At 31.7% G+C, this 144,179-nt stretch overlaps 1 protein-coding gene and 9 long non-coding RNA genes across 16 annotated transcripts; 6 read left to right on the top strand and 4 right to left on the bottom strand.

The window, feature by feature from the left end:
• Positions 1-1,771: 1,771 nt before the first annotated feature.
• On the top strand, positions 1,772-30,397 carry LOC121127141 (uncharacterized). The gene is made up of 5 exons (XR_005867562.2): positions 1,772-2,052; positions 2,108-4,251; positions 18,841-27,713; positions 27,822-28,463; positions 28,565-30,397. It is a non-coding gene; the product is annotated as an uncharacterized lncRNA (long non-coding RNA).
• On the bottom strand, positions 8,766-16,697 carry LOC121127144 (uncharacterized). Of its 3 annotated transcripts, XR_005867567.2 has the most exons (5): positions 11,122-16,697; positions 10,476-10,544; positions 10,244-10,412; positions 10,066-10,175; positions 8,766-10,013 (listed from the first exon to the last, which is right to left on the bottom strand). It is a non-coding gene; the product is annotated as an uncharacterized lncRNA (long non-coding RNA). The 3 variants fall into 3 exon arrangements; XR_005867566.2 differs by having other exon boundaries at positions 10,476-16,695; XR_005867565.2 differs by having other exon boundaries at positions 10,244-16,693.
• Positions 30,304-61,172, bottom strand: LOC121127140 (uncharacterized). The gene is made up of 3 exons (XR_005867561.2): positions 61,033-61,172; positions 52,773-53,071; positions 30,304-30,495 (listed from the first exon to the last, which is right to left on the bottom strand). It is a non-coding gene; the product is annotated as an uncharacterized lncRNA (long non-coding RNA).
• Positions 61,173-61,230: 58 nt separating this feature from the next.
• On the top strand, positions 61,231-65,249 carry Tsp (Thrombospondin). Its single transcript, XM_040722500.1, is given in 6 exon segments — positions 61,231-61,482; positions 61,879-62,175; positions 62,430-64,595; positions 64,597-64,863; positions 64,865-64,922; positions 65,006-65,249. Coding segments are annotated over 6 exon segments (3,189 nt in total). The 3' UTR covers positions 65,155-65,249.
• Positions 65,250-77,451: 12,202 nt separating this feature from the next.
• LOC121127262 (uncharacterized) lies at positions 77,452-82,037 on the top strand. Of its 2 annotated transcripts, XR_011782887.1 has the most exons (4): positions 77,452-78,584; positions 78,649-80,400; positions 80,462-80,891; positions 80,959-82,037. It is a non-coding gene; the product is annotated as an uncharacterized lncRNA (long non-coding RNA). The 2 variants fall into 2 exon arrangements; XR_005867714.2 differs by having other exon boundaries at positions 77,452-80,400.
• Positions 82,038-88,079: 6,042 nt separating this feature from the next.
• LOC139906848 (uncharacterized) lies at positions 88,080-104,786 on the bottom strand. The gene is made up of 2 exons (XR_011782888.1): positions 104,559-104,786; positions 88,080-89,179 (listed from the first exon to the last, which is right to left on the bottom strand). It is a non-coding gene; the product is annotated as an uncharacterized lncRNA (long non-coding RNA).
• A 314-nt stretch (positions 104,787-105,100) lies between these two features.
• On the top strand, positions 105,101-109,924 carry LOC139906847 (uncharacterized). 3 transcript variants are annotated; one of them, XR_011782885.1, is made up of 6 exons: positions 105,101-105,810; positions 105,876-106,219; positions 106,280-108,956; positions 109,010-109,149; positions 109,212-109,475; positions 109,561-109,924. It is a non-coding gene; the product is annotated as an uncharacterized lncRNA (long non-coding RNA). The 3 variants fall into 3 exon arrangements; XR_011782884.1 differs by having other exon boundaries at positions 105,876-108,956; XR_011782886.1 differs by having other exon boundaries at positions 105,876-108,956; positions 109,212-109,301.
• Positions 109,925-130,971: 21,047 nt separating this feature from the next.
• LOC121127296 (uncharacterized) lies at positions 130,972-131,902 on the bottom strand. 2 transcript variants are annotated; one of them, XR_005867742.2, is made up of 3 exons: positions 131,567-131,892; positions 131,436-131,498; positions 130,972-131,290 (listed from the first exon to the last, which is right to left on the bottom strand). It is a non-coding gene; the product is annotated as an uncharacterized lncRNA (long non-coding RNA). The 2 variants fall into 2 exon arrangements; XR_005867741.1 differs by having other exon boundaries at positions 130,972-131,498; positions 131,567-131,902.
• A 2,006-nt stretch (positions 131,903-133,908) lies between these two features.
• On the top strand, positions 133,909-134,906 carry LOC139906849 (uncharacterized). The gene is made up of 3 exons (XR_011782889.1): positions 133,909-134,274; positions 134,328-134,467; positions 134,531-134,906. It is a non-coding gene; the product is annotated as an uncharacterized lncRNA (long non-coding RNA).
• A 6,314-nt stretch (positions 134,907-141,220) lies between these two features.
• Positions 141,221-143,729, top strand: LOC121127253 (uncharacterized). The gene is made up of 6 exons (XR_005867707.2): positions 141,221-141,288; positions 141,343-142,012; positions 142,071-142,350; positions 142,437-142,673; positions 142,881-143,024; positions 143,074-143,729. It is a non-coding gene; the product is annotated as an uncharacterized lncRNA (long non-coding RNA).
• The last annotated feature ends 450 nt before the right edge of the window (positions 143,730-144,179 follow it).

Here is a 144,179-nt window from a genome sequence, read left to right on the forward strand (position 1 = left end):
CTATAGAGACTGATTGTACTTCTAATGGTGGATTGCATGTTATATTATTAAGTTGTTTTTTTCTGGAAAGTGATAATTATAAACTAAAATGTTTATTTATGTGATCTTTTTACGTGATCCTCCTTCCTTCATTTATTTCTTATGTAATTTGTATATATCGAATGAAAAAATAAAAATTTGAGGAATATCTTTGACGTTTTAATATTTTCTTAAATTTGTTTAATCAAATCGTACTATTATTTTGGTACAGTTTAACTATGTTCTTCAATAAAAACACTTTATAATTAGCTCTAATGGTAAACATTTATTAATTATTTGTAATACAGTTATTTGTGTAGATATCCTAGATTTTTGCAAAAGTAATATTCCAATATGGTAGAAAACGGTTCCCAACTCAAGTTTGAGAACTGCAACAGCATTCAGATATTCCAATAGAAGTTTAAATATGTTAGAGGTCATTTCTATTTTTTTAAAAACGTATAATCACTTAACAGTTCCTAATAATTATTTTTATGTAATAATAGGAAAATAGAATATGCTTGATCGTCATAAGGTTCGAGAAAGAGAGACTTATTATCGTTAAGATTCTAAAAATTCTTCTACTTGTCTTTTAATGAAAAAAAGAGACTCATAAGTAATAAATAAATTAAGGGTGAGCTTGAAGTTTCCACGTTATGTAAATATCCACATACACCGTAAATTACAAACTCCGCCTTATAAATTTAATTAATATAAATGTGATTGAGATGAGTGACTTCTGCATTATATACATCTGGACACTTACAGACTCTTATCAATGAAATAGTTTTCGTAGAGTAGGGGATGAAGCAAAGTTGACTTAGGGAGAATAAGACTCAATAATATCAATGAAGGAGCTATGAAAGGAGGATGAGAAGTCTCTATGTTCCTCATTGGGTCCTTCAGTGGGTTATACAGTCTTTTTATGGAACTCCGTAGTTCTGCTAGAAGTATACGATAATCCTATATAATATCTAGAGCAATTGATATATTCTTGAGCCTAGAGGCAATGGTTCACGAGGTCAGAAGTCACCATCCCAGATCTTGATGTTAAAAGCCATTTGCACAAGGAAGGATCTTTCCATTATAGAAGATGAGATCCATCGAGTGAGGCACAAAAAGGAGAAATCCCTTGAACAGAAAATAAAATTGAAGTGAGGATCAGGAGTCGCGTGAATTTGACATCCGAATATAATAACATTAATTCATAGGAATGGGAACGGTGGGTGGATGGGGTTCCATGCATCCGAATGCTTCATGGGAAAGATCCATCCAACTTTGTCTTGTTTATTTTTCTTTTGAAGTTAGGGATACAACAGAATTTTTTAATAAAGTCGAACAAATCATGTTAGCATTCTCTACCTCTATAATTGGAGCAAAATATTTTGAATATTTTGTCTATATTTTGGTAATGATATATCGTGAAATGTATAAAACTATTGTTTATATTATCAATAATGTATTGATTTATGTATGGAAGTCAACATTAATAGTGAAAACTATGATCGTACTGAAAAGAGCAATATGGAAAAGAAGTACACAGAAAGAAGTTGCGGTTAAAATAAAGCCTACTAAGGCCCTGCTGAAAATAATCAAGCTGAAGTAAATGATCGCTATCTTTTGTCAATGACTCCTGTAAGCAGGACCGGGCACGCGCAAACATGAATTCAAATATGCGTGCAACATGGGTCTATTGAAAAAAAAACAACAATGCAACTTATTTCGTAAAATAATAAGTAATAACTATTAGTTACTTTGTGTACGCCATCTCTATTGTGTTTTGCAATTCCAATCATGCCCACTAAGTGATGTGCTCCAGGGTGTAGAACGGGCTATGAAAACGAGCCACAACAGTCTGGCGTTGCGACCTATCTGTGGCCAAACAAAGAGAGAAATCCACGACTTGATACCAACTGACTGAGAGCATTAGGTACCATCCCAAAGTACAAAGCTGTGCTACCTGCATTTCAACGACTCTGATTTCATCTATGAGTCTAAAAATTGTCCGACCCTTGGCAAGGCTCTAAAGAAGAGGTAAGCCAGCTGCTCACTTTTCATGTGTATGCTTATAACTGTCCTTCTTTTAAAGATACCTCAAACCCGACGTAGTACCATCCCTATGGCCAAACTACCCCAACTAACTCTCAACTCCTTAAGCGTCATCAAGGCCAACTCAAACTACGAGTACGTCACATAGGGCTCAAACGTTCAACGACCTACAACAGAATCTGGAATTTGAACTCTTGATTGAGGAGTCTGTGGAAGAAGTTTGTGACAAATTGGTTAAGGAGACACTCCCATCAGACTTCATCCTCATCACAAAACCAAGTGTTGCTCTTTTTGAAGCTATCCCATGATGAGAAATGGGCCCCCCAAGTTGTAGCCAGTATCTAGTTTGAGACAGATATGTCATTCAAAATGTACCACTCTGTTGTGTTGATTGACAAAAAGGCAGTGTCACACATCCCCTCTGAAGGCAAGGTCAACACTCTGATTCAAGCCACCAATTTGGCTTCCTTTCTGGGAGCAAAAGAAGAATTGGATCAAACAGAGACCTAGGAAGACATTCTCAACGAGTTAGTGAAGTTTCTCAACTCCTCAGAGACATCTGGAGTTGGCTACGAAAAGAGAGATGAGCTTCGGAAACCAATCTCTGAGAAGAACAAAACTTGGTCCCTCTTTCTTGAGAGATTTTGTCGACTTTCTCATCGAGTGGCAAAACCGTAAAACACCTGGTCCCACAGCAGAAACCTTCCTAGCAACAAAGCAGACGTGCCTTGCCGCAGCAGATATGTCAGAGTATCTTCTCTTATGTACTCATCAGCATGTTCCAGTCTGATCCCATTGAAAGAAGGTTCGGCTAGTACAGACAACTAAGTAAAGGTATCTACTACATCAGCGTGAGACAGATCCTGGAAGCAGAGAAAAAGATTCCTATTCTGAGTCTTGTCAAATTCTCAGGTAAATAAGATAGTTGTTCATAGTAAGCTTCTTTATTTAGGTATTACTTATTTTTACAATATAATAATATCATTACACTAATTTACTTGTTGCTGGGTATATTGGGTTTTCTTGGGAAAAAAAGATCAGCCGTACATCATGCCCATATGTACCATAGCCCAACCAATCAGAATGTAGACCTGAAAAAGTTCATCGAAATAATGAGCAGAGGGGGTTGTCAACTCCATCCGACTTTCTCTACCTCTCCTGTCTTTATGCTCACTCCATGTTCTCTTAAATCACAGCTACTCCTGAAGAAAAAGACAGTTTACTTGGCATCCCAAATCCTACTGCTTCATTTGTTGCCACATTCATTGACAGGATAGTTTAAACTCTGACATTATCGCCTTTGTGGGAGTAAAGTGCGAGGAAGGACACTCCTGTTCAGATTTTCTTCAAAGAATTTCATTCGTTTTGTTTAAAGTCACGGGTAAAAATTGAAGTGCTAAAATGAATGATGACATCCGATTTTTAACAAAAAATAGAATGACAGCTTATAATTCAGAAGCTAATGGAAAAAAAGCTAAATTTCAATCAAAATCTTCTCACTTGTAGACTTGGACCAACTTCGTACTTTTTGATACTGCCTTTTCTTTTTTATATGTTTTTAATGTTCATTTTGATTAAAGTACTAATAAAATACCCCTTCTATTGTAAATATATAGCCTCATTTTTATTATTTTGATGATTTTCCTTAGCAAAATACTCTTAAAAGCTCTTTATTTTGTAGTAAAACACTTTAAGAGAGACATTCTATATAAAATAAGCAAAGACTTATATTGGAAACGCATGAGCGCAGTGTGTTGTCCTGCTTACAGGAGTCCTTGCTTTTGTGCATCACTGGTGTTCTTCCTTTCTTTTCTTTTTTTTTGTTAAAAAAGGAAATGTTTGACAAATTGAGAAAGACTCAATCTACAAGGATAATCAATTATAAAAAAGAGAAAATACAAAAAAGAAGGTTTAATAAACAAATGAGTCTCTGGGTTGACAATATTATTTATTGTCCAGATGCACAACCAAAGTCTAAGTTAAAATCATCTTTGACGACTTCATCTAGTTCTTCATCTGATTGTAACATTCCTACACTAACGTTAACTCTAAATCCACTACAAAATGATGAAGTAACCATCAATATGAGCAACGAGGACTCAGAAAAATTAATAACTGAAAATATCTCAAAAAAGATAGTTATGGAAGACAATTTAACTGAAAGGGGCCGGAGTTCTTCTATTGGTAAAATTTCGTGATTTAAATATTTATTATATATAAGCAAATAAGTCCTAATGTGTTAAAGATTTGTTGATACTAGTAAATATATATTCTCATTAATTATGCTATTTCTTAACCTTAGATTAATTTTAATATTTTCTATTATTTTGTCAAAGCATTTCCAATATTTTTATTCATCCTCCGTCTCCAAATATCTCTATTTTAAACAGAAGAAACAGGAACTCATTTATTTTTGCATAATTTTAAAACGGAGTACTTTCAGAGTCATAGATTTGTATAAATAATAATTGACCCACTTTAGTTATTTTTTTTATTGGCTTAATTTTAATTTTTAAATCAAAGAGTATTACGCATGACTTCAATTAAAATTTTATTTTTTTGTATATTGTCGATATCATAATATGAATTATAAATAAGTAGTTACTTACAAAAATCAGTTCTATGTAGGTTTGACTAAATTGGGCGTTAATTTGGAAACTGCGAGAATTTCTGCAGTGTTTCTCAGCAGGAATTTCAACATTACTTGTCGTTTTGTGTTTATTTATATTTTTTGTTTTGATTAATAATTTAATTTTAAATCCATACCTTTTTCACAATTTAACCAAACCTTTTGCAACCATGAGTTTCATCACCTATTTTATTTAGTGCAATACACATTATTATACACTTTAGAATCTCTGTTTGCCCAACTTGGTCTTGGATTATTATAGATTTATTGATTCGTTTATTGTGATTTTTACTCCTTAGTTACCTTGGCTATGTACATATTTATTTACCCCCGCTCATAGCTGTTTGTAGCTAATCTAATGAAACTTCATTACAGCTAAACTACTCTTATTGCAAATCTTTATCAAATTGTCCAGGTTACCTTATCATTTTTTGGCTTTTTTTATTATACCCATAAGGCGTATATTTACTATTCTAATCATTAAAAACACAGTACAGATGAATTTACAAATGTATACATAAGGATGTGTGTTGAACATAGATAGTTTATTTCTAAAAAATCAACAAATTATTACTGTCTATAATAAGGGTTCCTTGTGAGTTTTATATTAGGTTTTCCTTACTAAAAACTAAGTAGAAGTGAAATTCATACTTAATTTAGATTAAAAAAAAGTAAATGATCTATTAAACGAAATGGAAAGAAAATCAGACAAGAAAATGTACACTAGTTAAAGAAAATTGGTAACTTGAGATATACTTTCCAACAATTTTGTTCCTTTAAATATTATAAAGTTAGAAAAACTTAGAATATGAGACCAACTAGACTTTCCCAAAATTGTACGATTAACTCTGTTTTCCAAAAACATGGTTAGGAAAATATTCTGTATAAAAATCCCATTTTCTGCGGAGAAAAACGACATTATATTTTAAACAATTGTATTATAAGTTAATTGGATTATTGGTTCTATGTTCGGCAACTTAGAATAAGCTGAACTTTACCTGATTGAAAATACTCTTGGAGAGGGTTGATATTCACTACAATTTGTTTATCCAATCAAGACAACAATTTTGGAAAATAAAACGAAAACTTTTATGATAACCCATAAGGTAGATATTTTTATAGCTGTAACATGCTAAGCTCCCTTTAAGGGAAGAAAGAAGTATAAATACAAGTTAAATTACCAAATACATCGGGTCAGTTTCTTTCTACTACAATGTGAGATATGAAAAGTTAACATATTATATTGTTTTTTATCTCAAAACGTTCCACATTATTTTGAATATAATAATGCAATGAATACTTACCTGAAAGGAAAAGAAAGCGTGCCAGATGACATACGGCTTGGGGGTATTCTTATATTTATATTTCTTTGATATGTAAGGTTAATAGAAATACAAGGTTATACCATTACACCTGTACGACTGAAGTTTGGCTTCCGCCACGCTTTTTAATAGTGACGTCATATAATATGTTTGTTTTGAGATAATCTGTCTGTCTTGCCCGGCAGTTCGTACTATACCTTAAATTAAAAATTCTAGCAAGCCCGATTACATGATGGTCTAACCTTGTATTTCTATTAACCTCGTTTGATAGGTATGTTATTGTAAATAAAAGTAGATTGTAGTGAATTATTCAATATTGATAATAATATTGTACAATACAACAAAGGTTGAAGAACATTATCAATATTCCTAATGAAATAAATCATCAATTTAATCCCAAGCATTCAATTTTTGAATCCTTTTTTAATATAAGTTAATTTTATATCTTTTTGAAAATTATCATTTACTTCAGACACTAGTTGTTTTGTCTTGAAAATTTGACCAAAATTTAAAACTGTCAAAATGATGCTCTTCATCAAATTCAACCTCCATAATTTCCCACGAATATAGGTATTCTGCTATTATTTTTAAAATACTATAATTAGTGAAAATATTCTTTGTGTTTTTTTATTTGTTGTTGATGATATATTTTTTTTAATTTATGACAATATTGAATAAAAAAATATACTCGCTAAGAAAAGTAAGCACTAGACTGAATTTTTTCTAGACTTCGATGCTTTGAAACTACCACGGCATTCTAAAACGAAGCAACGACACTTATGAATAAAACTTTGACCAATGAGAGAAGTTAAGAAGAATCTTACGTTTTTACTACATACCTAGATATTTAGAAGTATATGATTGTTATAAGTGTAGTAAATTAATCAATTATCAAATATACTTCAATGCTTAACAATTAAGACAAAATAAAAATGTCGTCAACACTAATTAATGAAGCACAGATATTTGCAAACACCATTATTTACAATTGACAAACCGGAAAATAATTTTAACTATTATTGAAATATTAATATGCTTTACAATTGTCAAGTAACATAATCTAATATTTATTGTCAATGTGTATTTTATTTATTGAATTTTGATGTGGAAATCCTAAATCCTCACGATCAAGGGATATTTAAATATAATGACAAGGGATTTAGTAGTTCAGAAAATGACTCCCAACTCACTTTCTTTTAAAATGTGATGAACAAAATTCATATTTTCAAATATAGCTATACTAAATTTATAACATTACTGTTAATTTATAAACATATTAATAACGTAAGAGTTCCCATGAACTATTTAAGCATATATGTGGGTAATGGGAGAGTTGATTATATTATGCGCCTTTGCTGATGAAGATATATAGGAAAGAGGATCACATTAAATTCATGCTCCAGGATTGTCTTCTACTTTTTTGTAATGACAGAAAAAACTCACAACTAATAATGGAATCGGAAGCTAGGATGAAGAATCTAGAGTTAGATAAATAATACAGCCTTATAAATGGACTCAGTGTCATAGATAAGAGTTGTTTATTTGTTATTTACATCAATGACAATTAAGGGCTCAAAAAGAAAGAGTTTTCGAAGGATAGTAGGAGACGAAGTAGAGTAGACTTTGCAAGGAGTTTGAATGGAAGAGAAGCAAATGTAGGATGATAAGTCTCTTTGTTAAAGGATATCTGCATAGTGACTAATACTTCCATTATATGAAATGATTGCCATCGAGTAAGGTGCAAGAACATTTTCTACAGAGATGAGAACCCTTTACATGATAGAATTCCCAAAAATCATATTTTGAGTAGTGATTGAAATTAATTGACGGCTATCTGGGAAAAATCATGGTGAGTATCTCATTGTCATAGGCTTTAATAAGCCGCTCAACTAGAACCAGAGGTGTATAAAGTATATCCTATAAAGTGAGAGGGGTGTTTTCTAGTTGGCAAACTGAACAGGCTTTTTTATTTTCTAAAGCTGTTATCTATATTATTTTAGTATTGGGAGAGAATATCAAAAATATATTAATAGCTTGCGCGTGTGCTCATGAAAGATGTACAATAACAATGAGGGGTTTCTCGGGAGTTATAAGTCTTAGTCTTAGTTGGAATTGATAAGCAACATCGGAATAATTCTAGCTTATAGGGGTGTGCACTACAATTAAGGGCTGTCAAGTAATATTGATATCATAAGAAATTGCAATATAATATTAATACATTTAGGTTAGTGTTTGAATTAAACCGGTTATTACAAGGATGTATTGAAGATAAGTGACGCGATAAATCATTTCTATAAGACGTCGTTATTTATGGACGAGCTATCTATGAAAAAGAAGCTAATTAGTAATATAAAAAATAAATTGAAAGAGACTCAAATTGTTTTCATCATGGAAAATCAAAATGTCCATTATTTAGGTAAATACTATACCAGATGAGTTGAGTGTTCACAAATCGGCAGTTGAAGAAAACAATAGCTCCTAATTAGGGTAATTAATAATTAAACTTATGCTCTACTCTTTGTTTTTATATTCCTGGTGACATTCACCTCGATAAAAATTCTATAGACACTTCCCCATTGACTTCCAATAAAAATCCAAAAAGAAAGAATACTTGACCATATGTAAAAAAGGAAAGAACAAATACATAAGAACTGACCCAGAAGTGTTCAGTATAATGAGGAATCATGGAATAACCTATATCTATTAGAATATCGACTATTGTAAGTTTCAGGGCCAATTTTGTAAACTGATCGGATTTCTCAGCGCATTTAAACACAGGAGGTGTATTTTTTATTGATGCCTTTATATATACTACAATTTTTTGTAAATCTTCATTTTTATGTACTAAAGATAAAATATGTAAATAGGTTAGTTCGAGTAAATTCCTTAATGTATCATGTTTGATAGTCCACTTTCATGTGTGCATGATGACGTTATATCCTTGATGGAGGAATCTTTTTCCTCTAATGAAAGTTCTTCCTCAATATGAAAGAAACTACGCATCTCTAGAAATTTTAATACATCTCCATAATGCGGACTAACACAAAAGGAGAAATAGTTATATCTACCTTTATTATTTATGCGTTTGTTAAGCAACATGTGTTTTTTCAAATGAACAAACTGTGCCTCTTTCTATCATAGCTCAAACACGAAGAGAGTCCTCCACAAAGGCCACAAAAAGAGATATGTTTCGGAGTGTCAAATTGTTGTAATTAATCTTGCCTCTATGCTGAATTCCATGTTTAAAGTAGTTCCATTTTTATCTTAAAGTAATTGTCAAGCTAGTAATACGCATTTAATTAATAACACAAAAGAATAAGTAACTCAAGTAAGTTCAGTAGTTATTTGTATTCTTTATAATATGCAAATAATTCTTTTAAAATTGATGACCACCTAATTTAAAAAAACAAACATATTCTGCACTAATAAAATTGTTTGGATACAATTACAGCAATGAGCATCAGAAATCGATGAGGAAATCTCATTTCAATATAACCAAAGAAGTGTCAATCATGCACAGAGACTTTTACTCAGTATAAAATTTGCTTTGTTCACAGACATAATCAAACATTCATCATACCAGTAATGTTCAATTAGTTCCGATATTTCATCCGAATGCTCTTCATTGCTAAAGAGTTATTTAAAACTTCATAATCATTCACACAATGAATAACTTTAGAACTTTTTTTATGTCAGGCAAAGATTTCCTTTTAACTTATCTTTCTTGATGGCTGGGAAGGCTAATTTTTTTAATATACCCAGCATTACCATCTTCAGATTTAAAAAATAATATTTGCAAGATTCTTCTCGGCAAGTGATCAGGATCAACTACAAACTCTTCATAAGTTTAATCCGAGTCGCAATCATCATCTGTGTTAGCATTTTCTAATGGGGGCTCAATTGCAAGAATCAATCATTCGTCATCCGACTCTTCTACCAAAATGTCATGAATTTTGTCTACTGTAAATCAGTAGGAATTTAAATAATAGTATAACCTACGTAAAATACTTTTATAGCGAAAAATATTTAAAATAAAATAAAATATACCTATGTGCGCACACTCAATTGCGGAATGGTAACTATATTTACCATACTAGTTTTTTTATCTTTTAAGATCTGGAACTACGTTGTTGGCCAAGACAGAGGCGTTTGGTATCCTTAGAATATTATGATATTCTTTATTTACATAAAATATACTATATAGTTATTTTTAATACGATAATACCTATTCGCCATTCGGAAAATATAATGAATTTGTGCAATAAAGTGTCAACTGTGTACTTTATATTTGTAATTCTTCTAACAACATAATTGACCATCATTTTCCAAAGGATCCCTCAAGGAGAAAAAAAATGGAAGTGCTTGTCATCGAAAGGACCCCATAAGAAAATACCCTAGAATTTGACAGAATTTTTAAAAGGGAAATACTTATAAAAGGGATTTAAAAGGTGAATTACCGGTACTAAAATGGAAAGAAGATGCTATTCCCTCCAAAAGTATCATAGATGGAGAAGGATTTGAGCAATCTGTAAGGAAAAATAAAAAAATTAAGATTGTGGACCATTTTGAGGAAGATTCTATTCAAATGAATTTGGGAACATTTGACAAATCATCCCATACCCATGGAAGATTAACTCAAACACTATTTGTAGAAAATTTTAGTACGTCTAATCAAGCCTAATTATCCCAAATTTTAAAAATTAATATGGATTTTAATAGCAGAAAGGATCCACTCATTCAAGAATTCGACTCACTAAGGCAACATAATGCACATCTACACGAAAACGCGAAAATCCTCCAAACAGAAAATCGATTATTAAACTACAAATTTAATTTTAAGGAAGGGATGAAAAGAGAACTTGAAAAGAGGTTTACTAAATCTCAATGGAAACTCATTATGAGTGGGAAGAAGTTTGGAAAATGGAATGAGGAGAATATTGTTAAAGGTCTTATATTGAAGTATTTTTCTCAAAAACCTATAGTCACATTCAATCCAGTGGTCTACTTCCTGTTCCTAGAGTAAAAACCCTCAAACGGTGGATTAAAAAACAAAACAAATAGCTCCTGCAATACAATCAAATAATAATAAAATAATCACTTAACAAATCAAATCCAACGAACCTCCAAGTAATCTTAGATCTCCAAACAAATATATAAATGATTAAATTCTTCTCGTTTTTACATTTTCCTTTGCATCTTTCAGCTTATATAACTAAGTTGGCCTTCTCTTCCTTACTTTTTTTAGTATTTATAGGCAAAAGCTATATCTATACACAGAATTATTGACATATGAAAGACTCAAGCTTTTAATTGCGCACTTTTTTCCTTTCTGGTTAGGTGCTTTATTCTATTATTCAGTTGATCATGTTTATTATTATTTCTCATTTGTATCATTTGGATTGAATCCTCGACTATTCACTCCATATGACAGATTATTCTAATAATCGTGAGGGCAATATTGTCAAGAGTGAAATTAAAATAAGCTTGTCAGAAAATTGATGTAGTTTGATTAAACTGACTCCATAATTACTTTTGAACTATTATGATAGTAATTAATAGAAGAGACAATTATTTGGTCGTCGTTAAATAATACATAGTCGAAATGAATCAATGAATCATGTTCCGATCTTTTTTCATAATGCTAGCCTGCTGCTTTTATTAAATTATTGCAACGGATATAAAAATGCGCCAAAAGACACAAATGTGTCTTAATACTCGTTCCCTCTTGATGAATACAAAAAAAGTGCCTGGCTTAGAGCGATTCCTAAGCAAGCTGGCGGAGTTTAGGCACCTTCTAAGAATTTATAAGATTATTCTATTTATTTTTAAAACGATGATTTTGTTGCAGATAGTTAAGATAAGCTCTGGAAGAGTCGAAAAACAGTTAAAATAGGTAGATATGAGTCTCCAGAATTGATATTTGGAACCATCTTCTATTCCAAAACTTTTTTTAAATCTTCATAAGTATTTTTCTAATCACAAGCATGAGAGATCAAACTAAAAAAGCGACTTCATGAAGTAGGCTTACAGCTGGAAATCTCAGTATTCTCTAAGCTGATGAAGTTTTTTGGAAAATGGGCTCAGTGGGAGACTTATGATTATAATTTTTAAAAATAATACATCTCAGTAATTATAGTTTAGACATACATTGTCAAGGAGAGTCATCAAGTTTTTCACCACTGCTTCCCCATCCCCTTAATTTTTGGGTGGTACGGGCTTGACGGTGACAAATTTCTGCCATTCCTTATCTAAAACTATAAATTTTTGCTTGATAAAAACTTTGGACTTCAGTCGGATTTTAAGTTTTTTGGATATCCAAAAATACTTCAAAAACTATCGCTAATCTTTTGTCTATTTGGATTTTTTTGGTATTCATCTATTAATGTATATCCACAGATTGCATTTACACAAACTAAATATAACTGTCTCCCAAAGCCTGTCAAATATATGTGTTTCTGAAACTCCATTTTCCTCATCAAGGGATCTCCAAAACAAAAAGAAGATATAAAAAATCTGTACTTTGACCTGGAATAAATAACACAATTGCAATTATGATGGAGAAATGAAAAGCATGTCAAATAAAAACACCAACCAAATGTAAAGGGAGCTTGATACCCGATCAAGTACCCTCTCTTATAACTGAATCAATGTCAAAAGACTTGTGCATAGTGTACAGAAAGTCATATTTAGTTTGTGTAGATGTAGTGTCTGGATATCTAGTAATAAAAGAATAGCAAAAATGGATCAATCCATTTTTATTTTAATGGATGAAGGAAATAAGGGTGTAAAATTTCCAACTTGATGCAAGTGTTTCGCAGAATGAATAACTCTTTTTGAGGGATATTTTTTACCACTTGAACTGCGTATATATATAAAAATTTAAATATCTTTATTTTAACTGAGTAAAAATGATCCTTCCTTTATACGAAAATAAAAAGGAGAAGACAAGACAAAGAATACAAGGTACTATGATGAATAATTAATATCATCTAAAAAAGTGTAGCTTCTACAATACTCCTCCTAGACGACAGAGTGAGTAAAGAGATCGTCTAGTTAGTGAAACACAATAAACTCCATCATAAAAGCATTGATAAATAAACAAATAGATAATTCTCCAGTTGTAGATCTTGTGCATCTTATAGTCGGAGACGCTGTAAGGATACTTGGAGCTCCAAATATAGGCCGAAGTCTATCCATCGATATATTGTCAGTTCATGATCCAAAGTTCAATTTATAGTAACGATCGTGCCTCTCAATCACCTTAAACGGCTCCTAGAAAGTTGGAGAAAGAGACTCTCTTATGGGTTTATTTTTAACAGAAACGAATTTGTTTTTTTTAATTGTTTGTTAATGGCTCCGTTATTAAAGTGTTTCGGAGGAACATGTGTTATTTTCTCCATTGTTTTAAAGAAATTTTCGACTTCAAGGTCGCCCGAAGTAAAGGTGGGCGCAGTAAAGAAATTAAAGGCCATGGATCCTGAGCAACCTGTGAGTAATTGAAGAAGCGAATATTTAGAACCTAGGGCTATTGGTACTGAGTTCCTCAATCCTATAAAACTGCAGATAGTGCATTCAACCAGTCTTCTTTTTCTTCCAGCATTCGTGCTACTAGCCCGGTCTTACATGATCTGTGCAAACGTTATATTAGTCTATTGGACTCATATGATGATACGAGGTTGTGTTCTTGCTTGCAATCCCAAGTGTCCTGCAAACATCCATCCATAATCAACTTGTGAATTGTGTTCCTCGGCCAGACACAATGGTTTCTGGAACTCTAAACCTCGAAATCCAACAACTCAAAAAATTATCGACTATTCTCCTGGAGGTTATATCTTGCCAATCAAAGAAAAGTGAAACCCGTCTTTACTTTTATTTAAATCCTGGATTACTGTCCTTGAGTACAGAATGCACGATTCTTTGACGCAATTCTGGAGATGACACAGCCATACGGAATGCGTCATCATTGCCAAAACCAGCAAGTAGGATTCCTGCAACTTATCTAAAACAAGGTTTATTTTTAAACTTAAGTAAATTAGGAACTTGATTCTTTTGATCATCAATTATATCTTCAATGAAGGTTGGGCCTATTGCGATGTTATTTATACTTCTTGAAAGAATGTCTGCAGTATGATTTAATTTTCCAGAAATGTGTTTGATATCAAAATTTAATTCTGGTATGAATGCAAAAGTACAGAACTTTCTTAGTGTCCAAGAGGAATTGCGAATATCAACCTCCGTGAATAAAGATTGGTGGTACGTGAAAACTTTAAAAACTTCTCCATCCAAAACCCATAGAAAATGTTTAATGCTTTCCTTAACACTTAATAATTCCCTATCAAACCTAGAATATTTCTGTTGTGTCGTTGCAAGAGCTCGAGACTAAAAAGTTCGAGGTTGCCAATCACAATTTATCTTTTGCTGGAGAACAGCTCCCATCCCTGTATCAGATACATCAGTCGACATGACTAAATGCAATGAACTATCTCTGAATGCAAATTGAGTACTTTTAGACGAACTATTTTTAATACATTGAAAGGTGTGTTCATATTCGGTATTCAAATTAAACTTTACCTTCTTCTTTAATCGAGGTATAAATGAAATGTTCATTGAGGCAATCTTTCAATGAACTGAGAGTAATATTGTGCCATGCCCAAAAATCCATACAGTTCATTTTTTGGTTTTTGAGTTAGTACTTTTTGGATTGCCTTTACCATACATTTTAGAGGCCTAAAACCTTTCAATGAAATAGAATGTCCAAGGAAGTCTACCGATTTCACGAAAAACTCACATTTTTCAGGGGAGAGGATCATACGAGCGATTTTTAGTCTTGATAAAACCACTTTCAACGTTTTCCAATGCTCATCCATCGACTCCAAAGCGACATGGATATCATCAACGTTAACAAACACATTTGGAATTCCTTGTCGAATTGAATTGATGAGTCTCTGAAATGTCTGGGCAGTATTTTAAGACCAATAGGTATCCTCAAATATTCATATAAATAAAATGGTGTAAAGATTGTAGTTTTATTTATAGAAGTGCTATTCATAGATATTTAGTTATACGCTCTGTGTAAATCCATTTTACTAAAAACAGTCAAATTTCTAAGATTAACCAGGTATATACAAATCAAGGTCCATCCTCTTATTTAATTGACGATAATCGCCGCACATTCGCCATTTTCCTTTGGGTTTTGGAACGACTTGAATGGCGGAAGAAAAAATTACAAGAAAACGATCGTAGGATTCCTTTTTTCAACAATTCGTTAATTTCATCTCGTAAAAAGGTTAACTTCTCACCATCTAACTTGCATTATTTCGTAAAACAAGGAGGACCTTTCGTTACGATATGGTTTTCAACTCCGTGAGCTGGATAAGTTTCAATGAAACTTTTATTATCAAAGACATCATTATAGTTGGATTTGATGTCTTGAGTCTTCGATAGCTCTGTAATGAAGCACGGTGTATCTCAAAATAACTTTTTATAGAAAATATCAATTATAAATCTGAAATTATATAAAAATCTGCACCCAAAATTGGACGACCACTTTTTACCACAATAAATTTCCATTGGAAATCTCCTAGATTTTCTTGATTAAGAGTTAAAGTTGTTGTAACAATAACATCAACAAGGGCTCCTCCATATCTAGTAATAAAGGAGAGTTTTTCTCAAACAAGACTTTTACATTTTTTAAATGGAATAACATACACTTGTGATGTACCTACCAGAAAGTTAATCAAATTTGAATTGCCTTTGATGAAACAGAAGTTTGATAGTTTATTTACAGCCTCGGTCCCGTGCAACCGAGGGCAATTTAATTTTTTGAAATAAGTATATAAAAATCACAACTAGCTCCTTAACAGGTAATTGCGTTCATTGCAAATTTAGAATGGTAATAACAAATATCTTTTTTCACCTTAGATTTAGTAAATTTAGATGTGTTATGAAGAGGTTTTTTGAAAACATGATTGATAGGAGGCGAAGCGGAAATATGTGAATTGCTAAGTTCTTTGGCTGCAACACACATTTGCTTCAACTCTTCAATTGAATGGGGCTGTGCTCTCAAGTACCCTTGCCAGCCTTCAGGGACATTTCTGATGAGGGCCTCCCTTACTAATTGATGATGCAAATTATGGATGTATTCCTCGAAAAGGAGACGCTCAACTTCATCTATAACTTCCCCAGGGATAAATCACAGAGCATATCAGTTTAAAAAAAAAATTATATTTTAAGGTGAGAGACCATATTTCTGTTAAATTGCCTTTTTTTTTTAGACATTTTTCAAACATTGTTGAAACCATTAAGCAATATTTGGTCTGATCTTCATTGATCTTTCTCATCAAAAAATCCAGCTCAATTCTTCCAAACCAATTTTCAAGATCCATCGCCGAGAAATTTGGAAGACTTAGTTCTGCTTCTGCAAGAGTTAGGATGCTGACCTTTTCTGCTCTTTACTTTGGTTCGATTTGAGGGACATTGTCGGCATGGTTTTGATTATCAGAAGGAAATGTTTTAGGAGACAGGGTATTACGTCGGGATCACCAATGTTAAGATTAAAATAGCTTTATTTTAACTGAGTAAAAATGATCCATCCTCTATACAAAAATAAAAACGAAAAATAAGAAAAGATGTAAGGTACTATGATGAATAATTAATATCATGTAAACAAGTCGAACTCCTACATATATAAAAATACGGTTTCCCAGTTTCAATTTCAAATTAATACTGTCTTGTATATCAAATTTCGATCCATTAACCCCTATGATTTAAGTTTCAAGCGTTGATCTTCGAAGTCCAATATTTATATCCTTGAACATTTAGATACTGTCACAAGTAGCTATTATATTTTTCAAATAATTTCCCTAGACATTTGCTACATCGTCGGGTAGTTTAATCAATTCTTCTTTTTGAATAGAGTTGATGATCTATTCAGTTGTCTTTTAGACATTCTTGCATTATGGGTTCTCTTATCACATCTTGTCCATTCGACATTTTTTGCTGGGCAAAGTTTCCCATTATTTTGGGAAGTTGAATATAAAACTGTCTACAAAACCTTTATTGGCTCTTGTTCCACATCTCCTACGGCTTTATCTTCCTCGATATATATTACCTCTGCTTGACTTTGTATTTGTATTGTCAACCTTTGATACTAAATCAATTATTATTTTTAGTAAATAGTTTTAAATATGTTATAAGTACGTTTAATGACAAAGAAGAGCTGGATAGAAAAGAAGAAAAAAAAGTTAGTTGACGTCGTCAAGGACGGAAGATTATTTGTTTTAGGACTGATCTACAGGACTGAAATGGTTGGGAATGCAGTTTTCAGTCCCAAATAAAACTCGACATAACACTTTGCTTTTATCGATTACCTTTTATTTTAATTTTCATTCATAAAGTTACTTCAATTTGAAATATGGCTTTAAATTGAAATTATACTCTAAAACGTGGATTTTTTTAATAAGGCTCTAAATGGCATACCTATGCTGGTTGAAGGTTTTAATGGTCATTTTGTGTAATACGACTGAAATAACAATACTTTTATATTTTAACCGGCGGACGCTCCAAGAACTGAATTTTGTTGCATAATGTATTTCACAGTTCACAAATACAATGTTCATTTGCACTGCCATAACACTTCATCATAGCAAGTTTCAATATTGTACACTCACTAACCACCTACAAACTTATTTAGGAACGTTAACAGTATGTATTTTTTTCTGATTGAGAAATTTAGATGTAAAAAATATAAACGGCATATATTATGGTTGTTGTTATTGTGGTCTTCTTTTTGAAGAATGAACCCTTGATAATAAGCTCTGAATGAAAATAATAACAAAATAATAATTTTATCATGCATCTTACAATATATTACAATGAATCTAACAATTTTTGTCGATTATGTCGATTTTTGTAATATAAAATTAATTAACTATTATTTTACTTAATGCACTGCCAACTCCGAAAAACAACTTTTAATTAAGAGCAAAGAAAAAGAATTATTATAAAAAGTGATATACATAGGATGTTAATTTTCGACTATATTGAAGTGAGTGTAGATTTAAAAAAAAGTATATAAGAAAGATCAAAATATGAATGCTCTCATAAATAGTTCCTCTCTATTTTGGAAATTCTAGCGTATCAGCAAGGAAGAAGCACGATAGTTGATTGAGATCTCTGTCAGCAAATATGTGGTTCTCAAACTTACATATGACATTCTTGCAGACGTAGTTTTTATGCTTACTGCAATTTAGCAAATATTCACATTCCCAAGATATACCACATATGGGAAAAAATAAATTCCCTTTCTGGTCTACATTTATAATGAAAATTGTTGTCGTTCGTCATTACTATAATTAATCTCTTCTGAATTACCGTCACAATTTAATTTCTTTTTTAAATTTTATAAAGTTTCACCAATTTTAAAGCTGATGTTTTTGTCCGTTATAAGTATTTCTAAAATTGCAGAACTCTTATTTTTATTCATATTAAAAAGAATACGTGATTCATTCATATACATACATCATGAGCGTCCGCAGGATTATATTTTGGAGGGAGCTTAATGTCCCCTCTACCACTTTATTCGATCAAAGGACCTCTTTTTAAGAAAATAAATCCTTGAATTATTTTTACCTGTTTTCTCATTTCAATTTTTCCTTCCGATTTTTACTTAATCAAGACAAAAATTCCTTGATTAAGGCTCTCTCCCTTTTACCGACGTACAGTACAACTAAATCCACTAAAATGGATTTCTTATTAAAAATTCATGCAGTAAAATGCTTAATTAAAAAACATATCGTTTTTTTAATAAATATTATTTTTTAGAATCTGCAAATTCATTAATTCAAGAGCCCAATAATTTTAAACGAAGTATTGGAAGTGAAATGTCATGCAACTTAGTACCCGAAAATAATCACGATATTGGGATAAGACGTGTATCTGAAATAAGTCACATCAATGAACTTCGTCGTGAAGTTTCTGGATTGGATCACTTGGCGTCTGAATTTTATGAAATATCTAGACAGTCGAATCCTGATTCTATTAGTCTAGATTCTATTCACAAAAAGGTTCTACAGCGATGCCAAAATAAGTACATTCCTCCTCAAAAATCTTCAATTGCCAATAAGTGCTTTGTACTTTTAACGGGTACTTGTACATTGTTAGGTATAGTTTATGGTTTTTGGTTCAAAAATTTTAGTTATAGTAATGTTGAGTCAGTTTAATAGTAAATAAATGTATTAGAGAGTCTTTATTATATCTATGTATAGTATATCGGCTCTATTATAAAGAAATGTTAAGCAAAATATAATAAGAATAATACGAATAAACCTTTTTTGTTTTTGTTTTTCGATTAATTTTTTGAAGATTCGCCCAATGTTAAGTGATAACAGAGTTTGGTTGTGCTATTCCGGATGTGAGTAAAAACTACGTTAAGAGTATTATACTGAAAGACAGCTGTGAACTTGTATGCAAATCTTCTTCATTTTTTTATTAAACTTAAATGCTAAATTTTCTAATCAATAAAGGATAATACTAATAATGAGAAAAGATTTGTGTACGATTTATATGCGCACATAGATCAGTAAAAACACATTCTGGCATTTTTAATGTTATGTAAAAAACCAAATAAGCTCACATAAGCTTCATTCTAGCAATATTCATTTTAGCTTTAAAATAATTGCAGAAATTGTTAGAAATGAAATTCTATAAAAAAAGAATTCTAAGCATAAAGTATTATCTCAATTAAATTCATAATTAGTTCCTATCTATGATTACTGAAGAATTTGCTAAAGAAGGTAGTAATAATGACATTATGCCAAACAATTTACCAGAGAACTTGGAGACAATGGAGCGTTTAGTGGAGTGGAATGCTATCGATGATACTGAAAAATCAAGCATAGCCGGTTATAGTGAAGTTTTTGGCGATACTCCCTCTAATAAAGAATGTATCCCTAAAGAAGGTCTGATAGTGATAAAAATAGAAGAAAAAATGAAAATGTCATTATTGAAGGTGAAAAAGATTGTTTCGTCGTTGTTCAACACTTTTCAGATACGGGAGTGAAAAAAGGAAGAGCAAATAAAGCAAATAAAAAAATCCTGGTAGTTTATCTTAACCATATTTAGATGCCAAGCAAATTATTAAATCTCGAACTTGTTAGGAATCTATAGAAGAGTAGTAGAAAGAAATAAATTTACTTCACCATTCCAGGTATCTACAAAATGCCCCTTTTCATTAGTTCTTCTAAGGGATACGAGAAGCTCTTTAATAGTATTCAACATTCTTTCGTTGGTCGTCATTTTGTGAGAATACTTAAAGAGCTCTTATCATTGAACATAGAAATGACAACTCACAACATGGGGGAGATTAAAGTGTTATTTTTATCCAGTCTTTCATTCAGAAAATCGTCACATGAAAGTCAAGACATGCATATTGCTTAGTTCAGTGTGCCAAGGCTATCATCTCATCAAAGCTAACTAAGTGTGAACATATTCACAGAATGGATTTAAGGTTAATAATTTAATCTGCCTTCACGAGATATTCTGCTTTTTATATGACTTGGATGGTAGCTCCTGGGTCTACACCTTTGAGGTGATTCGGTATCGCATTTCTGATTCTGGCCGATACTATTCGACGTTAAGGAGGTTCGTGTGACGGTATGAACATTTTATGAAGAGCTCAACGTTTTATCACCAGTTTTACATTATTTTATCTTTACTATTATTAATTAATTAGTCAATAGTTGTATTGTAGTTAAATCTTGGATAGGTAGTCTAATTTTAATCTATAATGTTTATTTAAGTTTCTTTATTATGCGATTATTCCTAACATTTTATGTTGTTTTAATTCATGTGCATTATGAGCAATATAAATAAAGACCTCATAAAAAAAAAAGACTTGTGTCTGTTAATTTTGATTTCAATAATGTAAAAGTCATAATTCAACGTTCAAATTCGGTTGCTGCAAATTGTTAGTTTGTGATTCATAATTTTTAATAAATTTTTGCATAGCATATAATTGTTTCAAATATTTTGTATTGAAAATTTAGAAAATTCAGTATTATGCAAAAATTTAGCAAGGACCTAGGATTAACTTTATTATTCTTACAAATTTTCAAATTCATTTCTATAATTTTTGAATTTGTTGGATTTGAAATTTCATTTATATCGTTTTTCGGGTTTTTTCATATCCGCCAAAGCAAGCTTCCAGCGTGAAAATTTTGCAAAAGTGATTTTGCAAAATGTGAATAGGTGCCAATTAAGATTTTATAAAAATAACTTGCAAATATTTAATTAAAATAGACAAATTAAGTCTAATGAACAATAAATACAACAATAGAGTAAAATAATTTTTTTGCTTTTATATTTGTCAAGAGTTATTTAATTAAATAACTTAATTTATAAATAATACTTTTATATACTATAAAAATTAATATTGTGACCTTTTTTTTACCTTCAAACTTTGAAAAAATAGGTTAAATCTAAAAAAAATGCAAAATCAGTATTATGCAAAAATTTAGCAAGGATGTAGGGTTAATTTTTTTTATGGTTACAAATTTTAAATTTTCAGCAAAATCATCCAGAAATTGAAATTTTTTTATTACAGTAAAAATTTACTAATTTTTTTGTCCAAAAAACGTCTCCTTTTGGTCTTTTTTTTGAATATTTTAGTAAGTTTAGGATTGATATATTAATTAGATGAAAAACAATTATGTCCAGGAAATCTCTTATATAACTCCACGAAATTAAATAAAATTAACCCAGAAAAATTAAATGAACTGGAACCTTCCCAGATAATCTACTCACATTTCTATTAAGAAAGGACAAATCAGAGTCAAAAGCAGGCAATTAGGATTTATAAAAATAGTTTGCATATATTTAATTAAAATCTGCAAATTAAGTTAAATGTATCGAGAAAATTTCTGTGCTCCTCCCCGGATAAGAGTGGACTCGCATTTCTAATCAAACAAACCCACATTAGAGTCAATAGCAGCCAATTAGGAATTTATATCAATAATTTAAAAATGTTTTATATAAATATTCAAATTAAGAAAATTGAACGCTGAAAAATTGAATTAACTATACCCTTTTCCCAGATAAGCCTCGACTCACATTTTTATTCAAACAAACCCACATCAAAGTCAATAGCAGTAAATTAGGAATTATACAAAAAATTTGCAAATATTTATTTTAAATATTCAAATTAACTATTCAACCACAAAAAAATGTATGAATTAGACCCTTTTCCCAGATAAGACTCGAATCACATTTCTATTCAAACAAAACCACATCAGAGTCCATAGCAGTCAATTAGGATTTTATAAAAATAATTTAATTTAATTTATAATTATATAATTAGAATAATCAAATTAAGTCAATTGAACCCTGAAAAATTAAATTTCCCCAGATAAGTGTCGAATCACATTTCTATTCAATCAGACTCCCATAGAGTCAATAGGTGCCAATTAGGATTTTATAAAAATAGTTAGCATATATCTAATTAAAATCTGCAAATTAAGTCAAATGTATCAAGAAAATTTTAACTGAACTGCGTCCCTCCCCAGATAAGAGTGGACTCACATTTCTATTCAAACAAACCCATATTAGAGTCAATAGCAGCCAATTAGGAATTTATAGCAATAATTAGTAAATATTTAATTAAAACATATAAATTAAGTCAACTTTATCCAGAAAAATTTGATAAGCTGAACCCTTCCCCAGATAAGAGTCGACTCACATCTCTATTCAAACGAACAATAAATACGACAATAGAGTAAAATAATTTTTTTGCTTTTATATTTGTCAAGAGTTATTTAATTAAATAACTTAATTTATAAATAATACTTTTATATACTATAAAAATTAATATTGTGACCTTTTTTTTACCTTCAAACTTTGAAAAAATAGGTTAAATCTAAAAAAAATGCAAAATCAGTATTATGCAAAAATTTAGCAAGGATGTAGGGTTAATTTTTTTTATGGTTACAAATTTTAAAATTTATTTCTATAATTTTTGATTTTTTGGGATTTGAAATTTTATTATTTTAGTTTTAGACCAATGTTCCCTTTGATTATAATATTCTTGACGTGAACCTTCGTCAAACAGGATTTTTTTCGAATGTTTATCTACAACCTCAAGTTGGAAATCCTCTCGGAATGAAATTTAACGATATAAATGTTTTTGTATGCTAAAAACTCTAAACCGTGATTGATGGTTCATGGTGCCAATTTTCTATATTTGATGTATCCTTATCATCTACAGACATTAATTTCGAAAGATTCGATTGTAATATCTTGGCATAGATTTTCTACGATAGTTACACTTGGGAGTTGCATACATAACAGTCATATACCTACTCTTTGACTGAATTTTTAGTGTTGGTGTGGTAGTCAATTGTTTTAGATCATTTGGATTAAAAAATATATATTCACTTAAGAGAAGAGAGCGTTTGTATTTTAAAAGAAATCGGGTCAGAGCATTGCTATTCTTTTCAACCTATGATCAAGACAAGTGATAAGCAACATAAGTGAAAAATGTTGTTTAAGGTTTTTGGTTGCTTCAATACAATATGAAGCTCCGTTCGCCATGAAAACCTTCAGTCTTTCGCCTCTGAAATAAGAAACGAGAACGTTATTGATACTTTTTACACTTGTAATCCTTGGATACCTTCCAAATTAATGAGATAAGGACGAACCAAAAATTAACCATATAAGGACAAACCAGCACTGCAATTACGGATTGCTGTTGAGTGTCATAATGTCCTTTCCTAAGGAGGGTAATATCCTCCACCACTATAACTAAGGAAATAAACTTGTTGTTTCGCAGTAAAATTTGACATCTTGAATTCCATAAAACAACAATGAAGTCGATACTTATCCGCCTCGTGATTTGAGGAAGAAATAAGGACTCCTGAAGACTTATTGCTATTCAAAAACTGATTTCTTTACTTCTTACGAGTCGCAAGCATAGCATAATGTCATTATTAAAAGTCCTAAGTATCAAAACAGTAATAAACAATATCCTTTGAATAACTAACTGAAAAGGTGAGCTTCAGAGTTTACGTAGATAGTGATCATCTATATATTATAGTAATTTATGCATTATGGGACAAAACACCAATGATCCACGCTTGGATTTATTGGACAAGGCGTTCATCCTTGATAAACACAAAGTAAGATAGTGTGTTAATACTTAATAAATAAGTAATAGTAATACCATAGAGAACCCGTTCCTACCTACACACCATCGATAGACACGAAGTTGGATTGAAAATTTACGTGATCTTATGAGAGAAGCAGAGTAACACTAAGGATTTGTTTATGAGTGATAGGTACCAATTTCAATCCTCGTTGAATTGAGAATATTCATCGGAGTAATTTTTGTCTATGTCCTTACTTCTTCCTATTTATATACATATATATATATATACGGAGTATGATTAGTGTTTTTTTTCTTTTCATCTCTCTCAGGGCTGCTCAGGGCTAATCTAATAAAACGTCAAGATAACTATGCTGCTCTACTCTCAAATATTCTACAAATTATGAGGCTTAACACGTTCATTTTTAGTTTCTTTCTTTTTTAACATACCGGTGGAAGATACACTACAAAAATTATTATAAAATCATATAATATATAGCATAATAACTTGTACAAATTAATTGTTTTTACAATGATATTAATATATTTCCCATATAAGAAATAATTTTATAAATAAGAAGACAAAGGGTAAATAGAAATACGAGGTTATACAATAACACATGTAGGATTGATGTCCTACTTTTACAACACTTTTTAATATTGGCGTCATAGTGGATGAATGGTTGTTGTTTTGCCAAAATCTGTCTTTCTTACCCAGAAAGTCGGTACGATACATCAAAATTGAAATTCTTGGAAATAGCGACCTTATAGACTATGATTGGTAGCATGTTTTGTCAAAATCTGTCTGCCTTACCTGCAGTCGGTACGATACATCCAATTGAAGCCCATTTACATGATGGTCCAACCTTTTATTTCTATTAGCCCTGAAAGAACACTAATAAATTATATACCATTTACATATATTTAATTTAAACATTAGTTTGATGCTGATTGGAGCTCATTTTTTTTCTGTTAATAAGTGATACGTCATTTTTCTCTGAAAATAAATAATGTCATTGAATAGGAATATGATATTCTTAAATATTAAATAGTACTTGTGTGATATTGTTGAGGAGTGAGACCCACTTTCCACCCCGATTATACGTTGTGTTCATAATTGTTTCAACAACCATCTCCTAGCTCTCGGCCATTCTCTACTTCACCCCAAGAGTATTCCACGATAAGCAAAGCCTCTGGTGTTACTACAATGGGACGTGGACATAAGAACACGACTTCAAAAACACTTTTGAAAGATGGTATATTTATCTAATATACGATATTCAAAATAATAATGTTCAAAAATGTACTAGTATTATGTAATATTAAAGTAAGGAACAATAGCATGGATATATATAATTAATGAATAAATTATTTAACATCATATCCAAATAATAATCCCAAAATAAATGAAGAACTATATTCAAATCAAGCTATAGTTATAATTTATCATAAACTGAATTTAATGATGACAAATTCATAAATTATTTGTCACTAAATAATGAAAGAGTGTAACATTTCTTCATCATTAAGAGTTTTATGCATACAAAAAGTATAAATCAATTATTTATTTAGGAATCCAATTAATATAAGGTTTTCAAAACTAATCACTCCATTTCTTTACAATGGGAATAAATTGTTTAGGATATATTGTTTCAGTTGGAACATTCAGAAAAAAAATAATATTTATTCCTGCCAATTAACAAATCAACTGTGTTTCTCTCATCTATGCATATGTCTGGAGAATTAGTGGCCATAAAATCAAGCAAGCAAGAGATTATATTATTGAAAATGGTCTTAGGGGAGCATATAAACCTACCGCTGGAAAGACAGCAGCTTAACCAAAAGTACTCTGTGGAAGTATTGGAGGTAATCCAATTTTTGGCAGATGTTATCTTTCCTGTGATTAGAAAGAAAGTCGATATAAGACCAAGAAAAGTTGTGTTACACTCGTGACGAACATTGAGAAACAAAAATTACATGTATAAGTTGTAAAAATGTCCAAATTTACCTCGAATATTTTATTTTATATGTTTTTTTTTGCGTCATTCACTTATCATTTCATTAATCACATTAAAAGATATTAAACAAATATTGATTTATTCACACAAATGTTTGCTCAAAATACGAGGGTATAATTCTACCTATGCCACCTCTTAAGGTTGATAAAAAACTTTAATCCCTTTCTTGGTAACTTCCAATATTTCTGCCTAAAAACTAGTGTGCATAATTTAATGAAAAAATGTAGAGTAGTCAAGAAATCTTAGAGCTCTCAAATTTCTATAAAAAAAAAGTTAGACACAATTTAATAATAGTATGGGTACAATAATACCCATACAGTCTGACGAAGAAATGCTATAGATATCAATTTCTACATGATGGGTAAAATTAGCATTTCGAAGATTCCGGCCACTGTGAGTTTCTTCTATCCCTTTTACACCATTAGGATCCATGAATATACTGTTGCAGAATTGGTTTTAATTATGATATCCTTGGCTCCCCATTTCATTGCCATGTTGACGCCCTTCACTATTGCATTTCATTCAGCAAGATTTATTAGAGTACCCTCGTTCAAACTGTTGTAATTGCTGCTGTTGGATTCAGCTCCGGACTTTATATGATAATTAATTATTATTTACTTCAATTCACTTAAATAACGGATATCCTATGACTAAATGTTCCTTGGAATTCTTCACAACTCTCCAAGAAAAATCAGATGACCCACCATGCAAAAATTTATGAAAATTAAAATCATACAATTTGAATATGTCAGATTCATAAGCTTTTTTAAGCTATGCTTCCAAATACTTTAACTATTTTTCCAGACTCCTTTGCAAACATCCATACTCACATTTAAAGTGAGTTGAAGCAAATTCCTTATGAGTTTGCTTACAATTATTTATTTTTTGCCTCTTTTCCCTTCAAAATTATGAAAAGAAAGGTTGTATTAAAAGTTCCAGACAACTTCAAAGAACAGTTATTGTAAAGAACGCCAGAAAAATAACAAAAAAAAAGGATAAGATTTGCAATGAAGTTTATAATTTTTGCACATCAGTTAACACACCTTTAATCTTGTCAAGGGCGTGATAGTTTGTAGCTTCTTACTCCTAGTCATAGATAGTAAACAGATGCAAGGACTCCTGTAAGCAGGGCCGGGCACCCGCAAATATGAATTCAAATACGTGTGCAACATGGGTCCATTGAAAGAAAAAAAAATGCAATGTATTTGGTAAGATAATAACTAATAACTCTTCGTTACTTTGTGGACTCCATCTTTATTGTGTTTTGTAATTCCAATCATGCACACTAAGTGTTGTGCTCTAGTGTGTAGAACGGGCTATGGCAACAAGCGACAACAGTCTGGTATTACGATCCATCTGTAGCCAAACAAAGAGAAAACCCCCGGACTTGATAATGTTTGATTCATTCCAAGAGAAACAGATCTGAAGAGGACAGATTATGCACCATCTAAAAGTACAAAGCTGTATTCCCTGCATTTCAACGACTCTGATTTCATCTCTGAGTCTAAAAGAAGTCAGACCCTTGGCAAGGCTCTACAGAAAAGGTAAGACAGCTGCTCACTTTTGATGGGTTCTGATTGCCGTTTTTGTGATTAATAATTTGTAAAAAATGTTGGGAAGATAGGATGCTTATAACTGTCCTTCTTTTACAGGTACCTCAAACCAGATGGAGTACCATCCCTATGGTTAAACTGCCCCAACTACCTCTCAACTTCTAAAGCGTCATCAAGGCCAACTCAAGGTGTGACCACGTCACGTAGGGTTCAACAGTTCAAGGAACTACAACAGTATACTGTGTTTCACGAATAATTAATTGGAGCGTTTAAGTTATACTCCAAAGAAGACAACAGACTGGAGTTTAAAGACACATCCAAATTTTCAGAGTTTGTCAGAACTACGTAGAATATCCTAAACGTCAAGACACCTGGAGTTGGCTACGAAAAGAGAGATGAGTTTTGGAAACCAATCTCTGAAACGAACAAACTTGGCCTCTCTTTCTTGAAAGATTTTGTCGACTTTCTCATCGAGTGTCAAAACAGTAAAGCATCTGGCGTCATAGCAGAAACCTTCCTAGCAACAGAGTAGACTTGCCTTGCCGTAGCAGATCTGGCAGAGTATCATCTCCTAGATGAAGACTTCTCCTATGTACTCCACAGTATGTCCCAGTCTGATTCCATCGAAAGAAGGTTCAGCTGGTACAGACAACTAAGTGGAGGTATCTATTACATCAGCATTGAGACAGATACTGGAAGCAGAGAAAAATATTCGTATTATGAGTCTTGTCAAATTCTCAGGTAAATAAGATATTTGTTAATAGTAAGCTTCTTTATTTAGTTATTACTTATTTTACAATATAATAATATCATAACAATATTTTACTTTTTTAAATTTTCAGGTATGACTACTTCAGAAATTAAAGCTCTGCTGGATGAAGACCCGGTAAAAGCTGAACTTATTTTGCCTAAATGGGAACTAGGTGACCTCCAGGAACTAGCTTCCAAGGGAGAGAGTAATGCTTTCTACTTTGTTGCCGGGTATATTGGTTATTCTTTGAAGAAGATCAGCTGTACATCATGGTAAGAGTTAATGGTTATCAGAGACACACCTCCGGACTCAATAACCTTCGCTAGCCCAAGCAATCAGCATGTAGACCTGAAAGAGTTCTTCAACATAATGAGCAGAGGGGGTTGTCCACTCCATCCGACTTTATCTACCTCTCCTGTCTTTATGCTCACTCCATGTTCTCTTACATCACAGCTACTCCTGAAGAGAAAAACAGTTTACTTTGCACCCCAAATCCTAGAGCTTCATTTGCTGCCACATTCATTAACAGGATGCAGGACAGTTTAAACTCTGACATTATCGCTGTTATGGGCGTAAATTGCGAGGAAGTCAGCTTTTCTTCAAAGAATTTTATTCGCTTTGTTTAATGTCATTGGTAAAAATTTAAGTGCTAAACTGAATGATGACATCCGATTTTTAATACAAAAGGAAATGGCAGCTAAGAATTCAGAAGCTAATAGAAAAAAGCTAAATTTCAAACAAAATCTTCTGACTTGTAGACTTGGACCAACTTTGTATTTTTTGATATTGCCTTTTCTTTTTTATATGTTTTTAATGTTAATTTTGATTAAAGTACTCATAAAATACCCCGTCTGTTAGAAATATATAACCTCATTTTTATTATTTGGATGATTTTCCGTAGCAAAATACTTTTAACAACTCTATCTTTTGTAGCAAAACACTTTAAGAGAGACAAACCGTATATGATAATTGATATACAATAAACAAAGACCCATATTGGAAACATGTGAGTGCAGTGTCCTGTCCTGCTTATAGGAGTACTTGACAGACGTTATCTATTCATCTCCTTTGATTTAACTTCATATATCATGTTGTTATCTTTATTGTATAAAGCCACTTTTCCTCCATAAAGAAACAGAAAACACCAAATAATGATTATTACTTTACCCGTGGCAATAGATTACTAGTAAATTGATAAATTAAAGTATAGTTATATATATTTGTGAAAGTGAGTTAAATAAATATTTGTAAATTAAAAAAATACAACTAAAAAAAAGTAGAATATTATTAAAAATTCTAATTAAAAATTTTAATAGAAGTTATATGCAGAGAATCAGAAAAATTAAAATGACCAATTATACGATATAGAAGTTATAAATATAAAATATAACAAATAGCTTTAACAATAATTATCCTTATATATTTCGTTATATCCCTCTTCCCTCGTCACAGCTGATTGTAACTAATGTAAAGAAGCGCCATCACAGCTAAGCAATATTCTTCAAATTTTCAGGGTTACGATGTTGATTTTGGTTTCCTTTTTTTTAACCCAAAATATACACGATTTTTATCTCTAAAATGTCTACTTATACCTAATCAATGAACTCCATCTAAAAATGGGAAAAGAAAAATAGGGAACACAAAAATGATAAGACATATTTACAAATTTATCTCTTAGTGATATTTTCTCTCCTTCTAACAAAAAACATCTTTATTTAAAAAAAGAAAATTGTGAAGGTTTGAAGAATATTATGTGTCGAATTCTTAGAAATCGCCAAAAACTTTTCATTACAAAACTGGAAACACGAATGACGAGTAATAACGAATATATAACATATTGAATTCTTTATTGTTTATAAACATTGTATAAGTACTATTCAATTTAGTGTGTACAAAATTTAAATTATAAAAAGGATATTGATTACAAGTGTCTTTTATTTTACAAAAATATAACACATGAAACAAGTTTTTATTAATAATTGAGCTAATTCGAGGATGTGGATGGAGTATAATTTTGATTACCTATAATTGATAAATAAAATAAAATATTATTATAAAATCCGTTCTTCTTCTTGATTACAAAAAAAAAAAAACCCAAAAAACACCGCTCTTTTCACTATTAAGAAAATTTACCTTGCAGAATCCCTGTGAGGAATATACACCTCAAGGAATTTTCTGAAAGAGAAACTTTACCAAGAAGAGAACAAATAATTTGTAAATTAAAAAAATATACATATAAATTGTGGTTTATTGGCTATTTCATTTTTATTTTTTGAATAATAAAAATATTGTTCTATGTATATACTGATTTAATTGAATTAGATTTCAATTATATTAATAGATAAGATAAATCATTTAGAAGATTAAATTGTTGACACAATTTAAATTTTTGTTGGACGATTTTTATGAAGGTAAGGAACAACCTACACATGTGTTTTTATGTTGAATTTAATTTGTAACCTTGGAAGCCACATATGCAAGTCTAATATGTTTCTTTACAGTAGTACCAGTCTAAACCAGAATTATTGAAAGTATACATATATTTTGTTAAAAAATATATACGAACATATACATTTTTATTTCCAGGTCTTTGCATAATAGTCGCTATGGTGTGATGAACTTTGTTTTTGTGGAATATGGCGTATTTTATGTCATAGTGTAGCCATACATTTGTAATTCCGTTCTAGCCTAGGAATTTTAGAAACAGACACCAAAACTTTACGATAAGAATCTGGTGACCCTGAATCTCACCCCTATACAACATGTGTTCCTTCCTTTATATCATCCTCTTTCTATTTCTACCCTTTAAGAGTCCAGACGTATAAATATGAAATAATAAACATATAATTGTTAAACTAAAATTTAATACACATTTGTGAAAAATCCGTAGAAATAACGACGCAGGTCAAGCTATCATCCTTCTATACATGCTGTATTAACGACTCCCTATCATATTCCGTGGAGACGTTGACCATGCACTCAAAATCTAACACAAAATTTCAATCCTTTATAGACTCATTTTATAAATTAATCGGAGTCTGTTGATTCACAACTAGCTATTCCGATGGCAATTAAGTGCCTGGATGTAATGCCATAATTATCAATCTAACTGACATACAAAAAAATTTCAGATTGTCATCTAGACCCGTTATGGGGGCCTATGAGGAGATAACTGACATTTCTAGAAAATAAAGAGCGATTTTTTTTTTTTTAGAAGCCATGGCCATGAGATTTAAGGAATGGGAGAATTTCCATGTTTCCTTCATGGAACCCTTCACTTTTATGGAAGAGTATGTTTTTTACTTGGGGCAATACCTGAAAAAGAATGAAAAAGCTCATTAAGAACGCTAGAAAGGTACTTTTAGTCTCTTCCTTTAAAGAATCCCTTAAAACATCAATACCGGAGGAGAAACCAAAAAGCTTGGCTCCAAGCCATCTTATATTTGGTATTTCATCAATCAAGATTATTTGGAAAAACCACGTTTGGTCTAATGCGATATGGAGGGATTCAGGTTGACCAAATATCAAAGTACAATATCTTCGATGAGAAACGATCAAGCGAAGGTCTTAGATGCATACTCCATCAGGTGGAAGAAGAAAGAAAACTTCTTCCCTGCAGTTCCATCAGCTTCCAAGACTTACAAGCAGATGGGAAAAACGAAGTTGCTCACCAGAAATTTTGATAACTCTCTTATCAATAGGAACAAAATAGTTCCTACAGTTGCACGAGGTATTGAGGGAGTCACTATGATTTGGGGTAGTCCGGAGAATTATCTCGTGCCTAGACAAACAGAACCTCGCAATTAGGGTCTTTGTAACATTGTTGATTTAGAGGGGTTTTTATTAAATAAAGATTTCGATTCGATAATCAATAGCAATTTTGTATTTTTCTCCCCTGTTTGGGTCTAGAAAAATTCAAGTTTAGGCCATATTAGAAGTGGAATTAATTTAGCAAGCTTTTGTCAGACGAGTAACTGGATCCTGTCAGACATATCATTAAATATGTAAATAAGACTAGAATTAAAAGATCAATTGTTTGTAACTTTGAGGGGAATTGTCACCCCTTTGGTACTCAGACTGCTAATAAATGGTTATGAAATCATGCAAATGACAGGTATTAATGTTGAAGTTTTCAAAGGTAATAGCTTAAGAGACATTGGTGTAGCTTTAAAAAGAACTGATGACAGTTCAGTTCAGGAAGTTATTAAACAGGTTTTGGTGTGAGGAATCATGAGCTTTCCATCGGTTTTATAATGTTCCTATAAGGAAATAGTTAACTTATAATTGATAAAATATTATTTTATTCGTTACAAGCCGGTATTAAGATTCTATGTTTACGACGTATCGCAAATGGATATTTAGTAAAGTATAAAATAATTGTGTTTCAATTTGTACTCCTTCTTTCCAACTGGTTTGGAGTAAAATAACCTTGTAGGATTACAAATGTATAGCTACCCAATGACATAAAATAGTAAAAATGAATTAAGTCTAATATATTAAAGTCATATTTTATTAAAAGTGTAGCAATACCTTTATCAATAGTCCCTCCCACCATCCCTTTACTTAGTTGAAGTTACGGCTATCAGTAGAAAGAGGATAATGTAAGAGAAGGAACACATTTCGTAGAGGGGTGGGAGTCAGGGTGACCAGATTCTTATCGTAAAGTTTTGGTGTCTTTTTCTAAAATAGCTAGGGTAGAACGGAAATACTAATGTTTCGTTACCTTTTAATAAAATATGAAATTAATGCAGTAGACTTATTTAATGTCCACTATTTTTTAGCTTCATGATGTATTGTATATTATGTATCTATATGTCTGTTTATGTTCTTATTGTTTGTATATCGGCGTCTCAAATGTTTATAGTACACGTGGTAGTTAGAGAATAAAATTCATTTAGTATTAAATAATACAAGACTACACATGGTGTCAGGAGTCAAAGGAAAAAAAATATATAGCGAATTAAGAATGCATTGGGATTGTTCCGGGACAGAATATGACTGCAAAAAGTCAAACCTAACCTCGTTCGAAGCTATTAGTTCTCTGTAGTAGTGCTAGTGAGTATGTCATGTTGTTTCGCTTGCAATACACGATTTATGTGACAAGTTTATCAAAGATAAAATTGTACTGGGAATAAATAGTGATAATGTTAGCTCAAGGCTCTTAAGGGATGGTGATCTTACACTGGTAAATGCCGTGCATGAATACAGAGTGGAGGAATGTTCAGGAAGATGGGCTCTTGAGATTAAAAATGAGTGAAAGGTTCAGTTTCATGTGATAGGAACCCGAAGATATAAGGAAAAACAAAATGCATCAAGATAAAGTGAAGCAACAGAACTTCAAACCTCAAGGATCGATGAGGAAATCCTGCCAGTGGTGTGGAAAAGAGGTATGTCTGAGCGACAAATGTCCACCAAATGGAAGTTAACGAAACAAATCCAAAGGAACTGGACACTGGGGTAAAGTGTACCGAAATCAGCATAGGATGGTTCAAGCACTTCTGGAAGAGTTACCCAGTTCACCGGACTATTTCTTAGCAAGGTTAGAATATAAAGCAATTGGAAACAAGAATAATAATGGCGCTTGGAGGATAAAAGTGTCTGTCGAGGCAAACGCCTTTATTTGAATGTATATACTGGGGCCGGTGTAATGTTGGTAACCAAAAGTGTTTTCCATCTTTATTTCAATAAATATATATTAAGAAAGCCTACGAAATTACTGAACGGACCGCATCATAAGAAGTTACCTGTGATTGGTGTGTTCATAGGAGAGATTAAGAAAAGAGACAGGAGGAAGTATATGTTCTTTCTTTTGGTTCTCTATTACTTGGAAGAGAAGCCAGTAGTGCCTTTGGAGTGGTCAAGTTCATCTAGCAAGTAACGAGGGATCAGATTAGTTCTCCGGAATTCAAATCTATGTTTTATGGACTTGGGAGGTTGGAAGGCGAATATAAAATAAAAATAGATTCGAATGTGGGTCCTTTCAGTGTCATGACTCCAAGGAGGATATCAATTCCAATTCTACCTCTAGTAAAACCAGAATTAGAAAAGCTCGTAAAACTAAATGTCATTAAGGCGTCTGTGGAGCCAACGGACTGGTGTTCTCCTAGGGTTGGATTTCCATAAGAAAAGGACAGAGTTAGAATTTGTGTAGATCTAACCAAATTGTATTTAGTAGTGAAGATAGAAAGACTTATGCTTCCTACAGTGGATTATACTATTTCCTTATTGGGAGGAGCCAATATTTTTTCAAAATTGGATACCAACGAATGATTTCATCAGGTATGTTTGGAGGAAGAATGTAGAAAACTTGTTATTTTTATAAGGTTATTCCGGAGGTTCCGGTATAAAAGGATACCCTTCGGAATTAAATCAGGGCCAGAGAAGTTTCAGAGTGAAATATATAGGATTTTGGGAAGTCAGCAAGGAGCATTTGTCTTATTGATAACACTGTTGTGTTCAGAAGACTCAAGAAGAGCACGATGAACGAATGGTACAAACCTTGAGAAAGTTGAAAGATACCAGAGATACAAGGAAAAGTGTCAATGTGCTGAAACCCAAATATATTTTTTGAGTCAAATTTTTGGAGCTAATGGTGTGGAAAGCTCAAAATAGATGGTTGAAGCGATCATGAAGATGAGAGTTCCGAAAATGTTAGTGAGGTTAGAAAGTTGATGGGAACTGTAAATCAGCTCATGAAATTCTTGCCAGACTTAGTGACCAGGACGCAACCAATACGTGAACTTCTGGAATCTACTAGTGGATGGTATTGGGGTACCGGGCAGGAGAAGGCGATTGAGGTTATAAGGAAGAGTGTTCATGCAAAAGCACGATGATAGATATGCGCCAGTGGTGTACACTTCCAAAAGTATTTCAGAAGCCAAGCAAAGATATTCTCAAATCGAGGAAGAAGCTCTAGCATCAACTTTTGCGTGTGACATTTCAGATTTCATTCTGGGTAAAGATATTTTATTAAAAACTTATCATAAACCATTGATTCCGTTATTCTCGACGAAGGATTTAGATAAACTTCTGGTAAAGATTCAAAGAATGAGGATGAAGTAAATGAGATATTCGTTTACCCCAATACATGTTCCTGTTGAAAATTTGAACACGGGTGATCACTTTCACGATCTCCAATGGATAATAAGGAGGAATATACTTTATAGGAAGAATTGAATATGCAAATCATAACTACATATCACTAATAACAAGTTGGAAGAAATTATACGTTATCAGCAAGAAGATGACGTTTGTAGACAAATTATAATCTATTCATCCGAAGGATGGCCTGATAAACATCTTATTAAAGGACTTGTTAGACTACATTATTTTTATCGAGCAGAACTGAACAGTTGTCGGAGGATTGTTGATGATGGGAACTAGAAGGATGATTACCTCTGCAATTAAATTCGATAGTTTCGATCAAATATATGAAGGGCATCAAGGTATTATTAAATATCAAGCTTTGGCTTGGAACACGGTATGGTGACTGGGAACAATGAAAAATATGGAAGAGCTTATTGGAAATTGCTGGAGATGTCAAGCTAACAGGGAATATCTTCTGGAGCCGTTAATGCCAACAAAATTTCCTCAAAGGCCATGGCAATATATCGGTATGTAGGTCTATGAAGAAAATGGGAAACATTTTATTGTTTTTGTGGACTATTATTCCAGATGGATTTAGGTGGCCAGTTTACAAACCACAACAACATTGAAGGAACTCATTGATTGGATGACGCAGGTATTTTATAGATTTGGAGTCCCAGATCAAGTTAGGTCTGCTAGCATCAGTTATTATACATCAAGAGAGTTTTAACTATTTACTTATTAATATGGTTTCCGTTATATTACAAGCAGTCCTAGACATTCATCAGGAAATGGAGAGCGAGAGAGAGCATTCCAAACTGTTAAAAGACTTTTATCAAGCAGCAAGGACCCTTATTTAGTTCTTTTAAATTATAGAACTACTCCTCTATCCAATGATTCTCCAGCTGAGTTAATGACGGGAAGAAGGTTAAACACGAAAGTTCCTATACCTGCATGCCAGTTATCTCCAATAGTAGTACCTAGCCAGGTTTTATAAATATGGAAGTCAGAGACCTGAAACTTACAGAAACACAGCTTCTGTTCTGTTGGGAATGGGACACCCCTCGCCTGCAAGGGGGGTTTCTGTTTTGGAATTTTGTACTTTCTGGGACTTCTCTTGGTCTTTTAATAATTTTTGGTTCCCTAAACTGGGATCCCGTGTGGACCATGTTCCCCATAGTTAGTTGCTCTCTGCCTCTCTTTGTATATTCTTTTCTAGTATAAATATTTACATTTATATATGAAAATTTAAAAAGTTGAGACATATATACGTAAAATAAAATTCAAAAAATGTACGTTAAAGTAAAGTATATCAAAGGGATAATCAGAAAGAATATTCAGAATAGTTTAATATTGAAAAGAATACCTTAAAACGGCATTGCCTCCGACTTGTCCATCCTGTTATTAAGCGTCAGATCGCCATCCGATTAAAACCTTTGTATTAATGTTTCAAAACGTATAATTTCCCCATTATTTTAAATCTTAAAAACTTGTCCATATTGCAATTCCATAAACCATAAATGTAGTCCAACAAGTCCTTAATAAGATATTAAACCTCTTTTGGAGTATCGTGGGACAGCCTTGCCCACTCTCTTACCGATCTCCGTATCAGGAGGGCACGCCCCTTTATATTAGTAAACCTCCATCTTGCGTAGGTGAGTGGGTATTTAAGACAAGGGATGAGATGATCCCTTATACCTATGTATCTGTAATACCTAGCCAGGCTTTTCATCAGTTGCAGGAAAATAAATAGACGACAAAAAGGATTAATTTGGATCTACGAAACGCAGTAAAACCTTTGATTTCTCTTCAGAAAGGAGATGAAGTTGTAATACGAGAAAGAAGACAGTGGAATTGTCATACAAAATTCAACACCACGTTCCTATATCATTGAAACGGATACTGGCTCGTATAGAGAAATCGGGCCATATAAATAAGATGCCACCTCCTCGCCTAGAAAATTATAAATCTACGGAAATTAATCAGGGGGCAAAAGATCTAGGTCCAGCAGTTCTTAAATAAAATGATACTAAGTCTAATCCTCCAACTATCTACAATAATTACGTTAAAGGTTGAATCCATTGATAGTAAGGGAAATGTGGAATATGTCGTATTTATTAGCTTTATTATGTATTGTATATTATGTGTGTATTTATATATGTCTGTTTATGGTCTTATTGTTTGTTTATCGGCGTCTCAAATGTTTGTTGTACACGTGTTAATTAGAGAATAAAACTCAGTTAGTATTAAGTAATACAAGACTACACAAATGTGAAGAACTTTTCCTTGAAACATAAAAAATTGCTCAAAAAAAAAAAAAAAAAAAAATTGAGACTGGCCAAACCATGTCTATTTTATATTCCAAAATGTTTAGTGTTGTTTGACATTCAAGATTGAAGTATGCTCAAAGTTGGGAGTTTTTTTTTGTTTTTTTTTTCTATGAACGGAAAGAATGATCGAGAAAGAAGAACAAAGAAACAAATCAAAGTTATGTTGAGATGGTGGAAGAAAGATAATGTTTTTAATCCATTTTATACGACTGTCACCAGTGTCGTTGCCATGAGGGAGGAGGTAACATCCCTTCAATAATTTTTCCAAGTGTGACACCAGGAACAAAATAGGACATAATTCGAAAAATTTGAAGAATTCATACTAGTATATTAATTGTATAGTTGATCAAAAATATTATCAGTAAAAGAAACCAGCTAGATACTAGTTCTCCTACTAATTATTTCTCCATATTTTGAAAAATACGTGTTAGTGAGCAAAGAGCATGATATGTTTTTTTATAGTGATATAAGTTTGATAGACGACTATCAAACTTGCTAATATATTTGTAGTACTGCACGAATTTAAACTTATAAAGGGAAATTATATTTGTGATAGACAATTTAGTATTGATTCATGCGTTACAGGCATTAAGGAAACTTAATGAACCTTATTAAGGAAATAATTTACTTAAAGTAGGAGTTGACTTAAGGAGGATTGAACATGTAGAGTTTCCATAAAAGATTTTAGGTTGGATAATATATTTTTCGTACAATATATTCTATTTTAGATAGTTCTGCAGACCATAATATACATTTATATATAGTTGCTGCCCTCATCCGCCATTTCAGCCTCCAAAAAGTGGCGAAAATCCTTGCAGTAGTTGATAATGAACTTCTCGGACAAATTGTTCCACTCCTTCACAATGGCGGCCTTCAGGGAATCCACGTTTGGGTGAGATGTCTGGTTAGTCTCCTTCTCCAAAGCACTCCACACAGTATAGGTCAACTGGTTCAAATCCGGTGAAAATGAAGGCCATATGTCCTTGGGCCAAAAATCAGTTGTTGGCGCAGAACTTCTGGCATTTGACCGATGAGTGTGAGGGTGCACCATGTTGGGCATACACATAGTAGTCCTCTGGGTAGGTGGAGTTGAGCCATGGCAGTATGGTGAAGCTCATCACCTTGTAGTAGATCTCCTGGCCGATTTTCTCCCCAGCCTTAAAAAAGAAGGGTATCTTTTTGCCATCGGACGCCACGAGCCCCAAGACCCTTGTTTGGTCCGGATGTTTTGTACGGAACCCCGCTTTTATCTTTTTTGGTGATACCCCTAGCCAACGGTCGTGCTGACGGTTGTAGATCTGGTCCACAGTGAAAATCTTCTCGTCAGAGAAAGTATTTACTGTGGATCTATTTGGCTTGATCTAAGCACGAACTTTCTTGCACCTTTGCAGTCTCCTTTCCGTCACCAGGTGGTGTAGGGTCCTTGTGTATGAGGACAACCTCAATTCCTCCTAAACAGTCCTCCAGATTTTCCCTCGTCCACCTCAAACTCGTTAGATAGGCGATTCATGGATCGTGAGGGATCTTCCTTGATCTTCTTCTTCAGGTTCCCCAGAAACTTTGAATCCCTCTTCAAGTTGTGTCCCCCACTTCCTTCTTTCCTTGAGAGGGCTTTTCCATCCTTTTTCATCTTGGTCATCTTGAAAATGAGGCTCCTGAAGCACTTCATAATGTCCATAATCTCTACCACCTCAATTTTGGCATCCATAAGGACCTCTCCCTTTTTGTTTCTTGCTCACTTATGATGATAATTATGCAGAGGGGACAGGAAATTTGGAATCTGCAGGAAAAAATGGCAAAACCTTTCTATTTCAATTACATAATTAGGATTTATTAACAGTCCACGTTTTGCTTCCCAACAGGTAGTAAATTTTCAGATAAGTTGTAATGTTAAAAATCATATATGAATAAAGGTATGTTTATGTCCGAAAGAATAATAAGAAACCAGTCTCAGTTGTACAAAAGGTAAAAAAGAAAATAAGGTTCCGTCCAAACAACGTGAATAAAATTATCCCGTATGAAGTTTCAGATGGCTTAAGCAAATCGATTACGTGAAGGGAGATTGATGAATTAATAAAGGAGTATAACAAAAAGTTCAAATCTTCATATCGTTTAGGCTCCTGAAGATTTTAATTTTACAAAATCTATAGCAAATCACAATCACCAATTCTGGAAGAAGGTTTTTTTCAAATCTTTTTAAGTAGAGTTTTGCCAAATTTAATAAATACAGGTATCATTCAAATCCCAAAAAAGTAAAAAAAATGTTGTAATATCACTAATTATTGACCTATTACTCTTTTGGATACTTCATATAAAATAATGGAAAGTATTTATCAACAAAAGACTAGCAAAAACTCTAGATTACACCACTCAGAAATTATTTATGAGGAGTAGGCTGGCTGAAGACATTACTAGATTTGTACAAGATACGACGAGCAGGCTAAAACCAGAAAAATAGAATACAAAAAAAATTGGGTGACTTCCAAAATGCAGTCTGTGGTCCTCATTTGACCACCGATTTATAATAGAGGAGTTATACAAGAATATCTTGGTACAAGTATTTATTCATAGGGTCCCCTCAATATTTACAAGATGGCACACGACAATGGACTTATCTGGTGTGAGCAAAAATACTAACACTTTATTTAATAGGAAACGTTCTAATTCCAAGATAAAATGCAAAAGATACATTTATATGCGGATGATGTTTCTGTTTTTACATCAGGTAAAGGAAAAAGTTTTTATTACTGTGAAGGAATTACAACAAAACCTAAACACATTCCATCAAGAATCTGGCTTAAAATTAAATTTGTCGAAAACAGAAGTTCAAACATCATTGGAGAATGAATTCCGAGTAAAAATTTTCAAACTACTCTTGGGTTAAGCTACTAATTATTTTAACCAAGAATATCATCTGATTATGAAGCAGTTTTCCAATTTTTGAAAATATATTGAGTAGCATATCAAAACACTTCCTTTTCTGTACCTCAATGAGCCGGATAAAACAAAAATGTTAAATAAAATGATCCTCTCTAAAAATGTACACAAATAATTTGCAACATATTGTCACTAATTCTTTCTATAATATTTTTGATCTACAGTGCTCATAGATAAACTTAAGTTTATATTTTCTTGAACACTTCCATTTTTGTTTGTATTGTGACGCGGGGATTTCAAAGATTTCGGATATTTTTTCGCCTTTGTCGATATTTCTACAATCTGATTCCAACATTGTTAATCATTTAGACATTTGAAGAGGCATATTTAACCGCCCAATAATATTACTATTATCTTGGTTAACACTAAGTTTACCTGCTTTTTTTTTATGCTTCTTTTACATTTCTTCTTAAACATCTTATGTTTCTGGTTTTTACAATGATCCTCCACAACATATTAGCAGGTATATTACAAGTTTGTTCTTGGATATTGGCCTTCAATTCTTGTTACTTCTTCGTCGGTTAACCTAAATACGGAATTTCAAATATCTATACAAATAAAAACTGTAAGGGATCCAATCGGAGGTATAGACCAGCCATTCCAAATCGTTCCTTATTGAAATGAAGTGCTACAGAAAGTTTTCCTTCAGAACAGCCATCCATGCCTTTGAAAGGTGAGTCGTTGTTATGTACTGTTGAAACCAATTATCCCAAAGGTCTAATTCATCCATTCGTATAAGAAAAAAATCAATCATCATGTTCACATACCGGTCTGAATTCACTCTCACTATAACCTTATTTTCTTCAAAAAACGAGTGAGCAAAAATTCTAGGGGAGGAACTTGGATTCAACACTGCAACTTTAGCTGAATTCAAATTCCTTTGATAAAATTCTCCCGGATGGTTGTCAGTCTATTTATTTTTCGTCGTATCAAGTCAAATGAAAATGTACTTAATCACTGAAGTAAAGAATCGTGTTTTCAGGAACGTTTTCGATAAGCGCTTCACATACGTTCATTCGTGAAGTGTAATCACGTTGGATAATTCCTGAGCAAATGCCGTCTTGTAAGGATGACAATGAAGGTCATCGTTAAGTATTTTTCTAACTGAACGATCGGAAAGTGGAAGGACAGTGACAATGTTTGTGCACAAAACGTAGTGAGGATTGCAGAATTGAAGCTCTTGGTATGCTTGAATGTAGTGGTCCATGCAAGAATTGGTTTTGAGTCTGGAACAAGGCTTCTCGGTTCTACATTGAAACCATTTCAAAAAGTGTACTGGGTTACAATCACAGACAGTAGATTCGAAAGGTAAGCTTCGAAGACATAGTCACGTTCTCTCTACTCTAGCACATGATAGCGACTTACTGTTTTTTCAAAAATAAAAACTTTAGAATCTTGCCTCTAGAAAGGAAACAACGCTACTCTTCTACGACTTCTATATTCTGATCGCCACGTGTTATAAAAAAAATTCTGCACCCTATAATGTTAGGACAATATACACACTTTTTTTCTTTTTAATTCAATTTGAATAAAATTTAGTATGTCTAAAACCTATTATTGAGAAATTCAAAAATGAAATTTGAGATCCGTAACTCAATCGAGCTTTGAGTTCTGAGCTCCTTTTTCAAAATGAGTTTAATCAAAAAGCGTCTTGAAGATCCTTGCATTTTTTATTGTAGTTTGTATACCACTCCTCCGATAGAGTCATTAGATAGTTATTGAATTATGCAACAACAATAAATTTATTGTATTTTTTACTATATTATTAAAAAAATATGGTTGACTTTGGCCATAATTATTGACTTTAAATATCTCAAATATAATATTATCTGATTTCACTAAATTTTTCATGAGAAAAAGGTAAAAACAATATCTAACCTTAAAAAAAATATCGTAGTAGATTTATGGTATTTTGAGATATAAAAGATTTAATTTCTTCATATATATAAAATTATGTAATAAATTTAGTAGTTAACAGTTTTAGAGGTGTAATACTTATAAAGTTAAGCAAATCTTGTAATTTTAATAGAACGGACTTTTAAAATTCATTCACATAAATGCTTATTATAAGACCTTATTTTTCATCAAAAACCAATGGTTTAGTTAAACCATTGTTTGTATGAATATTAAGAAACCCACTAGTAATTAAACTAGTTAAATTTGAAATTTTTCGATATCATATACGCATAATTTCTCTAAAAACCATTATATGTGTAGAAAAAAATATGTGAACAAATTAAACATAACCAATAGGTTATAACACCTTCAATCTTCCAATTATTCTTTAAAAAATGGTTACTCATCAGCGTAGTTCATTGTTTATTTATTTTTGTTTTATCAATACGATACGATAAGCTATCATATTGGAGGAAAAAATAATTTTTACAAAATAAGTATACTCATTTTGGTTTATTCTTGGTCTTAAAGAATAACATTTTATTACCCTTAATAGTTTGAAAATTTATCTAAATGCAGATTAAAAAGTGTCATTCGATTTTAAATGTATATGAAGAAAAATGGAGATAAGAATTTTTTTTTTTTTCAGTTTTCAAAAAAGGTTTCACTGGTAAACTTTTTGGAAGGTGAAAAGAACGCAGCGAACTCCTTGCACATGATTTTACTTTAACAAAAGAAATATATACATTGAGTGTATCGAAACAATATCATATGTGTCATTCTACGTTACCAACTACCACAGAGTAGGAGGAATATTTGATACAGAAGTTTGTATTTGTAAAAAAAATAATACATCGCTACGAGGGACATATTTATTCAAATTTTTCTGCAGGATTTCGGAAATTCTTTGATTATACGATCAAGTTTGTTTTGGATTATATATTATTAAACATTTTCTACTGGGTAAAATTAAAGAAATTATTTTGACAAAAATTAGGCATCTGAAACAATTTTTTTAAATTACTGGCTATTTAAAATGAAAAAAAAGGATCTTGTAATCCTAATCTGAAATAAACACCGATTTACTTATATTATCTTCATCAACTTCCCTTTAAATTTGGGCTAAACTATATTTTCTTATTTCACTTCTTACATCAAGTACACCAATTCTTTACAATACACAGTAATAATAGAAAGAAGGAAATTGATGTCAATTAATGAAAGTGACTCAATACACCTTTAGAAATACCTATATTTGCCGGAACATACCAGCCAGGAAGAGCAACTAAGATTGAGTTATCATTAGTAGGAAAAATAAGAGATAGCTTATTCACTGAGGTTTGGGAAAAGGTTTTGATAATTTCACTCTAGCTCCAGGCAAGGTTTATAGAAATATAAGGCTACACTATAAACCGTGTATAACTGATGTTTTTCTTCAACGACGCTTTTTAATATTGACGTCATAGTGTATGAGTGGTTGCATGTTTTGTCAATATCTGTTTTCCTTACACAGCAGTCAGTACGATACATCATATGGAAAATTCTAGCAATGGTGAAGTAATAGACTAAGATTGGTTGCGAGTTTTCTCAAAATCTGCCTGTCTTGCCTAGAATTCGGTACAATATATCAAATTGAAAATTTTAGCAAGCCCGACTATATTGATGTATGTATGTTTTTTAAATTTTATTTTTCAAATGACAGATATTTACGAAACTTTGCTTCTAATGAATTAAATCTTCTCAAGGACTTCTTTATATTACGCAAACACTTTATTTTTTCATGAAGGGGTAGAGGCGCTTCTATTCTACCATCTTGAAGTCTTCGCACCTTACTATTAAATAATTATTTATCATGTTTCTCTTCAGCAGAAAATACTGATTTGGCCTTAATACCCTGGTCCTCCATATTGCATATTTTTGTTAAATTTGGTTCTGTTTCATTATTTGCTATATGAAAACTCATGAATATTCAATTAATGATTCCTTCAACGTTACCGCCAATAAAACATCCTAAACGTATATTTTTTCTTTACAAATCCCCTTGTCGCCCAAATTTTGTTATACTATCGAAGAAAAATAATGAAATTTTACCTTCAACAGTTAATATCTCTAATTTTCCAGTGAAGTTGATTTACTCAGCCAACATAATATTTCTCAAATGAGGATAAGAAACTGCTATACGAGGTTCATTCATATTATAATACGAAAATTTACTCACTTCATGAGCTGAAAATTTGACTAAATTTTTTTAAATGTATTTTTTGGGCAAAAAGTTTTTAACATATTCACTTGTTCGCCCAAACATATCATCTTCTCTAGTGATTTTGAATAGTATCTTATGTCTTTTAAATCGAAATGTTTTAACTAAAGAAGACGACCCTAAATTCACTTATGAACCCAAATCGAAAATCATACAAACTTTCATTTCCAAATTATCCTCACGGCCGAAAGAAGAGCCTTCATTAACATATTTTAAATATTTTCAGGGTAACAATATCCAAATTTTGAAATTCATTTTTACTACAATGTGTAAAACTCCTTCATCTTCATAATTTTCATTTTCTACGTTTTTGCTCCACATTGGGGTTTCTCTCTAATAAATGAACGAATATTTTTCATCATACCTGAATTGTAATTTTTATTACATCATGTTTTTCTAATAAATTTAAGAAATCTGCTTCTTCTTTACATAATTCAATTTGATTGAAATAGTCTTCAGCCCTCTTAAATTTATGTACTAGTTTCAACAGCTTCCTGAAAATCTAGTCCACGATACCCAAGACTTGACATTACATCAGATTTAGTAGTTAGATAACCATCTTGATACCTTTTCGAAATAACCAAATACACTTTGTTAGGGATGTTTCCCTCATTTTTCTGATCCAATCTCTGAAAACTACACGGACAAATTCAAATATGGAATATCCCTAATGTATTTCGTCAGTTTTCTGATTTTAAACTCTCTTGGATGCTACCAATATGGAAGCAATCCAAGTTTTCTTACGAATCAAACTTAATAAATCTGATTACCTATCAGACTCGAAGAACCATATGTTAGATCTTTATCTACTTCCTTTTAAAGTTAAGCCAAACTTTATTTTATTTCACTTTTTGCAGGAAGCACACAAATTCCTTACAATACATAGCAATAAGAAGAAGAAGGAAGTTGATCCTGTGTTGATTTCAACTCAATGAATGTGACCAAAGACGCCTTTACTAATAGCTTTATTTGGTGGGACAACATACAATAAAAAATATGACCATTAAAAATGAAAGATTTCGGAAACATGGTTAAAAATCTAATTGCAAAACCTAATTAAGATTTACGATGCCACTATCTTGTTAGTTCATCAGCATCAGATAATCTATGTAAAGTCAAGCCCTACAATTAATATTTCATCCTCCAAGAAAATAGACTGTCCCCAGAAATACCTTATCTGCAGAGATAAACAACAATTTATATCCAACGGCCACATTGTAAGGCTTAGATTTTTCCAAATTACTTATGTGTCGACCGAACCCAGTCCCCAGCTATTAGTGAGGTAACAAAGTGGCCGTATGAGTGTGCACATGAAAAACAAAGGGCAACACCAAGAATTTGCAGGAAAAAGACTCATGAAAGCGGGAGACGTTTTGGTATAAAGAACCAAATACGCGTTTGAAAAATTATCTGGATAGGGATTCCCAGACATCATATTTTCTTTACCGAATGAACTTTTTAATGTAAAAAAGACTTTGAGTATAGAATGGCAGTTTCTTGTTAAAGTTCAATTGTTGGTACTCTCGTTGCCTTAAGTCTTGATGAAGCACTCAACTATAGCCTGCGCCTTAGAGCTGTCTATCAATATCAGAATGAAAATTCCCTAACATCAACAGGCAAGCTTAAAAGATTCAAAGAAAATTTGCATATTGGATTCTTCCTTCAGGGGTCACTTCCTTGACTCCTTCTGCTATTTTTCTTAAACCAGTCCCGTCAATCCTCTTATTTATAGGAATTTGTTCTGTGGAAAGGAATAAAAAACCAAAAAATCAGAACCAAATAAAAAAAACCAACACCAAGTTTGTTGGTGGCAAAGCAGTGGAAGACCCTTAATATCGAAGAAGAAGCACTCAATCCGCAAATTATTCACACATACCATTTTACTACATGGTCACAGAAGTGGTTTCGGTATAGGTTGGCAAAATTCTTAATATATACCAGCAAGTCGAATAAAACGGACCCTGACTGCTTTTTATGCATAGGTCGATAGACTTGGTATAAGTATTAGGGCGTCAGATTGGCTCTTTGCTCTAACAATGAGAGGAGAAAATGACTTTAAAGTGGAGGAAATAATTACAAATATTCTCACAATAATTTATACAAGGAGATCAAAAATGACTCCTTTTCCTGTACCTCTGAACACAACAATCTTTAGACTCAATAGACTTTTAAACTATATTACATTTCATATTATTTTTTATAAAGGGGACTTCTTCCCATATTTTAGAAACTTTTAACTCTTTTATGCATTTTTAAATAACTGGAGAAAACTCAGTTCTTTGTACTTTATTTTTTTATTATTATTATTTGAAACAACCGTACAATTCTATATATTTGGTGGATTATTTAATAATGAAAATAGAAATAAAAAACAATAAACAACCTTTCAAAAAATTTAAATAATTGAATAATTGTTCCATTCTTTTAATTATAGAAAAAAATAATCTCTTCATCAAAGATAATATTTTTGAAATGAAATATTAAAGATTTTGAGTGAAACAAGTTTCTCAGAGTAAAGGTATTACGCACACATAATTTCTTCCCTTTGTATTACTATTATCGTTCAGTCTATCACGCAATGGCCACTTCTATTTTTGACGACCTTTTGACAAAAACTCTACTTTTTCAAATATTTTCTTAATTATTTATCTTTCTTCAACCAAAAAAAAAAAAAAGAATATATATATATATATGGAAATTAGAATTACTGAGGCAAGTCGTTACCTTTATTCTATCATGCAAACTTTTCTGCAAAAAGAAAATGAAAACCAAAGAAGTCAATCGTAATAACTGGTACATAACTCTTATGTAAAGAAGTCAATCGTACTAACTGGTAAATAACTCTTATGTAAAGAAGTCAATCGTAATAACTGGTACATATATCTTATGTTCTTCCAGACTATCACCATCATATTACTTCTTGAACATTTTTAAAATGAATTATATATATATATACTTCGTAATATTAAAATATACATAGTTTATAATTCGATACTGTATTATAATATTACTTAGTTATTCTATTAAAAGTGAAGCTATAAATTTGTGTTTCTAAATGATAGCCAAAATGTCTCCAAATAAATAACAAAATAGCCAAATATTTATATTATAAAACGACGAGGGATCAATAAGAAATGGTATTATTGTTCTTTTGGAAACGAAGAATAAGTATAGAATAACTTATTACTTTGTTTATCAAAAAGAATGCATTATGAAATAGTCATGAAGTATCAAACGAGAGGACGGAATCGACTGCTGACAACAAAATATATTGGGTATTTTTGTGTTATCGAGGTAACGCCGTGGAGGAGGAACATATCAAATTGGAACAATTTCAGCTGTTTAATGGTCAAATTAGTGTAATTTACTCACAAGTTCGAACCATATCATTAAATATAATTATGTAATTTTAATAAACATACATAGAAGAGAAACAAAAATATAACTTTATTGTTTCAAAACTACTAAAATTAAATTATGATTATTATTTGTATAGAAATTAAAGGAATATTATCGCCGTTACATCCATCTACAGAGCAGTATATAGATGGAGAGTTCCTCGCATTAATATGAAATACATAGATTCACATATACATATATGATTTATATTTACATTAGTATCTTGAAATCAATTTCAATTTATTTATTTAGCCTATAATTGCTTTTGTTAAGTTATGATTAGAATTGCAAATATTTATTTCAGAGTCCATGAGTTGTGGCTAATTTCAAAATAGTTGATATAAGTATATTCGATAATATTATCAAAGATTTGAGAGAATTATCTCGTCATTATTTTTTATTTCCTAAATATGGATTATTTTAGTTCTTCAAATATTTGATCAGATATGGATAATACCATTTTTGAACATAAGATTAAGATTGACTATAAGGTCATTAATGATAATAATTACTAATACCATACTTATTGTTAGTTCTGATTGTATATTCAGCAGTCTCAATTTCTTAAAAAATTAAGAGGAAACTCGATAAGAATATTCATGAAAATTTTGACAACATAATAGTAAGTAGAAAACTTAATATAAAGAATGAAATAGCAAAGTAGTGAATATTTATTTTGCTACACCTGTATATTAAATACGAATACGTGTGTCCGGGAATTACAGCCAGACTAATGGATGCATTTTGCTGAAATTTTTAATGTATATTTTTGAGACCCAAGAGATGGTTCTGCTTACAATTTTCTTTACGTTCAAGGCTATGGTGGCCTTAATATAAAAAATTTATAAAAACGATGTTTTTTAACTAACAAACGACTACTTCAAATAAATCAAAAACAAAAAAAGAACGGTTAAATTCTAAGAATTATTATTGCTGCATGTTAGTATATATCTCTGGACACTTGTTAAAGGAGATTATAAGGTTTAGATAAGAAGTGAAAATAAGAAAAAGATTTTTGACAATAATATTAAAGTTGAGCGAACAACATTTCAACTTGAATATAAAGGTCTTGTCTAAACCTTATAGTCTTAGTTTAAAAAAAAGTGTGCATAGATGCATAGCAACATATATAAAAATAATTCTTTATTTTTTCTTTCATATGAACCAGAAGAGTTCTGAATAAATTTTTATTTTCTTAATGTCTGGGCAACAACGGGTGAGCATACTCTGGTATATATTAATTTTAATATATATTAAAATAGTATGCTAAGTTAATAAATCAATCAAATTATTTAAGTATGTTTTAAAATTGACCATTATTTAAGTATAATAATCATAATTCAATTTTTCGTAAGTAAGATGATTTTTATTGCCCCTGTACTATGTAATGTCGTATAGAATATTAGTAAACAAAAAAGTCTCAAATGTAGTAAATTAATCATTGCCAGGTTCTACTTTTTCGAACTCTCTTTAAGTTAATCATGCATCACTACGTGTCTAGGTGTAATTCATGAATGAATTATATTCATATTCTCTTGAAAGATCCTTATCCCAAACGATGTGAGGGCTTTGAATATATCCGTGAGCTAGTCATTGTCTACTTAAAATAGGTATTTAAAAGTTTTAATTTCTGTGACGTAACCATTTCAATGAGGATGAGAGCCAGTTGAAACGTACCTAGGAACTCTTACTGAAGAAACATGACAACTGAGACAAAGAGACGAATAGTTACATTAATTTTGGCAAACAAACGTTTCTCATATATACACGATATATATTCCCAAATATAAAGTCGTTTGGTCAAATAAATAATTAAATCACTACCCATGGTCATAATCTAATTAAATCAAAGATAAACGTTCTTTTACCATGTCAAAAATACAACTTATTATTACTTCACATTGGCTATTTAATAGTATCAATTTCTTACAAAATCAAACGTAAACTCGATAAGAATACTTTGAATATTTTAATTATATAATTTTAGTACATAACTTAATATGAGGAAGCAAATACAAATACATTGAATATTTATTGAGCTCCTTATATGTGTATAAATTAAAATAGTCTGGTAATATATTAGTTTAAAAAAATGTTAATATTTATAATTATTTTTACTAATGTTTCGCCACTTAGAAATAATAAAGATAATTATTAATGTATTTCCAAAAAAATATATACACTCTCAATGTATATAGTACTACCTAGATTGATGTAACGAGGAGCAGCGAATAATAGCCATAATTCAATTTTTTAATTGAAATATAATGGAGTATTGTTATTTGATTGCATTTTTTTTTGTATGGTTCGAACTAGTGTGTAAGTCACACTGATTTTTAACATTAATCCATTGAAACGTTCCAGTTTCATCCGCACCTCTTCTCTATTTATAATTTCCATACATTTTTTCATTTTATTTGTTTGAAAGAGGAAAACTATATACTTAAGTTACTAGCTGTAGTTCGCAGCATTGCTCAGAGTTATTAGGTGCTGGCGAACAGATAAATTTAGCTTTAAAAATATTGAAGATGCTCCTCAACAAATCATCAGGTTTACTCATCGTTTTTCATGAGCACACTCAGATGTAGTTGCTTAATTCTAGGACGTTCTCTCCTCAAAAAATAATAACATGAAAATTTATTTTAATAGAATTTGATGAGTCAGAGAGTATTTTAGTTCGTTGCTAAGCCTCATCTAAAGTCACTTTCATTTTTTATTTTTTTTTAAATTCATATAAATTACATCCTTTTTTTCCATATAAGTTGAACTAAACGCCTGCTAGATTATATTCATTTTTAAATACTAGCGTTTTATATTTGATAGAACTCTTAACATATAATGTAAATATAAATGAATTATGATATAACAGAGAGCACTATTATGCAGTGCTCTCTATATGTTATACTCCCTGTCTTTTCTTTATTATTATATTTACATGTTTGCTTATCATAAAATACTAAACTAAAGTGATGTACTATAAACTATAATTGTGTAATAGGTAAATTTCTATTGTAAAATCTCCATGTAAAGAATATTTGTTGTTGTTTTCTGTCCATTTGATACAGGTATACTCAAACTTGCACCCCCTTTTGACACTTTTGAAAATGCAACCTATAATTGACCATGTGAAAATACTGACTGCGGTAAATATAAAGTATTTCTTTTCAAATCTTTGACCTTGTGATTTATTTCTTCACATTTACATTGCTAACTTAATTGCGAAGCTGATTCTTAGAATAGATACAATTTTTCTGTTATGAGGACCCGCAGTTCTAATTTTATCTCTAATTACTTTAGGTCCAATTTTCTCGAGAATTAAATGGGTACCAATATAAACTCCATTTTATGGGTCAATCGCATGTACTAGAATAACTACAATATTTTTCTTTAATTTTAGACAATGTGAAGGTAAGTCTGATAAATTTAACGTATTTAAATATTCCAGAGTAAATACTTAAGGATTGTCCAGATTTGAACATTTATCAAGACAAATGATGAAAGTTCAGTGTAGAATGGGTATGTAAAAAAAAGAAACCAAAAACTAACATGGTAACCCTGACAATTTGAAGAACGTTTTGTAAGAGAAAAATAATAATGCCTATGACGTTTCATTAGATCAGCTACAATCAACTGGGACTAAGGAGGAGGGCGAACAAGGACATTTGCTAGAATACTCCTATGTCAATACCCAATTATACTATGAATCCAAGAAGGACTTACAATTATAACTCCGCAAAGAAAATGACTACTTTATATTACCAATTACAAATTAACGGGCCAGGTAGAAAATACACCGGATTTACATCATTAATCATGACTATACAGTACCATTTTATCTCCTTTTATCTTTTATCTACATTAACTGTGTTAATAACTCCTAATTATTAAGATCAACATTGGTATTTCTGGGAGCTAAAAACTTTCTTTAATTTTAATAAGTATTATTCAATATACGTTCTCCCTTTTTCTATTAATACAATAATTATTTTATTGGATTTTTAATCATTTTGGTTCATTTTCAAATCTACAACACATACCTTAAAAAAACTAGATCTGGCAAAAAAATGTTAAAAAGCTTTACCAATGTATCTCCTCAAGCTAACAGTCGCGTTTCGTTACTTTATTTTAATACTTTAGTCATGACTATCAATACAAATACATCACGATTGCAAGTTTGCAATTGTTTTAATTCAATTCCCCCTTTCATTTTATAATTAGTAGAACAAATAGTAAAAATAGCGCGTAGTAGGTAGTTTCAATTTTGGTAATATCAGATGTCTTTTTATTTGGTTCTTATTTTTATTTAGTCCATTTGACACTTCAAAATTATCTCAATGTATTTATTTAACTCCAAAATGTATTAATTTAAAAAGTAAAAATATCCAACTTACTCTTTATTAGCATTTTTGCAATCATTGCAATTTAGGAACTTATTAGAAAATCCAGTTAAAGTTAATGTTTGTCGCTTTAAATGTTCTGACATTGAATTTAACCCACTTATCAATTCTGATATTGTAAGTAGAAGTATTTCATCGCCTTGGTCAAAATAAAATATTTCGTTGACTCCACGTTTATAAGGAAATTCATTTATGGATTCAATATGAAGTATGTCTTTTGAGTTTATAGTCTTCAAATTAATTATTAGGAGGGTAATTATACATAGAAATTTCTTCATGCTTGCCTTTTATAACTAAAATAAGATAAATAAAAATATACATTATTCATTATCGAAATAATCATTTTAAAATGAGAATATTAGAAAATTATTGGGATAATCTAAATAAAAATTGTCTATTGATTCTTTTGTAAAAAAATGAAAATATTTTGCAATCAATTGGGTGATAATCTTAAAGTGGGTTCGCTCATGTGAACGTAGAGTTGTAAGTGTTAAGCTTTACCTGTATGAAAAAAAAATATATAGTAACCAAACAATGACATGGTACCCCTGACAATATGAAGAATGTTTGGGAGACTTGATTAGCTGTTATGAAGTTTAGTTACATTTACTTCTAGTAACTATGAGGTATAGGAAATAAACACAAATTTTACTCCATATCTAGCAACAAAAAAGGCTGGAACTACTCTGACGTCGATCCTCAATTATACTCCGAGTCCATCAAGTACTTATATACTAGATTTTTTTTAACATAGGTGACAATACCTCTTTTGCTTTCCAAAATCTATTGCTCTGATTAAAAATATTGACTCAGTTTCTAATTAGTAAATGAAGTTTTTTGATATTGTTATAAATTCTTAATATTTTTTTTACATTGTAAATCTTCGACATATATATTTTATGCAACGTCATTTCTTGTGGACCACCTATCTTTGACGAAAAAGCTAATAAGTAATATTCAAAATGAATTAAATGGACTCAATTTCGTATAGTTTAAATTTAATCTGTTTATGAGACGCATGTCAATTTTAATCCGACTGTCGCACCTTTAATCTTTTTTTATTATTATTATTATTATCCCCAATTATATATTTTCCATTGATATCTTTAGAGGCTAATCGGCAGAAAAAGTTAACTACGTCGATAAAATATAATCTATTTCAAACAATTTGACACACATTAGTTTGTTATTATTATTATTTTATTTAAAAATAATTCATCATGATGATGCATTGATTTATCCTTTTGCTTTAATCATAATATTGTATTAAAAAATTGACAAATGACATAATTAAAAATATGTAGAACTTTTTTTTTCAATGTTTTCTCATTAATCAATTTTTTAACACGTAAAACACATTGCAAAGAATAAACATGAAACAAAAAATCTGCATGAAGACAACTTCTTCTTCTCTTTTTTTTTGTGTGAACTTCATAGGAATTCCAGGGAATGAAGAATTCTGATGAGTATTTTTCCTTTATTTTTCTTTTTTTTTTGACAAATAAACTTATATTGTACAGATTGAGAATTGATATACATATACAATAAAACATTTTTAAATATACACATTTTCAGTTATAGTTTATGTAAATTCAACAGTAATAGCCACAAATTTTATGGAAATTCTGATATTATTACAAAATTTATCACAGATAAAAGAAGAAACATGTTAATTAATAATTCTGTTTCCCCCTTTGCTCTCCGGTCAAAAAACTTTGCACTATAGTAATTCTATTTTCTCTCTTTCTTTCTATCCTTCAGTTTTCCCTTCTCTATTCCGACGTCACAGCGCGGGAATCTTGTTCACTTATGATAATTAATAACAGAGGAACTAGACATCCCGAGTCCCTCTGGCATAGAGGATTCACAGGTCTGTCGGTTAGCTTTATACACAGTTCATCATTTTCCTGTAATCTCCGACTGTGCAAAGATGGCTTCTAGGATCTCCGTTGAGTGGAGTACGTACTCTTCCAGCTTGATGGAATAGGAAATATTGTATTTTTAACCCCATATATTATCCCCTGGACTTAAAAGATAATATATTCTATCTTCAGACTCTATTTGTACTTCGAGCACGTTGCTACGAGCCAATCTAAAGCGCTGGGTTCTTGGCCATACTTTTCACGGTGCACCATTATAACAACTGAAACCACTTTAGAGCAAAAATAAAACAAATGGAATGAGATCTCGATGTTTTCTTTACAAAAAGAGCACATTCTAGAGCCAACCATTTGTTTTGATTTATTCGTAAATAAAGAAGAGGTGGCCAATCGGTATCTTAACCATTATTGATGGGAATCTGTTAAGTAGTTTTTTAATATTGTTTTTGGGTTTAATATGTTAGCCATTTATTTTAGTTCCAGTCTCTCCAGTCTTCTCTTGACGATAGGAGACGACACTCCGTTGTTATCACCATTTATTGCAGACATTATTTTACTATTAGAGAGTGCTTCCACTGCTATGAAGAAGGGTGTTGAAGGCCTGAAGTTACTGGTTTTAGAACGGTAGCTTGAGACTAATCTATTGATTCTACTCAATAAAAAGAAATTGCCTAGCTCCGTATCTCCAGGAGCTAACTATTGACCAACAGAAGTTAGTTCTCCTTCCCTTCAAAATGCGTCCCGACTTCTCAACCGTGGATTAAAGTTAAGAGGTTCGTTAGAACTCATTGTATGTAGAATGTTATTCATAATTGACTCCCACGAACTACCCATTGGTCTCCAGTATTTATCACATTTTTTCATCACCCTAAATAGATCCGATGGTCCCATAAATAATCTGTCAATAAGATCATGACTAGTCTTTTCCTTGAACTCACCCTTAATCCTTAGCGCCCAGAAATCTCTGCTTTTCCTCAATCTTGTAAACCAAGAGAAGTTCAGCACTTTCCACAGAAACTCTATGTTTTGTGATCCCAGGCCCCATTCTTCGATTCGCGTATTTATACGCCCTCTAGAAATGTAGGCTCTTGATCCCCTCCAAATTAATTTTTCCCTCAATTTGTAAATATGATCACATATCTAATTGGAGAAAGGAGTATATCTCAAGATGTGGATGACTTTAGATATTTTGATTTTATCCCAGATCCTGAGCTTTTCAAATCTGGTTATGGGTACACCTTTAAAATAGTTAACGCTCCTTTCAATAATCGAAATAATTTTTTCTTCGTTTCGTTTTAGGGCTCCCAAGGCCGACGTGCATACCTCGAACCCAAGTAGGGTTTCCTCTGAGACAAATTTTCCAAATTGTGGCCTCAGATCTTCCTCACAATTGGTAACGATGATCATCTTTCCTATATTAACAGATAGTCCAGTCTGTATTTTAAATTTTCCCAAGTTATCGAAGATTCCCGAAGATTCCACGAAGGGATTCTGTCACTTCCTTTAATCTTTATTACTGTGCATTATGAAAGAAATTTGTCTTAATTCTGAATGGTTCTTTTTTTTTTTCAATATCTATTGTTAATTGTCTGGAGAGCATGGGAAGATATTCGTATACTCGACTTTCCAACATCAAAATCTGTGATCTAATACAATATAAAATTTCAATAAAACAATATTTCAGGAATTACAGAATACAGTTCCAAAGTTGAGATTTTTAATACCTGTAATTGTATAGTATAAAATGAAATTCGAGTATATTAATATCTTCCCACGCTCTCCAGAGAATTAATGATATTGAAAAAAAAGGAGAGGTTAAAAATTAAGAAAAAGGAAGGTTAATAGAAATACAAGGTTGGATCATCATGTAATCGGGCTCGCTAGATTTTTCTACCTGATTTATTGTACCGACTGCTGGGCAAGACCTGGCGGATTTTTACAAAATATGTAATCACTCATACTCTATGACGTCACTATTGCTAGAATTTTCAAATTGATGAATCGTTCGTATTTTTTCCCTTCATCGTTCATTTTTTTTCCGTTTGTCGTTCATTCGTTAAAAAATTAACAGATAGAGTAAACGCCGTTCGTTTTTCCCTTCAATGTCCAAGCCTGCATATAGGTGGTGGAGTAGCCCAACGATCTCATATTGTCCGAAAATTTACTCCAGAAGCAGAAAATGTTTTTTGTTCTCTATGTTGGCAACCAAAGAAATGGATTCACCAGGTACTACTCAAGAATGTGTATTGGTTTGAGGAACTGAAAACTGTATGCCTAAACATTATATGAAGTTTTTTTTTATCAAAATTTAAAATATTCAAGAGTCTTTCAATTGATAGGCATAGATTTGTTCTCTGAACGAGGTAGACATTGTGTAGCTTTTGTAAAGAGATATTTGTGGTTCCTTGTTCTACCTCTGTGCCTCTAAGGGACAATGAATTAGATAGGGTGTATATATATTGAAGATAACAAAGAAAATTATAAAATGCTATATATATTGGTGATGGTGTTCCAGAACCATTTATATCATATAGAGGTACTAATTTTGCACTGCCAGAGTTTCACTAATTTTTGAAATATTGGGGAATAGAATAGAGATGCCATCATCACAAAATCATCAATCAAATTGTCTTGAATAACCTTTCACTTGAATCATATTAAACTTTTTCTTAAAGATTTCTTCAGGACATTTTTGTAAACTACAGAACAATACTGCAAAAATTTCCGTATGCCTAAATTCATATGACCACAGCAGAAATTCACATTCTTGTAGAGTTAAATCATCTTACTCATAAATATATTTGCATAAAATATGACCTTAACGCGTGTGAGGTTATTTTTTAGCTGGTAATCTGAAGAACATTTTATAAATTCCAAAGCTGTTATTATTGCTCTTTCATTCTTGAAGAGGTCACATCTGAATAAAAAGTAATTCCTTGTGCATGCGCTCAGTAATGAAAATGGGAACTCTGAAGATTTGTTGGGCAGTAATACGTGTAAGTCCTTGTTGAACTCTGAGCTCTGATAATTGAGGACTGATATCAGAATAATTCCTATCTATGATTTTAGAAGATAGAGAGTGGAATTTGTGTTTATTTCCCTTCTCTTATAGCTGATATAATAAACTGCCAGAACAACTATACTGCTCTTCACCCAAATATTCTTCAAATTGGTAGGGTTATCATGTAATTTTGGGTTTATTTTAGTTTTATATACTGAGTATTCCATATTTGTGGATAGATATTGTTATTACGTGTACTTATATAATGTGAATATGATTCAAGATATTCCTATGAAGTAGTAATAAAGCGTACAGTTTTATTTATGACAATGGAGCAAGGTGTATGAGTTTTACTCTTCAATATCCTTACATGTCGCAGTCTAAAATTAACATTAAGCAGGACAAGGATTAAGATCATAAGCCTTGAAGGCTCGTAGGTGAATATTTGTTGTTGGCGATAGTACTGTTAATTTATAAGAACACAAGAAGATGTCAAATAAAGAGATGACTGCAATTATGTCTATTGTGAGTAGATCTGGAGCTGCTCAGAATTGAATATCCGAAGTATAATCTGAAAGTTAAAAAAATTTATCAAAAGTAGATGAGTCGTATCTATCTAAAATAAATTTTACTCTGAAATTTGTAATGAATTCAGTAAAAAGATATATTGAAAAACAGAAGTAGTATTCAGTGAGTTCACTTCTCAGGAATTAAATAATAATGATAACTACTTAGAAAACGAAAATGCATTTTTTAGATTACTTATTCCAAAAAAACGGGGCCGATAAAAAATTCCCACGATTTACAGCACTGACCATGACTATTAGAACCTTTAATGATGCATTGAAAAAAAAACATCAGTGAACCCACTGACAGTTTTCAGTCATGAAATGAAATCTATACTATCAAGGATACCGGAGATCAAGGCTGGAAGAGATGGAAAAAATAAAATAAAAATAGCATCGAATGGAACTCCGCAGAAATTTGAGTTAGATTGCACTACCTTATTATTATATAAACATATAACCTCACACATATTAAGGTGAGATGCTTGTAGGAGTGAAAATACCATGATGAATTAAATTTTGGAAGCACAAAACTTACTGATGTGATTACAAATCTCTCTCTCAGTTGCATTTTCGCTCCTCCAAAAAGGAACATTTTAAAAACAAGAGCCTCTTTATATTGTTAAAGAAAGAGCTTGCGGTTTGAAGTTTAATATATGAAAATTTCATTCCAAAATAGGCTGTTAACGCGTGATTTTAAGATTTCAGTTGGTTGAAGGCTGAACCATTAAGTTATATCAATGATTTTTGCGTGAATCGATAAGGAAAAAAATTATATTGGGGCACGTCCAATATCTTATACTTAAAAATCAATTAATTTTCAACTACTGTTAAGGTACAATTTAAACTAGCACAACGTAATTGTGGTAATCTTATGGAGGTAATTTTTAATGAATCTATGTATTGTTTAACTTCACAAGACTCCCATTTATAAGCGAGTTTTGGATGACAAAATTATATGTAATGCAAGTAAATTGCTACTTGATAAATATTTTATAGAAGACATAATATTTTCGTAATAGTGGCTTATTTTTTAAATATGCTAATTAATTTATAAACATAAAATCTCTAAATTTTTTGTAGGAAAAAGGTCTGGAATAATTTGACACATTGTCCCTTACATTATTCCCCATATTTATTAAACTTTTCTATATTTGATGATAGCTAAAACTATGCAAGTTTCGATAAATTACTGTTTTGAGATTTCTAAAGGAAAAATGGTTATTGAGTGTATTCTTTTTCCTTATTTATTAATTCTTTGTTAAATCATTTTTGTGATCAAATCTCCCCATAATATAGAATCTATATTTTCCCATCTAGCTTTGTACAATATAATTAAAATTATTTGTAATATGCCAAAAAAAAAAAAAAAAAAATCAACACTCGGATTTAAATGAATGGGGACCCCTGAAATTGGAGCTACCCAAGATTAATAAAAATACAAGGCTAGATTGTAATCGGGCTTGCTACAATTTTCAAATGAATGTATCGTACCGACTACTTAGCAAGACAAACAGATTTTGAAAAAAATGTGCAACCATTGATATTCTATAACGTCACTATTAAAAACGTGGGGGAAGTTAAACCTCAGTCGTACACGTTTTGGAATAAACTTGTATGTCTATTAGCATTGGAGCCCCCTACAATATATTTTGTAGGAAATGTCGTTGTTAATACCCTTATTCAGAATTTAACAACACTTAATGTCGTCGTCCATATCAAAAACATGAATGCATGTAAACACCATCCGACTAGTGAGGATTCTGGCAACGCTAACTTTAACACCGACCCCCTAAAAATGCTTGGTTGATTTAATATTAACCCCAAATCCTCGAAATTTATGAAGAAGTATGCTGGTAGAACTTTCCCTAGTAGAATGGCTCTACACAGATTAATGAAGGCTGTTAGCAATTATGTAATCTCCAAAATTAAGAGGGAAATTGGAGATAAGGATATTTTCATAACTTTTAATGAGACTAAAGACAATTGGGAGTGATCAATGACAGCTATATTGATGGGTCCTTTGGTTGGCCGTTTTTTAGTGGTCTTGATCTTATGAGCATAATAGATATAAAAGTTGTTAATGATAATAATATTATGAATTTTGTGGTTCAGAGTGTTCAGGGTAAGTCTTGGTTTGGACATAGGAGAATTTAAAAAAATACTTGCTCTCTATTTAATAAATTTTAATCAATATATTAAAAATAAAAATGCATTAAGCAAGAAGAAGAATTAGTTAAAATCATATTAAATAAATTAAAATAGTATAAAATAAATGACTAATTGACTTACTATTATATAGGTACTTGTTACATTGGAACTTTCCTTATAATTGTTCTTAAAATATTTAGTTAATATTTTAATAATAAGTATAGAGTTAATGCATTCATTTTCAATTATTTTACAGTCAAGTCACATATTTACAACTAAGAATTAAAATATTTTTCAAGGATCATAAAACTTATGAATGTATTACTAATAAACACTATTTTAAAATGAAATGTACATAAGTTATGAAAAAGTTATTTTAGATTTAATATGAGTATTTTTTTTTTCTCGGAATTTCATTAACAATTCTTAAAATTATTTTATGGGAGCTATGACGATCATATTTACTTTCTCTATTTCACTTGAATCAATATCAATTCATATTAATAATATTTATGATTATCTAATTAACTATAGCAGTCTTAAAAAATAAGATTAAGAAAATAAAGGAAATTTTACTAATGAGTTATTAGAGAAAATAAAGTATGTAATGAACTTACACGTATTTAAATCATGGAGTATAATATTTTAATACTTACTTTGAAATTGTCTTGTGATTTGTGGCAATTTTTTTTTCTTGTAAGTATTCAATATTGGAAACCATTCACCTCCTTTCTTTACTTTTCCTTTTTGGGTATGTGGGTTGATTAGTGGGCAGGGAATGTCAACCTGCCCTTAAATTATATTATGCCACACTCACTTATAAGAAATAAGAATACAAACTTGTATCATAGAATATGCCTGTATATTTATTCATCAAAATGAATTCAAGATGTCTTCTTGTAAATATATTGTTTTATTGTCTGAATATTTCACAAAGCAGAAGTTCTCTTATTGATGACCGAAGTGCTAATCGGAACTTTCGCAAAGTTTTAAATCGACAAACCTTTATCCTAGCTCTTGAAGGTGTTTGGGATAGAGCACACTATTCGATAAAACCCAACCCACTTCTTTCTATAGAATTTGGAGATGTCCATAAGGAATTTCAGGTAAACGATGTATTTTATATTTTAAATTTGGTGTTCTTTAGAGAACTATTCAGTTAATCATTTTCAAACATATACATAAAAAATAATATTATTTCGAAGAAAATGCATTTGAAGGAGTTGATTATTTAATTATTATTTGTAGCAATATTCTTTTTTTTTTTTCAATATTTTTACTCTTAATAGCTTTAAAGAGAAAATTATTATATATTAAACAAATATATAATACATATATATATATATTGAATTAAAGTTGAAATAAGGTTAATTATGTCCAATAAAGGGTTATATATCAAACGTTTTGGATCCAGAGTAAATTTAAATAAACCCTCAAAAATTATCTTTTAAATATGCACAATTTATCTTATATTAAAATATATTTATGCTACTTGTTTCCAGATTTACTTATTAGAAGATTCCTTCACAATTGAATTCGTGTTAAGACGTTATACAGACACTATTTGGAGAAAAAAGGTTTCAATCCCTGAATTGGCTTATATAAAGGATGACAACAGAGTCGAAAATGATCAGCTGTTAATTATTTTTGAACAAAACGTTAATTCCACAGAGTTACAACTATATTATAGCTGTCATAAAAAAACCAACATTTCAATACCTTATGAAGTCCGTGGATTAGTATCAAAAGAACAATATTCTAAAATAAGACTCCTTTACGATGAGGATATCGACTTAGAAGTAGGTTACCATATGTTCCCATTCTGATAAAAATGGTTATTATTAAAAAGCTTTATATATAAATTGCACCTATTAAGTACTATTTCTTTACTTTTTATTAAAGTAAATATTACTATATATATATATATACTTTTAGATATGTCTATTCAAAGCATCCATAGAATTATTTATCATTTTATTGATATAAATTTCAAACATATCAAAACTGTTATTTTTCTCTAATACAGATATTATTTTTCATGTAACCAAATCAGGTAATGCATACTTCAAATATTAGCACTATTTTAAAAGAAGATTATGCATGTGGTCAAGATGAAATGCAGGCACAGCAACCTTCATCGAGAAAATATGGATACTCTCGAAATAAAAGTCGTGAAACTAATAGTTTTAGGTCAAAATCTCGTGGAGATATTCCTATTTCTAACTTCGATGAAGCGGATAAGTTACTAGTGGTTACATTACGTGAGCTTATAGAAGCCTTAAATAGGTTAAAGGATCAAATCAATCTTCAAAAGGTAGAAACATCTTCCCTTAGAGAATCGATTCTAAATTGTAAAGCCTGTCAAGTAAAGAAACCAGAGTGTTCAGACATTCCTTCTCCTTGCTTTCATGGAGTAAAGTGTCGAAATACTCCCGATGGTCCTGTTTGTGGGGAATGCCCTATTGGATTTGAAGGCAACGGTCATTTTTGTGAGAGAAAAATTTGTAAAACAAACCCATGCTACTCTGGAGTTACATGCTACCCCAAAGATAATGCACCATACTTCAGATGTGGTCCATGTCCAATTGGTTATCGCGGAAATGGTATTACTTGTTATCCATCTCAATGTGAAAAAAATCCTCCTCCTTGCTATAACGGTGTAGATTGTTTTAATTTGGATAATCTTCCTTATTACAAATGTGGTGCATGTCCACAAGGGTTAACAGGAAATGGTACTTGGTGTAGTGATCTTGATGAATGTGACCTAGCTGATCCATGTGATGTCTCAGTTACTTGTTATAATACAGTACCCGGCTTCCGATGTGGACCATGTCCAGTTGGATTTTCAGGTTCAGAAGGTTTTATTGGAGTAGGACTTGATTTTGCATCCCGCCAACGCCAAGTTTGCTATGATGTTAATGAATGTGCAAAAAATAATGGATATTGTGTTGAAAATTCTCTTTGTGTAAATACAGAAGGATCATATTATTGTGGACCATGCATTCGAGGTTTTGTTGGCAATCAAATTGAAGGATGTAGTAATCGTCCTGGAGTATGTCCAGATGGAACAGTTTGTGATGAAAATGCAGATTGTATAATGCCACCGACTGCTTCTTTCTATATTTGCAAATGTAAAGTAGGTTGGGCAGGGGATGGAAAGGTTTGTGGTCCAGATCGGGACCTAGATGCCTGGCCTGATATAGATATTTCATGTTCTGAGTTAAAATGCCGAAGGGATAATTGCTTGGATACCCCCAACTCAGGACAGGAAGATTCAGATCAAGATGGTATTGGAGATGCATGTGATGAAGATGCTGATAATGATGGTATCCCAAACACCCCTGATAACTGCCCTCTTGTGAGTAACCCAGATCAAGCTGATACAGAAGTTGATGGTGATGATAAGCGAGGAGATGCTTGCGATAATTGTCCATATCTGCCTAATATAAACCAAGAAGACACAGATGAGGATGGCGTTGGAGACTCATGTGATGATGATATAGATAATGATAGAGTACCTAATGAAAATGATAACTGTCCTATGATAGTAAATTCAGATCAAATCGACTCTGATGATGATGGTATTGGAGATGCATGTGATAATTGCCCACATATAAAAAATACAGATCAGCAAGACTCAGACGAAGACACATTTGGGGATATCTGTGATAATAACAATGATGCTGATAAGGATGGTATTCACGATGATATAGACAACTGCCCAATGGAACCTAATTCAGATCAATTGGATACAGACTCTGATGGAATTGGTGACGATTGTGATCGAGATGCAGATAATGATGGAATAGAGAATGAAAAAGATAATTGCTGGATTGCAGCCAACCCTGACCAAAAAGATTCTGACTTAGATGGTCGAGGAGATATTTGTGATAAAGACACTGATACTGATGGAACCCCAGATTTATTTGATAATTGTCCAAATAATTCAAAAATATACTCTACTGATTTTAGAACTTATCAAACTGTGGTGTTAGATCCTCATGGTGATTCACAAATTGATCCTAATTGGGTCATATATAATAAAGGAGCAGAAATCGTACAAACAATGAATTCTGATCCTGGTCTGGCTGTTGGTTTTCATCGCTTTGGTGGAGTTGATTTTGAAGGAACTTTCTTTGTGGATACAGAGATAGATGATGACTATGTTGGTTTTATTTTTTCTTATCAAGACAATAATCAATTTTACACTGTAATGTGGAAAAAAAAATACTCAAACATATTGGCAGGCAACGCCGTTCCGTGCCGTTGCTGAACCAGGTATACAGCTCAAACTAGTTCAGTCAAAAACTGGACCAGGACAGATGATGAGAAATGCGATGTGGCACACAGGAAACACAGAAAATCAGGTAAAATTACTTTGGAAAGATCCTAGAAATGTAGGATGGAGGGAAAAGGTTGCTTATCGATGGCTACTTCTTCATCGCCCCAAAATTGGTTTGATACGTTTACGAATATTTGAGGGAGAAAAAAATGGTAGCTGATTCTGGAAATATCTTTGATGATACACTAAAAGGGGGACGCTTAGGTAATGAAAAATCGTTATACTTATGTAGTTTTAGTTTATACAGTTTGTTATATCCATTTATTACTCAAATATCATGATTATAGGTGTGTTTTGTTTCTCACAAGAAATGATTATATGGTCAGATCTTGTTTATCGATGCAATGATCATGTTCCTGAAGTTATTTATAATGAGCTCCCGGAAAGAATAAAGACCCGTGTTCATATTGACAAATCAAAACCAACGTCTGCTTAACTCTTCTTTTACTTCTTCAATATAAATAACAATAATAACAATTGTCAGTAAATTAATACCTATACATACTATTAAATAAATAACATTTTTATGAAGTATTTAATTTTTATTTGCAAATCTATCTATTTATATGAATATATTTTAGATGGCATAAGTTACAAGTCTGAGATACATTGAAAATAAAGGTAGGTATAGTAATGTAGATTTTTTCATTCAAATCTTATTTGTTCTTATTATTACTAGGAGGGTACGACATCTAGAGACTACATGCAGCTGCTATCCCTTGCAAAACACTTTCGTTGGGGAGTACAGTCCCGGTATGTGCATTTAAATATAAAAAATTTGGGGTAACTGTCATTTGTGACATCTACACCAGATCAGCCCTCCTTGAAAGTATGCTTGATAATTGTAAATTCTATTTGTTTTAAAAGAGACATGCCCATCCCCCCCATCCCCTATGTTGCAGGTAGTTTTTTATGTTACAAGATATCTGATAATATAACAAATAATTAATTCAAAATTATTTTGTTTGTACCTAAGATTTAAAAATTTTGTGTTGAGATATTTCAAATCATCGAAAATAAATGTTTGTGATGAGGGTGATAATTTCTTTTGATTTAACGAATTGTAGATATTTATAAATTAGATACAAATTTAGTGATATAAATACAATACTGCTTAAGTTTTGTAATTAAGATTTATAATCCTATATTAATAACATATTAATATTTCAACCTAAAATGAATCTAATTTTTGAAGCAAGGAGTAATTACTAGGGCTGTCAAAAAGTATTTATATCATAAGATATTGCAATCCATATCAATACATATAGTTATTGATATTAATGAGAATATTGACACAGATTAAAACCGGTTATTACAAGGAATTATTGAAAATAAGTGAAAACATAGAGATTTTGATGTGATGTCTTTATTTATGAACCAACTAACTCTGATGACGCTAATTACTAATTAGTAATATCAACATTATATGAAAATAGACTCCGATTGTTTTTATCATGGAAAATCTTAATGCTAATTATTTGTGTCAATGATATACTAGTTGAGTTTAGGGTTTACAAATCGTGGGTCTCAGGAAGCCATAGCTCCCAAATAGGGTAATTAATAATCATTCATTTCACTTAGGATCTACTCTTTGTTTTTTATATTCGTGATGACATCCCCCTTGATGGAAATTCTATAGACGCCTCTCCATTGACTGGCATTAAAGATCCAAAAGAAAGACTCAAACTTTACCAGATGTAAAAAGCGAAGAACCAATATTTATGAAATGACCCAAGAAGAATTCAGTATAACAAGAGATCATTAAATAACTTATATCTATTGGAATATCATTTATTTTAAAGTTCCATGGGCTAATTTTGTAAATTGTTGGAAGTTATCAGCTCAATTAAAAACAAAAGGGTGTTTTTTTATTGATGTCTTGATAAATATACATGAATTATTTACAGATATTCATTTTTAAGCACTAAAGAGACAATATGTAAATCCCTTCATTTATCATGTATGATAGTTCCCTTTTTATGTGTACTGAATACCTTTATATCCGTGATGAAGGCTGAAAGGATTAAGAACGAGGAATGTTTTTCATGTAACGAAGGTTCTTCAATATGCGACAAACTATTCATCTATAGAAATTTTAATACATCTCCAGGAATGCAGACAAATAGTAAAGGGAAAAAGTGACGCATCAATCATTACCAATCTTTCTACTCAGCAATATTATATATTAAGTGTAAATTATATCAAACCCTTTGTACTACTTTTTACAACAGTGGATATGTTCTTGTTAGACATCAGTTTGTCATTGTTCATTAGCTCAGTGCATCGAAACTTGGAATCGGTTAAATGAAAACTAGCATCGTAAAGAATTATATAAAGGATTGGAATCAGAAGCATGATAAATTAGAATTAAAAAAGAAACCTTAGAAGTGTCTCACACTTTAAAAGATTCTGCACCTTTCGCAATAGAATTGGATTTTCATTTAGTTATAAGATTATAGGTAATTATTCGAATAAACGACTTTTTATTTGCGAATCTATCTCATATATTCATGAATAATATTCGTTTGCCAAGAGGAATCCATATATTCGTCTCCTTGCCTCTAAATTCGTTAAGGACTCATAAATGAAGTTCGACTGGCTCTCATCCTCATTTAATATTTTAGATGATGGCCAAAAAGAAGTTCAACCCTCGGAATATGTTTTTTAGTGACCAAAGACTGACTTACGAAGAAATGGAAGAGTTCATATCGTTTTATATCGTGATCTTTCAATTCTCACATGAATGAATATAATATAGACTCTAATCCATTAATCAATTATTTATTTACCTAAGAGTGATATTGATGGATGATTAACTGAAGGAATGTTCGATAAAGTCTTAACTAAATAATAATTGTTTCCTCTATATAAGAATTTTTATAAGTATTATGCGTTTCCTATTATTCAAAAAACATTTCATTTTATAATTTTATAGACATATTCAATTAGAGAATAATAATCACGTTACATACAAAAAATTGTAGTTATTATGTGTATATCAGAATAATGACCCATTTAAAAACATACTTAATTTGTTATTATATTTTACAGTATTATTTAAAAACTAATTTATTACATATATATCTAACTCTATGTAACTAAATAAATATTCACTTTTAATTTTATTAAAGTTATTAATTTTCTGGTATATATTTTTTAAAAGGATCCTTTCTTTTCTTTGACGGTTGTACTTGGCTGTTAATTTCCAAGTGTTGGTTTTTGGCTAACAAATTAAACATTTGTTGGAATAATATCTAAGAAGTTACTGAAATAGTGACTGTTTTCACATTTTGATTTTATTATCCACGTATTATCTTGCTCTTTGATAATTTTATCCATTGTAGGAGAAAACATCCACTTATTAAGGAAATGGAGGCAGAAGAAATCAGTTTTACTTTAGCCTCATAAACTTTAGGCTTAGACTTGTACTTATGTTACACATAGGTAGGGATGAGCATCGAGCGAGTGCTTGTAAAAAGCGGGAGCGAGACATATGGTTCTGTTGATTAAATTTACGATTTCGAGGATAGAATATCATATGATTCTACGATAGAAATGAGAATTTTTCTGTATTTCAAGTAACACTAGAACAGTTAATATGAAATGTCGTCGAAATATTCAAATTCAGGATAACTTGATTTACTTCGTAAAACCCATCAAAAATAACTTTCATATTTCTATATTATAAATCTATTAATATTGAGCTATCCTCAATTTCATCCCTTAAAGTAACTAATATGATATTTTATACAATGAGTAATCAATAACTAATTGCTAATACCTAGAGTTGTTGGAATCGTTGAAAGAGAACGAATTTGATTGGTTGAAAAAGATTATATAAAAAAAGGAATAAAATACTTTGGTACCCTTAAATCTTCTAAAAAAATTATCCTCAGTATTGTGAGAAATATTGTATGAAAATGTGCCTTTTTTCACATTTTTCTAATAACAGAGGTACTGATGTGTGGAATTATGATTTGGGAAGTAAAAGTATATCTTACTGTTTTTGCAGTTTATCGTGCCCATCTCGTTCTTTATGGCAAGTAATTGGCCACTCCAAATCCTCCCAACACATCAACAACTTCAAAGTCTTCAAGAAACAAAAGACTCAAGGAGACGAAGGAGAATTGAGCGGTTCATCATTCAATTTGGACGTAGCAAGGTTATTTGTGTCGTGCAACATCCCTTTAAATGTTCTGTATCATCCCAATTTCTCCGAGTTTAGTGAAAAATACACTCCAATAACTTCTCCGGGTCGATAGGTCGTTAACAACTTATTTGGGGAAGTATGTTGAGGAGTTTTGAATAGAATAAAAGAAGAAGTAGAAGAAAAAGGATATTTTCGTTGCACTAGATGAGACGAGAGATCATCCAGGGAGGTCAATGATGGCAATTTTGATTGGCCCTTTGGAGGGACATTTCTGTGGGAGACCTTGTCCTATTGAGTTTATTGATACTGAGATTGCAAACGCAAACAATGTAAAGAACATCGTCATAAGCTCAGTTTATAAGTTATGGGGAGAAGATTTTGTCCAGTGTAGACTTCAACTTTTCATTACTGATTCTGCCTTGTATTGTATTAAAGCAGGAGTAGATCTTTAAAAGAAAAAATTCCCCGAATTGATTCACATTACATGTATTGCTCATAGATTACATAGAGTTGCAGATATGATTCAAAAAAAAGTTTCCTCTAACAAACGAACTTATTTCCAATGTGAAGAAGAGGTTTTTTAATTCTGGAAGAAGAAAGAGGGTATTAACTGCTTCGTATCAAATTGTCCTCCCTCCATCACCAATTATAACAAGATAGGGAACTTGGTTAAAAGCAGTGGAGTACTACTACCATCACTTCGACGTCTTCAGATAATATTTCAACAGCCTTGAAGAATATTTGGCAGCAACCAGAAGAACACAAGAAGTAATTAATCATAATTCCTTAAGAGAAGAAGTCGTATTTATGCAGAAAATTTTTCGTCAAATACCTTTGGCAATAACTGCACTTGAGGAAAGATTGCCTTTTCCTACCAGCCTACCCATAGCAGAAAATCTGCCTCAAGATTTGAAGGAAGAGCCATTCAAGACCAAGTTAAAAGAAGTGCTTCACAAAACTAAAGGAACTCTCAACAAGTGAAAAACTTGTATACAAAAACACTCCAATTGTCAATTGTGATGCTGAGAGAGTCTTTAGTATGATGAATATCATCAATACGAAAAGGAGGTTCAAACTAAGTAATAAGAAATGGAGGGAATTGTTGATCACCAAAAGGTATGAATGTTTTGTTCATTTAATTGTCAGCACGTAATTCTTAACAATATTTTTTAAATAATTTGTTACTTTATTGCCTCATTTCTTTTCTTTAGATTTCGTGCCAAAGTTATTTATTCATCGTTTATGCTCAATGGTCACTAAGAAGTTACGAGTACACTTCCTGTAATGATGGGTTTGATTTTCTCTAACTAACAATATATTTTGTCGTGCATAAATCTACAGAATATAATATACATTTATAAAGTTATATATAGGGAAGTTATCTATTAATAATATACAATAAAGTTAAAGATATATTCTAAAAGATATTCTTTTAATTGGGTTGGAATCGAAATTTACTTTGAACTCTTGATTCAGCGACAGATACAATTACACCACTGTCATATGCAGCTATTATATTTTTGAAGTAATTTCCATGGACATTCAATGCATCGATGGCTAATGTATTCAGTTCAAATTTTTGAATAGAGTTGATGATCGAAATTGAGTTTTCTTTTAGACAACTGCATACTCTTGCATAGTGGCCTGTCTTACCACATATTGTGCATTCTACGCTTTTTGCAAGGCAAACTCTCCCATTATTATGGAGAAATTGAAAACCACACGCCTACAAATCTTTCTTGGCTATTGTTCCACGATCTCCTACAGCTTTGACTTCTTCGATATATATTGAATCTACAAGACTTTGTATTTGCGTTATCACCCTTTGATATTAAATCATTTGGAGTATTTTGATTATTCTTTGCCGTTTCTACTATTCTCCATTGATATATACTTCACATATTTTATTTGCATCATCAAATAATTTTAATTGTGCTTCTCTATACTTGCATACCAAAGTTTTATATTATGACAATTAATATTTAATACTATCTTGTATCATACAATAAATTATAGCTAACATTAAGACATTTTCTATATAATATTATTTTGATTAAATATTACAAAGTAAAGCTATATTTTGGTGAAGGAAAGCTTCTATATGTAGTAAATTTTCAGATAAATTGTATTGTTAAAAAAATCATAATTGAGATATCTTATAAGTATGTTCGAAATTACCCATCCGCCATCAAGTATAATTTATGAATAAAGGTTTGTTTATATCCGAAAGAAAACAGAGGACCCAGATAGTTGAAGCTGTATTTGCGGGTGCGCTTGCGCAAAACACGATTCCCACAACCCTACTAATACTCAAGGTTAATAGAAATACAAGGTTATACCATAAAGTGTTTACGACTGATGTTTCACTTCCACCACACTTTTAATAGTGACGGCATAGTGTATAAGTAGTTGCGTGTTTTGTTCACATTTTCCATCCTATAAAAAAAAACACAATCTAATGATTGATTCTACAATTTGACGAGGTCTTCATTTTACTAAAATACATTCAAACCCATTGAGAATCTTCCCAGCCTAGTGAAGTAATTGAAGCTAAGTCTCAGTTTCTACAGAGGATCACTTTGCCATAGTGGACTACAGCGAGGAACGAAAAAGGTTGTCAGATTTCAATCAAAACCATTAGGAAAATTAAATTGAAGGTTTATTAGTCATTACTTATTCTGTGTTAACTCTTCAGCCTTTTCATCATCAGTTCTATCGCAAAACAATATATTCAATCCAAATATATTGTAATTAATTATAAGTTATTTGTATTGACTGTCATTTGTTAGGATGGCTATAAATTATCATAAGCATTCTTTATTATATAGAATATACTAGATGAAAACTCTTCGGAGAATATGTGGAGTTCAATCTAACAAAAGAGCGCGTTACTTCGTCACTCCAAGCATTAAAGAATAGGTCATTGTGATAAAGTGCAACATAATTACATATACTAGGGATCATGAATTTAAAAACATCATAATATGCATTGTTATGTAATGATTTAATTAAACTTAAGTATCTTAAAACGAATACTTTAATGAAATAAAACTGAATAATGCACAGTCAAAAAGTTCCCATATTGACTATTTGTGAATTTGACAAAAAAAAAACTTAGCTAAAAATAGCATTACAGTTTTGTCAAAGAAGAACTCTTTTACTTTGAAAAAAATGCTGCCCATTCAATTTCCGAGGAATTGCTTAGACATCGCTGGAACACAGGCACTCACAATTCGGAAGTTTATTGTTTAAAATGAAATAATGATCCTAAAAAAAATTATATATAATTTCCGTCTCTATTTTTTAACTAATGAAATGAGCAGTTTTTCGCACCTTACTTCTTATTATTCATTTTATGCTACTTTTGTTTACAATATTAATATACTTTAGTCCAATGAATGTACGAGTGTGAATAGTTTTTTTTTTATAACTTCATATTCTTCCTTAGGATACTTTTCCACAATTATGCTGATGAGTCAATCCTTTACATATGGTTCGGTATCAAAAAAATTCCCATGAAACTTTATGAAATGCTTCTTATTTTTTGCAAAATTACACAAAAGATTCCGAAGTTGAAGCAGTCCCCTCTTGACAATATTTTAACCCATGGACATGGAGGAGCTTGGATGCTGAAAGCATTACACGCCAGAGTGGAAAATTTTTGACGTAACGATTTGGCCACATATCCAGCAACATAAAGAAATCATTCTTCTTCACATATTTTAGGAAGATGTAAATCATTAGATGGTTGTTCTATTGTATTTTCATCATTACTTATACCTTCTTCAATCTCACCTTTAATGATTTCAGCATAAAATATATCATCAAAGTTTTGATAAAATTCTATGTTATCTTCTGAATCTGCTTTACTCAAAATAGGACGTAAAAAGAGATGCTGGAAGAGTATATATATATTAGTGCATTAATGATACTACAACCTGTAATTTGTTGAAACATAGAAACAAAATATTGGTCTCTTTCAGGTCTAACGGGAGCATTATAAGCAACCATTTTTTCTGAGCCCCTTATTACGAGTATCCGAAATCCATCCATGGTCTCTACTGCATTAGGATGAGAGTGGGTTCGTCCAATATATCTTATTCTTGAAAAAAAAGCTTTCAAGTCAATCTTGATTTAACCGTGATGTCAATATTATGGAAAGCCAATTTTATTATTTATGTATTGATACAATGATATGAAAGATTTTGAAGAAATACTTATGCCCTTTTGGTAGGGCTTCAAAGCCGATGACTTAGGCAACACCACTTCTCCATTTTTATTTCTCTTAATTTACTTCATTGTTCCAATCACATTTATCAGGCATTGGAGAATATCCTTTTGTATTTCCAAATTTACTCCATAGACACATCACAACTCCTTTTTTTGATATTGGTCAGAGCTTCATGCCATCAAAGCACAAGACAGCTAAGTTTTCTTTGGAGTTTCGTTAGATTTGATTGGTTGAGCAATAATCTCAATAATATTTGATTGTATTCCAGGAGCTGTTTTAGACTTTCGGATCCACCGTTTGAGGGCTGTTACACTAGGAACCAGAAGTAGACCACTAGATTGAATGTAACGCTAGGCTTTCAAGGAAAGAGACTACAGTATCAGAGTTTTATCAAAATCCTCCTCATTCGATTTTCCAAACCTCTTCCCACTGATAATGAGTGTACATTGAGACTGAATAAATCTCTTTTCCATTTTTCCTTTCATCGCTTCCTTAAAAATTCGATTTAGATTTTCTAATCTATTTTCCGATTGAATTATTTTCACTTTTTCGTTTAAATGTGCATTCTGTTTCCTTAGTGACTTCAGTTCTAGAATAAGTGGATCTTTCTGGTATTAGAAGCCCTACTAATTTTTATAATCCGGGATACACATGATTGATTAGATGCATTAACTTTTTCTAACATAACTGTTAGATTTAGTTGATTTTACGATGGTTTGGGATGGTTTGTCAAATGTCTCCAAATATATTTCATTAGAATCTTCTTCAAAATGGTACACTATCTTAATCAGTGCCGTATGTCAGCAAGATTTTTCGGTCCGCTTTACAAGGGTGAACGGTTGATTTTCAGTGGTGAACGTGGGATATTTAAACAGGGCAAATGCTACAGCATAGATTAAATCTTGAAAGAATATCGTCAAATGGACTGTCTGACCATTATTTTCTTCAGGCAAACATTGGGAAAAATAAAATGAAAAGGAAACACTCTCGATGGAAAGTCAATGCCGACCTTATTCATAAAGGAAGGAGTATAATGGAGTATAAAATGCACGGTGCAAGAATGAGAGAAAATTTTTGAACTATACAATTAAGTAAAACAATTTAAACCTCCTTAAATATTTTTAAAATAATAACGGATGAAGATAATGAACGAGATTATAATATACCATGAAACGGTTACATCGACAGAAAATAAATTATGTTCACAAATCTTGATGTTCTTAACTTGGATGTATACGTGGTGATGTGTTTGAAAAAAATGAAGAAAAAAATGCATGTGTTCTTTATCATGATTAGAAGAAGAAGTTTTTCCTCTCTTTCCTTTACGCAAAGGTGTCAATCAAACTGTCCATGTCTTCATGGAGCACCTTGTCCACCCTCACCCTGACCATGTTCAAGAGGGTGAGGGAGGAGAGCCTCTCCTGGTCCATGGTGGTCCTCATGTGGTTCTTGAGCCTTCTGAGACTGGAGAATGACCACTCCGCCTCACAGCTCCTGATGGGCATTGATGCCAGGATAACGATCACCTTGTATAGCTCTGGCATCAGGCGGAAAACTCCCGAGCTTATTAACTCCGCAGCAATTTGTGACGAAACCATGTCTTCTGTGTCAATATCTGCCTAGAGAAACATAAATTTTAAACATATAATGCAAAATGAAACATTATAATATTAACCTTGAATTGCTGGAAGATTGCATGGTCTGACTGGAGCTGCTCGAGTTCAAGTCTGTAGTGCTTGGCGACACGCTCAATGACACAGGTATCCACTTCACTGTCATTGACGATTGCAATTGAGATCCATTGTGATGTTTGTATCGTCGGTGGCAAATCTGCTCTCAAGCTCTAATACAATCTTATTGATTGCAACATCGAAATGTGTTTCACGGAAGTAGGATTCAGTTGTTCCTTTCCACTTTATTCTCCTTGGAATCTTCGCCTCCTTGAATTCCAAATCAATTGAGTCCTCGTGGTCAAATACTGATTTCATCTCAGACGACTTCAACTCAGCAAGTTTCCAGATTGATTCAAAGATTTTCTCATTCTTAAGATCTTGAAGAGTCCTTATCACTAGGTTGACGTGTTTCCGGGCCTTTGTTAGGTCAACCTTTCTGCCTTGAAGTTCATCTGACAAGCTAGATGTGTGTCTAAGGAGTGTCTTCAACAGTTCAATGCCGAAAAAAAATTCGTGACTAAAGATGCTGTTGAGTAGAGAAGTTGCTGTTGAACTCGACAATGTATCTTTATCTAATCTCGTTATTATGAAGGTCTTCATGATTCTGACCATCCCTAGAGATACAGCGTGTACAACATCGTAGAGGAGACTCCAGTGGGTAGCAGACTGGTTCTTCAGGGTCATCACCTTGGCCTGCTCCTCATCTTTACTTGTTATCTTCACCAACTTGTAGATTGCTGACCTCTTTGGTGACCCTTCAATGAAGTTGTATAAAATTTGTACTGTCCCCATTGTATTTCTCAACAGGGTTATATCTGAGAGAAGATCCTTGACTACAAGATTGAGGACATGGGCGTAGCAGTGGATGTAGACACACAGTGGGGCTGCTTCCTTCCACCTGGCGGCAAGACCCTTCTTGATGCTGGATATGTTGGAGGCACTGTCCGCCGCCAGGGAGACAGTGTGGGCGGGGTTAAGGCCGAGATCCTTGACAGCCTCATGAAGCTTCTCAAACAAATATTTGCCGTCAGTCTGGGTAACTTTTACAAACTTGAGGAAGCTCTCTTTCTTGATGCCTTCACTCGTCAGATATCCCAGTTTCAGACTGAACTGCTCCGTGTTTGACATATCTGATGTCTCATCAACAATCACAGAGAACCAGTAGTCATCATCGCTGGCACAAGTCTTGACATCTTCAATTATATTTTCCCTCACTTTGGATACTATAATCTCTATCAGCTCATTTTGGATGTCAGGTGAAGTCAATTTGGCAAAACCTGCCCCAGCTGAACCAATTTTTTTGACTTCGGCCTCCAGTTTATCTTTGAGAATATGATTGTCGTGTGAACGCAAGGACAAAAGCTCCAAGAAGTTTCCTCGATTGTTTTCATTAGATTCCGTCAACTTTTCCCTTGTTTCGGAATCGCCCTAAAAGCCAATCCTTTCTTTGCGAGGAACCCAACAGTTTGGAAAAGATACCTCAAATAAGCTCACCACTTCACGACTTCCTCAGCATGTTGAGACTGAACATGGCCGAGAACCAATGTATTCTTTCTCTTTGATGTGAGGAAATTGATCCACTTTTCCATCGACAGTTTGTGTTTTTTGTTGTTAGAATGAACTTTCAACGAGGAACTGTTTTTCTATGTTTTGAACTCAAATTTCCCAAGGTTGGAAATGGAAAATTTGGAACAGGCGAAACACTTGGCTGACTTTTCAACCTCGTCATATTTTAGCCACGGGAACTTACAGAACCAATCATATTGAAAGTCTCTTGAGTATTTGTCATCTATCTGAGGACTGTATGTTTGTAACTTGGCCTGTAGAGGATGATCTCTCTCGACTTTAGGCACAGTTTCCCGCTCAGTCTCCACTCTGGTTCTGGTCTGAATGTCCTTCCTTTTGGATCCCACCCGGTAAGTACCGGGTAACCCAGCTGGCTCATGAAAACGACAGGGTACTCTGGGCCTCCGTCCACAAACTCCATCTCCTCAGTCTTGCTCTTCTCAGCTCCCTGGACATTGTTGCTAGTCTCAGAGTCATCTGCAGAGCGAATATTGTTGTTGTTGACTACAAAGAGCTTCTCGGGAAAGAAGATTGGTCCGATATTGAGATTAGGAAGTCTTATTCCATGAGAAATCCGTCCGCTGGGGTAATTTGACGAGTCGCCATTATTTTCTGTGTCTGCAGTAACTTTATCTTCAGCAGAAACGGACTTTTCAGATCTTGGTTCAGGAAGTAAGGGCTCAACTGGAGCAGGGTCATCGGGGCAGGAGGAGGCAGTGACTGAGGATGAGGATGTAGCAGAGGAAGTTTTCTTAACAGCTAAGTTCAATGTTTTCTGCTTCTTATGATCAATTTTCACTTGATACTTGCAGCTGGGGTCATTCTTATGGAGTTTAACTTTGTGATCATTAAAGTTGTGTTTCTGTATTTCCTTCTGACAGATACAACAAATCACCAACTCTCTGTTAAAATGCGTTTTCCGCTTCCCGTGATACATTTCTGATAATTAATAAATTACTGCAACAATCCACTCTAAAAAGTACATACCTATTTTTATGTCCCTTTTAAGCAGTAATAATTTAATTTATCTTGTATTCAATGAAACAAATTCTCACGCTCTTGAATATTTCAAGAGTACTCCATATGAAAAATGTTGTGTGCGTCTTCTTTTTTTTTGGCTGTAAAGTACTTCACATTTGCAATCAGTAACGTTAAACGTAATATCTAACTCAAATATCCACTCAATGTGAAGTACTTTAAATCCATAGGAAAAATGTTCTGTGCGTCTTTGTTTTTTATTTTTGGCTGTAAAGTACTCTTGAAATAATTGCAGTAATTTATTAATTATCAGAAATGTATCACGGGAAGCGGAAAACACGTTTTATACTCAAAGGTTCAATCATTTATATTTATAAAATGACAGGCAATATTTGAAAGAGATATTACGGTAAATTACAGGATTTGAATTCAAATTTCTGCGATGAATTGAGATACCCGAGAGTGTTAACTGTAGTTTAAAACCTCCGTTTTATCTATCTGACTTAATTTGGCCCCAATATTGTCTTATAGATATAATTTATTAATTTACTAATTCTATAAATGTGCCGGTGAATTTTGGCTACTTTAAGTACAATTTGTGGTGCCTCCAAAGCATTAATCAGAATCATTTTTTCATTTAAATGAACTATAATTTGTTGGAAAATGTATTCCATGTTCAATTTTGAGAAAAATTATCTAGCTTCCTTTTGGGTGGACGTGCTACAAATATGTAATTTTATTACAATGACTCAGTACTATTATGAGTTGGTCATAAGTTACATATATATAATAGATTTTAATAATTAATTATAACTTAATTCATCTATATTTACATACCTATATGATTGGTGGACGGTTGAGTAAGGTTGTTGTTTTTTTGGTCCGCTGAAGCGGACAAAGCGCAATACTGACGTACGGCCCTGATCTTAATTGATTACGCTTCCCCTCGGAGCTTGCTCAAATCCTTCTCTATATCTAAGACCTCTGGAAGGGATAGCATCTTCTTTCAATTTTCTTTTTAAAAATAGTACCAGGAATTTACCTTTTAAACCCCTTTTATAAGCATTTTCCTCAAATGATTCTCACAAATTTCAAGGGTATTTTCCTAAGGGGTCCTTTTGATGACAAACACTTCTATATTTTTTCCTCTTTAGGGATCCTTTGGAAAGTGATGATTAATTATGTTGTTAGGAGAATCACAAATGGCAACTGCACAACTGAAAGTTTCATTGCATGAATACATTATACTTTTTCGGAATGGCGAATAGGTATTATCATCGTCATAATAATAATCAATTAGTAATAATATATATATTCTAAAATGTAAATAAGGTATAATATCATAATCCAAGGATACCAAACCTCTCTTTCTTGGCCCACAACGTAGTCCCAGTTCTTAATTTTGGCCTTTTGTATTTGGTATCCTTTCCATTCTCTATCACGTCAAAATCTCCCTCTCTTGGCCAGAAGTCGGTACGATACATCAAATTGAAAATTCTAGCAAGCCTGACTACATGGTCTAACCTTGTATTTCTATTAGCCTTGGCTAACACCTAGAAATAAAATATGTCTTCATCCTATCATACTTCAAATACACCAAAAAGACTTTAAATTATCTTCAATAAATTTCATCTACATTGTCGTATCCATTAAGTATACCCAAGTATTTACCCGAAAAATACACCTAGCATCCCATTTAAAGCTAAGATCCTGTGGAGAGCATTCAGGCAGTTTTTCTTCATTGTTTGTAAATCCAGATACAACTGAACTTGGAACTGATTTTTTTTTTTTTTGTATTTTTGATGAGACGAAAATACTAAAACTCTTCAGTTATGTTCTCCCAACAGATAGGACCAAAGCAATATAGAGGAAATCGAAGAAAGATACATCTAACTTGATTATCAATCTCAAGCGAGCAGATTCGACTCTTTCCTTTCAAAGGAGATTAAAAAATTGCAACATTGAAGAGATCCATTCACGATGAATAGGTAATTTTAATATTTCAAATTTAATTATTAGTTACTTTAGTTAGGTTTTTGTACGAAGCACGGTAAGTATGATGTATTTATTGTTAAATGGAAATAGTGACATTATTAAGATAATTTATTTAACTTATTTAAGTCTGGGTAAATTTGAAAAAGAAATATAACTAAAAAAAGAATTATAATAATTATAAGTAGTCATAAGTAGAGAATTAAACACATATAAAATGACAAATGATACGATATAGAAGCTATTAATATAAAGTAAAACAAATAGAATCAACAAATTATTAGTAACATTATAGCCTTTTACAAAATGAAATGAGACATTTTTATTCAGAAAAACAACAACTTAATAGCAGAATAGAATATGCATTGGCAATGCAGACAAAACTATTGAAAAAAGAGATGCACATTATCTTTAGGAGTGTAGAATGATTTTTTACTCGTGTAATACACATGTAATAAATAAATCAAGGGTCCAGGTTATATAGGTAATAATCCATAAAGTTTATACATCACAAACTCCACCTTGTAAATGTGATGTGATTGAGATAAGTTATTTCTGTGTTATATACATCACGGAAACTGAAGGACTCTTAGAAATGAAATATCTTTCTTGGGGTAACAGACAAAGAAGAGTTAACTTAAGAACATAAGAACTTCAGAATTTCCATGAAGAAGAATTGGATGGACGATGAGAACTCATTCTGTTCCTCAATTGGGCTTTCAGTAGCTTATTCTGTCTTTTTATGCAACTCATTAGTTGTTATAGCAGTATACAATTATACCGTAGAATAATTTGGAGGAATTTATGAATTTTTGAACATGGAGGCAATTATTCAACCTTGAAAGGGAAGGAACATCTGCACAATGAACGATCCTTCCATTAAAGAAAATGATATCCACCTAGTGAGGCAACAGAGACAAGATCTCTTGAACAAAACATCAACACAAGATCAAAAAGCGTGTTGCTAAATATCCAAATGGAAAAATATGTACTCCGAGGGAAAATGGAAAGATGGAAATCCAATTAAATGCAATCCAGGCGGAGGAGAAACTTTTAAGGCTAATAAAATAAATGATTATCAATATTACTTAGGTAAGCGACAAACTATAGTATTTATTTCAGGGAGATACAAGGACTCTCTTAATTAATCTAGACTGCTCTATTAGAATAAGAAACGCACCCCGGTATCTGAAGTTGGCCTAGATATTTAGCTCGTTTCCTTTAGTATTGATAGAAACTACAATGCTTAGTTACCTTGATATGGTGATCGAATCATCGTTACTTCAAAGAAGATAATGGGTTGGAAATGTGTTCCCCTGGATACCAGCACGCTCAAGAAATCTGGTATCTGTTTTTACAGGTTCTTAGATTCAATGTACCCCCTAAACAAGAGCTCCAATTAAAGTGTGAAAGAGTCATTCCAAGATTAAAAGTTAACACAAAAAAAAAAGCCAAATTTATTAGACAATAACTAAGAATTCAAGAATCTGCAGCCTCCATCTCACAGATGACGATTTCATCACCAAGTCAGTCGACAAGCAACATGGCCATGGGCACCAACGAAACAAAGATATAAAACAAAGGTAAGACTGAACAGACTTGTATACTTATAGTTATTAGCTAATTGAAAAATTAATTATTAATTTGTAGGGGTTGAAAGATGACACTGTTCTGTCAGTGTGGACAAATCTTCTTTAGTATCTCTCCTCACCTCCAGTACCCCTAGACCTACCCTAGCAGTATCAATCAGTCAAAAACTTCAACTCGACTATGAACGTCAAAAAGCCATTGGGTTGAGATGTTCATGAAAGAAGAGGTTGAAGCAGCTCAAGATTTATATAAGAAGTTATCTCAAGAGACACTCCCCTCAGAATTTACTCTTCTTAAATCGCCAAAATTATCCATAGACAAGCTTAAAGCTACGAGGGCCAAGGGCCTTGAAATCAAAGCCAGCCTTAAAATAGAAGATGCCCTCATCTTCAAAGTTTTTAAAGACCATCACAGGATTAACACCAGTGCACTTTCCCACTGCCTAATCAAAAAATCACAGGGAAGATTAAATATGTTACGGAAGTAATCAACATATCTGCATATATGGGATCATGGAGAAATTCAGGAACAATGAGGCATATGAAGTCATCATGCCCCTCTTACGTAGAATCTTCAAACATGGAGCCAGCTCAATTATCACGGGCAGATAACGCTACTCTTCATGAGCCCCAAATCTATGAGATACTTACCAGGTCTTCTCTCCGTTCGTATCCTATGGCAAACCGTAAGCACAGCCCTCTATAATAAAATCTATATTTTACTCTTACAATACCCTAGTCCCAAGCATCTCTGGGATCTGTCAATTTTAGTGACTATAGAGACTGGATTGCCTGTTTCAACTCTTAAATATCTTGGAGCAAGTATAAAAGACGTAAATAGCAGAGAACTCAATGTTACTCTCATCATTGATGAGGTGTACTCAGCGCAAAGACTTGAATATGTGAGAGGCAAGCTCTTTGGTTGTGAGGACAATCAACCGACCTAAACAGCTCTAACATTAATGATCTAGTCTGCTGGAGGAAAGAATATGGATATTGTTTCACTTTTCCCAGTGCTTATATAATTTATGATATCCCTAAAAATGGGAGATATTCAATCAGTTTTTATTATTTTCGACAGAATTGAGATTAAATATTAACTTTACGTTTGATCCGAAATAAAAGTTGAAAAATGAGAAACTGTTGTTTGATTATTTACTTTGCACAACTTTTTTTTGACTGTTTCGCAGTTCAACCTATATTTGATGTAATATGTTTTGAACAAGCGAACCAGATATTAGCAAGATAAATTACTAAAAGTTAACATATAGATCTGACAATGTAAAATAACGAAGTATCTTGAAGATTCCATAAATTAATTCCTAAAAAAAGATAAAATTGGATACTGATTTTCCGTGGAGCTCTGTTTGGATTGTCATACAAGGACCTTTATATTGATTCTATTTATTTCTAAAGGCTAAAACTGTGTAAAATATTGATTGCCTGATTGTTCAACGGCAATCGCACATGACCCTAAAGTATATATGTTTAATGAGGGCTAACAAATTAATATGATTCATTCAATGTAAGTAAATAAATGGAGTAGCCAGTAGGATCACTCCAATAAAAATCCGCTCTAATAGTCCATTACATTAAATACCAAAGATTGTTCTTATACACGTATTTCCACCTTTGAAGTAAACAAGACTATAGATTTTTGTACCTCCAATTTTTAAACGTTTGATCGTTGCCTCATTTGAAAATGTTGAAGTTTGATTTGATAAAGTTGATCACTTGGGCTTAAAAAAACTCCCCAGACATTCCAACGACTCATCGGTTCTGTTTTGAGCGAATTAAAAATGTTTTCTTGTATCTTGATGATATATTGATTGTTTCTCGGACAAGGGATGAACATTGGCAGTCCATAAATGCAGTTTTGTTGCAGCTTAAAACTTCCGGTTTGGTACTTTCTCTTGCAAAATGCAAGTTTTTCAGGGACTCTGTTGAATTCCTTGGAGATTCTATTTCACCGGAGGGTTTTAAACCCCTTAAATCGAAAGTTGAAGCCATTGCAAGGATTTCATCTCCAAATCGAAAGATGATTTACAGAGATTTTTAGGCATGGCTCAATTCTATTCACAATTCATCAAAAATTTGTCAAAATGGACAGTGATGTATAAAACACAGTTCATCCTCAAGTACTCAACTTTCATGCAGGGACAACTCGTTACCTTAAGGCCTTACAACAGATGCGTCTGATACAGGAATGGGAGCCGTTCTGGAATAAAAAGTTAAAAGCGCGAGCAACCACTAGCATTTTGGTCTTAAGCCTTATCTGAAACGCGAAACAAATATTCAACTTTTGAAAGGGAATTACTTGATATTAAGGAAAGCATTTAACATTTTCTGTGGGCATTAGATGGACAAAATTTTAGAGTATTCACAGATCATAAGCCTTTAGTGTCGGCGATAGAAATCCGCTATCCTTCCTGGACTCCAAGACAATTCTGTAAATTTGCATATGTAGCAGAGTTTAATTGCAGGATTGAGCATTTTTCAAGAAAATTAAACCACACCGCAGATATGCTTTGAGAAATGTCAGCAACATCAAACTAAGTCCCAATTTTCTTCAGGATGTCATTGAATATCAAAGACTTCATGACTCTCCTTTGTTAAATTTTAACGTTAAACCTTGTCTCAACTTTGTTTCAGGAACTTTACTTAGAGGCTTTGGGAACGAAGACTTCTTTCGTGTTGTAGTGTCCTCTCCAGAACTTTGCCGTCAAATTATTCATTGAAGCCACAAAAATAATCGTCCGGGATTCAATGAGACTATAAGAAGGCTATCATTTTTCTACGCTTGACCTAAATACTAAAATTTTTACTGAAGAATGCATCACATGTCAACAAACGAAGCCTTTTAGAGCCTCCAAGCCCACTTCCTCTTTCGATTCACCATCAGCGAGACTTGCATTCATCCACATTGACATAATTGGCCTGTTCACACTTGTCAAGGGACAGCACTTTGCCCTGACTATAATGGATCGGTATACGAGGTGGCTGGAAGTGATCCCAATTCTTAATATCACCTCTACTACAGTGGCTGGAGCTATCTTCGAGGGTTGGATATCAATCTTTGGAGTCCCTGACATTATTGTGTCAACCAGGGGGGCGCAATTCAGAAGTGCTATTTGAACGTGTACTTGCAGGGCACATGGAATCGAAAATATGAGAAAGGAAATTGGATGAATGCTCTCCCTGTTGTATTGTGGGGACTGAGGAATTCAGTACCAATGGATCAAGGATCTAAATATTTGCCCTGCCAGTTACTTAGTGGTCGCTCTGGATCTTTGGATTCAGGCTTCTTAGATTTGTTTCCTATTCCTAAGGCAGATGTCGATGTGGGACGCTTTTTAGAGACGATGGAGATGGTTGCTCATGTTCTCCCACGAGTAGCCCAGAGAGAAACGTTCGACAATCGTCTGAGCAAGGCTGACTACGTTTTTGTTAAAAATAAACCAATCAGATAATCTCTTTCTCGAACCTTCTTGGGTCTTTTTAAAATCCTTGGAAAATTCTATCGTTATTTTTTATTGAGCTTGTCGCCAAAGTCGACAAGGTCTCCAAAGATAGACTCTGTCCTGCTTTTGATATCGCTGGGATCCTCCCGAATATCTAACTATACGCGTTACAAGATCAATTTTATAAATTAATTACTGTTGTTTTTATGTTTATATTGTTTGTGTGATCTATTGTTTATTTTCTTTTGGTCTAGACAATATGAAAAAATATAAGAGAACAAAGTTTTTTTTACTTTTTCTTTCGTATAAGGGAGGGAGAACTGTTAAAGTTTGACTTTATCAAGTTGATCACTTCTTCTTTTTCTTCTTGTTATTATTATCGTTTATCAAGAATATAATCAGTAGATATTTGAACCATAAATACTTTACAAAAATTATCAAACTGGCTGACAATTTTAACATATTTTGAGAATTTAAAACATTACAGTATGTCCAAAAATTGATGGTGGTATTAAAAACATCCGTTTTATAGAAGAAAAAAAAAATTATTTGGAATAAAATGAAATTTGGCTGATACAATCATAAGGCAATATTAATTTTTTCTGATGCAATAATTTTTGATGATTGCATCATTAATCGGTCTAAAAGGGTTCAAAAAGCACCACAGGACGTTAGTTGAAATGCAATATCCGAAATGGTGAGAGAGCATTCTTTGGAGACCAGGGCCAAGGCTGTTGGTATTATAGAGGGTGGAAGAACCTAGAGAGTTATCGCTCAAAGGTTAGAAATTCATCTCAGGACCATTGAGAATTGGTGTAAGAAAAGGAAGGATGGACAAACCCGTGCAAATCAGAAGGGTCGAGGAAGGAAAAAAAAATTAACAAAGTTCCCAAACTGGTTATTTCAAAATGTTTGACCAAAAACAGGGAATCCACAAGGAAACTAGGTGGAAGATTGACTTCAAACGTCTATCCAATATCCAAGTCATCTGTACACAACTACCTGAGGCACTCGTTGAATGCTGTGCCATACAAACCCCGTCTGCACCCCAAACTTTCAGAAAACCAAAAGGAAGGCCCACCTTCAATTCTGTTGGGAGCAGAAACACTGAACTGAAGATGACTGGAAATGTATTCCCTTCAGTGATGAAAGTCCATTTGAGCTATTTCCTCCCAAATCCCCAAACAGATCAGCTTGGGGCAAGAGATAAGGGAGATGTGGAACCCACTCCAACTGTGAAATTAGCTCTTAAAATTCAGGTTTGGTCGTTATCAGCCACCAGGCAGTGTCAAATATTCACCTGATTCCACGAAACCAAACTGTGACGGCCGAGTACTACGTAACAGATATCCTTAGCAAGTTAGCTTTGTCTCGTACTGAAGAAACTGGACCTCTCTTGTAGAGAAAGATGTTGTCTGACACATCAAGAGCCATTTTCTAATAGGATGGTACCTCTGCTCAACACTCCAAAAAGGTACAAAAGTGGTGTTTAGACAACTTGGATTCTTTCCGGGCAAGGACACATGGCCTGCCACCAGTCTTGTCATTGTCTCCCATTGAAAATTTGTGAGCCTTGGTCCAGAGGGAACTCAATGAAAATGCGCCAGCAACTTCAGAGGATGAAATAATAAAAAAAAAACTGACAAAAGCTTGGGAAATTTTTTTTCCAGATACTTTGAATAATCTGTCTGAAGGGATGCCAAAACGCATAAAAAGATGCATTGATCTTAAAGGTCGTCATATTGGAAAGTAAATAAAGTTTTTCGCCAAAAAAATAACTTGTTTAAGTTATTTGATGATTTTTTTTTTGAAAACACCATCAATTTTTGGACATAATGTAATTGGAAGAAATATGCTCTCAATGTTTTTTAGCAACAATCCTAACACACTCCACAAACAAGATGAATCGTAAGTGGACCGAATAGTATTATACTGAATCGGTGGAGGAAGCAATTCCTTTCATAAAACATCGCCAAGTTTTAGCTCTAATCTCAAGGTATCAAGCCCCTTTTGTATATATCTTGTTTGTGGAACTAGAATAATTCTGGGCTTATAACTACCCTATGTCTTATTCTGAATTAATGCCAGAAGAATCATTCAATGTGTAGTTTTCAAAGACTTATTTACTTTAAAGATTATTTGAATGGAGCTTGAAGCTGCGTTGATGACTTCATGCTTGGTAAAATTTCCCCAATCACAACAATTAAGATTAAGAAAATACATACACACATAGACGAACTCTGAAATTGTTAAATGCTAATGCGGAAAAGTACCTTCAATTTGGAATGTTTACGTTGACAAAAGAGTCCAACAAATTAGAGATAACATGTGCAATGTAGTACATTAAGTTATAATTGTGGATTCAAAATTCCTTTAGATTTTGGTAATAAACGTATTTATCCTAAAGAGTTTCTTATAAGTGAAATGTGTTTTCAGAGACCCGAACAGGTTATATTTTCAAAGCATTTGTAGCTTAAGGGGAGGAATGACGATTGTTGACTACCAACAGAGGATATAGGAAGGAGGAGATTAGTATTGAATATTTTACATTCGAAATATACTATTTGTACTTTATTGTTCGGAATTTCGAGAAATTTAAAGATCGCCAGTATGTACATTTAGGTGTGTCCAGTAAATCAGATTAAGTCCATCTACGGTGTCTTTTAAGTAAAAAGTTAGGTAAATGTACCCTATTTCTTTAGGCAGTACTAAAACATTAAAGGAAAGTGGCGCATGAAAGACTATTTCGTCATGATTTGAGTGGAAACGAGATGCACTTATTTCTGCTGGGATGTGATCATGAAGCAATAGCTGAGTACGTAAGAAATAAATAAATATTAAATACTAATTTTTCAAATTTAAAAATAATAGGCTAATTGAGTTATAGTTATACAAATAAGTAATTTCTAGGACTAAGACTATATAATGGAGGGAATACGACTTCTTTTTCACTCGCACAACTTATAGACACTAGTAGCTACGACTCGGAAGTATAGCGACTATTAGTTATTTAGGAAAAGGAGGATGAGATAGAAAAGAACAGGAAAACTCCCGGGATCCCAAGGACAGTATGTTAAGAGGGACTTCATAAAATAGATCTTCCAAACAAGAATTCACATATATGATATAGGGATCCACATTCGTCCAATGGTTTCAGGCAAGGCCTTTATCTCCTTTCTACAACGTCTATTCCGTTCAAGGGTTATTCCTTGCTCACTCCCTAGATGGGATATTATTTCCTTGTAGAGAAGGATCCTTGAGAGGACAGATACCCTTCACATCAACATCTGCGATCTTTTTCACTTCTCACCTATTGCCTCATTGTCTCTATCTTCAAGAATATATCATTTCCTAGAGATCTCCTATGGGCTTATAATTGACTTCACAAGAAACTGGAAGCTCAATCAAAAAACACTCTAACTTAATTAAAGGCTGTGTGTGACTCAGAAACAGAGAAAGTTACTCTTTAGTTCCTTCCTTTATTGAAATCCGTGTGCCCATTCCTACTTAAGTCAACACTACTTCGTCTCTAAGAACCCTATTTGAATCATCAGAGTTCTACAGTGTCATTGATGCAGATCACGCAGAAATAACTTATCTTTATCACATTTACATTAATTCTATTTATTAGGTGGAGTCCGTGATGTACAGTCGACATGGTCAATTATAGCAGCTGGACTCTTTTCTTACTCAAAAACAAGTGGAAAATAATTCTAAAATCTTAAAGATAATGAACATCTTTATTCTCTATAGTTTGGACTGTAAAGTATATCATATTCTGCTGTTACATATAAATAGCTATTGTATCTTGTATAAAATCATCCTAAGACTTTCAAAAAAAAAATATATGATCTTTTATTTTAAAGAATTGGTAGCCCTGAGCCCCCCTCCTCCAAGTCTGTCAATACAATCTACGAAAAATACTATCTGATTTCACTCAACCCCATTTGGTAAATGAAATTGAAGGACTATTTTATGTTAACTTGTATGTCTTGTCATCATTAATTCTACAATTCAATCTAATGCCAAATATAGTCAATCCATATATGTATTATTATTAGTAATTTGTATTGAATATCATTCCTTGGCGAATTTAATATATGAAAATATCGGATTACTACGTCAATCTCAGTATTAAGGATTAAGTCATTCTAATCATTGAATTTGTTGAATTTTTAAATTTCAAATTATTTAGCAAATCAGAATTGAAAAAATTAATTTTTGAAATACTTTTGTCTTCAAGACAATTAATTTTTTTACTCATAATTTCAATTTTTTTTTTTTTTCATTGAAGATATAACAAAATTTAAATGCTTTTATCTTCAACTTATTGCATATTAAAATTAAATAGAATTGAATGTAAAGTTGATGATATTGTTAGAGGGCTGACTATTTCTATTGGAACACATGTCACTTGATCTTCCGAATTATTGGCTGACAACTCTAATTCTGCTTTGCAGGATTCACGATTCTTACTATAGATATGATCCAGTGGTAAGATAACGTTTATCGTTGGAATTGCATCACATTTTAATTTTTTTTTTCCTTCATCATTTGGGCAAAACATTTTGCCTTTGAAATGTTTTTCGTAAATCAGTGAGGTTGGAGGTGGTTTCCAATTAGATAAATATTTAAGGTAAGATAACCATTGTCTTCTTCTAGTTAGTTCGCTTGTATATTTTGGAAAAGGAAATCTAAAGAACTGTGTGTTTCCATGTTTTGTTTTGTTTTATTTGGATCCAGATTGGCTCATACATTCGAGCACGGAGTATCCACCCATGATGAAAAAAATTAATGTAAGTTGAACAACAAGAAAAAAATCTATAAAGAGAAAAAGATGGTAAACTATTTGGATTATTAAAATATATCAAAAATTATTTTAAAATAATTAAAATAAATATGCCCCTAATGATAGCTTTTCATATTTAGTTTTTAAAATCAATTGACAGAATTACGTAAAATTTTACTTATTCAATTTGTTCCCTCTTATCTAAAGTACTTCCTTATAAGTAATGAAACTATTATAAAAATAAATGCGCATAAATATTAAAGAATGAAGTAAGTAGAATTGAGGGGATGATAATTTAAATTATATTTGAATGAGATTAATAACATGCATCATACTTCATGTTATTCTTACGTCACAATTCTATGCATGATGTATGGAATTGTGAAGTAAGGATGTTGATTCAAAACATAAATCTTGTAAGGTGTAATGTTTCCACGGGTACACTGAATTTTTACGGGGTAGCTGCGTCGATGCACTACTTTCTTTTAACGCTTTAGGTAGTACCACAATCTAAAGAACTGAACTGGATTGTGCCCTAAGGATCATTAGATATCATTACATCTCTTTTGAGATTATGAAAACCAATTGATTAGAGTGTGTGAGAGGTTGCATTATGCTGACCAACTACCTGAAAACTTCCCTGAAATATTCAATATTATCATCATTCTATATTATTATTTCAGTTCGAAAATAAGCTACTATTGTATGATGGGCATCTACTGTTCTAGGCTCATAGTTTTTAATTACTAAAGGGAAGGTAGATTGCCAGATCACAATTAAGCAAATGTCTTTCCAAATATATTTTCCATTGGCTTTAAACTTTCCCTTAGATATTTAAAGATTTGAGATCAATCGTTTGAATGTGAGGGGGAAGGTTTAATTTTCAATAAATATTTTCAGAGATCTACTTTATTCCTTTAATAAACAACAGGCTGCATCTAACTTATATATGTTATATCCAGGGAGACCCATATGTCTTAAGATCAGAAACTTCAACTGAAAATTTCTCCGAGACAGGTGTTTATTTTTATTTTTTTATTGTTCCATAGGATTCACTCACCCTCTATCTTTGTTTGTTGGGTGATAGCATTGATTTCAATCACTGGAAGCCCATCACAGTGTTAAATGAAGCTTACAGAATATTGTCTCGTGTTTTAGCTTAGCAAATTGAGCCTATTTTAAACCAAAATATTAAAGATGAACAAAAAGGTTTCCTGAGAAATAGAAAAACGGATATTTCACGAAATATACCTACAGCAATTGAATATATTAATAGGAGTAGCAAGCTTGGTGCATTGATTGCAATTGATTTTTGCAAAGCATTTGACTCTATACGTCGCTGCCACATTATGAGATCTGTTAAAAGGTTACTCCCCAAACGGTTTTTTATCCTATCAAAGCTTTACTCGCTAACGGCTCTTCTATAATTTCGTTGGATGGTAAAATGAGTGAGCTCATTCTATAAAGACAGAAGTATAGACAAGGTTGTCCAGTCGCCAATTTCTATTTATATCTGCCATCGATGAACTAACAAGGACCATTTCGTAAAAGTATTTAGGATTTGGAGTCTCTATTTGTGGGACTCCACATCTAATTGACCTATATGCTGATGATATAATGTTAATGATTGAAGCCAATGCGGAAATTCCACTTCAGTATAGGATCAAAGTTCTTTTGACTTTTTTTAACAAGTTTAAGGTCAACTCTGGATTATAAATGAATCTAACCAAAACTCCCATCCTTCTCCTTGGATCTTGGAAGTCGGATAGTTCTACAACAATCGAAGATTATAGAGTTGTACCGAAGATGAATATTGTAGGTATCAAATGGACAACCAATGGGGTATCAAGAGGTAATTGGGTACAATTAAATATGATGGTCAACAAACAGATGCAAAAATGGCATCATTTATCTATATAAAAACGCATTGATATATACAATTTGAGAATTGTCCCTCTTGTATTGCACAGAGCTACCTCCATTCCTTCTCTAGCAGAATCTGCAATGATTCAAGAAGATGTATGGTTTAAGGGTTTCTTCCATAAAAATTTGATTCCTGCTTTAAAGGATACAAAGTATAAATTAGGCAGTGGGCTCTGCCTTTTATCTAGTATAATTTCAAAATGTTACAAAAAGGTTGTGGAGGAATAAGGTGCATACCTGCAGAGAGACTGGATGGTGAATTTCACGTCCTCTATAATGTATCCAAATGGGAACAGCCTTAACTAATCGGAATTTGAAGTTTCTTCGCCACTTCTAGCGTCTATCCAGAGAATTTTATGGAGAAGAAGGCCTACTTATCATTCTGATTCAATAATTGATATAATTCACGAAAATAGGAATAACATCCCTTTTCTTAATAAGTTTTGGAATCTGTTTTTATTAGAGAAGACTACTCTCCATCATAAAATTTGTAAGTTATCATGACTGAAGTCTGGAATCTATCTTTTGAGATGGGAGATTCCGTCTTCCTCTTGAAAGGTCTCTTAAATATTTTCATCCTTCAAAATCATGGTTTTTAAAAATGAGCGTTTGCTAAAATTCATCGGTGGAATTGAAGTCTGTGTCAGACAAATATATGGTACTAGTCGAAATAAATATATGGTTCCTTCATGGGAACGAAACATTATCCGATCTATTTCTTGAATTTCAGATGGGACCAAATTTACGGCACAATTTCAAATTTCCACTGACAATATCAAATTTCATTATCCGTGCCAAGACTGCAGTTTTATGTTCAACTCTACCCTACACGCTTTTGCTGATTACCCGATTTTGAGAGTATTCAAATATATTATCCAATTCAACGTTAGTGTGACAGAAGATATTTCTTTTAACTTAATAAAGGCAAATATATTATTTGGAGCTTATAAGGGAAATAAAAATACTTCTCCTGGTCCCAAAGTCGTGAAGTTTTCTCTATTAAATATTAAGTCATTGATTGCTAAAAAATTAACTATTGATTCTCCATTATATGTGGAAGAATTAAGAGCTATAATGATAAGCGCAGCTGCTTTATATTCAGCAATTTCTATCAAAATCCCTCTGTCATCATTTTCGTTGTAAGCATGGACCGGATATTACTTCAGGACATAAAATATGAACTATAATGTTCATTTATGTTTTTTTTAAACGTAATTGTCTTGTTGCTTTTTATTTATATTACTTTTATCTTTATATATATTCATTATTTACACTATTTGTATTGTAGAATATAAATTAATTAATTTAACCAAAAAAAAAAAATCTTTTAAAAGTTAAGCTGATCGTGTATTTACAATCATCCACCACGTCCAAAATACTTCTGATAAGTCCACCGTGATAAGACAATCTTTTTTACCCATTCTTTCTTCATAATGTCCGAGTGCAGGAATCATTGACTCATGAAACAAACTATCCGTAAGCTTCACATTCATTTTTTCCCTGGTTTGAATGCCCTCTCCGTTAGTTTGTCGGCAATTTTAAGGGTGTTTCCTAGTTCAAGATTGTAAAGATCTACAATATGTAAAACTTTTCCTACCATTAATTTTCCTCCGAAGTTTGGGCATACCAAATGAGTTCGGGACAAGAAGTTGTTAAAAAAGTTCTTCATGACATGAACTGAGTCAAAAAGTAAATAGATTTTAGATTTTGACTGTAAGGATTGAAGATATAGGGGCTAAGATTTTCATGACTAAGCTCAGAGAAGTACGTTTTTTGATTTATTTGTGGACATCACAAATTGTAGCACGAACTTTAAATCCAATGTGAGAAACGACTCGGGCAACTGGATAAAATAAAAAAAAATTTACAGTTTCAGCATTCGTATTTTGGATACGCGATCCATTTCGTTATAAGTAGAATGAAGGCTCTTAATGAAAACACAGAATATTGTCTTGGATATCTCTTCAGCTTCTCCTAGTCCAAAAAAGATCGAGAGTAGTACTCGATTGTCTTGTGCAGAACGTTACATCAAATACAATATTAATGTATTTGTCTTCAGATATTTAACGGTGGTTTCAGAAAATCCTGTTTGTAAAATAAGTGATGTTGATACTTCTGAAAGTTGACGTATAGTGGGAAGAGTAAAGACTTCTTCGTGGAGCTCTCTGTATATAGAAGTTGAAAAACTTTTCCATAACATAGACAAAGCATACATCGATGTGGTGTACCTCCTCTGTGGAGGATCCTTTAGAAGGAGGGATAATTGTTCTTTCAGGAACCTAAGCTTTTTTTCTTGATGTTCATCCCAATGAGGATTGAGGCTCTGGAGACACTTAATAACTGATTTATTTAATTTTCAACATTGGTTTCAGTTAAATTTTCAGGAACAAAATCCAAAGTAGACAAGGAATTCAAATAGGCAAGTATATTCAATAAAATATAACACTTATTAATAAGATTATTGCCCATTATGTGTTCCAGTAGTTGAAATGAAATTTGTTTGTTCCTGTACCTGAAAAATGGAAATATACATGATTATCAATGAAAGTACATTTTAACATACTAAAATAATTACCATATTCTAATTGATAAGTCTAATTTAACTTTGCACAAAAATCGATGAAAAATCCTTGTGAATCCGAAAATTTAAGCTTTTAATAAATTTAGCAAAGCACCTTTCTCTTCCACTAACATCTCAAAAGAAAATATTATGAATAAAATTCATGCAGTCGAAATCACCAATACTATTTCTTCGATATCAGAACTTAATTTAAAACAGGACAGAGCTCGCTTACCCAGTGGGATGTTAATGACCGCTTTGACTCCATTGATCAGGCATTGATATTTCATAAAATGTTCCCGAAAATTCAACTGAAACCAATGTTGAAAATTAAATAGAATCAGTTATTAAGTGTTTTTATAAATGTAAGATTATGAAATATCAATGCCTGATCAATGTAGTGCTTGGACGAACTTTTACTTAAACAGGGGAGTCAACTTTCCTCTATGAGGTAAAAACCTAAATGGATCCTATTTGATATACTTGTTTTAAAAGGTTACAAGTGCCTTCCCCTGCTTATCTAAGAACTCATTGATCAAATATATATATCTAATTTTTTAACATTAAATAATGTTCAATTTTTGTAGGTAATTGTTATATATTCATATTAATTTTAATTCCTTTTTTGCCGATAATGAAGTAGACGATTCTAGATTTATTCACGATAACTATTTAAAGCTTTATTTTAAAGAATTTAATTGAATCATGTCCTGATGCTTTTAATTTTATGTCAGATAAGAACAAGATTAATGTCTCCCGTAATACCCTATTCCATATTGATAAGCATCCAAATCTTTTCAATTCATGAATTTTATACTGGTAAAGCCTTTCCTTCTCGCTACCTCATCACAAAGATAATTGAGTCCAAAAATAAAGTTGTGTAAGTCAAATATGATGAAAGAACTTGCAGTAAATTGTAACCTTCTTATTTAGACGAAACTACGATCAATGACTGCAGTGTTGATTGGTTCTTTGTAATGTGATTGTTAGGTTTCCCTTATTCAATAAATTTAGAATATGCTAAGAAGGCTGACAATAGACCAATTAAAACTATTGAGGTAAAAAGTCTTAACAACGTTTTTAGATCCAATTTCTGTGACGCGAGGCTAAAGATTTTAATGATCGATTGTATTACTTATTGTATAAAAACACTCAAAAAACTTAAAAAACATTTTCTAATGATGTAGCATGTCACTTTTTTTTTAGCTCATTCATAGTTATTCTACTTAGGAAAATGTCGAATAGGTCAATTGAATAAGTGATGATTTACTAAAATATATATTTTTAGGTATTTCATCGATTGGCTTCAGTGTGACTGTGTTTAATTATTTGGAATTTATTGCACGCGTGCCATAGGTTGTCGAACCCTTGATATATACAACTTCGATATGAAGAAACTTTCACGTTTTAAGTTTAATATGCACATTGACCCAATTTTGTAAAGGTTAGACTTTGATACTTACATATTGAGCATCCACTATCAATATGGCTATGAATCTAAACTTTTGCTGTAAGACCATATACATACTTAAGTACAAAGTTGGTGAATTAGGGAGCCTCGGACTCGAAAACACTCCATGGGATCCTCTGCTAGTAGTATTTACTTTATTATTAATAATTAGTTAGATCTCATCGGTAGAGATATATCTATCTTGTGCACAATTGTATATAGCAACTTCCACATGAAGAAGAAGGGTGATTGATTATCTTTTTGATTAAACTCCACGTCTCGCTTGTGTTTTGCAACCTAAAGTTATGACATATTTAACTGGATTCCGGTGTCTGAACAAGAAAATATTATTTGGATCAATCTATTATTTCAATTTTCTGTATATATAATTTATTGTTATTAGTTATATGATTCCAATTGTTTAATTTTGTATATTGAACATTAATGTATGATGGTATATTTTTTATTATGTAGATTATATTTAATTAAAGCCTTCTTTTTTAAACTTGGAACTTCAAATATATTTCGAAATACTCTACTTTGTCGTTTCATTAGCTATTATTCTGAGAATAAGGTCCACAATGAATTACAGTTTCATGGAGTGTGACGTTTTCAAATCTACTGTAACGGATAAAACGTCTAAGTCAATTATACGTAGTATATCTTCATTAAACATTTTGCTAATAAATACTCTCGTTATACCCTCAAAAATCATAATAAAGCAGGCAGATGATAATCACATCAGTTTTTTAAACAATGACACTATATGTATTTTTTTTTCCCTTCTCCTTGCACGTGTTTTTCTCTACAATATTATCAACTTTAGTGATCACAATTGATTCCATCTCCTTCTGTTGCTGTAACTCCTGTGGCGATACAGGCTCGTTTTCATCAAATGGATTTTGAACTTCAATTTAGGCTCGAATCTTCTCCAAATCATCGTTGTCTCGCTTCATACGGCCTTTCCCTATTTCTGCGTGTTGGTTGCTCGTTCATGTGTTTTCCCATTTAATATTGTCATTGAATCGTGTATCGAAGTGCAAACATGCATCGTGTGTATCCATGTCAACACAACTTTTTCTGTCATCCCTCGTCCACGAGTTAGACCACCTTTTGTCTTCAGCGACCACATTAACACCTGCTCAAAAGACAGGTAGGTCCAAATTCTGTTCCAAAAACGATCACGTCGTTGGACAACATGCTATCTGTTTTGTAAATTGTTCATGCAAATAGGAAAATGTTGATGGAAGGTTGCTCATTATTTGTAGATAAAGCCTTTCACTTTCGCGTAGTTGATGGGCCCTGTTGCAGCAAATAAATTCAGCATCGTAGAGTAGCAGCTAGATTATTTTGCCAGTTCTTTCCGTGGCAATGAATAACGTAACCGTGTCAAAACAACGGATGTATTGCACCCTAAGCGTTGCTGTACGGGAAATAGAACCAAATCTACTCATCATTTGTTCTATAACACTGTTTATCTTCTCCAGTACTTTGCAATTTCTGAATTCATCAAGTGGGCTGTTACAACGGATAATACCTTGATAGATGACCTTCACTTTATTAAAATTGTCTTCGGATCTCTTCTTGTAGAAGACTGTTAATAATTGTTAAACAGAGAGCACTTTGTAGAGTAAATGAACTCTTAAGGCTCTCGCTATGGCCTTTCCTATCATTATGTTTTGGATTGCATTTGGACCATAAACCATTTGTAAGTATTCTGGAATACCGGATCCTTTCATTGTACTACAAATGCTTCCTTATATAAATCATCAATGTATGAAATCCTTAAAGGCGGCAAACAATCTTCAAAGACTTTTCGGTAGTTATTTCCACTACTTTCAACCCCAGTGGCTGATCGAAGGTGATGCACGGCGTTCCAGTTCTAGCTTTGTTGGAATGGGCAATCACAAATAAAAGTGTGGAGTAAATGCAAGTGTGATCGTTAGGATTGACAGACCTTGTCAAGACTCAACACGGTCAATAAATAGTAACTCTAATATTGAGAACTTCAAACTTAGATGAATGAACTAATTATGACAAAAGAAGTGATTTTCCTATGTTTTATGTTTCAGATTCTGAAAACAGAACTGAGATTTTTTTTTTTTTTAGATCTGCTCTGGAATGAAATTTGAAAATATACTAAAACATTGCAAAAATAACAAATATTTTCAATGTTTTGATGATGTCAGCAAAAAGTACTTCAATTTTTTGAATTTTTGGGGGTTTATTTATAATACAAGGTAATTGTGTGCAAAATTTCATGATCATAGCATTTCTGGTTCAGATTTTAACCGGGATATTGGAGGGTGGAGGACAATGGAAAAAGTGAGTTTTGATAAAATTTGACAGAAATACCCAACTTTACTCTAACTGCAATAATTTTTTTTCCCCAATACCGATCAAAGCGGATTTTGGATATGTTAATTTACATATAATTGCGCTTCCTTTGTTAGCAAATTTGTTAAGTTACGAAAAAAAATTTCAGGTTGACCATTTTTTATTGCTTATGTGACTATACATAGGGAAAGGAGGGATTCTAACTCCTTTCTACAGCTATTTCTTTCTCCGGAGATTGAATAACAAGTTCTGTTCATTGGGAAGAGCCCCAACTGTCCGTCCTTTCTTTCATTAGTGGGGTTGAATGAATCAAAACTTGATCCATCCCCACTGATACGTAAGATTATAATAAATTAATTTGTAAGGGTATATTGAGCTTTATTCTCAACTGCCGTATTAAACTTAGTTAATATTTTACTACTTACAATTAAGTACACTCAAGTAGTTATAATACAAGAATAAAATAATATTTTATTCAGAATTTATTATTGTGACCGAGTTAAATATCTTCAATAAGTTTTATTTAATATGAATATTTGATTTAAGTGTTTGTGTCTAAATAGACATATATTATATCTGAGTAGAAACCTTAAGCCTTTATCATTGGACTTTCCCAGCTGTATGAATACCAAACGTTTGTTAACTATGTAAATATTACGATGACTACTCCTTGATTGCCTCAATAACTATTATTCAAAAGGCCTCAAACAATCTTATTACATTTGTTTAAAATATAAATAATATCTAAGTAAAAACCTACATAGTAAATCTTTATCGTTGAATATCCCAAACTATGAGACTACCAACCACCTTTTAACTACGTAACCATCACAATGGCTACTCCTTGGTTGTTCCAAGAACTATTGTTAAAAAGGCCACAAAAAAATCACCAAAAATATTATATGAATATCGAAGAAATTACAGGATATATATATTAAAAAAAATTAACTTGTGACCCTCATTTTTTATTTCATTTATTGTGATGTTTCTTTTTATTGCTAATTTTGTCTAAATATAAATATATTTAAGTTGGATAATTTTAGTAAGGATACAAAAGCGTGCGAATAGAGGGGAATAAATTCTTATGGCATCATTGATTAAATAAAAAACATCTTTCTCTATCAAAAACGTTATCAATTCCCGCCTTTATTATTCAATATCAATATAATAATAGATACTGATAAATGGTCGATAAAGAACTGAATAAAATGCTTAAAGTAACGTCTCCTTCTCTCTGGACTCCTGAAAATGCAGATCCAAGAATTTTGATACTTATCGGATGAGAAACAGATGGTTTGTCGGATTTGTCGATATAAATGTGCCTTTAGAACCCTGTCTGGAATTAAACGCCAATCATTATCTTCATCTCAAATCAAGATCATGGATATTCATCTTAAAATTCAAATATTTTAGTGTTTAAACATATTAAATATAATACACACACAAACAATTGGATAAATGAAGCGACATATTTTTAACTTAAAAGTGTTTTTCATGAACTTCGATCGATTTTCATTAATTAAAGACAGAAATACTTCCACGTTCTCTAAGAATTAGTACAAAAATACTTTATCCTCTACAGGAGATGCTTGAATTTCAACGGGAATTATGGCAGATTGAAACTTTATCTGAAGAAGAAAACCAAGCTAAGCCTCAAAAGAGAAGAGTCGACTCCTTCCTTGGGTTGGGAATCTTGTCCAATATGAGTAGTCCATCATGTCTAACGTTATTGTAATTAATAATGGAAAATTAAGTGATTAGCACATGAATTTTCTTTTCCGTAGCTTTTCTCATTATTATTTAACTCCTGAGCAATAAACTTCCTATCCTAAATGGATTAACTTACATTCAAACCCTGATTGGACGCTCATAAAAGACGGAGATTAATCTTGAGGATTTATTGCAGAGTTTTAACTGTAAGTCTTAGTTGGACTCAGAGTAGAATTTAGGATTGACCTTGGAGTCATTCCTTCCAATGTCCATTTTTATTTCCTTCTCCCCATCCTTCCTTGTCAGAGATGTTTGTAGTTTATGTAATGAAACGTCACGAAAGCTAAGCTGCTCTTCTCCTAAACATTTTTCGATTTATCAGGGTTACCATGTTGCATTTCGGTTGATTTTCTTTAATATACCCAAATTACACACTTTTTCCAACACTAATTATGATTACATTTACAGATTTTTTTTAAAAATTGGGGTAAAAACTTATTGGAAATGTAAAGCCCTCCGTGTAAAGCAAGATTACAAAATATTTCAGAGAATTATAATTTAGTGATAAATACGTTGTTGGATAACTTCAATATTCATAAAACCTTTTCTTAACCTAAAATTAATAAGGGTAAGGTAGAATTGATTTCTTGTGTCTTCAATTTCTTAATATCCTCAACATGACTTATTGCTGAATTGGCATCTAATTTAGATGAAAACACTTTGGCTTTGCTGCCAAGTACTTCAAATATATCAAGAAGTATTATAAGATGAAGATAAAGAAATGGTCACGTTACCCCAAACCCAACTGTAAGAAAAGGCTATGGTATCCCAAATAACTAAATTTTCCTATAATATGGCGAACATTTTTACTCTATACTCCTGCAAAATCACAAGAACTTATTTAATACCTTTCAACAAATTAATAACAACCCAACCTTGGAACCTTACTCCTTAATGATGGAATTAGAAAAATCAATTATGAATTCCTTTAAGGATGTGTTTCCTTGCACTAATATCCCTGGGTGCTTGTTCCATAAAACTAAAAATATATATCACCATAAATTAGATATTTGGCTAAAGATATGTTAACAAAAAGAAAAATATTTCATAGCGTTAGAATTCAAACCTGTGGATGATGATTGACAGATTTATTGACCTTGAACATGATGAAGAGTTAAGTGTTTGAAGCTCACTTTAAAATAGGAAGAAGTAATTGGAAAAAAATGGATATAGAAAGAGCTGATGGTACTTAAAGAAAGAAAATGTACAATGACATAAATAAAAGACTCCAACCCCAAGAATTAAATTAAAATATATGCAAAACATTCGCTGAAATTTTCTTAAATTTCGAATTTTACTGTGAGTTATATCAAGTACTTTATGTATTTTAATTTTAATAATTCAATAATGTATAGTTATAATGTTTATTTTAGAGAATAAAGGATATCAAATATCTTATTAAAATATTTAATATATATTATTTGTAACTAAAAAATTGAGGATAAAAAATGTAAACATTCCTCCAGAGCTGATGTTCTTTTTAAAAAACCAATGATCCAATCAAAGTTGACAAAACAACATTCTGGATTGGGTACAGGTGTGCCCCTCTAAAACTGAACACTCCTTTAAATTTTACACACCATGCACATATTTGTAATTTTATTGAGTTGAAACCGGTTTATACATCGAAGCAAGGGTCTTGTCTAGCTATGAAGAAAACTCCAGCAAAATCTAAATAGCAACAGTGAAACAACAGCTGATAATATGGAGAGACGTCGAGTGGCAATTTAAGAACTTTCTGCAAGGGGGAAAACTCCTACTGAAATTGCCAAGGCTCTGAACTGCAGCCGCACCACCCTTTACAGCTTGGTAGCCAAAGGGACTCCTGAGGCGACCACAAGATCTAAGTCAAGGCCTCGCAGGTCGGACGAAATGGTTGCACCCTTGAAAAAGTATGTCGAGTACAAAAGAAGCAAGGTCACCGTCAGCAGCCCCTCCAGGGAGTTCAACGTCAGTAGAGGAACCATGGACCGGCTAGTTAAGAAACATCTTGAGTATACAAGAGAACCCCCCCGTCAAAACCTCAAGCCGTAAAATTTAAAGAATTGTTCCGTTTTAGACGCGCACACCTGTATGAGCATGAGAGAAAGAGACAAGGTTTCAAGCGGGGGAAATAGGCTTTTGGAGTGCGAGTGAGTCAATCCAGGAAATATAAAAATATGATCATTGATTAAGAGATAGTCCAGCTTGATGATTTACCGAATATATGGGAGAGAGATGGCCTCTCGTAGGTTGGCCTGATAAGATTCTTTGGTGATAAGAGAAGGAAGTTCCCAACTTGACAAGCCGATGTCTACAAAGAATGAAAGAATCTGCAATAATATTGTAATATAATTATTAATTACAATATTATGCAATTAGATAAGGCCAAATAGATGCGGTAGAGAGGCTACTTACAATGAAGGAAAGATCAATCTTCCACCCAAAGCAATGATTTATCAAAAAGTATTTCTTTCTTTTTATTGATAAAGTTTGCTCTATTTCTTAAAGTCTCAACTAAGGCCATCATTATCATTCATTAAGGTCCACAAGTAAATGAGTCCTTTTGAAATAGAGGAATCATTCCAGATTCGTGATCCCTTACTCCTGTGTCCTTTTAAAGTATAAAAATACACTATTCGTTCTTTATTAATTATTTCATCAGTATTTTCCTGTTTTCTTCTTCTCCTAGCTACATAATTAATATGATCCTATTTCGATAACAGTAAAGTTCGGACCAATAATATAAAACATAAAAATACATCGAAATTTATCATGCTACAAAATTTCAACGAGGCAAAAGTATCACCGATAAAATGTAGATGACAAATTTACATGTAGTAAAAATGTTCACTGCAAAATTAGCGGTCATGATAAATAATATCCCCATTTTATCAATCTTGATAATGAAAGGTTGCCTCTCACTCTCCTAGCGTTCCACCTATACTTATCTCTAAAGCATTGAACAAGGTAACGAAACGCGACCGTTTGTTTGAGAAAATACAGTGGGAAATATATTTAATATTTTTTTACAAGATATCACTTTTCTTATAGTTTTACTCAGTAATTTATCTGACTTTTTGAATAAGAAATAGAAATACAGGATAAATAATTATATTTTTAATTTATATTACTAATTCTTAAGTAATATCAGAAAGTGGCTACCAATATTTAGTATAAGATGAAAATAACATTTATTAATCTTTTAAAAAAATAGTTTACATTAAAAAATCTTGCTTTTTTAATAATTAAGGACATTACTTTTTTTAATTTTATAAAAATACTAGCTAAGAATTTCCCGGCATTGCTCGGACTAAGCAAGAAGAGGAAAATAACATTGAAAATGGTCAAATTAATTGATTACATAAAAAAAAATATTTAGAAAATACTTCTATATGCTACATATACTATTAATCATTATATGAATTTTTCGTTGTTGTTGAAAAAGATCATGATAATTTTAGTTATCTTGTGACCTTGAAATAACTGATCAACATATATATATCTAAAAAAAAAAATTCTAGATAAGAAGTACATTTTTTATTTACTTAAAAAAAATTCCAAATTGAAATTCGCGAAGAAAATTACGAAAAACTTTGTTGCACTAATTTTGCAAAACAAAATAGTTAATAGCATTTATTGAAATTGTAAAAGAAACACAAGCCTACCAATATTTTTTTCGTACTTGCAAAAACAAAAAAGTTATAAAGAATAATATTGTCAAAAAAATAACATTCGATACTGGTTCGTTTTTACAAATATTGCGAAAGTTATGTAATAAAATAATCTGGAAATTGAAAATCCCCTTATGAAATTGTTGCATCGTCATTTTTTTGTACAAAAGCATCGTCTCGTGGCATTTTTTTTTAACTGAAAATTTACGTTTGATGAAAAAATGGAAAAAAAAGAGAAAAAAAAATCAAAAAATTATTCAGAAAATGACAGATATTTCAGTTAAACATCAATTTTTATTTGGCAAATTTATATGGGAACGAATCTCCAGGCAAATTTGAACAAACTTTATTCCATTTAATATTCCCATATTCTATCGGAAGTTCATTTTTTTGCACCTGAAATAAACAAAATTGCAATTTTCACCGATTTCTTTTTAAGGGCATGACTTTTTTGATTTTGAAAAAATTTAGAAATGTAGTAATTCGTATAGTTGCTTTTAAAACGCCAATCACTTATAGACAAATAACTCAACCCCCTATTTAGTCTCCTTGAGCTGCAAAAACGTTTTTTGGGTTTTGGGTAGGGCATAAGCCACCTTTATATGACATCCCAAAAAATCAAGACCCCCGTTTTAGCTTATCTCAGATCAAAAGAGGGACCCATGCAAAACTTCAGCCTGCTAGGTTCAATAGTGTGGAATGTGTAAAGGATATCTACACACACAATCTTTCTTTTATATATATACAGATAAATTCATATGTAATTTTTTTTAATGGAGCAAAGGAAATAAACATAAATGTGAATTAAATTACAGATTTTAATTATTTGACTTGCATTAAATCACAATATAATTTTATATGTAATCAAGCCATGCATGAAGTTTTGAAAAAAATTAGGTAAGTTATACCAACTTCCACTATCTATGTTACAGTAATTAGTATCACAGCATGATGTACAATAGGTAAATCTAGTTCTTGCTCCCATAGAAACACAAAAGTTTTGACAACTTTCGTAAGCACAATCTCTTTCCATGGACCATTGTATTGCTCCAGCACTATGATCATATTCATCTGAAATATGATACTCCATTCGACGAACCTAATACATATAAGAATTAATACTTTTGTATCACTTTTTTTTATAATCTTTTTTAAGTGGGAAGGTTGAATGTTAATGTATGAGACCCTAAACTGCTTATGTTAAAACGGAAGGGACTATAAAAAGTGTCCCCTACCCTCAATATTCTTCTTTGGAACCGAGCATTGGTTTAATGGCTTTATTAAAAGTTTGAGAACTACCGATGTAGATGATTTAACAAAATCATTTAAAAATCAAATTGTAAGCGACACAAGATGAAATTTTGGGATATAAGTTCATTTGGCGTTCTTCAGATAAAAACAATCATAGACACAAAAAGTAGGAATTTTATCAACAATTGCTATGATTTTCAAACTTTATACCATTTTCCTTTCGAAATAAAGAATTTTAGTCAACACAAAAGCTGCTACTTTATGGAAGGAAATTACCGAAGGGGAAATTAAATAGATGAATAATTTGGAAGTAAGTCTAAAAGTGACATTATTCTTATATAAACAAGCAGCACCTTAAATATCCTTATTTCGCTAAGAATAAATTTTTTAAGATATATAAGACTCAAACAAAATTCAATCACTAAAATTTTAAAGATAACATTTTGCTATATGAGAACTACCCTTACCTTGTTCAAGAAATGTTAACCCATGAAGAAATACGCCGTTTAAAGAAAAAAAAATATTTTAATTTGTTTTCTTCAAATATTTGACATCTATGATAACTTTGAAATTGTTTGATGACAATAGAAAAGAATTAGTTTTTCTTATAAAGTAAGTCGATATCAAAATATTTAAATATACTTGTATATAGGGGATGTCTAGAATCTTATCTTTACTCAATGCTGAGTTATATTTACACGGCAAAACGTTTTAATTAAATTAATATTTCTAAAAATAAAGTATTAAATTATTAATGTAAATCATCCCCATCAACAGTTGTAAAAATTCAGTCTAGAATGGGTATGTTGAAAGAAGGTGTTGTAGAAGACAAAAATCAACATGGGAACCTTGACAATTTGAAGAATGTTTTGGAGCAGATAAAGAATAATGCTCATGACGTTTTATTAGATGAGCTATAGTCGCACAAGGAGGGAAAAAAATGGATATAAAGGACATTTGCTATAATCTCTCCTATGTTGATCTCCAATTGTACTCTGAGCCTAACAAGGACTTACAATTTTAACTACTCAACAAATTTTGAAGGTTACGCTCCGTCTTTTATGAGTACACACGAATGTTCAATCAGGTTTTGAATATAATTGAATCTATTTAGGAAAGGATATTCACTACTCAAGAACTAAATAATAATGACAACTGCTAAGGAAAATAAAATTTATCCTTCAGATTACCAATTAAAAAAAAAAAAATTGGCCAAATAAAAAATAGACTGCATTTTCAGTATTGTACATCAAACAATATTTATTCATGAATCAAATATTTCAATCCCGTGCTATGTAGAATAATATTCAAAAAAAGAAAAAAACAATATGTACTGTATAGCTATTGTTTGCTGCATTACTCTATTAAAAAACGAGTGTTTGATCTTTTTAAAGGAATTTTGATATTACATTTAAAGGAAAAAGTATAATATTTTGTGTACATTACATTTTGAATACTATAAAACTATTTTTGAGTGGGTCATCGATAGTTACCTTGCAAAAAACTTTTTTCCCTACGCAAATACGAGTTCTTAGACTATTGTTCGAATGATTTAAATTTCGGCAATTGCTTCCGTCTTTAATTGTAGTACAAGAATAACAGAACAACTTTTCACCATTTATTGTTGAATTTATATCAATTTTTTCGACAGATTTTTCAAAATCATCAGTGGAAGAGTATGTTTGAAGTAAATTAAAATCCACAACATTTAATACTAAAGTAAATTAAATTTATTATTATTTTTTAGTCAAAGATGTTTAAATTATATATATCTTTACTCACAGTTAAAAGTTTGGCATTGAAGGAAGATAATTGAAAATGTAAGTATTGAACGCGTCATTTTTATTTATTCTCTTTGTAAATTCTTATGAATACAAACAGTTTTTTCTTGATAGCTTTCTCTTTTATTGGTCTTTCTCAATGTTATAGGGGACAAATGTGTCGAATATTTTTAAGTGGCTGATAAATGTATCAAAAATATTCAATAGTACAAGAATTTTAGTTTTCTTAAATGATAAAGTACATTTAAATGCCAGAACAATATAAACTTTATAGAATAATTGTATATATATAAGGTGAAGTGTGAGGGTGTGCGTGTCTTCAACGGTCTAAATATAAATATATAATTGTGGGTAGAGATTATTTGTCTAATGAAAAGTTATATTTTTTAAATTTGTGATCTTCTTAGGGTACTTTTGGGTTTTCATTGAGGTTTTGGGTGTGGAATTTGGTCACTTTTTTGTCATTTTTTAGCATCACGGAATCTTCTTAGAATATTCTTTCTTTTAGTTCCCGGGGGAGGGGATGGTTGGGGGGGATAGTTGGGGGGGAGTTTCTCTTTACGCTAACTAAGCCGTGATTATTAATTTTTCTCTTTCCTTGTGACTAATGGCTCTCTGCGCAAGCGTGTGAAGAATAACCTTAATTAGGTATACTTCCTGAATTAATTCGATTTCGTTTTAGAGAAAATCTTTTTCAAGACATTATGGAAGACAAACTAACTGATTGTATTCTTGAGGATTCTTTATAAAAATCTAAGCAAAGAAAAATTATTTCCAGAGGTAGAAAAACAATAAAGAAGCTGTCCATACGATAAATTTGAACACAACGTTCAATTGGAAAAGTTCGTATTTACTTTAACAAAATCTCATACAAATCGTGAATTCAATAATATTAATATGAAACAACTCATGGTTTATAATGCTACGCTGTTTTTTGGCTATACAGAGAATGAAATTGCTGGATTTCAATCTCGGTATGGTTTGGTTATGCGTCCTTCTATGCACATTAACCTATTAATGTGTGCTCTCGGATATTGAAGCAATCATACATTGTTAACATAGAAGGATCCAATCGTAAAATAAAATCTTTATGTAGGAAAATAAGGGATATTGAGGACTTCGAAATATAAAAAGAAAAAAAGATTTACCAATACTGCAGTCAACACCTTCAAAAAAGTTGATAAAAATAAATTAAGAGAATGGATATCAATGTTTTTTAAGGTTGCATATTCTTATCCTGACCCAAATTCTGAAGATACTGCTGCTGAAAGTAAATTTAAAAACTACAAATCGGTTTTGAGAGCATTAAACTTCAAATATGAAGTAACAGGAGACCCTTCTAACATCCCTCAAATTATACCCGTTGACTAGTATTTACTTAACTTAAGGTTTATCAGTGTCCGCCACAATGCCAAAAATATTTCTAGTTTGGGCGCTCTCGCATGAATTGTAGTGAAAAACGTCTACAAATTTATGAAATACACATCTGGGCTTTTGCTAAGGTCAAAAATTCTGTAAAGGTTGCAATTAAAGATAAGGAAAGTTCCAATAATCCCGTTGCCCCTACAGTTGTTTTAATAAATGATGGGTCACCAAGCGTTTAAGTATCTTCAATACTTAAACGCTTGTATTTATAAAAACCAGCAAAAAATATCTTGTATTGAACCTCCTTCACTTATGGAAACAAATAGTGTAGATATACCCGATGTTCCTAAGGAATCAAGATTAATAGAAATACAAGGTTATACCATAATTTGTTTACGACTGATGTTTGACTTCCACTACACTTTTAATATTGACGTCATAGAAGATGGGTGGTGGCGTGTTTGGTCAAAATCTGTTTTTTTTTTGCCCAACAGTCGGTAGGATACATTAAATGGAAAATTGTAGCAATGGTGACGTCATAGACTATAAATGATTACGGGTTTTATCTAAATCTGCCTGTCTTGCCCAACAGTCGGTAGAATACATCAGATTGAAAATTCTAGCAAGCCCGATTACATGATGGTCCAACCTTATATTTCTATTAATCTTGCTGAGGAATATTCTATTTATTATAATAGAGAGTTGCATCACGATGAGAAAAATAATATAAACAACATCTCTGACATTGAGGCAGTAAGGACTGATTAGGACACTGAAGATAACACTCAACCGAAATCAAAACTTTATTCTGCACTTGTTGTTTAAAAGACTGGAGCGACTAATAACTCATCTGTTAAAAAGTATTTACAGGAAGACCTCGCTCAAAGGATGATCAAGGAACATGATTCTAAACAAATCAAACAGTTGTATCGAGGATAAATGACGAGAAGAATAAAAAATAGTAAGATGCTTGTCACTTAGAAAATCAAAAAGGAATCATTATTACATTTCTACTGAAAATATAATAATATCATAATTAAGGGTGATAATTTTGGTAAGAATAGAAAAGCGTGCCAGGAGAAAAGAAGAATTACTTATGGCATCATTGATTAAATAATATACATCTTCTTCTATCAATCATGAACGTTATCATTCCCGCCTATTATTCAATATTAATATAATATGAGATGGTGATAGTCGATAGAGAACTGAATAAAATCCCCAAAATGACGTCGCCTTCTGTCTGGATTTATGAAAATGGAGGCCCAGGAATTTGGAAAATACTTACCGGATGAGAAACAGATGGTTTGTCGGATTTGTCGATATAAATGTGCCTTTAGTCCCCTGTCTAGAATTACACGCCACTCATTACCCTCATTTCATAACAAGAGTATGGATAATCATCTATAAAATCAATTTGACGATGAATACATCAAGTCAGACTTTAACTTTGATCTCACAACGATGCTTATTGCTTATAATATAATCTTATCCATTGCTAATCATCTACGTTCAAAAAATTTATGGAGAAATACAAGGGTAAACATATTGGTTCCCGAGGAACCATCATTAAATTAATGGAGGATGTTGGTACTGATGTCATATATAGAAATACATATAAAAATGTTTTGAGTCATCCACACCAAATAACGATCAAGTTATCAGTAAAAAGTATTTACGAATATCGAAATGGAACTCTGAATTTTGTACAATCTCACAGTAAGTATTCAATTTTTTTTTAAATCTAACCATAAAATATGATTCTATTTTAGCTAAACATATCAAGAATTATGATACACAACTCAGTAAAGGGCAAAAACAACTGCTTAAATGGTCACAACAACGGGGGTAGTAGCTTTGGATGGTTTGCAACTAGTTTGTCTGAGACTACTTACTTCGCTTTAAGACTTGGGTATGATAATTAGGTTTTCCAATATTACATAGTCAATAAATATTACTTTTTTATCACTAAAGGCTTAACTATGGTTGATGGGCTCCAAGAAATGGTGTTCAGAAAACTCATAAAAGGCAAAAACAACTGTTTAAATGGTCACAACAACGAGGGTAATTACATTGGGTGTTGCATTATAATTAACAATTGTGTATATCCATCATGATAATAGTATGTTGTTATATAAGCGTACCTAAATAACGGGGAAAAATATTTTTGATGCTCTTAATAGGGAGTAATATCGCCGGACATTACTACATAATTAGCTTTTGCTCTAAATCTTTACGGTGAATTTATTTATAACATTTTTTTATTAGTATATTTATTGTCTAATTTTATGATTTTGACATTTACTTTATTATTAATAATTAGTTAGATCTCATCGGTAGAGATATATCTATCCTGTGCACAATTGTATATAGCAACTTCCACATGAAGAAGAGGGATGATTATCTTTTTGATTAAACTCCACGTCTCGCTTGTGTATTGCAACCTAAAGTTATGACATATTTAACTGAATTCCGATGTTAGAACAAGAAAAAATTATCTGGATCAATCTATTATTTCAATATTCTGTATTTATAATTGATTATTATTAATAGTTATATGATTTTAATTGTTTAATTTTCTATATTTAACTTAAATGTTTAATGGTTTATTTTTTAGTATGTAGATTATATTTAATTAAAGCCTTCTTTTTTAAACTTTGAGCTTCAAATATATTTCAAATACTCTACTTTGTCGTTTCATTAGCTATTATTCTGAGAATAAGGTTCATAATGAATTACAATTTCATGGAGTGTGACGTTTTCAAATCTACTGTAACGGATAAAAAACGTCGAAGTCAATTATACGTAGTATATCTTCATTAAACATTATGCTAATAAATACATTCGTTATACCCTCAAAAATCATAATAAAGCAGGCCGATGATAATCACATCAGTATTTTAAACAATGATACCATATGTCTTTTTTTTCCCCTCCTCCTTGCACGCGTTTTTCTCTACAATATTATCAGCTATAATCATAATATTCTTTCAATTCTAAAAGACCTACATCCGAACTGACACAAGCAAAAAATGGTGAAGAACAACCCCATAAATAGTCTAACCAACTATTATTTCATTTTGATCTCTAAATATTAATTCCCCACAAACCTTGGAGAGTAAATATCGTCTCTCTAGATTGCTAAAATTCCAGAACTTCCCCGATTTTATTATTCTATGTGATACAAGATGCAACTTGGATATCCAATTCTTATTACCAGACTGGTATGTGCCTTACAGAACTTTTAATAAAAACCTCTTGAAGACCAATTGTGACTTTCTGATTGAGAATTTCATTAATTTCAATGGCCTTCCTAAGGAACTGTTCTAAAACTCCTTCTCTTCAGCCCTTCTAAAATTGTTTAAAAAGACGAAATATTTCCCAACGGAGCCCTGCAGATTCCATAAATGCTATTAAAATTAAATTCGTCAATTCTCCTGAAAAATAGTTTAAATATAGTTTACTAACATATACACTTGAAGTCGATGACAAGTTTTTTAAAAACGAAAGGAATTTACTTTTTACTGCAAAGAAATACCTGAAACGACGGATCGAATTTTACAAGAAAAAAATGTCGGAAAGCGTACAACTACATGTGACCAACAATGGTATTACACAAGTTATTGAAGTGCAACATGGTAAGAAACTTGGAATGATCTACTTTCTGACGACCAGTAAAAACGCTAAAATTGACACAATGATCACTTTGTTTTATATAAGCTTAGGACTATAAAAGAGAGTGATTTAAATGGAATAGTACTTATTTTTTAAACGAGTACTTTAAATAGCATTTAATTTTAATTTTTAATTTAATATCGCTTTAACTTTCTACCTTAGATGTTTTATTATGATCATACATGTAAATCCGGTGTGTTTTTTAGCTGGCCCATTAATTTGTAATTGGAACTATAAAGAGCGAATTTTATTATCCTTAGCAGTTATGATAATTATTTAATTCCTGAGTAGTGAACATCCTTTCCTAAATAGATTCAATTATAATCAAAGCCTGTTTGAACGTTCGTGTGTGCTCATAAAATACAGAGCGTAAGCCTGAGCATATGTTGTGGAGATATAATTGTATGTCCTTGTCGGACTCAAGTAGAATCGGTGATTGTAATCGAAGTAATACTAGCCATGTCTTTTTTTATATCGTGTTTTTCCTTCCTCTCTTGTCACAGCTGATTGTAGCAGCTCTAATAAAACGTCATGGGAATTATTTTTTTCTCTTCTCCAAAGTATTCTTGAAATTGTTAGGTTTGTTGATGTCCGTTTTTGTTTTTGTTTTTTTTGACATGCCCATTCTACACTAAACTTTCACCGAAAGTATTTATTAGCAAAATGTTTAATGAAGATATACTACATATAATTGACTTAGACATTTTATCCGTTACAGTAGATTTGAAAACGTCACACTCCATGAAATTGTAATTCATTGTTAACCATATTCTCAGAATAATAACTAATGAAACGACAAAGTAGAGTATTTCGAAATATATTTGAAGTTCCAATTTTAAAAAAAGAAGGCTTAAATTAAATATAATGTACATAGTAAAAAACAAACCATCATACATTTATGTTAAATATTAAAAAATTATAATCATATAACTAATAATAACATATGTCATAACTTTATGTTGTAAAATACAAGCCAGACGTGGAGTTTAATCAAAAAGATTATCACCCTTTTTTCCTCATGTTGAAGTTACTATATAGAATTAATAGTGCACATGATAGATATATCTCTACCGATGAGATCTAAATAATTGTTCATAACAAAGTATCATAAAATTAGACAATAAATATACTAATAAAAAAATGTTAGATTTAAATCCATCTCTTCTTACAATCTTAGTACGAACAGCTTTTATAATCCTAATTTCATTTTTTTCATGTTTATATTTTAAAAAAAAACGTGAATCCAAACAGTCAAATGTAAAACCATAATTAATTATGATAGATATAAAAATGAGACTCCTTTATAACTCATAAGACAATTCAGGCAACCATTCTTGACTTAATGTAGTTTTCTAACATGACATCGTAAAGATTTATAGCAAAAGCTAATTATTTAGTAATGTCCGGTAATATTACTCCATATTAAGAGCATCAAAAAATATTTCCCTCCCCACTTATTTATGATTGTATAACAACATATTATTATCATCAAGGATATACACAAATGCTAATTATAATTCTACACCCAATGCAACTACCCCCGTTGTTGTGACCACTGAAGCAGTTGTTTGTGCCTTTTATGAGTTTTCTGAACACCATTTTTTGGAGCTTATCAACCATAGCTAATCCTTAAGTTATGAAAAAGTAATATTTATTGACTATGCAATAATGGAAAACCTAATGATCATATGAAGTCTTTAATGAAAAAAATTTGTGTCAGACAAACTAATTGCGAATCATTTAAAGCTTCTACCCCCGTTGTTGTGACCCTTTAAGCAGTTGTTTTTGCCATTTAATGAGTTGTATATCATAATTTTTTATATTTTTAGCTACAATAGAATCATATTTTTTAATTAGATTTGAAAAAATGAATACTTACTGTTCGATAGAAAAAATTATTTACCTTCGACTTTTTCTTTAATTTTGGAGATGACATCATTACCAACATCCTCCATTCATTTGATTATGGTTACTCGGGAAGGGACGGGTTTATGCGTGTATTTCTCCATAAATTTTTTGAACTTAGGATAATTAGCAATGGATAAGAGTATATACATGTAATAAACATTTTTGTGAGATCAGAGTTAAAGTCTGACTTGATGTATCCATCATTAACTTCATTTTATAGATGAATATCTATGCTCTTGATATGAGATGAGGATAATGAGTGGCGTTTAATTCTAGATAGGGGACTAAAGGAACATTTATACCGACAAACCATCTGTTTCCCGTCCGGTAAATGTTTTCCAAATTCCTGGGCCTCCATTTCCAGAAATCCAGACAGAAAGCGACGTTACTTAAGGAATTTTATTCAGTTCTCTATCGACTATCATCATCTAATATTATGTTAATATTGAATAATAAAGGCAGGAATTGATAACGTTCTTGATAGAGGAAGTTGTTTATTATTTAATCAATGATACCATAAGTATTTCTTCCCTTCTCCTGGCATGGTTTTGTATCCTTACCCAAATTATCAACCTTAACTATGATATATTTAATGTGATTTCGTTATTCTCGTGGCTTTTGTTTTTAATATTGTTGAATAATTTTTAATTCCATAAAGAATGAGTCCTTATGAAGGCTGATAATAAAAAACTATGTTAAATAAGTAAACCATAATATAGCTACATTTCACTAAATTGATAAAATAAAAAAAGTCGTGTTAAATGTTGCTAAAATGGTGTATTCACTATATTATGAATATAGCTTTCAAATTCAGAGATAAAAACGAATTTGAAAAGAAGAAAATCCTGTATTAGGTCTAATTGAATACCAGAGACGAGAATTGACATTGGATTCCTATATTTATTTCTTCAGAAAAATGAAAGAAACAATCATTGCCTACATATAATCAAGGCATAAGCATATTGTATCCGTACTTGGATGTTCTTTTGTAGATCTTGAGGGGCCCAATTTCATCCTTTCTCCATTTCTATATATTTATGACAACATCCTTACGTCAAGAAATTCGTTTAAATTCATAAGTGCTGCAATTAAGAATAATATATTGCACGCTGAGCTTATAAAATTACATTATGCCATCTCTAGCATAAAAATAATAAAGCTGGAAATAATAGTTAAAAACATCAAATTTGAATGTAAAAATATCCAAGTTTTTAAACAATGACTCAAGTTTATTTATGGTAAATACATTTTCATACTCAAAAGAGCAATTTCTTGCTTGGCTTGGATTTTATCAGAATACTGAGTGATGAGGTCGGAGGAAATAAGATCATTGAAAAAGTCGTAGTGTTTTACATAATGAGATGTTATTTCTCACGGAATCATCCCTCAGTACATGGATGCATTGATTCCAAGTACCTCTTCTCCTACTACAATATTATATTTTTTGCATCACTTCACTTAGCGAAGTTATTTCTTTTTTATTAATGGTTGTTAAGGTTGTGATAATTGAATTTCAAATTTCGACTGTCGTTGTCTCCAATTTTGAAATACAAACAGAAAGTATGAAGAGCAAGAAAACTTATAAAGTGTACCCATTTTATTTTCCATCTTTGCATATTTGTTATTCGATACAAAAATGTACTCAAAATGTAAATGTAAGGCAATAGTAAAATAATGTTTGTTAAAGTTCTCTGCAACGTGAACAAACTTGTGATAGAGAAATACTTCCATAATGTGCCCATATCTGATGAACCAGTAATTTTAGCCTAATTAAATTTGGCCCAAGTTCTTTTCTAAAAAGTAGGATATAATATCAAAATTTCCAAAATAATCGTGAGTATACACATTTAAAAAAATTGTATGTCAGTAATCAGCCAAGATATTAGTGATCTTATTTATTATTTTTCTCTATTTTAAAAATTCATATGTAAAAAAGAACAGGAAGCGCTATTCTTTGATAAGTGCTCTTTTTCAGTAGGAATGTTCCTCATTAAAGTTATCAACAAATACTTTTCTTTTTGATTTACACTCACTGGGATTTAGTCAACTTTCACAATCCTAATTCTCAAATTCTTTGATGGTCAGATGACGCTTAGTCTCTTTTTTTTTTTTTCTTCTTTCTTTTTTGCCTAAACACAACAAAAGTTATCTACGGAAAGAGTAGAAATTTAATATTCAGGCTGAAAAAAATTAAAATCTATGACTAAAAAGGGATAAAAAGGAAGAAAGTGGGTGGAATATAAAGGGTAAAGCGTGTTCGTCTAAGTTAAGTAATAAAATGAACAATTAAATTTTATTGCATTTATAGTTACTTACAAAATCTTAATTTTAAAAATCAATATTGTAATAATTTTTCAAATTTGGTTTATGGAATTCGCGCTCAAAATAGTGAAAAATCTTATGATCAAAGTTGATAATTCTGTAGAGAAAAACGCGGGAAGGAGAAGGGAGAAAAACTTATGGTATCATTGTTTAAAATACTGATTTGATTATCATATGTCTGCTTTATTATGATTTTTGAGGGTATAACGAAAGTATTTATTTGCGAAATGTTTAATGAAAATATACTACGTATAATTGACGTAGACGTTTTTTTATCCGTCACAATATATTTGAAAACGTCACACTACATGAAATTTTAATTCATTATGAACCATATTCTCAGAATAATAACTAATGAAACAACAAAGTAGAGTATTTCGAAATATATTTGAAGTTCCAGGTTTAAAAAAGAAGGCTTTAATTAAATATAATCTACATACTAAAAAAATAAACCATCATACATTTATATTAAATATACAAAATTAAACAATTATAATCATATAACTAATAACAATAAATTATAAATACAGATTATTGAAATAATATATTGATCCAAATAATTTTCGTTGTTCTGACATGAATTCAGTTAAATATGTCATAAATTTAAGTTGCTAAACAAAAGCCAGACGGGAAGTTTAATAAAAAAGATCATATTTGAAGGTGAAAGTTCAAAGTTCCCCTCCCAATGGACATCATTATTTTTTAGAATTTGATGAAATGGCAATAAAGTCTGGCATCGTATTCAATGAACAATCAATAGAAGGATATTCATCCATTGATTAAAACGATGTCCTCGCAACTATGCTAACCATCGCAACTTTATAAGTACGCTTATGCTGATAACTCTTCCTCAAACCCCTAACGTGTTTCTTTACCTATAAATATATCGTGGATATAATCTTATATTTTGACATTGTAGTATATAAATTAGGAAAACTCGTGTATTAATGATCCTGAAATGTATCCAGCAACATAGATTATTATATTTCTCCTTGATTAATGTTAAGGTCAGAAAGGACCATCCAAATTAATTAGGGATCAGATTGGTGTTTTTCATCAAGCTATCATTAAAGTCCTTCCCTAAGGAGGGAGATATCCTCTACCACTGTAAGGAAATATGTACACTTTCTGTCTTGGAGTAAAATTTGACATCTTGAATCCCATATGACGACAATGAAGTAGATACTTATTAAATAAGAAACCTTTAATAGCACACAAGCTGACTAGAAGATACCTTATTACAAAAGAATAAATTTCATCAATTATAATTACTGTCAATGCTAGATATGCGAGCTTTTCATTGGAAATACCTGACGTCAAAGGATCCACCTGAAAATTGGCTGTAGATATAATAAAATATACCTTGTCATCTTCCAATAAGTATTCTAAAACTGTAGGATATTAGAATGTTCTTGTCTTTAAAATTTCGTTAATTTAATTTGTATTTTACTTTGGACTCTTTGTGTTAAGTGGGCGCAATGTAAATATTAACACTTAAAAAAACAAAACTACATCATATATTTAATAGATATTTTTTATCAGTTTAATTTATTTTACATTGAATTAACATTATTTTTGCCTGTAGAACCTGGGGTTTGTCATGATTTAAATTTTGGAGAGGTTGTAATCGTATTGAGGCTAAAAGTTATACTCTGCTGACCTTCAGTTCGGCAGATATCATCTTTACTTCGCTGTCTTAGGGTATGAGTTCTAGTATTTTCTACAATATTTTAGTTCTTACGACCCATTCTAATTATTGGGTGGATTACAGTAAACCTTCAAAGTTAGTATGATTTTTTTTAACTGTGGACTGTAGAGTTGTGAAACCCATATGCACACTGCTTGGGTTGTATGCGCACAATGAAGCTAAAACAGAAGGAAGTCATGGAGCTCCCATGAAATAAGGAATAACATCTTTATCAAACTAATCTCACCATATATATTGGAGGAGAGTAACATAAAAGTATGTCGAAAAGTTTAAGTTAACACTTCTGTTGTATTCAGATGGTACACATTTCCTTTGCACCCATTGTATAATATCTCAGCTTTTTTTCCAAAATGTCACATAATTTTTATCTGACATTTATTTAATACGATCTGTATTTATGATGTGACAAGTTTTTTAGGGGAATAATAGTTTTAAATTATAATGTTTATTGATTAACTTTTATAATTTTTTTCTCTTTTCATTGATTTACCAGTGGGAGTACCGGCATTGCTCGGAGTTATTTATCAACCCAGTGGTCGGAGAACAAGGATAAACTACCCCAAATGGGGTAATTTAGAAAATTAATTTTTGGGATAACGGAGTGCCATAAAGAAAGACGTTTATATACAAGTTCTTTCAGGGTTGCGCTTAAAAAAGTTACCCGACCCCTGTTTTAACCTACAACACCAAGTTTTTTAATGCCTTCGTTACCCACATTCATTATGAAGTCAAACTAAAAAAAAATTCCTGTTTTATATTTAGGAATAATTATACCCAAGTTTAAATGTAAGCCTTTTTTGCACAAAATTCAAAAAAAATAATATTATATAATTATACAAAATTGTAAAGAGGGATACTAAAGGACTTCTTTTTGAACAATATTTTTATTGCTTCCGTCTTGCGTTAAGATATATAAACCCTATTTACTACCAAATCTTTAGCATCCAACGTATAACTGACCATAAAAAAACATGATTTTTACAACTTGAAATGTCTGACTTGGGTCTTATTAATGCTCATAACAAAATTCAACTTTACAGGAAGCTAAAGTGTCTTAAAATTAATCGGTGCATTTGAAAGCTACAATGGCATTCTTGGGACAAAAATATCTTCTGCAGGAAAACGACATATCTGCTAACAGAACCACTATAAGCTAGAGTGATCTTTGCTCAGAGTTTATTGCTGCCACTCATAGGGAATATAATCAGTCGTAGATATTCATTGCTTGAAGAGTTTAAACCAATTGAAGCTCTTGTTAATTGTTTTCTAACCGAACAAGTTAGGAATGTGGTTAACAGCTTATTTAATGATAGGTTTAATGTTCTCTAATTAACTGACAATATATTTTTTAGATTATAACATAATTTATTTTTAGTTATTTTTACAGAAGCTATACATTAATAATATCCTCTCCTCCATCAAGTATAAATAGATAATTTAAGTTAAAGTTATATTCTAAACTATACTCTCTTAGTTGGCTTGACATTGGGATTTATTTTTCTATTTATTATTTATTCGGAGTTGTCTCTTTGGTATTTTTCTTTGGTAATTACTTTCTTGCAGGTAGTTTAAATTTAAAGTATAATATATTTACTTTACAGTCATTTTATATTTGAAGGTGAAAGGTACAAAGTTTCCCTCCCAATGAACATCATTATTTTTTAGAATTTGATGAAATGACAATAAAGTCTGGCTTTGTATTCAATGGACAATCAATAGAAGGATATTCATCCATTGTTTGAAACGATGTCCTCGCAACCATGCTTTGTGCTTCATGTTGAAAGTTATTCAAACTAGTCGGAAACAAATTATAGCATTGCATTTTACTGGAAACTTATTCAATCCGAAGAAAGTTATTTCTATAATTAAGGAAATTATCAAGCTTCAACCATTAGTCTGAAAGTTGGATCGATAACCAGTAATCTGGCTCCATCAAATCAGGCGATATATAGGGAGCTCGAAGTAGTGGTGAAGAAATGCAATATTATTAACACGTTTCCTAGTCCCCTCTCATCCAATGAACCAATATGTGTCATCACAGATATCCCGCATTTGATCAAAAGTCTACGAAATCACTTAATTAGAGGACATGCGATAATTATACCAGCATTTATTGTAAATAAATACAATCTCTCCACTGATACTGTGGACACAGAAGCTTTCAATCTTTAGTTAAATATAAACCTTTTTTGACTTATAAATTTCATCCACAATTGTCAAAGAAGTCTATTAACTTTGGACAATTTCAAAGAATGAAAGTGAGCCTTACCCTTTCACTTTCTTAGGTAACAAACAGCAGCGGCAATTCGAGTGTTCGTTTCTACCGGTTCATTTGATAACAAATATATCACGACGTTATGATTTTGTTATCAAGTAGCTCTTTGGTTTGACCTCATCCCTTCCAGAAGCCGCTCTGTTACTTTCAGTATGCGTTTAATGATGAAATATAAAGAGCTTAGGTTTTTACGTTAATAGTTTTTTCCCCTAGATGGCGCACATGATGACCTGACTCTCTCTTCAATGAAAGCGCACTTCCCCAGCGCTAGAGTAGTGATAGGTAGGGCTTTTATTATTACAAATAGATAATAAATTATTACTCATCCATACAAATGATATATATATATATATATATACAAAATATAACGAGACATTTTTACTCAGAAATAAATATACTTATTAGCAGAATAGAAAATGCATTGCAGACAAAACTATCGAAAAAAGATAGGCACATTATCTTTAAGAGTCTAGAATCATCTTTCACTCATTTTCGATTTACAATGGAGGCCCTCAAGTTATAAAGAAATCAAGGATGTGAACTCTCTCTTCCCTTTTGGGGCTTTCAGTCGATTATTCTGTCTCTCTATGGAACTAATTAGTTCTTATAGAAGTATACAATTATTCCATATAAGATCTGTAGAAATTTATGAATTTTTGAGGATAGATGCAATGATTCACAAGATCAGAAGTTGATGGGAAGAGGCATCTACACAATTAACGATCCTTCCATTAAAGAAGATGATATCCACCAAGTGAGGCACACAGGGACTTGATCCCTTCAACAGAACATGAAGAGAGGATCAGAAGGCGTGTGTCTAAGATATTCAATTGGAAAATTATGAACTCTTTGGGGAAATGGTTAGATACAGATCTTATTAATTGCAACCCATTTGAAGGGGAACTTTTTTAAGATACTTGACTAATATCATTAATTATATTCAATATTGCACTAAAGTAAGCCGCAAAATATTATCTTTATTAGAGACTATTATTTTATCACAACAATAATTATTATTCCTTAAATTATTAAAAATAAGAAAGAAGAAAGAGCAAACACAACAACCGTTTTAGTGAGTTCAATATTGGTGGTAGCTCACCTGCAGGTGTTCTTGGTTCTCGTCCATGCCAAGTTCTTCAACACTAGATGTGATAGGGTATGACGTATGTGTTAGATTGGTGCCATCAATGGTATGTAGAGTGCCATGTACACCGCTATAAAGACCATCAATATCATCAGGTTCGTACTGACCCGTTGAAATGTATTCGTTGTGGATATTTAATTAATACAAGGAATGGTCGAAGATAGGACAAAATATCTGTACTTCCTCAAAAATCTTCTGTTTCTATTAGTTAGTCTGCCTGATCCATCTTCTTTAGAGGTATACAGGTCAAACTACTTGTAGTCCAGGATTTTTTCAGTTGTAAAAATGGAATCTTGTGTATTACAACAAAATAATGTTTGTAGAAGTTTGTCTTGTAATTTGTTTGCAGTTAAATTTGACACATAAAAATTGAGATTAACTAAAATATCAGTCATTTTCTGATTTTTTTTTTTTTTTCATCAAACGTCAATTTACCATTCATTTACTTCCTGTACACGCTTTCGTGGATTATCTTAGCGATCCAGCTCTTATATTCAACAAAAATACCAATCACGAACCCTTAGAGGCTGAGAAGATAAGAACAATTATCGTCTTAACTATTGCAAGATATGCTGCTTTGTCTTTGATAATTCGGTATATCTCTGGTTCTGGGTAAAAGTATGTTGCTAATGTTACCAAGTCTTACTCCTTAATGCCAGCAAAATATTTTGACTCTTTAAAGTATATTGCAAGGTCTTACAAAGCTTTTAAAGATAAATATTCTTATTATGGGGCGTACTGGTTCATTTAATGATTAATTACTTATTGTATTTTATTCTTATTTGCTCTTGTTGTATACTTGTATGTGTTTTTTTTACATGTTCCTTTCTCCTTATTTATTTTTTATGTCATTTGTTCATATAAAATTATAAACTCAATAAATTAAATAAAACATTAAACAATTGAATTATTCTAACTGAGATAAATTTGATATTTAGATGTTCTTTCACTTTTACAATTTTTAAGATCATTCTTCATTCATTAAAACCTGAAGAATTGGATTTCTATTTTCTCCAAGAGCTAAACCCAAAAGGAAGATAGAGGGAATCTAAGGAAGATACTTCCTAACTTCGTAATCTATCTCAAAAGATGTTCGAATTCATATTTTGTATTCTACAAGGAAAAACGGGAGGAAAAATGGTCCGACGAAAACTTCCAGGCCTCATACGGGACTAGAATTGACTATGTGGTTACGTCATCTGATATCCCATGGATATGTTGCAGGGTATAGAGATTTTGTCGATGTTTATGTAGGAAGGAAAAGAGCGCAATTTGCAGTTAATAAAAAGAAATTTAATAGAAAAATGCTCCGTTTCAAAGAGGAACTTGATTTTTTAGGATTGACCGTATCATCCAAAGGTATTCAGATACCTAGCCAAACCGTTGACGCAATTGATTATATATCTGTACCTGTACTACCTAGTGATCCCAGGAGATTTCTTGAATGGTCGGATATTACAGGAATTTGATTCCTTAGTTTACCAATTTAGTATTCCCAATGATAGAGACGATTAAAAACGCAGATGGAAAGAAAGATTTATTTTCGTCAGAAGAAGCTTTATCATTTATCAATGATGTCAAGAAAGCTCTCAAAGATCATCTCTCTCATTCTTAAGGCCTCATGAGCAAATATTTCATTTGGTTACTGATACATCGCAATACGCTGTAGGAGCAGTTCTTCATCAAATTATTAACGGTCCACCTGTTCCAGTAGGATTATATTCCAAGGAACTTAGTGAGGCTCAAAGGAAGTATGCCACCTATGATCGTGAATTGCTTGTGGCATACCTGAGTGTTTTACATTTTAAACACATCATTGAGTGTCAAGCGGTCACAATTTTTACAGACCAACGTCCGTTGGGGAAGCTTTTCGAAGCTCTAAAGAAACGAAATTAGATAGACAACAAAGGCATCTGGGAGTAATTACTGAATATGTTTTAAGAACTTCAATACATCAAAGGAAATGATAATGTGGTCGCCGATTGTCTTTCTTGTCTTACTTTTCAAGTATAGGTAGTGTTAAAAGGAACCCAACCGAATTGTTATAGTTGGCAAGGCTCAAGAATCTGAAAAAAGGCCGTGGCTGATTGTGAGATTGAATATCTCAATACTTCTAGTCATTTTAGTGAGATTGAGCTCTACAAAAACATTAAATTAATATGCGAGACATCAAAACAGGCGTGGCTACCTTATGTTCCCAGGCACTTGAGGAGAGAAGTGTTCAACTTATTTCTCTCGATATCCCATCCTGGTTAGAATGCTTCCGTCAAAGTTATCAAATCGAGATATTTTTGGCCTCAAATGGATCAACAAATAAAAAATCGGGTCACCCTATCTGAAAGTGGCCAGGAATCTAAAGTCAATAGTCGCACCAGAGATGAATTGAAATCATTTTACTCTGTGGAGGGGGGTTGGGGGAGTTTCAAGTGCCCAGTTCCTGAACAGTCATCATCTGAGCCGTTTCAATATTTATTGACTTGTATCGATAGAGCAACCAGATGGATGGAGGCAGTTCTGTTGATTTATATCAAAGCTAAGACGATTGTGCATGCGTTTGTGGGAGCCTGGATCTTGCGATTCGGAGTTTATTTCTACGTAGTTACGGACAGAGGAACCAGTTCGAATCAGAGTTGTTCAAAAGATTATCCATTTAGGCTGAGTTTTACTGTATTCGTACATATCATCCTCAAACTAATGGTAAGGTGGAGAGGCAACATCGTACACTAAAGGCTGCAATTATGGTTTGGAAGGAGGCTTGGATAATTGTTTTACCTCAGGTTTTGCTTGGATTTTGATTAACAAAAAATTCAAATAATATATATCTGCCTTCACCGGGATTACTGGAACGGATATAATGGCTCCTCAATGCCTAATAAACGCATCGATGGAAAAGTCTGATCATTTATCTTACGATCATGTAACTGAATTGACCAAAAGGTTTCATTCCATGGATTTTCAAATAATTTATGAGGGTTCTTGTAATGTATCTAAGAAAACATTCATTCCTTTGGCCCTTAAAGAAGCTGAATATGTATGGATTAGAGTGGATCGAGTCAGGAGATCTCTGGAGGCACCATATATCGATCCTGCCAGAGTGAAATCTAGGATTACTCATTTTTATGTCGTGGAGTTTAAAAATGGGAAGAAATATACAGTCTCTATTGAAAGGTTGAAGACAGAAAATATAACGGAGAGAGATTTACTGGAAGAAAGTATTCAGAATAATATTTTGGACAAAGAACCGATTATACAGAGAAAATAAAACCAAAATAAACGTTCCGATTAGGAAGGAAGATCATAATTATTATTATTACTAGTGATAAGTGTGTTTTGTTATCCTTGTTTATTACATTACTATTGTTATTATTCTTTTTAATCCCCGCAACTTAAAGGTTGAGTTATGTTGTTAAGTCATCTTTTATCATATTGGTGGTTGCGGGCCATTTTGATTTGTTTGATGTTTATTTAGAAAGGAAAAAAGTGCCAATTTGCTGTACATAAAAAGAAGTTGAACAGTAAAGACGTGTAGTTATTTATACTAATTAACTCCTTCCTTAGGAAAGATATCCCGTCACGATGAGTAGATAATTTTTATATTTCAAATGTAATTGGTAATTATTTTATTTGAAATTGGGAAACATTTGACACAGGAACTTTAAAATTTTATCAGAGCAAGAGGGGCAATATCTTATTATATCTCCAGCATAGCTCAATAAAGTTAAAACAATCTTTGAAATCTTGATAAAAAAAGATGAATATCCTGCTACAGCCGCAATCTTTATTGCTCAAAGAATTTCTTCTTTGATGGACTCTGCAATACTTAATTTATCTCCATTAAAGCTTTTGCAGCTTGAATTAGCATGTTCCAGTACTCGATTTTTCATATAACGGCTTTTCGAAAAGAGTACAAATAACAATAAATGGCTATCTGCCATGGATGGAGAATTATGAGATGATACATTTATATTAAGTATGAAATAATTAATATAATATCTTTACCTTTGTACGCCTAACCTGGGCCCACTAGCTATGCATATAGAATATAGAGCTTTTTCATATGGCGTCATCATTCTGGATGTTAACCATCTATGAGAGAAGAAGTAATCTACCGATAAGTTACTTAATTTTCGAGTTTATACTTAATACTGATCTTGATTTGCAATGTATGTTTTAAATCTACAGTCCACACACTAAGTATGATCAGCACAACCGTGCTACAGGCGTGAACTGCCAAATTTTATAGTAATAAAAGCATCCGATATATTTATTAAAAATAAGAAGTGTTCAGAAATATTTTGAGTGCAGTTCAAGTCCTCCTAAAATAAGATATACTACTAAGTGTGCATTATATCAAGTGAAAAAATTGAAATGACTTTTGAGTCCAGGTCGAGGACAAAATAACTCATTTTTTTATATTTGGGTGTCTTCCAATTGGACCATTATCACCTAGTAAATTAAACATACACTAAGCTACTCAAATTTATTGATTATTTACTTTTTATTGTAATTTTTTAGAGTACTAAGAAAACACAAGATTTACCAGATTTAGCATATACTTTGGACAGTATAGACGTATTATAGCATATGAGTAAGTATCTATACTCAAAAGTATGCAATACTTAATTTTTCTCCAATAAAGCTTTTGCAGCTTAAATTAGCATGTTTTAGTACTCGATTTTTCATATAGCAGCTTTTCGAAAAGAGTCAAAATAACAATAAATGGATATCTGCCATGGATAGGGAATGCATCAAAATCATATTATTACTAAAGTTAGTGTTTAGCATCAACCAATTATAGACCGTAGTAGAGGAAGTGGAAAAACACAATTAGTTCTTCGAATTCCTAGAGAGATCAAAAGATAACTCTCAACAAGAGGACAACCCACCTCTTAGTTTCTTTTTAGGTCTTTTCAGAGCAGGTATGTTCCTCTAGTAAAATAACTTATTCAAACAAAAAAAAACTCTTCATATGGGCATTTCACCTACTATGGTTCAGATGGTGCCTTATACAGAAACTTAGGAACAATTTGAGTTTGGTACAATTATAATGGATCTCATTTCTCAACTATGAAAATTTGACCAGTCGGAAGTAGAAGCTCCCAAACTACTGCAATCAATTCCTACTATTTTAATCACTTTTTTCATTGAACAATCTGAAATTTGACACACTTCCCACCCCCACCCCCTCAGGGAAGCCCATAACCAATAGAAAAAATGAATGGAGGTTTTATCTCTTTTGATCTTCAATCCGGTTTTCTCTTTCATAAGCACGAAAATTGAATTCCCACAACCTCTTTTTAGCTGTGGGGAAATCTTCAATAAATATGTATATGACAAATATTTAATAATTGGCATGATTAAAAGTCGGTTGACTGATGGGCGCAAATAAGTTTGCACCTCTCCACTTTTCGTTGTGTACGATTTTTCCCTGATCGATTTCTGTGTATATTTAATGCAATCTTTCAATTTTTATGTAGTAAAATTATGAGTGGAAGAGAATATAAAAAAATGAAGACTTCTACTTTTTTCCGTTTCTTGGTATTTTTCCACTAATAAGTGAAGAGTAATTTGAACCTATTCTAATAAAAACCTGTCATTCTATGTTTACATTGAAATAAGTAATAATAACGTGGAATCACGAATTCAAATAATATTAACATTGAGTTAATGTTACTATTCCACTTGGAAGAATGGAGAATCATAAAATTTTCCTCTGAACAAGGATGTTGCCTCGGAGGAATCTTCCCTCCCTGTAGTAGTTGGGATTCGTCCATAATATGTGTAGGTACATAATATCCAGGATACGGGTTTGCTTTAGAATTACTTATCTGTTTTGTCTCTCCTATTTTTAGATCGTTTTAGCCTGTAAAAAATGAATAAAAGCGACACGAGGTCCTTGAATACAAGTCAAATGTTTAAGAACAGCTCGAAGCTGTGAGGAAAGTGACAAACAGAGCTCCATGGAAAGTCAAGGTCCAATACTATTTTTATTGAGGAATTATGATTTTTCAGTATACATTATCACCCCTAATTGATATTTGTTGATTTATATTAATTATTATACATTACATACGCAACATCAACATCTTTCAAAATATTCCCTTCCTACGATTTATAGATATATTCTACATGTTTTTCTGTTTTTGTTTTTTAATTTGAATAATAATCTTTTGTGTAATGGCATCCATATGTTAACTTCAGATACTACCTTCTCTGCATCGGTTACAAGATCCCCCTCGACATCCACCTCTAGTCATATTTACCCTTCTAAGAAAAATGATTGGATGTTTAATTAGTTTTTGTTATTATTGAAAATTTTTAGAAAAACTATTAACCATTTTAAGTCATTGTTCACTGTAAAGATGGCAAAAAGAGTATGATTTTTGCTGGATTGAAAGAAATATAAATAAAAAGTAAATAAATCAGTTTCTCTTTGTAGTAAATATTATATTTATTTATAGAAAATGCTTTAAAAAAACCTTCAAATTTGATTTTCTGACAACTTGTTTTTTATTATTAACGACAAAAAAAAATCCCATTTGAATCAAAAATCTAAGATCCGAGTTTACCATTGAGGATTTTCTGGTACAAGAATGTCATCAAAAGTATAACATATTAATATATAATTTGCTACGCTTCATTCCACAAGTTCAGTTTTTATTTAAAAATTGTTAATTTGATATTACAATGCATAAAATTCGTACTGAAAGTATCACTTCAAATTATATGGAACGGTTAATTAGTTACGAGGCTTTTAAAGCTGCAAGTTTACTGCATACATAGTAGTAATAAATTAGAATTATTATATCCATTGAAGATAACTAGAGCGCAGACCTATATTTTATATTCCTCTTTATTATATTCCAGTATATATATATATATATATATGTAGTCATCTTGGATCGAGTTAAGGGAGGCATATAACAAGAGAAGAGAAGAAAAAAGGGGGGGAAAGGAGAAATTAATTTTTCAGCTAAGTTCTGGAACTTAGCAGCCGTTTGTGCCTGAAATCTCAATTTTTAATCCCTTACGTAGTTAAACGACATTTGAGGTAAAGGATCACTTATTAAATGGCCAAGGTAATCGAAAATTCACTCGACCAAACTCTTATTCATAACATAATTATTTCTTATTTAAATCATTATATTTTTTTAACGATTTTTTTTATCGTTATTTGATGTTATTTATTATATGATAGTTGTTATATATTTTTCTGATGAATAGCCAAATGTTTATCTTACTCAATTTTCTGATTTGAATTATAGTACAATTAAATTTTTCACAGGCTCAATCTTTCACCTCTTATCTCAGTTTCTTCTGAAAGTTGGATTGGCATGGAATGTCCGAGAGGGGTTATATTATTGGAAGGATTTGTCGAAAATCCTTTTAGACCTGAGGGTAAACTCTCAAAAGAAGCAGATGTTATCGTTGGTGCCCTAAAATCTGGTAAACTTGTCGGTAATATCACACCAGGCTTTCAGCAACTTGATCAAACAATCAATTTAAAATCTTTAGTGGTACAAAACGTTAGAGAGGAACGATTACCTGGGAAAATGAATGATTCATCTGATGGTTATGCAGAAATTGATGTTAGCCATGGCTTTATTCCAAATGTAAATGATGTCAGAACGGAAGTAGAAACCGTAACTTTAGAGAGTAGAATATATGAGTGTTGTGTATTACAATGACTATCTATGTTGTGAAAATTATCTAAGTACAAATAAAACATAGTAAAAAAATAATCTACTTAACAAATGGGTTTTATTTGAAAAAAATGTATTAATTGTTTTTTCCATAACTCATTTTTTCGTTATGAGAAGATACATTTATACTAAGTATGAAATAATGAATATTATATATTTTACCTTTATACGCCGAACCTGTGCCGACTAGCTGTGCATATAGAATATAGAGCTTTTTCATATGGCGTCATCATTCTGGATGTTTACCATCTATGAGAGAAGAAGTAATCTACCGATAAGTTACTTAATTTTCGAGTTTATACTTAATACTGATCTTGATTTGCAATGTATGTTTTAAATCTACAGTCCACACACTAAGTATGATCAGCACAACCGTGCTACAGGCGTGAACTGCCAAATTTTATAGTAATAAAAGCATCCGATATATTTATTAAAAATAAGAAGTGTTCAGAAATATTTTGAGTGCAGTTCAAGTCCTCCTAAAATAAGATATACTACTAAGTGTGCATTATATCAAGTGAAAAAATTGAAATGACTTGAGTCCAGGTCGAGGACAAAATAACTCATTTTTTTATATTTGGGTGTCTTCCAATTGGACCATTATCACCTAGTAAATTAAACATACACTAAGCTACTCATATTTATTGATTATTTACTTTTTATTGTAATTTTTTAGAGTACTAAGAAAAAACTAGATTTAATATATACTTTGAAGAGTAAACACGTATTATAGCATATGAGTAAATAACTAAACTCAAAAGTATACAAAATCTGATTAATCCGAATATGTTTAAGGTACTTGTATTTATCTCCCATATTAATGGAGAATCATCCGTAGTAACTCAAATTAGGTAATTACGACGCTGTTCTCCATCAGTAGCTTTACTATTCAGTTGTTGGAAGAAGAATATAATCTGGTTTGAGGTTCTTAACTTGATTCTTAATGTTCCATTATCAGGTTTCGTGTATTTAGAATAAATTATTAAATATTTCAGTTTGATATTAATTGAAAATATTTTTTATATATTATTTTGCTTTGTAATATCAGGAGCGTCCTGCAAATCAAGCAGCAGAAGAAAAATTTAAATTTGATATGTTTTTTAAAAAACCAAGCCCCCTCCTCCCTCCCCCAAAAAAAAATTAGAATTAAAAAATATATTTATATATATAATAATTGTTCTTTCCTGCAGTTATTTTTTCGGTTTGTTTTTCTTGATTGCTTAATACAGATTTGTCTCTATTTTAATTCTGGGGCCTCTGCAAATTGAGAATCTTTTTGATAATGAGAAAAATTTAAAGTTTTATAGGTGTTCGCTGGCATAGTATTAATTCTCTTGATAAGAAGTTATTTCTATAAATACCAATGATTATTGTAACCTCAACTTTTCAACTGATTAGGGCTCCCCTGCTTTTTGTTTTATAATCATCATCAATTTAAAAAGGTTTATATGATTCATTATTTAAGTTATTTTTTTTAAATAAACCCTTTTATAAGATAGAGCCTGCTAAAAGAAGTGTGTATCTAAATCCAAATATATTGTAATTAATATTATAATTGTATCTATAATATTGTAGTAAGTAAATGTGCATTTTAAAAAATCTTATGGATATTTATTTTTTTAACTGAAGTGTTGAATATTTTATAATTGGGGTTCATTGGTTTATATAATACTTGTAAATTTTTTTTCTACATTAAAGATGTGTTTTATTGAAGTCCTATAATCTTAGAACATAATTTCCATTTATATCAAGATACTTCACTTTTTTCTTTGGCTTGTCTCAAAATCATGTAAAATATCAAAGATTCATTTATTGAAGGTTCCTCTCAGCAAAAACAAGGTTGTGTAATTTCGATCTCCGTGTTTCATCCCTCTTCATTATATCCCAGGAATAATAGACGATATGGATCCTTTACATTACAATATTAAACTACCGTGTCCTCTAATTATTGAAATCTTATTAGCTTTTTAATTACAAAATTATTATTTCTATTAATCAGATTTACTATTATGTAGGACGTCGAAGAACAATTCTATCGGTATCATCAAAACCCAAAGAAAGAATACTTATTTTATAAAACTTATTTTAATTTCATAGCATGTCTTCCTTAATATAAGATACAATTTATACACATTTCTATTTGTATAAAATATAGGGCGTATATTTTCAATTTTTTTAAGCGTATTTATTCTCAAATGCATTGGACCTACAATTTCAATATAAAATACTTTTCTTATGAAGAGTTCTAACATGTTTTAGATATAATATTATGGATGTAACAAGAAATAATAAATAGAATAATTATATCTTATTTTTTAATATTAAAAAACATAAATTTTCATTGTATAATTGTTATATATAACTTTCATTTCTTTTTCGCCCATAAAGAAGGAGAAAAAGTAAAGATTTATGGCAAGGTTTCAAGATTTTTGCTATGTGGCCTTTGTGGTTTTGGGATCCAAGCCTTTAGAAAATTTACATTTCAACAGCATTAGAAAAACTGCGTTAAAGATAATAATTTGAAGTCTTATTTAAAGAATATAATTGAATCATGTCCTGATGCTTCTAATTTTATGTCAGATACCTATGAACAAAATACATTACTCCTGTGGTGTTTCACTCTATATTTTAGCCATCCAAATTTTGTGAAATTTATTGAACTTTATATTGTCAAAGCCATTCCTTCTCGAAACATCATAACAAAGTAATTGGAGTCCCTAAGTAAAGTAGTTTCGTCAAAGATTACGATAGAATTTGTAGGAAATGATAGTCTTCTTGCCCTTATTTAATAAGTATTAAAGAAGGTCGACAATAGAACAATTGAATTACAAAGTCTTAACAACATTTTTGGCTAAGATTTCTGTGGTAAAAGACTAAAGGTTTTCATTGTCAATGGTACAGCTTATTGTATAAAATCAGTCTAAAACCTTAATATGTACTGATGAATGAGGCTTTTACAGTTTCAATCAATCAATAAAACCTACATAGTACAATCAATATAAGAAATCAAATATTACGATATATTTTTAATATTATACTCGTATCTACCTTTATTTGTAATTTTCATTAATTATCTTGCATATGCATTTAGACCCTCGTTATATTCTATGAATAATTATTTATTCTAAATGCAGTAAAAAACAGTATCGTTCATGTAGTAAATACCAAATATAAATAAAGGAAAGAGTAAATATCCATTATATCCAATATTCAGAGCTATATTTAAGTCCACGTTTTCAATGTTTCGACAAAGTTAGAGTCCTCATGCTCCGGATATATGGGAAAGTAAGTAATGTTTGGATCTATTTCAAGTCTCGTCTATGGTGGGAAAAATATTAAACTTAAATGTATAGTGATTAATGAGGCTGCTAAAAAAAATTTCCAGGTTATCATCAATAAAACTTACATAGTACATCAATATAAGCAACCAAATAGTAAGATATAATATTATACTTGGATCTACCTATATTCCTAATAGTTCTCATTATTTATTTTCCATCTTCATTATAGATCCTCTTCATACTCCCTAAATAATTATTAATTACTCATTCTAAATATTAAATACTAATTATTATTAAAAAATAGAGTAGATACCATTATTCAAAGCTGCATTTGAGTCCATCTTATTAATGTTTAGGTCAAGCCAAGTCCTCATACTCCGTGTCTTTCTAGTCTCAAGGCATCATGCTCCGGGGTTTTCTGGTTCCGAGTACAATTCCTCATGATCCTGGTCCATGGAAAAATAAGTAATATCTGGATCTACCTGTAGTCTCGTTTATGGTAAGATATACTTTCCCACAAGTTATTCCTTAATCTTTGGCAATACTAATTTACTTTTGGTCTAAATTGACTTATTGGTGCCTTAGTGAGGGAAAAAAGGATAAAGATGACAGCTTTGGTAAATAAAAACATATATTATGGCAGGGTGTGCCCTCCCTGAGTCAGGTAACAAATGTAAAAATCCGAACATTTAAAAAAGCTTTTTAAGCCACTCTGATAATCTCCCTCTATTAATAAATAATTTATAGTTTGCCTTGCCACTTACCTTTGTGCAATATTGGATATAATTAACATTACTATTCAAATGTCTTTAAAAATTCCACTTACACCTGGATTGAAATTAATGGCATATGTACCTAGCCATTGTTTCTAAGAATTCTTACTTAATCATTAGTATATCATAGCCACACGCCTTCTCATATCTCTTCATGTCCTTTTCAAGGGATGTAGTCTCTGTGTGCCACACTCAGTAGATTTCATCTCCTTTAATGGAAGGATCGTTCATTGTGCAGATACCCCTTCACATAAAAGTATATGATAATGACTTTTCACCGTGCGAACCACTGCCTGTAGGCAAAAGAATAAATAAATTCCTTCTGATCTTCTACAAAATCATTGTATACTTCTATAAGAACTAAGGATATCAATATAAACACACAATCGACTCAAAGACCGAAGAAGGAACAGAAAACGTTATCATCCTCCATCAACTGCTCTTTCATTTAGATTCTTGAGACCATATCTTCTCAAGCGAAGTTTGCTTCATTTCCTACTTCAAGAAAACTACTTCTTTCAGTTGTCTTGATTTATATAAGATAGAAATCACATTGATATCAATTCATTTGATAAGGTCGAGTTTGTGATGTATAATTATATAAACTGGAAACTCCAAGTTTTAGCCTTGATTGATTATTACTTGTGTGCCTCTTTTGTCATTCGAAATACAAGTGGAAGATGATTTTTGACTCTAAAAAAATAATATGACCCTCTTTTCTCGATGGTTTTTTCTGTAATGCATTTTATATTATCCTAATAAGTATATTTATTTCTGTACGAAAATGTCTATTTCTATTTTGTATATAAAATAATTATATTTTATATAATAATATTCGTCTCTAATAATTTGTTAAATCCATTTTTAGTATTAAATATTAATAACAGACCTCTATAGTACTACTCTAGTGCTGGGAAAGTGCAATGCCTTAGAAAATGTCTCATTTCATTTTGTATATGTATAACTTACATTTTAATAGTTTAATAGTTACGCTAATAGTTTGTTGAACCTATTTGTTTTATTTTGTCTCAATAGCTTCTTTATCGTATAATTAGTCATTTTTAATTTTTCTGATTCTCTGCATATAACTTCTATTAAAATTAATAATTAATATTTTTATTGTTGTTTCAGTTATATTTTTTTAATTACTATCACAAATATCCGTTATAATACTTTAATCTATCAATTAAAGTAATCCATTCCCACGGGTCCATTGATGGTAATTAGTTTTTAATTTATCATGTTATAACATTTTTATGACTTTAAGGTAAGAAATTGAAATGATCTCAATGTTAGTATATCTATAACTGATAAATATGGTATATTGAACAGAAAGACATCATATTCTATTGTTTTAGATATAGCATCATAGGAAGCAGATTTTTTTTTTATATAAATAAACCTTAATCAATTGTACCATACGTTTCACTCCCGCCTCTCCTCGTGCTTGCTCGTATCCTCATAGATCCTCATCATTAGAGACGTAAATAAAAAATTCCCCCTGCAGGTCACGCCAAGCTTTTTTATACAATCCAAGGTTAAAATAAATGCAACTTATACCTAAGGGTGATAATTTTGGTAAGAATAGAAAAGCGTGCGAGGAGAAGAGAAGAAATACTTATGGCATCATTGATTAAATAATATACATCTTCTTCTATCAATCAGGAACGTTATCATTCCCGCCTTTATTATTCAATATTAATATAATAATATTAGATGGGGATAGTCGATAGAGAACTGAATAAAATGCAAAAAATAACGTCGCCTTCTGTCTGGATTTCTGAAAATGGAGGCCTAGGAATTTGGAAAATACTTACCGGATGAGAAACAGATGGTTTGTCAGATTTGTCGATAGAAATGTGCCTTTAGTCTCCTGTCTAGAATTACACACCCTACCCAATATCCTCATCTCATAACAAGATTCATCTATAAAATCAAGTGAACGATGAATACATCAAGTCAGACTTTAACTTTGATCTCACAAAGATGCTTATTGCATGTAATATAACGTTATCCATTGCTAATCATCTACGTTCGAAAAGTTTATGGAGAATATACACGGGTAAACCTATCCCTTCCCAAGGAACCATCATTAAATTAATGGAGGATGTTGGTACTGATGTCATTTATAGAAATACATATAAAATATTTTGAGTCATCCACACCAAATGACGATCAAGTTATCAGTAAAAAGTACAAAGTATTTACTAATTTCGAAATGAAACTCTGAATTTTGTACTATCTAACAGTAAGTATTCAATTTTTTTTTAAATCTAACCATAAAATATGGTTCTATTTTAGCTAAACATATCAAGAATTATGATACACAACTCAGTAAAGGGCAAAAACAACTGCTTAAATGGCCACAACAACGGGGGTAGTAGCTTTGGATGGTTTGCAACTAGTTTTTCTGAGACTACTTACTTCGCTTTAAGAGTTGGGTATGATAATTAGGTTTTCCAATATTACATAGTCAATAAATATTACTTTTATATCACTTAAAGGTTAGCTATGGTTGATGGGCTCCAAGAAATGGTGTTCAGAAAACTCATAAAATATATCTATCCTGTGCACAATTGTATATAGCAACTTCCACATGAAGAAGAGGGATGATTATCTTTTTGATTAAACTCCACGTCTCGCTTGTGTATTGCAACCTAAAGTTATGACATATTTAACTTAATTCCGATGTTAGAACAAGAAAAAATTATCTGGATCAATCTATTATTTCAATATTCTGTATTTATAATTTATTATTATTAATAGTTATATGATTTTAATTGTTTAATTTTGTATATTTAACTTAAATGTTTAATGGTTTATTTTTTAATATGTAGATTATATTTAATTAAAGCCTTCTTTTTTAAACTTTGAGCTTCAAATATATTTCAAATACTCTACTTTGTCGTTTCATTAGTTATTATTCTGAGAATAAGGTTCATAATGAATTACAATTTCATGGAGTGTGACTTTTTCAAATCTACTGTAACAGATACAAAACATCGAAGTCAATTATACGTAGTATATCTTCATTAAACATTTTGCTAATAAATACATTCGTTATACCCTCAAAAATCATAATGAAGCAGGCAGATGATAATCACATCAGTATTTTAAACAATGATACCATATGTCTTTTTTTCCCCCCTCCTACTTGCACGCGTTTTTCTCTACAATATTATCAACTATACTTATACCTAAGGGTAATAATTTTGGTAAGAATAGAAAAGCGTGCGAGGAGAAGAGAAGAAATGAATATACATCTTCTTCTATCAATCAAGAACGTTATTATTCCCCCCTTTAATATTCAATATTAATATAATATTAGATGGTGATAGTCGATAGAGAACTCAATAAAATGCCTACAATAACGTCACCTTCTGTCTGGATTTATGAAAATGGAGGCCTAGGAATTTGGAAAATACTTACCGGATGAGAAACAGATGGTTTGTCGGATTTGTCGATATAAATGTGCCTTTAGTTCCCTGTCAAGAATTCCACGCCACTCATTATCCTCATCTCATATCAAAAGTATGGATATTTATCTAAAAAATCAAGTTAATGATGAATACATCAAGTAAGACTTTAACTCTGATCTCACAAAGATGCTTATTGCATGTAATATAACGTTATCCATTGCTAATCATCTACGTTCAAAAAATTTATGGAGAAATACACGGGTAAACCTATCCCTTTCCGAGGAACCATCATTGAATTAATGGAGGATGTTGGTACTGATTTCCTGTATAGAAATACATATAAAAATGTTTTGAATCATCCACCCAATGAAGATCAAGTTATCAGTAAAAAGGATAAAATATTTACTAATTTCGAAATGGAACTCTGAATTGTGTACTATGTAACAGTAAATATTTTTTTTTTTTTAAATCTAACCCTAAAATTCGATTCTATTTTAGCTAAACATATCAAGAATTATGATACACAACACATTCAATGGCAAAACAACTGCTTAAACGGTCACAACAACGGGGGTAGTAGCTTTGGATGGTTCGCAATTAGTTTGTCTGAGACTAGTTTCCTCACTTAAAGACTTGGGTATGATCATAAGGTTTTCCAATATTACATAGTCAATAAATATTACTCTTTTTATCACTTAAGGCTTAGGTATGGTTGATAGGCTCCAAGAAATGGTGTTCAGAAAACTCATAAAAGGCAAAAACAACTACTTGAATGGTCATAACAACGGGGCTAGTTACATTGGGTGTATCATTATAATTATCAATTATGTATATCCTTCATGATAATAGTATGTTGTCATATAAGCATAAATAACGGGGAAAATATCTTTTTCGATGCTCTTAATACGGAGTAATATCGCCAGACATTACTACATAATTAGCTTTTGCTCTAAATCTTTAAGATGGATTTATTTCTAACATTTTTTTTATTAGTATATCATATTGTCTAATTTTATAATTTTTATCCTGTGTACAATTGTATATAGTAATTTTTACATGAAGAAAAGGGGTGATTATCTTTTTGATTAAACTCCACATCTCGCTTGTGACATATTTAACTGGATTCCGGTGTCAGAACAAGAAAATATTATTTGGATCAATCTATTATTTCAATATTCTGTATATATAATTTATTGTTATTAGTTAAATGAGTCCAATTGTTTAACTGTGTATATTTAACATAAATGTATGATGATATATTTTTTAGTATGTAGATTATATTTAATTAAAGCCTTTTTTTTTAAACCTGGAACTTCAAATATATTTCGAAAATACTCTACTTTGTCGTTTCATTAGCTATTATTCTGATCTTTTTCAAATCTACTGTAACGGAGAAAAAATGTCTTAGTCAATTATTCGTAGTATATCTTCATTAAACATTTTGCTAATAAATTCTTTCGTTATACCCTCAAAAATCATAAAAAGCAGGCAGATGTTAATCACATCAGTATTTTAAACAATAATACCATATGTGTTTTTTTTTTCATTATCAATTTTAACCATAACTAATGTTGATAATTCTGTAGAGAAAAACGCTTGCAAGGAGAAGGGGGGGGGGAGAAAGACTTATGGTCTCATTGTTTAAAATACAAAACAATGTTAGAATTAAATCCATCGTAAAGATTTAGTACAATAACTAATTATGTAGTATTGTCTGGCGATATTACTCCTTATTAAGGGCATAAAAAATTTCCCCACATTATTTATGCTTCTATAACAACATACTTTTATCATGAAGGATACGCACAATTGCTAATTATAATAATACACCCAATGTAACTACCCCCGTTGTCGTAACAATTTAAGCAGTTTTTTGCCATTTATGAGTTTTGTGAACACAATTTCTTGGGCCTTATCAACCATAGCTAATCCTTAAGTGATAAAAAAGTAATATTTATTGACTATGTAATATTGGAAAACCAAATGATCATACACAAGTCTTTAAATGAAGAAACTAATGTCAGCCAAACTAGTTGCAAACCATCCAAAGCTACTACTCCTGTTGTTGTGACCCTTTAAGAACTTGTTTTTGGCATTTAATGAGTTCTGTATCATAATTCTTGATAATTCTATCTAAAATATAATCATATTTTATGATTAGACTTTTAAAAGAATGAATACTTACTGTTAGATAGTACAAAATTCAGAGTTCCATTTCGTAATTTGGTGTGGATGACTAAACATGCTGAAAATTATTTTAACTTCACAATTCACAATGGGGGTATTTCTATAAATGACATGATTACCAACATCCTCCATTAATTAATGATGGTTCTTCGGAAGGAAAGAATTTACCTGTGTATTTCTCCATAAATTTCTTGAACGTAGGATGATTAGCAATGGATAAGGTTATATCACATGCAATGGGCATCTTTGTGAGATCAAAATTAAAGTCTGACTTGATGTATTCATCGTTAACTTGATTTTATAGAGGAAAATCCATACTCTTGATATGAAATGAGGATAATGAGTGGCGTAGAATTCTAGACAGGGGGGCTTAAGGCACATTTATATCGAAAAATTCGACAAGCCATCTGTTTCGCATCCGGTAAGTATTTTCCAAATTCCTGGGCCTCCATTTTCATAAATCCAGATAGAAGGCGACGTTATTTTATTTAGTTCTCTATCGACTATCAGTATCTAATATTATATTAATATTGAATAATATAGGCGGGAATGATAACGTTCTTAATAGAAGAAGGTGCATTTTATTTAATCAATGATGCCATGCGTATTTATTCCTTTCTCCTCGCACGCTTTTCTATTCTTACCAAAATTATCCCCCTTAGCTATTATTTCTTAGCATTGGAACATTATTAGATATAAAAAACCAATACTATCCTTTATCTCAAACTTTTTATTAGGGAATATATCTTATATGCAGCAGTCTATACAATACATCAGATTCAAAATTCTAGCAAGCCCGATTACATGATGGTATACTCATTTATTTTTATTAACCTTGATCCAATCTATCAAAAGAGATAGGAAAAATTGAAAAAAAAACCCTTCTGAAAGCTACCCTTGTGTATGTTTCTTTTTGGCAATTGTAAATAATTATTGGCATTGAATTTAAATCCTTGATTTATATGAATTAATTTAATGTTGCTTATTATTGGTTTGATCTTCTATAAACAACACTTCCTTCATATAACTTATCTTCATTTTATAGAATTTGATAAGTGACTTTACTCGAATATTTTTTCCCCCTTCCAACCAGTTCTTATTTAAAGTAATTTTCTTTTTAGAGAGTTTGATAAGTGACTTAACTCGAATATTTTTTCCAGCAGCTCTTATTTAAAGTAATTTGCACCAGGCAACTGTTTGTATCTTCTAAATCATGCTAAAATTGCTATGAGCTCACAAAATTGAGTGATTCGCCATCAATTTTTGAGTTATCCAATAAAAAGAGATAGTAGATCGAGCTCAAGCATTTAAAATAAAATGTATTAAATATGTCAATAGAATTCAATACATAAAATTGCGTATCTGATGATTGACGAAATTCATAAAGCAAAGTAAGTTGACTAAAGTAAAAGGAAAGTGTATTGATTATACACTTCTATTTGTGTATGATAGCCAAAATTAATTCATAGCAATAACAAAATATAAATATACAATTATTACGAGAGATCAACAAGAAATTGTATTACTTTTTTGTTGGAGACTGAGCATAAGTATTATAACTTATATCTTCGTTAATTTATCAAGAAGAATAAATTATGAAATAGCCATGACGTATCAAGTGAGATGAGGGAATCGACAGCTGACAAAAAATACATAAAATATTTTTGTATCAGTGAGGTAACGCAGTGCCATATTAAGATAAAGTTATTTATTTACTAGTACACTCCATAACAAATGGGACAACTTAAAAATTTCAAAATAAAAAAAAAAACCATAGGAAATTTAAAGTAGGTTTTAAAAAAAAATTAAAAATAGAATATTTTCTATAATATAAGCTATGATATTCTTTATAACTATGAATGATGAATAAGTTCTAAAAATCTAAAGAAAAATGTCGTTTTTCATCATTTTTTAACCTAAAAAAGAAAATATATAGAGTTTAGAAGTAGGTATAGAATCAATAAACTACTTTTATAACCATAAAAACACTTTTACGTAAGTTTTATTAATTGTACTTTTAATTTAGTGATTTCTTAAGGGTAAATATGACTCCGAATGATAATAGTACCGATTTAATATAATCCAAGATATTTCAAAATTCAGAACACTGAAAGAAAAATTGAGATCAGTTTAGGATTCTGCACTGAAAGATAAATTCCATCTCGTGCTCATGTCCCTAAACCTCTATAAGGGTGAACGATATTTCTCCCAGGAACAGGCAGTGTACTTGCGTTCCTAAAACCTCTATGAGGAGTAGTGTTCTCCTTTCTCCGGTGCGTGCACTGAGAGCACGGCACCTCTATGGAGATAAATTTTATATATCCAAGAGCAAATGGTTTGTCCGCGCCTGGTTATGGATGGAGCGGATCAATAAGTATCTATTCATGGAGCAGAACCTGTTTAAGCACCGGCATGGATTTGGTGCATGGGGGGGTGTGTGTAATGTATTCGTATTTCCTTCCCCCTTGTTCTCTTCTCTTATTTTTTTGTATCTATAAAATTTATCTCCATAGACGTGCCGTGCACTCAGCATGCGCACCGGAGAAAGGAGAACACTTTTTACTGATAACTTGATCGTCATTTGGTGTGGCTGACTCAAAACATTTTTATATGTATTTCTATAAATGACATCAGTACCAACCTCCTCCATTAATGTTATGATGGTTTCTCGGGAAGGGATAGGTTTACCCGTGTATTTCTCCATAAATTTTTTGAACGTAGATGATTAGCAATGGATAACGTTATATTAGATGCAATAAACATCTTTGTGAGATCAGAGTTAAAGTTTGACTTGATGTATTCATCATTAACTGGATTTTTTAGATGAATATCCATGCTCTTGATATGAGATTAGGATAATGAGTGGGGTGTAATTCTAGACAGGGGACTAAACGTACATCTATATCGACAAATCCGACAAACCATCTGTTTCTCATCCGGTAAGTATTTTCCAAATTCCTGGGCCTCCATTTTCATAAATCCAGACAGAAGGCGACGTTATTTTAGGCATTTTATTCAGTTCTCTATCGACTATCACCATCTAATATTATATTAATATTGAATAATAAAGGCGGGAATGATAACGTTCCTGATTGATAGAAGAAGATGTATATTATTTAATCAATGATGCCATAAGTATTTCTTCTCTTCTCCTCGCACGCTTTTCTATTCTTACCAAAATTATCACCCTTATCTATATTATTAGTTCAACAAACACCTACTCTGATAAATAGATAAAATACACGACTATTTATACTTAAAACGAGGTAAAAGACTGTACTTTACACACACACATATATATATATACAAGAAAATAAGAGAAGAGAACAAAGGGGAAGGAAATACGAATACATTACATTTCATTTGAACAAAATTCGTCTTCCCAAGTGCTATTAATTGATAAAGGGAAATGAGCACATTCAGGGTATCAAAATGAACTCCTTCTATGAACTTTTACTATCTACTTGTAAAATTGAATCCTCGCACACTTAAAAATGCGCATGTTTGAAATCTCTAAACAGTACCTCCCCCTCCCCCTTTTAGACGAGATAAAAAGAAAAAGAAAAAATACTTTTTTTTTTTTTTTTCTTCTTATCGCCTAATACAAAAGAAAATAAACAATAGAGAACACAATCAATATAAACATAAAAACAACAGTAATTAATTTATAAAATTGATCTTGTAACGAGTACATTTAGAGATTCTCGTAGGATCCCGGCGATATCAAAATCAGGACGGAGTCTATCTTTGGAAGCATTGTCGACTTTGGCGCCCAAGTCCAATTAAAAAAATAATGATCGTATTTTCCAAGGTTTTTAAAAGGACCGAAGAAGGTTGAAGAAAGAGATTCTCTGATTGGCTTATTTTTAACGAAAACAGTAAGCCTTCCTCAGACGATTGTCGAACGTTTCTCTCTGGGTTACTCGCGGGGGAACGTGAGCCACCATCTCCATCGTCTCGAAGAAGCGTCCCACATCGACATCTGCCTTAGGAATAGGAAACGAATTGGGACTTAGTTTGATGTTGTTGACATTTCTCAAAGCATATCTACGGTGTGGTTTAATTTTTCTGAAACATGCTCAATCCTGCAATTAAAATCTGCTACATATCCAAATGTGCAGAATTGTCTTGGAGTCCAGGAGGGATAGCGGATTTCTATCACCGACACTAAAGGCTTATGATCTGTGAATACTCTGAAATATTGTCCATCTAATGCCCACAGAAAATGTTTAATGCTTGTCGGAGAAGCAATCAATATATAATCAAGATACACGAAGACTTTTTAATTAGAATCTATGAGTTGTTGGAATATCTGGCCAGTGTTTTAAAGCCCAAATGGCGTAATTATAGCTGTTTTATAGATGGAGTCTTCACTCACGGGTATTTGATTGTAAGCTCTGTGCAAGTCCATTTTACTAAAAAATTTCATCCCTCTTAGGTTGGCCCCAAAATCCCTTAAATTTGGAAGAGGATATCGATCTAGATCCATCATGTTATTTAATTGACGATAATCACAACACATTCACCACCCTCCTTTGGCTTTAAGTACTACATGAATCGGTGATGAAAAATTTAAAGAAGATGAACGAATTATTCCTTTCTCTAGAAGTCCATCAATTTTTTTTTAACAAAATTGAGTTTAACCCCATCCAGCTTGTGAATTTTGCAACGCAAGGAGGACCCTTAGTTTCGAGATGATGTTCAACTCCATGAGCTGGGTAAGATTCAGCGAATTTTTATCATTGAAAACTTCAGGGTTTTGTCAGATTTTTCGATATAAATGTGCCTTTACTCCCCCGTCTAGAATTAAACAACACTCATTATCCTCATCTCATATCAAGAGCACGGATATTCATCTAAAAAATCAAGTTAAGGATGAATACATCAAGTTAGACTTTAACTTTGATCTCACAAAGATGTTTATTGCATTTATATACCCTTATCCATTGCTAATCATCTACGTTCAAAAAAATTATGGTGAATAACACAGGTAAACCTGTCCCTTCCCATGGAACCATCATTAAATTAATGGAGGATTTTGGTAATGATGTCATTAATAGAAATACCCTCATTGTATATATTTGCAGTTGATATAATTTTCAGCATGTTTTAAGTCATACACAGCAAATTACGATCAAACTTATCAGTAAAAAGTATTAAATATTTACTAATTTCGAAATGAAACTCTGAATTTTGTACCATCTAACAAGTATTCATTTTTTTTAAATCTAACCATAAAATATTATAGTATTTTAGCTAAAAATATCAAGAATCGCAATACACATCTCATGGCAAAAACAACTGCAATAACGGGGTTAGTAGCTTTGGATGGTTCGCAACTAGTTTTTCTGACACTAGTTTCTTCACTTAAAGACTTGGATATGATAATTAGGTTTTCCAATATTACATATTCAATAAATATTACTTTTTTATCACTTAAGGATTAGCTATGGTTATGGGATCCAAGAAATGGTGTTAAGAAAACTCACAAAAGGCAAAAACAACTGCTTAAATGGTCCCAATAACGGGGGTAATTGCATTGGGTGTAGCATTATCATTAGTAATTGTGGGTATCCTTCATGATAATAGTATGTTGTTATACAAGCATAAATAACGGGGAACAATATTTTTTGATGCTCTTAATAAGGAGTAATATCGCCGGACATTACTACATAATTAGCTTTTGCTCTAAATCTTTAGAATGTATTTAATTCTAACATTTTTGTATTAGTATATCTATTGTTTAGTTTTATAATTTTGACATTTACTTTATTATTAATAATTATTTAGATCTCCTCGGTATAGATATATCTATCCTGTGCACAATTGTACAAAACAACTTCCGCATGAAGAAAAAGGCTTGTGTTTTCCAACTGAATTCCGATGTCAGAACAAGAAAATTGTATTTGGATCAATCTATTATTTCAATATTCTGTATTTATAATTTATTGTTATTATTAGTTACATGATTCCAATTGTTTAATTTTGTATATTTAACTTTAATGTATTATGGTTTATTTTTTAGTATGTAGATTATATTTAATTTAAGCCTTCTTTTTAATCTTGGAACTTTCAAATATATTTTGAAATACTCCTACTTTGTCGTTTTATTAGTTATTATTCTGAGAATATGGTTCATAATGAATTACAATTTCATGGAGTGTGACGTTTTCAAATCTACTGTAACGGATAAAACCCGTCTAAGTAGTATATCTTTATTAAACATTTTGCTAATAAATACTTTCGTTATACCCTCAAAAATCATAATAAAGCAGGCAAACTGATAAATACTGATGGGATTATCAGTGAGAATCACATCAGTATTTTAAACTATGATACCATATGTCTTTCTCCCCGCCCCCCTTTCTCCTTGCACGCGTTTTTCTCTACAATATCATCAAGTATACTGATAATTAATGTTTATTTTAGCATAACTATTCAAAGGTTTAGTGATTATTTTTTGATAAAAGACGGAAATTATATCTACCTCCCCAAAAAAATCAAGAAGTTGTTACAATTTTTTTTTTTCAATGATAACTTGTATGAT

This window comes from Lepeophtheirus salmonis, chromosome 12, assembly GCF_016086655.4.
Source record: "Lepeophtheirus salmonis chromosome 12, UVic_Lsal_1.4, whole genome shotgun sequence".
Taxonomy (NCBI): domain Eukaryota; kingdom Metazoa; phylum Arthropoda; class Copepoda; order Siphonostomatoida; family Caligidae; genus Lepeophtheirus; species Lepeophtheirus salmonis.